The sequence below is a fragment of the Labeo rohita genome, chromosome 7 (genome assembly GCF_022985175.1).
Source record: "Labeo rohita strain BAU-BD-2019 chromosome 7, IGBB_LRoh.1.0, whole genome shotgun sequence".
Taxonomy (NCBI): Eukaryota; Metazoa; Chordata; class Actinopteri; order Cypriniformes; family Cyprinidae; genus Labeo; species Labeo rohita.
This window is the reverse complement of record NC_066875.1, coordinates 39,654,244-39,755,284: the sequence shown is the minus strand read 5'-3', so window position 1 is coordinate 39,755,284 and position 101,041 is coordinate 39,654,244. Positions and strand designations below refer to the sequence as shown.

At 35.3% G+C, this 101,041-nt stretch overlaps 5 protein-coding genes and 1 non-coding gene across 8 annotated transcripts; 1 reads left to right on the top strand and 5 right to left on the bottom strand.

Annotated features, from left to right (window-relative positions):
- The first annotated feature begins 7,330 nt into the window (after positions 1-7,330).
- LOC127167708 (putative C-type lectin domain family 20 member A) lies at positions 7,331-8,232 on the top strand. The gene has a single exon (XM_051113894.1). The coding sequence runs from the start codon at positions 7,436-7,438 to the stop codon at positions 8,183-8,185; it is 750 nt and encodes a 249-aa protein (XP_050969851.1). The 5' UTR covers positions 7,331-7,435; the 3' UTR covers positions 8,186-8,232.
- An 8,827-nt stretch (positions 8,233-17,059) lies between these two features.
- fcer1g (Fc epsilon receptor IgFc epsilon receptor Ig) lies at positions 17,060-23,059 on the bottom strand. The gene is made up of 5 exons (XM_051115593.1): positions 22,875-23,059; positions 20,919-21,016; positions 20,557-20,589; positions 19,229-19,258; positions 17,060-18,358 (listed from the first exon to the last, which is right to left on the bottom strand). Exons 1-5 carry the CDS (start codon positions 22,942-22,944, stop codon positions 18,290-18,292), a joined length of 300 nt encoding a protein of 99 aa, XP_050971550.1. The 5' UTR covers positions 22,945-23,059; the 3' UTR covers positions 17,060-18,289.
- Positions 23,060-23,264: 205 nt separating this feature from the next.
- Positions 23,265-36,906, bottom strand: ndufs2 (NADH:ubiquinone oxidoreductase core subunit S2). The gene is made up of 14 exons (XM_051115870.1): positions 36,743-36,906; positions 35,853-35,956; positions 35,581-35,771; positions 34,989-35,109; positions 33,037-33,149; positions 32,812-32,886; positions 32,631-32,708; positions 31,472-31,557; positions 31,019-31,138; positions 29,628-29,757; positions 29,122-29,217; positions 28,073-28,156; positions 27,391-27,448; positions 23,265-23,413 (listed from the first exon to the last, which is right to left on the bottom strand). The coding sequence occupies exons 1-14, from the start codon at positions 36,841-36,843 to the stop codon at positions 23,376-23,378; spliced, it is 1,395 nt and encodes a 464-aa protein (XP_050971827.1). The 5' UTR covers positions 36,844-36,906; the 3' UTR covers positions 23,265-23,375.
- Positions 36,907-38,798: 1,892 nt separating this feature from the next.
- On the bottom strand, positions 38,799-85,150 carry kirrel1a (kirre like nephrin family adhesion molecule 1a). 3 transcript variants are annotated; one of them, XM_051114886.1, is made up of 15 exons: positions 84,844-85,150; positions 59,321-59,470; positions 55,379-55,528; positions 55,072-55,229; positions 54,779-54,929; positions 53,324-53,429; positions 52,933-53,081; positions 51,821-51,948; positions 51,329-51,455; positions 50,622-50,722; positions 48,043-48,259; positions 47,511-47,618; positions 46,662-46,789; positions 44,866-44,979; positions 38,799-43,771 (listed from the first exon to the last, which is right to left on the bottom strand). In XM_051114886.1, exons 1-15 carry the CDS (start codon positions 84,890-84,892, stop codon positions 43,157-43,159), a joined length of 2,451 nt encoding a protein of 816 aa, XP_050970843.1. In that variant the 5' UTR covers positions 84,893-85,150; the 3' UTR covers positions 38,799-43,156. The 3 variants fall into 3 exon arrangements, with proteins under 3 accessions (XP_050970843.1, XP_050970846.1, XP_050970845.1); XM_051114889.1 differs by having other exon boundaries at positions 44,866-44,943; XM_051114888.1 differs by lacking the exon at positions 84,844-85,150 and having other exon boundaries at positions 59,321-59,510.
- Positions 85,151-89,079: 3,929 nt separating this feature from the next.
- trnar-ucu (transfer RNA arginine (anticodon UCU)) lies at positions 89,080-89,153 on the bottom strand. The gene has a single exon. It is a non-coding gene; the product is annotated as a tRNA-Arg (tRNA).
- A 345-nt stretch (positions 89,154-89,498) lies between these two features.
- Positions 89,499-100,219, bottom strand: il13ra1 (interleukin 13 receptor, alpha 1). The gene is made up of 10 exons (XM_051115031.1): positions 99,905-100,219; positions 99,479-99,609; positions 96,675-96,852; positions 94,962-95,064; positions 94,694-94,860; positions 94,283-94,428; positions 93,980-94,121; positions 91,498-91,597; positions 90,646-90,739; positions 89,499-90,526 (listed from the first exon to the last, which is right to left on the bottom strand). The coding sequence occupies exons 1-10, from the start codon at positions 99,981-99,983 to the stop codon at positions 90,416-90,418; spliced, it is 1,251 nt and encodes a 416-aa protein (XP_050970988.1). The 5' UTR covers positions 99,984-100,219; the 3' UTR covers positions 89,499-90,415.
- Positions 100,220-101,041: the final 822 nt, after the last annotated feature.

The following is a 101,041-nucleotide window of genomic DNA, read 5'->3' as shown; positions in this document are numbered from 1 at the left end:
TAATAGTAGGGTTTGGAAACCCATGGACTGTGAGCAGAGATTCAGTTTTTTCTGTATCAATAGAAAGTGAAATGAAATATCTGATTTATTTGGTAATGACAAGCCTAAACTAAAGAGCCAAACATTAAAATCACTTTAAAATAGAAACCTATTGTAATAGTTAATAAAGATGTACTATACATTAACTGTATAACTGTATACATTAAATTGTTAACTGCAGTGCATTGTTGTGATAATAATGATAAAGTCTAGTTGAAAAATGCTGTTAGCTCCTATAAGATTCATTTACTGTTAAACATGTTATAATTCATTTGCAATACATTGTGGAAAAAAAATATATAAAAAATGTGTGTTTGGTTGGCAAATAATCCTGAACAACATGCTACTGCTGCTTCGTGCCTTATCAATATGTAAACAGTACATATTATATACTAATGTTGCATATGGAATTGAATGTAGGATTATGAAGGGAAATGTATTAAAAGGACAGGAAATGATTAAGGAGCATGACAATACACTAGAATATCATTTTTATAATTATAATACAAATGTGTATCAGTGTGTTCACTTTGGCTGTGGTTTTAAGCTATTTGATTTCCTCATTTTACTGATCCTTTTTTAGTAACTGGAACTGCAGAAAAAAGCTAACATTGTAAGCTGTAAGTAAGTCTACTCGAGAGAATGTCAAATAAAGTAGATAAATAAAGTATATAAATAAAGTGCAGATGTGCTGATTATGTTTCTAGAGAGTTTTGTCACTTTCCCAGTGTCATAGAGTAAACAAATCCTGCATATGCAGCAGCATTTAGTTTGAAGGTTAACAACATATTTGCATTATCTGATTTGCATCTCCAGCCATTTTAGACCAAAGAAGGGCAGGTTTTTAATCACACTTTCTTTTACAGAGTCATTTTGAAGTCCTTGAAGAACCTTGTTATCTCTGCATGGTTTTCAAGTTTTGCTCCTAAATTTGTGTTTTTAGAGTACTCACCATCAGATTTGGCATAGTTTGGTCTATTGTTTGTGGAAAGATTTGTATTTTATCTATCAGTTTACTTTACTTTCATTTGGCACTTAGAGAGGAGAAACATTCTCCAGCATCAGGGCTGCAATATCACACAAGAAGGGGAGGAATCAGAGATGGTCAGGGCTGTCTCTTTCTTATTGGTCTGTAACATACTGACAATGTGCCAATGAAAGCAAGAGAATTTTATCAATTTCAGCCAGCACTGAATTTAACTGTGTATGCTCATTTTCCTTATTTATTTGCCATTATTACAGACTTAAAAGTTCTTTAAAGATATAGGGTTTCCGTGGCTCCTTAAAAAGTCTTAAAATGTCTTTTTTTGCCATTTTTTTTTCTCTGTATACAATGTTCTCAATGATAATAATAATAAAAATTTATATAATAAATATAGGTCAATCTACAGCCAGCTGCACCATCATCCTTCTAGGTAGTTTACTTTTTTCTTTCTTTTTTTTTTTTTTTTTTTTTTCTACTTGCCAGACCAGACAAACAGCCTGATTAAAGCTTAAGTGACAAAAAAAAAAAAAAAGTAAAGCATTTAAACACAAGAATGATTCTTCTGATTTTCATACATTCAATGTAAACACTGATTGATAAAGGATTGTGTATTTGTGGTATCAAGGTCGCGCTGCCTGTCTCTTTGTGAGAGTCTTCAAAACAAATGAATGTAACTGCACACATAAAGAAACTCAGAAGAAACTCACCGAGGTAAAAATTCAAAATGTGTAGTTTATTTATAACATAATATAGTTCAGCAACATGCAAAGGGAGCTTATTTTGCTGAATATTTTCACAATTGAAAATGTTACATTGATTTTAGTTCAGTAAACAAGTAGTTATTAAGTTTATATTTTACACACAGTATTTACTGTTTTGTTCTGTTTCACCACCGAAAATAGTTCCGAACAAGGATCACGGCAGAAGTAAAGCACATTCTCCAAGCAGCACTCTGTGATGTTTTGTTACTGAATGATTCAGCATTTTTAACTAATCATTTAAATGAATGACTCCATGAATCGCTCATTTAATGACTTACTGCCACCTATTGGTAATTTAGTATGTTGAAATGTATGCATTTGCTCCCAACATTTCTTATTTGTATATTCATAAATGTATTTAAAACATTAATCCCATAACATTATTTATTGCAGTTGTAATTTTGCAGTGTAAATTATTAAATCTGACTGGTAACAGCCCTATAGAATTTGAGAAATTGTAATAATTTAACATGAAAGGTGAAGCATACATTTAAAAGTTTAGAAAATGGGCCTTTATAAAGCTAAATTAAAAATATGCTGTAAGATGTAAGTGTGTAAAAGCTGATAGAACACTGATGAAAATAGTGCTTTAGAATAAATAGTTTTCACCACCAAAAATCTTAGTGATGTGGTACTTTTGTGGGAATATTTTGTGTGGAATATTGTCTGCTAATATGAAAAATTCACTGTATATCATAGTAATAAATATTATGACAGCAATGAAATTTAGTTTTCGTTTTAGTTTATGTATTTGTATATGTATAATGTGTATATGTAATAAAATGTGTTTTTTGAGGAAAACATTTCTGCATTTTTCTCCATATAATGGACTGCTATGGTGCCCCAATTTTGAACTTCCAAAAGGCAGTTTAAATGCGGCTTCAAATGATCCCAAATGCGGTTGTAAGAAGGGTCTTATCTAGCGAAACGATTGGTTATTTTCATTTTAAAAAATACAATTTAAGTACTTTTTAATCTCAAACACTCGCCTTGCCTTTCTCTCCATGGACTGTTCTCTCTGGTTCAAGACAGTTAGGGTATGTCGAAAAACTAAAATCGTATTTTCTCCATCAACTTCAAAAATCATCTTAAAATCATCCTACATCACTGCAGAAGTTCCCAGTCTTTGCAACGTGAACATGCAAAAAAAGATCAAACACCCTTAACAAAAAAGGTAAAACAGCGATATAGGATGATTTTGAAGTTGAGGGAGAACATGAGATGGGAGTTTTTCGACACACCCTAACTGTCATTAGAATTGTATTCTTTTTATTAAAATAACCAATTGTTATGCTACATAAGACTTTTTCTCGGCTGGGATCGTTTACAACCGCGTTTGGTAAGGTTGAAGCCACATTTAAACTGCATTTTGGGGCACCATATCAGTCCATTATAAGTGAGAGAGAGAGAGAGATGCAGAGCATGTGCTGAACGGGGGAAGCGAGGAACAGGATTAAGAACCGCTGCTTCAGAACATTGATTTTGAAACTGGTGAATCCATTAGAATTGTTAGAAGACGCATTATAAAACAGGTAGTTTCCAGACCTTAATTCTGATTGGTTGAGCCGCGTTTGAAGATGTTGTAAATTACTCCACAAACACCTTTGTTTAAGTCTGTGTGTTGCTCGGCAAGCACTTTGTTGCAACCACAACCGTTTTTGATGAACTACATTATTTGGTGGAAGAAAAATGTTTTTATTAATATCATTACACTTTATTTGCTCTCTTTTATTTTGTGAAACCTTACTATGTATATGGAATAACCATTTTATAAAAGCAATAAGAACTTTGAAGCCATGGTTTACAGTGAATTTATAACAGCTAAGGGGGTTTTAGGGGAGTTTTTCCCTTTTCTCTGCAGCAGCGCAACATAGCCTTGCCCCCTTTGTTGCATGTTCCCGGGGGTGAGGTTTATGTAAATTTCTGGGTTTGTGATGTCACCAACCTGGGAAGTAGCTTGTTGTAGTCCCTACGAGCTATTTTTGTAGGCATTAAACTGCCAGAATTTTAAAAGACAATATTTCCGTTTGCATTGAACTTTCAGCGTTGTAACTTTGCAGATATTGCTTAGGCTCATACAGCACCATTATACACTAACTAAAGTTAATAAAGTAAAATCACAATCAACCACCCCTTTAAAGGGGTCCTATTATGCTCTTTTTCAAAGTCTTGATTTTGTTCTGGAGGTGTGCTAGAACATGCTTTCATGCTTGGTGGTTCGTAAAACACCAAAAAAACTTTCATGCTTGGTGGTTCGTAAAACACCAATAAAATTATTTTTAACATAATTTACATTATTACAATACATTTCTCCCAGCCTGGCACAAATGGCTCAAATAGTTCCGGGTTTAATAAAGGCCCACTTTCCGAAAAACGAAATGTGTTACGATTGGTTAGCTGTCCCGCCACATTGCGATTGGCGAATAGCTTAGACGGTGTTTCAGTACTGCCATGCCCCTTGTCAAAGAAGCAAGTTCTGTGTACAACAGTGAGCGCAAGCTAGATTAAAGTGATTCTTACGTTTTAAATATGGATATTTTTCTTACAAAAATGCATCTCCGCGCTGCACCATTAGACTAATCTCCCACCTCGTCCCTAACCTCAAAAACAATTAGAATTTCTGTGGGTGGGATTTAATTTAATAATATTCTAATGGACTGCGTTGTGACATAATTGCATGCGGAAAACAAACGTTGTAGTCCAAAGGAGCTGTCCGTTGTAGTTCTTGAAAAGGGATTTTTTTTTTTAGCAGCGCAACATTTCATATTTTCTTATGCCCAAAGATAGATACCACACACTGACTAAAGTTCAAAAAGTGAAAAAGCATAATAGCACCCCTTTAATACATTAACTAATGTTAACAGATGACACCTTATTGTAAGGTGCTACCAATAATTTAATAACGCTGTTGCTGTCGCTGTTACAAGTCTCAAAATATACTTTGATGCACGTTTATACTGTAAATATTTTCACTTTTCCATATTTAGAGGCACTTTACACATTTCTTAGGTCAATCTGAATTTGTTTATTTAGTCCTGCAGTTTGAAAGTTAAATGATATTTATTTGCATCCTCTGATTTGCATCACAGGTCATCTTTTAACAAGGACACCTCTTCAGTTTCAGTAACTTGCTATTTTACTCTGTTTTTTTTCCAGATCAAGACAGTTAGGGTATTACTGTACAAACATACACCTTTGTTTATGTCTGTGTGTTGCTCAGCAACCACTTTGTTGCAGCCACAACTGTTTTGAGGAACTATATGGACCATTCTCACATTTCCGGGTTTCTCATAGTGGAAGTCATCATAGTTGGGTAAAATCTGAGAGCAGTGAATGGGAGAGTACCACAAATATATTTTTTGCATTCCCATTTGCTCAAATACCAAAAGAAAAACTACACAATAGTGTTTTCGTGACTTTTAAACAAAGGAAAGAAATTGAGCTAGATACCAGCAGTCAGAAGAAAGAACAATGTCAAATTTACCTTGCCTCCCATAGACGTGGCACTAGAAACACCCTCGCATAGCCTTAACTAGTTTTTTTGTAACTTGATGAAAATGTGATATAATACAAAGTGTAGTGTTATAAATGTACATACATAATTTTAAAAATCAAAATATAAAAAACTTTAAAGGATTTATGATGATGATGACCGTTGAAATGCGTCATCACAGGCTTGTGAAAAGGGTCCATTGTTTGGTGGAAAAATACTGTTTTTATTAATATCATACAGTACAGTTTATATACTTTTTAATGTCCAATGCTCATCTTGTTTAGGTCCGCATGAACTCTGTTTTTTTTCCGGTTCAAGACAGGGTTTGTCGAAAAACCTTCTAAATTGCTTCTAAATTTACCCTCTTTTTTTCTTTTTGTTTTGTTTTTGAAAAGGGCATTTGACTTCTGCAGCGATTTAGGACTATTTTGAAGTTGGAGGAGAAAATGAGATGGGAGTTTTTTGACATACTCTAACTGTCTTCACACAGACCTAGACAAGACAAGCGTTTGAGGTTAAAAAGTATATGATTTGTACATTTTTTTTTTTTTTTTAGAAAATAACCAATCTTTTCGCTAGATAAGACCCTTATTCTTTGGCTGGGATCATTTAGAGCCCTTTGAAGCTGCATTTAAACTGCATTTTGGAAGTTGAAACTCTGAGACACCATAGAAGTTAATTATATGGAGACGAAAACGTTTTTCAAAAAAAAAAAAAAAAAAAAAAAAAAAAAACATAATTACTTTACATCTGAATCTTGGATGACAAGGGGGTGAGTACATTATCTGTAAATTTTTGTTCTGGAAATGAACTACTTTAAGAACTGCTGCTTTACAACGTTGATTTTGAAACTGGTGAATCCATTAGAATCTTTAGAAGACAGATTATAAAACGGATAGTTCTGGTCCTTGATTCTGATTGGTTGAGCTGCGTTCAAAGCTGTTGTAAATTACTCTACAAACATACACCTTTGTTTACGTTTATAACTAAATTTAAAACAGCTAAGGTGCATTGTTAAGCATTACGCGAAGTTTAGATTCACTACTAGTTTTGAAGGCATGGCAACAACTCTTCCTCTTCTCTGAAGTAGTGCAACACGGCCTCGCCCCCTTTGGTGCATGTTCCCGGGAGCGGGGTTAATGTAAATGTCTGGGTTTGTGTTGTCATCAACCCGGGAAGTAGCTTGTAGTCCCTACAAACCGTTTTTGCAGGCATTAAACTGTCAGAATTTTAAAAGACAATATCTCCATTTGCACTGAACTTTCAGCGTAACTTTGCAGATATTGCTCATGCTCAAACAGCAACATTATACACTAAAGTATACTCTTAATTTTATGCACTATATTAACTAAAGTTAAAAAAGTGAAATCACAATCAACCACCCCTTTAATACAATAACTAATGTTAACAAATGACACCTTATTGTAAAGTTTTACCAATATATGAATATTCCATATATTAATTTTAATAACGATGTTGCATGTTATCCTTTACAAATCTCAAAATATACTTGTTTATACTCTAAATATCTTAACGTTTCCATGTTTAGAGGCACTTTACACATTTCTTAGGTCAGTCTGAATTTGTTTATTGACTCCTGCAGTTTGAAAGTTAAATGATATTTATTTGCATCCTCTGATTTGCATCACAGGTCGTCTTTTAACAAGGACACCTCTTCAATTTCAGTAACTCGCTATATTAAAGTATCCTCAAAATAACACACAAAAGGTGATGTAAGTGAATGTTTTCTATTAAAAACATGGAAAAATAATTAAAAAGGAGTTAAATCATGATGACAGGCATACAAAAACATTTCTACAGTGTTTAAAAATAAAGTTTAAAAATAATGGTGTTTGTGAGAATGTGTTCATCAGATTGGACCTATACTGTCTATGAAAGAATTTGTGCATTATTTTGTGTCAGTTTACATTGTTTTCATTCAGAGCTTTCATCCAGGGCTGGGGAGTCCAATACAAAGCATCACAAAGGAATAAAATATCAGGAGGAGGAGTCTTACAAGTAGAGATTAAACTTTGATTGGTCAAGGCTGTCTTAGTATCTTACTGCTCTACAAGTAAGAAATCTTCACAAATTTGGACTTGCAATCCTCACTTTGGGCATTCCTGCTGATGTTAAAACACTGGATACATTGGCAATATGGTAATGAAAACTACAGTCACAATTCTTCTGTTTTTGAGTCTTTTTGGACTGAACAACAGCCTGTACAGGAAACACTATTATGTGAATGACAGGATGAAGTGGTCAGATGCACAGCAGTACTGCAAAAATCATTATGATGACCTATCCACTGTACGCAATGAAGAACTGCAACCGCTCACTGCTAATGCACAGATCACTAATTATTATTGGATTGGACTTAGAAAAACTTCACTATCTTCACAGTGGACATGGACCGGAGGTGAGGTTGCAACTGATGTCATGTGGGAAAACAGTGAACCAGATTATAACCTTGAATTTTGTTGTGCTGTCGGAAGTTCCTCTTCAAAAGTGCATAATGTTGACTGTGATTGGTCCTTACCATTTTATTGTATGGAGGTCTTTGAGCTGATCCTGGTGCGGCAGGAACACACATGGGAAGAGGCCGTGAATTACTGCAGACAAAAGTACAAAGATCTGGCCATACTGAACTCAGATGAAATGATGAAGGATGCAAAGGTTACGAGCACAGAAGCACTGACAGATGATGTGTGGATTGGTCTGCGCTTTATTGCTGGCAACTGGGTTTGGGTAAATGGAGAAAATCTTCAATATAAGGGCTGGTCTTCAGGGGAAGAGCTCCAGTGCCCTGCCATGAATCAGCGCTGTGCAGTTCTGAACCGTAATAGTATGCTTTGGAAACCAGTGGACTGTGAGCAGAGATTCAACTTTTTCTGTATCAATAAATAGTGTAATGAAATATCCGATTTATTTGATGATGACAAGCCTAAATTAGACTAAAGAGCCAAACATTAAAGTCACTTTAAAATAGAAACTTATTTAATAGCTAATAAAGATGTACTATACATTAACTGTATAACTGTATACATTAACTGGTTAACTGCAGTGCATTGTTGTGATAATAATGATAAAGTCTAGTTGAAAAAAATTCTGTTAGCTCCTATAAAATTCATTTACTGTTAAACATGTTATAATTCATTTGCAAAATCCCTTTAAATAGTCTGTTTTAATAGGTTAACTGCAGTGCACTGTGATAATAAGAATAACGTCAAGTCGAAAATTGCTGTTAGCTCCTATTCGTTTTATAATTTTTAAACTACATTTGTAATAACAAAAAAAATGTTCACACATTTCACACACATTCAGAACTGTTGTAGGCTACTAACTTTCAAATTCCAGATAGCCTTTAAAAGGATTTTTCTGTGTGAATACTTTGTTTTTGTGGTCATTTTGCTTTCTTAAACCATTAAATAAAATTACACTCTAAAAAAAAAATTTTTTTTTTAAAAGGTTCTTTACACAATTATGTTTAAAACCATATTATCATGATGAACCGTTTGATGAGAAAAAAGATACCTTTGTGTTTTTAAAATCCGTAATGTCTATTGATTTACTCTTAACAGGTAAAGGATTTCTTTCTTAAAATGTCTATGAATTTATATTGTGTAAAGTTAACTTTCAACTTGTAACTGGTTTCCTGGTTTTTCTGTTCAGCTAAGGATATTTCTCTCCTCCACTAAGTAAAATTCAAGTTGCAATTGTTACATTTTTTTATTCATTGCATCTATTTTATGTTTCAGTTTTGTGTTTTATTGTTTTAATGTTCAATGTTAGTTAACATTTAATAATGTATTCAGTTAATAACTGTTGTTAGAGCACTGTCATTCTTGCTACAATTTGCCATGTCAATAAAAAAAATAAATGTAGTTGACAGAGTTTGCTTTAATGTAAACCACTTAAAAATGCTTCACGATAGGCTACGACAGTGTGTCCCAACCTTTTTTCTAATGCGGCACAGTTTGATAAGTTAAAAATCCCACGGCACACCACTAAGCACTTAAAAAAAAAAGATAGAAAGGGGAAAAGGTTTTTCTCCTAATAATTAAACAATGCGTCGTCGCATTGCGAATGACAGAGGTTATATGTTTTGTCTGCGTCATTAGAACGGCTGCATCTGAGGCACTACATCATTACATCTGGTCGTATTTTCTTCCTCAACTTCAAAATCGCGCTGTATCGCTGTTTTACCTTTTTTGTTAAGGGTGTTTGATCTTTTTTGCATGTTCACCTTGCAAAGACTGGGTCGGTACTTCTGCAGTGATGTAGGATGACACAGAGTTCAGGGAGAGCAAGACAAGACGAGCGTTTGAGATTAAAAAGTATTTAAATTGTTTTTTTTTTTTTTTCTATTTCTATTTCTATTTTTTGCTAGATAAGACCCTTCTTCCTCAGCAAGGGATTGTTTCAACCGCATTTAAATTGCATTTTGGAAGTTCAAAGTCGGGGCACCATATCAGTCCATTTAAAAAAAAAAACAATTTCTTTACGACTGAAGAAAGAAAGACATGAACATCTTGGATGACAAGGGGCTGAGTTAATTATCCTTAAATTGTTGTTCTGGAATTGGACTTCTCCTTTAAGTAAAGAAACGCTGTTCTTACTTAAATATCAGTTATTTATTTAACGTTGCATTGCGAAGAATAGACGTCTGTCTTCAAACTGCGTCACAGCACTTCATTTTCAACGGAGGCGGGGTGGAGTTATGAGGTCTGACTGACAATTTGAGGATCCAATGGTGTTTCAAGGTTTAGTCACAATCTCTTTTCATTGGTTAAATATTTGTAAAACCCACAAACACAACTGGTACCTGAAAGTTCATGATTTCACAAGACAGGGAACTAAAGAGCAGAAGACAGCATGAAAAAAAGATTTGTACATACTGAAACTCCCCCAGTGTCAACGGTGTAATTTCCCAGTTCTCAGGATGGTTAAAGAAGAAGTCCACTTCCAGAACAACAATTCACAAATAATTTACTCACCCCTTGTCATCCAAGATGTTCATGTCTTTCTGTCTTCAGTCGTGAAGAAATTATGTTTTTTGAGGAAAACATTTCAGCATTTTTCTCCATATAAGGGACTTCATTGGTGCCTCGATATTGAACTTCCAAAATGTAGTTTAAATGCAGCCTTAAAGACCTCCTATCTGATGATGAGAGAGGCGAAGAACACGAGTGCACCGGCCTATGCGGATGAAGTGTGGATTGGTCTACGGTTCCTAGCCAGTCATTGGTTTTGGGTGGATGGAAGTAATGCCGAATATAAGGGCTGGTCGTTGGAGGGGGAGCCACAGTGCCCTCCTGTGGATCAGCGCTGCGGAGTGTTTGATAAACAAAAGATGGTTTGGAAAGCTGACAACTGTGAGCGGACACACAACTTTCTCTGTCTCAGGAAAAACAAAGGAACCTGAAAGAAGCAGTAATTGAATCAGTTGTGTAATGATTACCGGGGCACTAAATGACCAAACATTTAAATCAGTTCAAATGAGAATTATTTTTGTTGTTACTATTATTGTTATGGATTGGACATCGGGTGATATTGAATTGAATCAACACTGAGCTGACAATATTTTCTTGTTAGAGCTGCTTTGCAGCAGAATTGTTTCTGTTACTTTCCTGTTTACTATTTGAAGCTGCTTTGAAACTGTGTTGCATAAAGTGCTATAGAAATAATGATAACTTGACTAAACGATCCCAGCTGAGGAAGAAGGGTCTTATTTAGCGAAACGATCAGTCATTTTTTTCAGAAAATAAAAATTTGTATACTTTTTAAGCACAAAAGCTTGTGTAGCACAGGCTCTGGGATGCACGTTCACGTACTATTGAATCACGTCGAAAGGTCACGCCGAGTGTAGGCGAAAGTACAGACCCAGTGTTTACAAAGCGAACGCACAAAGACTAAGAAAGTGCAAGTAAGTCAAAGACTGTTTACAAACAAAAAGGTACAACAATATCGGACGATTCTGAAGTTGTAGGAGAAAATAAGATGGAGTTTTTCGTCATACATAGTGCATAGACGATGAACTTAGACATGATTTGTAGCGTCGTGAAGACGCTAGTGCTACACAAGCTTTTGTGCTTAAAAAGTATACAAAATTTTATTTTTCGAACAAAATGACCGATTGTTTTGCTAGATAAGACCCTTCTTCCTCGGCTGGGATCGTTTAGAGTCCTTTGAAGCTGCTTTTAAACTACATTTTGGAAGTTCAAAATCTGGGCACGAATGAAGTCCATAATATGAAGAAAAATCCTGAAATGCTTTGCTCAAAAATCATAATTTCTTTATGACTGAAGACAGAAAGACATGAACATCTTGGCTGACAAGAGGGTGAGTAAATTATTTGTAAATTGTCGTTCTGGAAGTGGACTTCTCCTTTAACTTGCACTGAACCAGGAATATTCCTTTAAGTCTTCCTTTGGGAAACCGCTTGGCCTGTTATAGCAATTAGAGGGTCTAATCCGGTCCAGAGGTCTTTAAAGTCTATGTAGTATGAGTTAGGTTCACCTCATATATTGGATGGCTATGAAAGCCAAAGCAGTTTCGTTTTTTTTCTCTGGATGCTCTACAGGGTTGAAAATCTCCCACTTTACAAAGACGGTCGGACTGAGGGTTGCGCTGTTGTCAGAAAGGCTTCTGCGGAATGAAATCGATGGAGGTCAGTGGATGAACATATCTCTCAGTTCAAAGGTGGATAGAGAAGTAGCCCTCCGTTCGAAATTAATCTTGATCAGACAGAGACCTATATGCGTTGCTTTTAGTCATTTTCATTTAAATATGCTAAAATGCACTTAATTTAAGTAATAAATAAAAAGTAACATTGGCAGCTTTCAGTCATTGTAGACATACTGGTAACTGCTTTGAAAAAACCTGCAGAACCTGTGTTGAGTCATGTTTGAGTTTTATGTCACCACCTTCGATTCTTAGTGTCTTCTGGCTTCAGGAAAACATAGTAACCAAATCCTGTTTTTACATATGAAAGCATTTTACCATTACACTTGTTTCTGAGGGAAATCTGAATTTGTCTATTTGGGTTGTCCTGCAATTTAAAGGTTAAAGGATATTTCTTTGCATCTTCTAATTTGCCTCTTAGGCCATGTGTAAAATGGCCAGTGTTTCGGTGTCACCTTTATTTACGGTACAGCGACTCCTAAAGAATTGTTAACACTGTTTAAATGAACAAAGTGAACTTTGTTGTACATTCTGTACATCCTAATGTTATGCAGTCCTTAAATGCTAGAGATGTATCTTAAGATTATGAAGGATAGATTTTAAGTAAATGCAAAGTCAAAGCAAAAAAGTTGATATGGAAAATTTTGATAAACTTTAAAGATAAATATCTGGATTGGATTAGAATATTAGCGAAATACAGTGGTTTAAAATTCAATATGTCCACCTTTTTATATGAACAGACATGCTGGGTTGCCCTTTGTACATACATAATGTATTGGATCCTCATTTCCACTGACGCTGACATTCATACAAAAAGGAAACCACAAAGATTTTGTAACATTCAATAAATGGGTCAAATCAGGCTCAAACACAGCACATGTAACATTTTAAAGTCCCCAAACTTAAAATAGACAAACCCTACATTTTTGTATAGGTGTTTATTAAACATGATTTATCAGTGCATAACGTTATTTATATTTTTAAAAAAGATTTACTTCCCCACCCACTTGCAACATTTCTTCTCTGATTCAACTTCCTTTTCGTGGCAACTTTAAAGAAATAGCTACTCAAAATGATGTATGTTTTCACTTTTTCACAATAAATTCATGAAAATACAAAAATAAAATTTTATTCGTTAATTTTGACAAAATAAAATGTTTATCACCCCCACTACAATATCTGCAAATCTATTGATGTAAAAACCGTAAACTGACTGTTTTAAAATAAAGACCATAATGCAGTACTTTTAATCTTACATATTGTACATGTGCTTACATTACAATCTGATCAAACAGTAAAGAAACTAACAAAATAAAATAAAAAACACACAGACACAAATGTTAAAAAACACAAAGAAGTTTTAGTTCTTCTTAATTTTATAATCTCCATTACAATATCTGCATAACAGGGTTGGGGTCAATTCAGGAATGAACTCAACAATTCCAATTCAAAGAAGGAAATGGAATTGGAATTGGAATTGGAATTCAACAACAATTACAGGAAACAGAGTTGGAATTGAATTGGAATTACAGGAAGTGGAATTCAATTCAGGGAAATTCCACTGAATTCCGTTTATTGCTGTTTCTGAGCATTTATTTGGATTGCATTTAGAGACATACATTTGAACCTTATTTATGATGCTTTACAAATACCAAGTAATGTATGAAATAGAGTTGATCAAATGCAAGTAAATAAAAATGAGATCTGTACATTATGAATTAATAATTGAATGACAGTGGTGATAAGTTTCTGGATGTACTATACATTCAATATATGATTACCACATGAGTCATGTTCATTCATGTATTTCATTCACTTTTTAATGCATCGAATTATCATCATTTCCTGAAATTTGGCATCGCTAAGACTGCATCTCTCAGGCCTAAATATCTCAAGTGGAATTTAGTGGAATTTATTTGATTTCAATTCTGTTTCCTGAAATTCCAATTCAATTCCAATTCCATTTCCTGTCAGCTGCATGCAATTCCAATTCCAATTCCATTCCAGGAAGATTTACTTCCCCATCCACTTGCAACATTTCTTTTCTGATTCAACTTCCTTTTCGTGGCAACTTTAAAGAAATAGCTACTCAAAACGATGTATGTTTTCACTTTTTCACAATAAATTCATGAAAAGGAAGTTAGTTTCACGCAATTCTTTGAAAACAGGTTGTTTTTACTGAAAATGTTTGTACATTTTGAGTGGTGGCTGAGGATGGAAAAAAGGAGTGTTAATGTATGAAAATTACAATATGAAAAATACAGAGTTTATTTCCACTTTCAGCACACATTTGTATATCAAATCACATTTAGTTTTTGCCCCGTGATATACAGGCCTATCCTTTCCACCTTTCCAGCAGTGGGATGTGCAATACAGGACATAAAAAGAAGGAAGGGCCAATCCTATAATTGCTCAGGAGTCCTTTTTATTGGTGTGTTACGTAGGAAATCATTGTTAACAAATCAGCGTGGACCAGAAGACTTTACTGCATTTCTGCAGATGCTCCAACACTGGATACACCGACAATATGAAAGCGACAGTGACTGTGTTTCTGTTTTTGTGTCTCTTTATTATGAACACCAACCTCCACAGACATCATGTTTATGTGAATGAGAGCATGACATGAACGGATGCACAACAATACTGCAGAAAGTACCATGATGACCTGTCCACCGTCAACACTATAGAAGTCAAACTACTCTCTGCGAATCCAAAAATCACTTCTAATTATTTCTGGATTGGACTTCAGAGAGATTCCCTAATCCCACTACTGTGGAAATGGAGCAGAGGTGAGAATGCATCTAATGTCATGTGGGACGCCACACAACCTGATACTTTGCATGAACGATGTGCTGCTGTCCTGAAATCAAGTGCTAAACTGCATGATGTCGTTTGCGTTTTATCTCTACCGTTTTACTGTATGGAGGTCCTTGAGCTGATCCTGGTGCAGAAGGAAAGCACATGGATCAAGGCTCTGGAACACTGCAGACAAAACCACGCTGATCTGGCCAGCCTAACCTCCTATCTGATGATGAGAGAGGCGAAGAACACGAGTGCACCGGCCTATGCGGATGAAGTGTGGATTGGTCTACGGTTCCTAGCCAGTCATTGGTTTTGGGTGGATGGAAGTAATGTCGAATATAAGGGCTGGTCGTTGGAGGGGGAGCCACAGTGCCCTCCTGTGGATCAGCGCTGCGGAGTGTTTGATAAACAAAAGATGGTTTGGAAAGCTGACAACTGTGAGCGGACACTCAACTTTCTCTGTCTCAAGAAAAACAAAGGAACCTGAATTGATTCTGTTACTTTCCTGTTTACTATTTGAAGCTGCTTTGAAACTGTTGCATAAAGTGCTATAGACTGTAAAAAACAAGTTGTTGAGTCAACTTAAAATAATATGTAACCTGGCTGCCTTAAAATTTTAAGTTCAGTCAACTCAAAAAAAAAAGTTTATTCAACTTGAAATGTTAAATTATACTAAGTGACAACTTAGAAATTTGAGTTGAATCAACTTAAAATTTTAAGGCAGCTGGCTTACTTACCCATCTGTTAAGTTTAGAATACACAAATATCTAAGTTGTTACTTAGTACATCTTAACATTTCAAGTTGAATAAACTTATTTTAGTTGATTGAACTTAAAATTTTAAGGCAGCAGGGTAACAAATCATATTAAGCTCACTCAACAAATTGTGTTTTTTTTATTTTCTACAGTGTAGAAATAATGATAACTTGACTAGTTGCTAGATGTACTGTAGACGTCAACTATGTCACACATTTGCTGCTGATGTGTCAGTCTTGTGAAAAATAAACTGAAATATTAAACAATAATATTTGAATTGGTAAGAAGTATCAGTTTTAATTATTTGATAGCGGATATGTGTTGCTGATAACTTTTCTGCATGAATTTCTAAGACAAAAACACTAGTAAAGACTATTATTTCGCTGTCTATACAGTAGTTTCATCTTAATTACTAAATGTGATTACATTAAATCAAATATTTAAGAAAATAATAGAATATATTAATAAAAATAAACATGCTTTTTAATTTTCAAAAAGTCAAAAAATGCTTTTTATATTTTTACAATTATTTTTTAATTTTAACAAAATAAAATAAAACCTTCAAATGTAATCGTAAAATATTTGACAGTTTTATTTATTTTACAGATAGTAGGATTGTGTATCATCACTGTCTACAAATCTGTTGATATAAGACCGAAAACAGACTATATTGAAATAAAGACTATAATACAGTACTCTCATTACTATTTTTTATCTATTGTAAGTGTGTTTATATTACAAACTGATAAAACAGTAAAGAAAATAAAACAAAACAAACAAAAAAATAATACAAAAAAAAATTTATTCTTGTTAATTTTGACAAAATAAAATGTTTATCGGACAATTTTGAAATAAAGAAGACCATAATGCAGTACTGTCATTATTTTATTTTTTAATCTTACATATTGTAAATGGGCTTACATTACAAGCTGATCAAATAGTGAAGAAAATAAAACAAAACAATGAATATAAAAATACTGTTTAATGCTTGTTAATTTTGACAAAATAAAATGTTTATCATGCCCACTACAATATCTGCAAATTTATTGATGTAAAACCCCAAAACAGACAGTTTTGAAATAAAGATCATAATGCAGTAGTCATTATTTTATTTTTAAATCTAACATATTGTAAATGGGCTTACATTACAAGCTGATCAAATAATAAACAAAATAAAAACAAATAACTAAAAACCAATTAATACAAAATTTTAATTTTAATTCTTCTTAATTTTGACAAAATAAAACGTTTATTTTCCCCACTACAATATCTGCAAATCTATTGATGTAAGAACCGAAAACAGTTTAGAAAGAAATAAGACCATAATGCAGTATGTGCATTAATATTATTATTTTAATGTTATATATTGTAAGTGTGCTTACATTACAATCTGATCAAATAGTAAAGAAAATAACAAAACAAAACAAAAAAAATTAATACAAAAATAAAATTTTATTTGTTAATTTTGACAAAATAAAATGTTTATCACCCCCACTACAATATCTGCAAATCTATTGATGTAAAAACCGTAAACAGACTGTTTTGAAATAAAGACCATAATGCAGTACTTTTAATCTTACATATTGTACGTGTGCCTACATTACAATCTGATCAAATAGTAAAGAAACTAACAAAATAAAATAAAAAACACACACACACACACAAATGTTAAAAAACACAAAGAAGTTTTAGTTCTTGTTAATTTTATAATCTCCATTACAATATCTGCATATCTACTGATGTAAGACCAAAAATAAACAATTTTGAAATAAATAAGACCATGTAATTTCGCTGTTCAAATACGGTTCTCTCATTATTATTTTTCTCATCTTAGATATTGTAGGTGTGCTTACATTACAAGCTGATCAAATATTATAAGACAATAACAAAAACAAAACAAAATAAATAAACAATTACATTTAATTCTTGTTCATTTCGGCAAAATAAAACATTTACAATCACTACAGTATCTGCAAATCGATTAATGCAAGACCTGAAAACAGACTGTTTTGTGGAAAGGAAATGAGACCATTTCATGATGACAGTATTAGATATTGACCACAAAAAAGCATGTCACGTAAAACAAACTGGAATCAACAAATTTACTCTTACAATAAACTGAAAGTAAATTCTGACCATCAGTGGTGTATAACTTTCGTTTCATATCTAGTTGCTTTCTCGAATGCCACATGTAGCAGGAAACAAAATAGATTTTTGCCACAGAGCAAAACAATATGGGTGCTTATTCGTAAACCAATGGAAAGAACAGGCCTACACACATATACAATCAAGCACACCTCTGTTTCCATCTCTCACACCTGTGGTCAAAGTCAGATGCACTTTTTGTCAGACCACTCATGTACTCTTTAAAACAGGAAATGACTCGGACTCTGTGGGGTTGGTGGCATGTTGCTATAGAAGCTAGAGCAGGAAGTTAGCCTCGAAAAATAGTGACACGCAGCTGTGGTATACATGTTAGAAGCGTCAAATGTAGATTAAAGGCGAACAGAAAAAAATACATTCATTTAAATTATTAAACAAGTAGAATCACATAAAAATCCTTAGGCACTCTGTTTGATTAGCTCTATTTGGTGTCTGCCTGTCAATCAAATTGCGAACAAAAAGCCAAATGATTACCAAAAGTTTTTACAGTATAAACATAAAATATTCTTCTTGCAATAAGTTTCAAAGCTTATTTGCAGTAGAGACATGATATAGATGACAGTGGTATTAAGTCCAGAAACTTGCTTCCTTCCTGTTGCTTCGAGGCTTATGCTTTTCCTTTTCCTTTTTTCATTTTGATGGTCTCATATGTGTCCTGATCATGAGGCTTGAGACCCTGAGGTGTGGAGACAGAAGGACACAACGGATGTGGCAGAGTCAGCACCGTTTCAATAGAAGCTCACCAGATCAACCACAAAGCTTCAGAAATTTAATGTGCATCAGTGAAATGCTACGAAATTGCCGCATGTTATCGCTACATTACTATATAACGGCCTCTTATACTGGATTTAAATATTCTTTGTGTCTTCAAAGAGTTGCTTAATAATAGGAATATGAATAATATGTACATGTGTAGTAATATAAATGAATGTGTGCACACTGTAAAAAGTTTTCACCTGTTTCAACTTCAAGTAAGTTGAAATGACTTGTAGTTTTAGGTTGATTTAACCTAAAATTTTAAGTTGTATGTATGTATGTATGTATGTATGTATGTATGTATGTATGTATGTATGTATGTATGTATGCATGCATGCATGCATGCATGCATGCATGTATGTATGTATATATATATATATATATATATATATATATATATATATATATATATATATATATATATATATATATATATATATGTATATATATATATGTATATACATATATATACATATATATACATATACATATACATATACATATATACAACTTAAAATTTTAGGTTAAATCAACCTAAAACTACAAGTCATTTCAACTTACTTGAAGTTGAAACTGGTGAAAACTTTTTACAGTGTGCACACATTCACTTATATTACTACACATGTATATATATATATATATATATATATATATGAATAAATCATGTTTATGTTTATCTTTTTCAATGATCTTACAATAAAGTGCAAATAAACAATATACGTGCAAGCACAAGAAAGGTCAAAACTATCGGTACACAGAGTATTACACAACCGCAACACAACAAAAATACCTCATAAACCCCTTCGCCGGCATCTTGCTTCTGCAAACAATCAGAAAACAAACAAAAAAAAAAACATTAGAAAGCCTATAACAATACAGACACACAAAAAAAGAAATACGTTCATACAGGGCTTCAAAGATTTTTGAAATAAGAGTGACATTTGTCACATATTGTCAAATTACGTTCAAACAGTATTCTTTTGTTGCATTACACTCCTAAGAATAAAGGCTTTTTATTTGCTATGAATGGTTCTATGAAGAATCTTTAACATCTGTGGAACTTTCCGTTGTGCATAAAGTTCTTTATTGTTAAAAAAAAGTTCTTGAGACACTAACAGAAAAAATAGTTCTTTTAAGAAACTGCTGACTGGAAGTTGTTTTTGGGAACCGAGAATGGTGCTTCTGTTCTGCAAAAACCCTTCTATGAAAGCTTTATTTTTAGAAGTATACATAGTGGAATATTAAAGGCTGCATGCTTGACCTATACAAAAGTACATAATGTGTGAAAGGTTTCATGCTGAAAAGCAGCATACATATCATTTTTAGAGAGGACTTCACACAGTTCAAGACAGGATGTAGAAGTGTGAAAGGGGAGGAGAGGGACAGTTAAACAGCAAACGCAGATAATTTTTGAGATTAAAACATAAGATCCAGTCTTATGAAATTTGCGAAATTTGTGCAGTTCACATTTGGATTGCTTTAAAAATATCAATAGTTAACGCACATAAATGTCTCAATGTACTGGCCGTCAGCTGGTTGTGGTTAATTCACATTAATGTACATTGTTTCATTCTGTATCTGTTTTTCCATTTTGTAATGTTTTTTCTGAAAAAATATGCAAACATATTGCCTAAAATATTTATTAAACATAATGTGAGATTATATTAACTGACAGCCAGACAAATAGACAGATACATACTAAAAACTCCTGGGTTAAATACAACCCAGCGCTGGGTACAATATGGACAAATTCAACGACTGGATTGTTTTGACCCAGCAGTTGGATTGAATGTTGAACCCAACTTTTCTGGGTAGTTTTATTTAACTCAGCTATTGTTTAAAAATTACTATATAGTTGGCTTTAAATGAACCCCAAATAGGTTTTAAATTAAAAATCAGACACATAATTAGAGGCATCAGTAATAATTTAAAGGTGAACATTTATTAAAAAGCGCAAAAAAAAAAAAAGAAATCAAAATTATATATATATATATATATATATATATATATAGGGTATATAGGTATATATATATATATATATATATAGCCGCTGGGTTTGTCCATATTTCACCCAGCGTTTTTAAGCATTTTTTTTAGTGTAGATGTCCACCTACTTACCCCTGAATATTTTTCTGCTTTTTTACTTCGCATCTGCCAATGAAGGAATGAATAAATTAATAATAATAGTAATGTCTCAGTCTTCTGTAATATGATGTATGTAAATATATCAAAAATAATAAAGTGTGTCCACATTATTTTGTCCAACCCCATCATATATATAAGAAAAAGATATTAATTGCTTCATTAAAAATAGTACCTTAAATACAGCTTTTATACCAATAATTTCAGGGTGGCATATACTCAAATCAGGCCTGTTATATGAGATTTAGTCTAGTTTTAAACAAGTTCTATTTATTCAAATTTTTAAATCATATTAGCATTTCACATGCAGAAAAAAGAACAGATAGTATATACAGTACCTTCATTCTGCAGTACAGGACAGTGAGAACAATCCCATAGACGAACAAAACCGCGTCCAAGATGTAGCATATCTGCGGCTCTTTCAAACTCATCGCATCTTAAAAAAAATTAAGGTAATTAGGAAAAGAGAAAAATTCAACATATTGTGCTACACTTGTAGAGTCATAACAATTATTAACACTTGAAAATATGCTTTTCATTAATTATTAAAATGGGCCGAGAGTCCGTTTTACAGGTCCCTCCTACATAAGACGGGTGTATAAACGGTGTAATTGTAATTCTCTATTTACACATTAAATTCTCTGTAAAAGTGTGGTTATTAGTAAACTGCAAAAATTGATGCATCACATCATAAAACAAAAGACATCACTTGTGTTTTTACTAGAAACAAAATCTAATTATCAGACATAAATACACAACAAACTATTATTTTGAACACAAGCATTGCACAATATTTAATGTTATTTTAATAATTAATATTTTTCAATTACATACGAAGAAATGCATTAATAGTAATGAAAAGCCAAAAAAGTGAGAGACAAATGCCTGAATAATGTGCTGAAGCATTGAAAAAACAGCCTGAGCATGTGTGATGTTTCTCACCTAGTATCATATCCTACAGAATAGTGCTACTTCTCTTTTCGCATAAATTCACAGACAAGATCACTGACCACATGCTTACAAGGAGAAACAAGTTACAATAAAAAAAAAAAACAATTTAACCAAAACAGCACTGCATCATCTAAAACAAAGACAAGTGACTTTCTGTTTTAAACTACACTGCATTGAGGTTTAATGGATTAATTCTAGTGCAACATATTGACAAAAATACTGTTGATCTGATCAAAATGCATTATTTTTGTCTCTCATCTTGATGGCAAAAATGTGTTGCATCGATAAACAGATTTAGCATGGATTCGATCACATCTATGACACCTAAAGTAATGCATAAAAAAAGAGAAATGAATAATGGAAAATACAACAAAGCTTAAAAATACTTAAACCCTGTTTTTAATTCAGTATAAACAGGATCCTAACCGACAATGATGCAGTAGGGAAGTGGACCAGAGACCAGCAAAACTCACATAGCCACAACTTAAATTTAAGAACCAGCACTAGTTTCACATGTGCTTGTCAATGTGAATGTGCTAAAAAGTGTTACTGTATTTATTCAGTTATTGCAAACTTCAGCTAAGCAGTTGTCATTGTATTGTACAGTCATATTGTGTGGTTCGAGCTTTGTTGACAGAATGAGAAGAGGCTACTTCCTGACAACAAAGTTTCCACCATCAAAGTTCAGATATAGTAAGGACTGAAAACAGAAGATGTGAAAAGCGAACTTTATATAGACGTGACTAACCAAGGCGCTCACTTCAGACTCCGCTTCTATTTTTTGTATTGTATTGTAACATTTTCACAGATGTGCGTTGGATTTCTAAACATCCCTTGCTTCGTTTTATAAGCTTTCACAACATATGGAATAAAAACCTTTTAGAAAATCTCTGCACTTATTCAAGATGTGATCAGAGCGCTCATTCTTACTTGCATTGTTTCATCATTTATAAACAAACAATATACAAAAACACAAAGTTAATCTTAACTTTTAATGGAAAATGACTACCTGAAAACTAAAAATAAATGAAATGTAATAAAAATTAAATTGTATAAAAATTTCATTTGTTCTCGCAAGGTTGTTATATATCATAAATTAGGAATAGCCTTCCGGCCTTCTCTATATTCCAGTAAATTTGTTGATGTAACACATTACATCATTAACCACCATTTTCAAATTACTCAATTTCAGCAAATTTCTAAGGCGAAAAAACAGCTTAGAGCTGAATTTGGAAACCTAAATTAGTTGATACAAATTTTGTCTACCTCTAACTTTTGTATCAATGTAACGGCATGCAAAACACATTCGCTTGAGATAAAGAGCACTAACGCTTAACACTTACCAGCACTGCCGAAGCTCAGCCAAATAGACAGAAGAGAGAAGGACAACCCGACCTTCATCAACATCGTCATCAAAAAATCTTGGATTTGCTTCTGCGTACAACCTCACGGGACACACGCCTCCAAAAAAGACTTTCAGTGAACAGATGTGAAAAGCACATCAGAGTCAGGCAAGAGGGAAGTTGTGGTGAAAATATGTCTGTTTTGAAGTAAAACCACCCCCACCCCTGAGTGACGAAGAGGAAAAGGGCCGAAAACCATGTGATCTGCTTTAAGACGGCTGATCCTTGGAAACGCTGATTCAGCAGAGTTAATAGCAGTTATTCAGAATATAGTCACATAAAACACAAAAACACTTGCTAAGTGCGAATAAAGAGAATTTGCAGTTTTTTCAAGTTTTAAAATATTTATTCGGTTTCATAAGCATTTACATAGAGAAACTTCTGTCATAATATCACTAGAATGGATCACAAAGACAGAATCATGGTCAGACACTGGTGTCCTCAACGGTCCACTTCACCAAACACGATGTCCTGAGTGCCTGTGGAAAAAGACAACAGGTTGAGGTTCAGCGCAACATCAAATTGCTAATCAAACACTAAAAATACACTAAAAGTGTTTTATTTTTTAAAATGATAGTTCACCCAAAAATGAAAATGTGATGTTTATCTGGTAACCACCAGAGCATCCAAGATGTAGGTGATTTGGTTTTTTTCAGTAGAACGCAAACGAAGATTTTTAACTCAAACAGTTGCAGTCTGGTAGTCATTTAATGGCAGTCAATGGCTACCAAATCTTTTTAAAAAAATTAATTCGATTAAAAAAAAACCATACACAAACAAAACCAAATTAAACCCTGCGACTCGTGACAATACACTGATGTCCTAAGACACGAAACGATCAGTTTGTGCGAGAAACTGAACAGTATTTATATCTTTTTTTACCTCTGATTCAACGCTATGTCCTACTGTCCTGAGCGCATGCACAGCATCTGGCGCGTGACGTGTACGCACTCTGGCGTAGTATACAGTAAAAGTAGTAAAAGCATGTTTTTGGTGGTTGACTTCCATTTGTATAACCACTGTTTTAATACAGCCAACATGTTTAAACTATGGTTTTGGAAGCACAACCATGGTTACATTTTTATTAACCATGGTTAATTTTTGTAAAGGTGACGTGAAATAATAATTTTAATAATACACAGTGTGTATTCAAGTTATTATAGCTGTAAGTAGTGTTGGGCAAAAAAAAAAAAAAAAAAAAAAAAAAAAAAAATCACGTTGTTTGATGAAATATAAAAATCGTCTTCCATTGCGATGACCTGTACTTCTAAATACCTTTAGATCTTCACAGTGCCAGTGAACACGTCCACAATCTCTGTGCAGTGTAAACAATGAGTGACGAATAAGCGTAGATCGCTTCCGACACTTGCGTATACTACGCCAGAGCACATACACATCATTTTTGGGTGAACTATCCCTTTAAATTGTACTTTCTCCTGTCAGCTTCATTCAGAATTCAGAAATTCAGAAATGTTAATATTGCATTACCCCTGCAAAGCCTGACAATATAAAATAATCGTCTGAAAAATCTAATTTTCTGAAATTGAACAGTTTACTGAACCTCTAGACAAAATCCAAATAATAGTAATAATAATTTCATATTTGATACCTCAGAATTTTAATGGCTCATCTAGTAAAATATAGGAGAAAATGGAGCTCATACTCAAGAAGGGGAAAAAAGAAAACGTGCAAACTAAACAAACATATGTAATTTGGTGCAGTTGCTGATATTTATATGGACCAAAAATAAGAAATTATGATTGCTTGTAATGTAAATCAACACTATATTTATAACAGTATAGAAGACTACTTATAAATGCATATACATATAGGGTACAACAGGGCTAAAGGCGCCTTTGATATTATTTTCATCTAAACCACTAGATGGCAAAAAATGTGGCGTAGCACTTTCCAAAACATCCGCTTTTCAAGATGCATGTGTGTATTTGTTTGATCCTTGACGCGAATGTGCACAGCAGCGCAAAGTTGATTCTGTGCTTTCTTGATTTAATATTTTATGTTTTTAAAATGTTGTCAATTTAAGTAGCAAATGAGAATCGCTAAAAATGCATATATTTTGAGACAAAGGTCTTCTTTATGATTTTTTGTTTAAAGATAATTAAAGTAACAGTTTTTAAATAAAAGAATATGTAAAAGTATGGTATTGGGGTAAAAAGCATCCCTGCTGTTGGGGCTAAAGGTGCACAGTAATTAACATGGTAATTAATAGAAGGCTGACTTTTCCATTTGTTGACATGACATTGTTAGATTCAGATGGTCAATATCATATATTATGTTGTGTGTCCATATTCATGATAGATAATCACCATGTTTAGAATGATGTCAAAACAACATGCATTTGAAATGTTTATAGCAAGACTTTACAGCAAATCATGTACTTTTGTGATTGTGAATGAGTGCAGTGTCCTGTGAGTGTAACTCTACTGCTGAACTAACATTCATGTGAATGTATGTCGCGTTCTATAGCAGGGGTGGTGAACGTCGATCCTGGAGAGCCACAGCCCTGCATAGTTTTGCTTCAACCCTAATTAAACACACCTGAACAAGCTGATCAAGGTCTGAAGGGTTACTAGAAAGCAACAGGCAGGCGAGTTTTAATTAGGGTTGGAGCTGAACTCTGCAGGGCTGCGGCTCTCCGGGACCGGAGTTCGCCACCCCTGTTCTATAGTATATGGAGACGGAGGCACCTGAACTGCGGCTAACAGAATAGCACGATACTACGATATTTCTCCAAAAGCAGATCATCAAGCAGAGACATTTTTATGGTCCATGATCAAAAATCATCATATCGCACTCCCCTAAATATGATTAAAAAATAAACAACATCACTACACTGACCAACATTTTTGAGAGATATCAGAGATATAAATCACATCAGCTGTTGACAGAAATTCAAACATGAATAGTTTACTAGATATGTTTTACTAGAAATTCTAGTTTTAATTTTAATACTAATTATATTTGTATACATTTATTTTACTATCCAAAATTATCACATTTGATTCCATGTGTTACTTGCCAATTCCTTTCTATTTGTGATATCTTCTAGCAATTTAATTTTTAACACCATTTTTTTTTTTTCAGTTTCATTAGAAGCAAAATTCTAACTGTCAGTCATTTGTTTGTAGGGATATAAATGTGCAGAAGCTGAGAGTTTGGCAGCTGAATGGATCATTAAAGTGTTTGGAGAGTGTCAGAAAATGTAGGGAAATAAAATATTTGTAAGCAAAGTGTAAACTCTGTGGCGCACTCAAATGTGCTGTTTATTTGAACAGTCCAACACAGCAACACTGGGGTGGGACTAAGACAGCAAGAGAGTTTCGCCAAAGCAGCTGTAATACTATGAAGTCAAATTCATAACATTTACATTCATTCATTTAGCAGACTCTTATACAAATTAACTTACAAATGAGGAATATAAACAGTGATTCATCTTAAAAGGACAGTCCACCCAAAAATGAAAATTACCCCCTTTTACGTGACCTAAAGTCATCCTAGGTGTATAAGACTTTCTTTCAGACAAATACAATCATAGTTATTAGGGCTGTGCAAATAATCGCATGCGATTATGATGCGCATCTCTTCAGTAATGCCGGTTCCGTGATTAGTCGTAAATTTCCATCACGTGCAGTCAGACGCATTCATTACGCAGGCGATACTGAAAGCGATATTGCGCGGCTTGTCAGTGAATTTCGGCTCTTTGTAGTGAGTGCTGCTCCATAATGAATGCGTCTGACTGCACGTGATGGAAATTTATAATGAATGACTAATCACGGAACCGGCATTACTGAAGAGATGCGCATCATAATAAGCCCTAATAGTTATATTTAAAAAAAAATGTCCTGGCTCTTCCAATCTTTACAACGCCAGTGAATGGTGGTCAAGATTTTAAAGCAAAAAAAAAAAAAAACAAGAAAACAACAAACAAAAAAAAAGCACTTCAGAAGGCCTTTGTTAACCACCCATAGCTTTTGGAGTGCTTTTTATGATGGATGGATGCACTTTATTTTGCTTCAAAATCTCAACAGCCATTCACTGCCATTATAAAGCCTGGGAGAGCCAAGACAGTTTTAATATAACTCATTCTATTTGTCTGGAAGAAAAAAGTCATATACAGCTAGGATGGCTTGAGTGTGAGTAAATCATGGTGTAATTTTCATTTTTAGGTGAACTATCCCTTTAAGAATGCAATCATATGAGAAGGGCTAACAATACAGTTTCATACATTGTTTAGAAGAGTGCAGGGTAGAACAGGGAGGGATTTAAGAATTTGTGAAAACAAAGAAGATTTCATTATATTGTGCTACTGGCCTCTTATTTTAATGTAACACTTCATTTATTGTCGAGACATGCAAACCTCAAAACAAACAGAACTGAGAAGTGTATCAGTGAGAGAGAAAACAAAAAACAAAAAAAAAAAAAACACAGTACTTACCGATGATCGCCACCACATCAGCAAGCATGTGTCCTTTAGACATTTTATCTAAACCAGCCTGAGGAACAAAAGAGACCACATCATTGAGGAACATCAACACAATTAGGAAAAGGTAAAAGATACAGTATTTGGAGCCGTTTTACATACACTAGCATTCAAAGGTTTAAACTATGATTTTGTTTTTTGAAGAAGAAACTAATACTTTTATTTAGCAATAAATTGACATTAATTATATTCATAATGTTAAAAAATATATATATTTAAAATAAATGCTGGTTTTTAATAGCTTCAACACATATTTAGCAGCACAACATCGATAACTGTAAAAAAAAAAAAAAAAAAAAAAAAAAAAAAAAAAACGTTTCTTGAGCAGCAAATCAGAATGATTTCTAAAGGATCATGTGACACAAAACTGTTTTGTCATCACAGGAATAAATTACATTTTAAAACACATTTACTTTTTTTTTTTTTAATTATTTAAAATTGTCAAAATATTTCACAGCACTACTGTTTTTTTTTTTTGGAAAAAAACAAAACAAAAACGCAACCTTCTTTCTTCTTTCCAAAACATCTTATTGACCTAAAACTTATGAATGATGAAGTGCATGTTCTTTTTATTATTTATAAACCTAATTTTATAATTGGTAAGTACATTATCAAAAGAGTAAAATTATTTACGTACCAAGTGAGCAAAGCCAGGTGCTTTGATCTTGCAGCGATAAGGTCTGCTGGAACCGTCAGACACCAGGTACACACCAAACTCACCCTGCAGTACAACACAACTTTGTTTAAAGCAGGAATGGGAATATGCTATAACAACACTTGTTCTGATTCTTCTTAAGTCTAGTTCCTTAATGGTTCTATTAGAAACATATGCTTATAATTTCTCATATAGTCTTGAAAATTTCATATGTATATCCCACATTTCTGCCGCAATACCATGGTGTAGTTAGTGTTACCACAGTAAATCCATGGTAAATGACTGGTGAATGATATGTAGATTGAAAGGCCTTCAGTATTGTAGCGCACAGTGTTTCTCCTGTTTGACAGCGCTGTTTTATCTGGCTTTAAACTAGCTGAAGTCATTTGTGGTCTTCGCTAAATTCAAGCACTGATCTCACAGCGCTTTTTAGTGGTCGTGTGAGCAGAACTCATCAGTGAGTAAACACATCTACTCTATTAAACTCAAATGAATGCAATGTATTTTTCTGTAATAAAACCGATGTTCATTACTGTATAGTTTAAAAGTTTTCCAAGTAAAATCTCTTTACTAATCATGTTTGGTTACATAGTGTCAAGTTTTCTTAATGGTTCTATTAGATTATTCTGTTAGCACTTGAAACATTTTTTTGGGGGAAAAAATGAGTGAGTTCAGTTCAGATTTTAGTAGAAGTTTAACAAATCAGTAGTAAAATACCCTGGTTGCACAGTATGGTTTTGATTCCATGAAAGTAACCAGATCATTGTCATTAATTCATGAGTCAGACATACACTGGCCGTGCTGTAAATTCAGTTGTTGCAGTGCCACTAAAAAAAAAGTACCTTTACAGAGGACCACATAGACAACAACTTCAGAAACCCACATTCCCCACATGTGCAAAACACACCTAAAGCCTCACCATGCTGGATGAGAAGATAACCAAAAACCACTGAAAACTGCCAGTAAGGCCACTGCAAAAATTTCTCTTGAGAACAGCAATGGTGTGCATGTAATTGTTGGTCAACACTCACCTTAGGTGCCTCTACAGCGGTATATGTGGCTCCTGGAGGAACCTGGTAGCCCTCAGTGTACAGCTTAAAGTGATGAATGAGAGATTCCATTGACATCTGCATGAAAACAAAATAGGTCATGGGATGAAGGGGATGTTAGTTAACATTAAAGCACACACATACATTTGAAACCTCACTGAATATGAAGTGTGCATTTTCTATATAGAAACATATAGTCTTCTCATATAGTCTTGAAAACTATGCTTAACACTGTGGTGTTTCAAAACGTGTGAGTATCTGAGCTATGCAACCATGGTTTAAGTTTGCAGTAACACTATGTATCTGACTGACTTAAAGAATATGAGAAGTGTTTGAAGAAAAAGAAGAAGAAGAAGAAGAAGAAGAAGAAAAAAAAAAAAAAAAAAAAAAAAGACACTCAGCACCTAAAAGATCCCAACTACTTTCTCTATTCTGTTTTGAATGCAATTGCCATTTGAATGCAAGATGCATATGCAAGCATAACTTACCTTCATCTCAGATCTCTTGGGTGGGGCTATTTTAGCATCATCTACCTTGATTTCTCCAGCAGGCATTTTGTTGAGACACTGAAGCATGATGCGCAGCGACTGTCTCATTTCCTCCACTCGGCACAGATATCTAAAACAAAGTTCATATTTGTCACTGATAACATCCAATATAAAAGCAAGGCAATATTTGTGAATACATGTTACAATAAAGTCCCATTAGTTAGCATTAAATGCATGAAATAACAATGAGCAATCCATTTGTAACAGAATTTAACGTTAGTTAATTAAAAAAAAAAAAAAGCAGCTGTTTATTGGTATTTCACGTTAGTTCAGGTCCATTAATTATCACAAAAGTTTTCATATCAGTTGATATGATCAGAATATGACAAACCCTTCATGTTTTTTTAAATTATTAACACTTTTCCAGCCATTTTTCAAAGCCATATTTAACATAACAAATATCTTAACAGAAATATGTATTTCTTAGTTTCTGCATGTTCTAATGAGTGATATTGTTTCAAATCATGAAACAGGTTTGTGTTGCCTGACTTTGATGACATGTATTTTCAGCACAGTTTGCAGTGCAGGCTGAAATAATAATAATAATATTTATTTATTACTATAAATTTTTAGTTTCTTATAAATGCACATTTTACAGTAGCTTACGTTAGGATGCACATGTGAATTAATGTTCGTTATTAAATACAGTAACACTTTACACAAAATTGTACAAAAACAGTAGTCTAAACACATTTAGCCTAGTATAAATGCATAAACATTTAATCACAAAAAAAATATATAAAACCTTTAATAGATTAACATTTCTGCCACAATACCATGGTGTAGTTCATGTTACCACAGTAAATCCATGGTAAATGACTGGTGAATGACATGTAGATTGAAAGGCCTTCTGTATCGTAGCACACAGCGTTTCTCCTGTTTGACAGTGCTGTTTTATCTCGCTTTAAACTAGTTGAAGTCATTTGTGGTCTTCGCTGAATTCAAGCGCTGATCTCACAGCGCTTTTTTAGTGGTCGTGTGAGCAAAACTCATCAGTGAGTAAACGCATCTACTCTATTAAGCTCGAATGAATGCAATGCATTTTTCTGTAATAAAACCAATGTTCATTACTGTTTAGTTTAAAAGTTTTCCAAGCAAAAACTCTTTACTAATCATGTTTGGTTACACAGTCTCAAGCTTTCACAACCAAGTTTATCGTTTTTAAGCGGCACACATCACACATTTCACATGTGATAGCATCAGCATATGTGGTGAGAAAGCTTAGTAGAGTCTAAGACCAATTTATAGCCTGTGGTTGCATTTAGATTTCCTGTCATTCTGAGCTTCCTGAAGCTCTTAACGCAGTCTAAGATATTAACATGTGTGGTCACCTGTCATAGCAGTCGCCATTACTTCCAATGGCCACATCGAACTCCACCTCATCGTATTTGTCGTATGGTTGACTCTTCCTCAGATCCCATTTAATACCAGAACCTCTGAGCATCACTCCACTGAAAAAAGAAAAATACACACATTATTAACAATCTCAGTTCAGTGAGTTCAGAGGTCACTCTGGTCAACTTATAATCAGTATGTAGTAGTGCTGTTTTGCACTTGCGGGTGATTTCACTAGTTAAGCTACAGTAATGATTAGATCTCACCACACAAACACTGTAAATTACTTCACTTCTGTTAGAAGTTCCATTTGGGTTTTATTTTCAATTACTCATTAAGATTCCTTTTTTCTAGCAACTTCTGTGTGTATATGCGGGTGACAGAGAGAAAGACACTTGAGCTGCAGCTCTTACCAATCAGATATGCTTCATAATAATACAATGTTTTACCTGAATCCATAATTGAGTGCATCCTCTGCCGAAATTACACCAATACCAACAGTTCTGTTCCTCCAGATACGATTGTTGGTCAGCATCTGAAATATTGCAGTCATAGTCATTTAGAAACTCTGTTTATTAATTCCAATCAAATTAAAAATACATGCATTTTGAAAACGAAAACAACAAAAACATCCATCCGCATGATCACAAAAGCAAATATCACAATACAGAGATATACTTAGGGCTGGGCGATTATCACGATAATTCTTTTTCATATCAGTCGATATTGACAATTATCACGATAAATGTCAAATCTTTATTTCTTTCAACTTTAAAGTCAGATTTTTGCTCCAAAGTGAAAGTTGTAGAAACTAGCTCATTATTTTCCCATAACAAAATAAATATCTAAACAGAAAAATTAATTTCTGCATGTTCTAATGAGTTATATTGTTTCAAATCAAGAAACAGGGTTGGGTTGTCTGATAATAATAATAATAATAATAATAATAACATCGCTTTTTGTCTCTTAGAAATACCACATTTGATAGTAGCTTGAGGATGCAGAGGCACATTTTTGTTCATTATCAATCAGTAACATCCGTAAAAACTGTAGCAACCTCAGTTTTATACGGTTAAATTTATTCTGACCTAGTTTTTTAAATTAAGCATTGGTCTCTTATATTAGCAAGCATACATTTTTAATCATGATAAACAGTTAAAACCACACATCATGGTACCTCAATACCTAATATAGTAAAATATAACTACATGGTTTTATAGGTAGCCTATTTGTATGAAAAACAGTAGTCTAAAACCATTCAGTATAAACGCACACATGCTATAGCTTAATCACAAATACATACATACTATAATTATATACCATTACTCCCATAATAAAATTCAGTGCGAATATCCCACATTTCTGCCACAATACCATGGTGCAGTGAGTGTTACTACAGTAAATCCATGGTAAATGATGGCGATGTGTAGATTGAAAAGCCTTCTGTCTCGTTGCACACAGTTTGAACATTTATCGAACTCTTCATATCGTTTTATCGAGGAAATTTATATCGTGATAATTATCGTTATTGAATTATCGCCCAGCCCTAGATATACTTAATACTAACTAGCACTATTCTATTCATTGGTCGCAGTTTGGTCTACATACCTCCTCAACTTCATCAATGCGAATAGAGAAATTCTTGCACCACTCATAGATGTCGTCCATGAGACCAAGCGGCATGTCCTGCAACAAAAATGATCGCAGGTTATGAGAGGATGACATTAATTATTTTAGCATAACCAGAAAGGGCTTTTCATTCAGAAAGATTGTGTTTGTCAAAGCATACCTGATGAACTCCACCGGGTCTGACATATGCAGCGTGCATCCTAGCTCCAGACACTCTCTCATAGAACTCAAACATCTGCAAAATATCAATTCAATGGTAACTAGGATAAAAATAGTATGACTGATTTTTTTGGAACGAACTGTGACTTTTCTGATTAAAACATCTGCATTTAATGCCTGACAAAATGCGTATTTAACTTCTATTTGTTTAATAGAAAGTTGTTACCTTCTCTCTCTCCTCAAACATCCAGAAGAAGGGGGTCATGGCTCCGATGTCAAGGGCGTGGGTGGTGATGCCCATAATGTGGTTCAGGATACGGGTCATCTCTCCATACAGCACTGCAGAGGCCATATACAATAACTTTATGTAGCTGATAAAGCCAATTCAAAGAAGGTACATTCAAAGAAAAATATCAATGGAGTCTTAATTGTGTAATTGCAACATCTTTTAACACAATTTTCAGGGATTTTTAAAGCAAATCTAATTAGTGTAAACCAGACTAAAAGTAGGAGTGTGAGATAACAACCAAAATACATATCTCAATATTTTCTGGAATTTTGTCTATAGGGTAAATCCATGCAAATGTTAACCTTACCATGAAAAAAATAAAGTGTTTATCAAAGGTTTTTACTATACTGATAGCACAGATGTCAACATTTGGTGGTTCAAATACCCATGTGAGATCTCTCTTTAAGCTATTTTTTTTTTTTTTTTTTTTTTTTAAGGGTATGATTTTCCATAGTCTCCTAAGTGCTATTTTCAGTCTTATCACATCCATAACAGTACATATTCCTCATATATGAACACATCAAAATGAAAATAAAGTAACAATTATATGTTCTGTGAAGTGCCATCACTACTCTATTTGTTGGGTACTATTGCGTCTGGTTTGTGTATTTTAATTAGCAGAAATCCTACAAAGCATTTAGTCTCTTTTTTGTCACATCCATAACGCACGATTATTTTCCTTTTTAACATAGAAAACTCGTGCATAGACTGATAATTTTCTGATTTTTAGACTCTATCAACAAGGGTTTATAAAAATATAAACAGATGGTTCGGTATATTGCTAACACAAACATTCTCTAAGCATTTATATGTCACATCGCAACGCAAAATGTCACATCCATAACGCTGGATTTGTCCTATAATGATAAATAGACAATATTTAACTGAGCATGTTATTGTACTGGTACTTTGACAGAACTGCTGTGGACAACTGATATTATTCTTCAAACTCAGTACAGTGGTTAGTTTGCAGGAGTAACAGAAATTAATTTTTCCAATAAGTTTAAATTGATTTTTGACTTTTATGGGCATTTTTACCTTTATAAGGCCATTTTTTCAAACCTAATTAAATGCATGCACCATTTTTTGTGTCAAATTCTTAAATTTAATCAATAAATTTAAGCAGTAAGACACTGGGCTGTCACAAATCAAATTAAATCAGTATCTACAAAATTTGTGTTTGCAACGCAGAGGTGGCAGAGAATCTGCATCTGAAGTGGTATTTAGGTGCATTTACAGACTGTTCAATGCAAGAAATGAATGCCGTTAACCTGCAGTTACAAATGCATAAATAATGTTTTGATGTTTTAAAAACAAATAGTGATATTTGAAATAATTTTGGAGGAAAAGGAAAAGAATACTTAATATTAGCCTAAAATCGCCATAAGGTGGTGGCAAATCACTCTATGAATGAGTCAAGGAGTTATTCATTCAACCAATTCGTTCAAACATCTTATTGCTTCAGCAACAAAACACTTGTGCGTTGCTCAGAGTCACAAAACAGCTCTGCTGTGGCTTTGTTTGGAACGGTGTCTAAAATGTAAGTAAACTAATATAAACTTCTTGTTTATTGGACTGTTTTATGAAATTGATATCACTTTTGAAACGTGATGATGTTTGGAGAAAAACTGTACTCTTTGTGTAATATTAACTACATCAGGTGATATAAAAATAAAATGCAGTGAAAGCATGAACTCTACATATGCTTGCAAAGTAGTCTTACCTATATCTCACAGTGTATATTTGCACTCTCTAGGTGTGTTTTTGTTTGGTTTTTGCAATATACTCAATGTCAAATCACATATCGTTTAAACAACAATTATGATATTATCCTAGATGACATGTATAGCACAACCCTAATTGAAAGTATTTTAGTTTTTGTTCCTCACCTCTAATCCACTGTGCACGTGGCGGAGCCTGAATGTTAAGAAGCTTTTCTACAGCTAGAGAATATGCCTGCTCATTACACATCATGGAAACATAGTCAAGCCTGTCGAAGTATGGAAGTGCCTGCAGCAATACAAACACACAAGACAACATTACAGTAAACCATACTTCATCACAGACAACATAAACAAGCATACAGATTCATATAACAGCACAGTTTTGACAGCTTATAAAGTCTTGCATAAGACAGCCATGAGTTTCTGATGTAATAACATTTCTAAAATCTATGTTTATCCTAATGTCAGACGGACTATTTTAACAAGGTTCTTACTACCTTTCTAGACCCTGAACGTGCAAATTGCATTGCTGTCTACACAGGGTCAGAAAGCACTTAGACTTCATCTAAAATATCTTAATTTGTGTTCTGATGATGAACGAAGGTCTTAAGAGTTTAGAACGACATGACGGTAATAAATTGTTACAGATTTTTCATTTTTGGGTAAACTCTCCCTTTAAGTTGGTGTGTTTATGTGTTAACCAGTAAGCATTTAATATTATTAGCGTCATTCATTAAGGTCTGTCGTCTTTAATTACCTGTAAATAAGTCTTGTACTCAATCAGTTTCTCAGTGCCGCGGTGCAGGAGGCCGATGTGAGGGTCACATTTCTTCACTGACTCTCCGCTGAGCTCCATCACCAGACGCAGCACTCCATGAGCCGCTGGGTGCTGAGGCCCGAAGTTGATGGTCAGGTTGGACACCTCCTTCTCTGCTGGTGGGTCCTTATCTGAAACAGATGAAGATATTTTTGATATCGTGGTTGATCGAACTGTAAATACGGAAGTTACTAGGCCAAAATGAAACCAACCGTTCCAAGGTGGAGGTGCCCATTTCTCAGTGATGACACTGGGATACATCACAGCTCCAGAGTACTGCTCTGCCCACTCCACATCTGGCTGCCATTGCTTCAGCCTGAACAGAAGATGAAAAAATACAGTTGTGTCATTAATTTGCATACATAATGCACAATGGTATACGTTCCAACTTCAAGAACAAGACGTGTGAACTTGCAAGGTGTTAGCATTTACTGTACACAGTGGCATCATTATGTATGCCTGCAAACAACTTAAAATGCATGAATTGTTTAAGAAAAAACAATTCATTTTTAAGGATGATTTAAAAAAGTCTATTTACAAATCTTCATTAATTATTTCAAACATAAAACACAACATATTTAAGTAAAGTGTTTGTTAGAAAATTATTCTTGTGCTGTATTTCTTCAAAATAAATGCAACTTGTTTTGATATTTTGTTGTTTAATGCAATGACATTGGCATGAGTGGCTTTTTAAGGTGCTTATATATGTTAATATGTATGCGTTGGTGAAAATTTCAAAACAAAAGGTAAAGCAAAGCAGACGTGCAAGTAAGCAGATCTTAAATCTATGATTTATAAGTCAAACTGTAAACTATTAAGTTAATTGCTCATGTTTTATCTCAACCGGCTTCATGATCATTTTGGCAGTTGATTAAAACATTGATGGAGGGGGGAAACGATTACAAATATTGTCACGCAATAATTAGAATTTGAAAAGGGCAGTTTAGTGATATTTTGTAACACTGTACATGTCAATGCTTGCTAAAAAATCGCAGGCAAAAAAACACTGTTATCTAACCCCAATAACACTGCCACTAGAAAGCCGCTAACTAACTAAACCCATTTTTTAATCACACCGTTTTGACAACTACAATATGTATACCTCTTCTGAAGCAGAGCACAGGCTGGAGTGCTGACATTACTGTTTAATAGCACTGAAGGACGTCCCAGTCTGGAAAGCGACCTCAGCATTGTCGCCGCCATCTTCCCTTCGGTCACCCTGCTGCTTCTGTGGAGAATTCTTCACGGTGGATTGATTTACTGTGGCTCTGGCGCCACCTGTTTGTAGGAGGTTTGAAGTTAAGGTTCAGTGCGTATTATAACTACGCGCAAACAGCCACTAGATGTCAGTCGACTCTGCAGTTACAGTTTTGTGGATAGATGCAGCCAGTGTGGAATAAGTAGGTGCTTTAAAGTAAAATATTTTGCCATGATTTATCCACAAATAATCTTAGTGAAGAATCGTTGCGACTGACCTTCATGGGCGAATCGTTCTTTTGAGCCGGTTCCTTTGAATATATTGAACCAATCGTACTAACTGATTCATTCGCGAATCGACTCTTGAGCTCAATTCACTGACTCGATGATCCGGTCACAGCGTGCTGTGTTAGTGCAGTATAGATAATGCGGTAAACATGGTATCGGCGTGATACATGGTAAGTTTACTAGTATGAATGTTAATGATATTTGTAGTTAATTATGTATATTGCAGATACTTTGTAATGTTGTATGTACACTACCAGTCAAAAGTTTTTTATGATTTTAGATTTTTAATGTTTTTTTGTTTTTTGTTTTTTTTAAATAAGTCTCTGCCACCGAGGCTGTATTTATTTCATCCAAATTACAGCAAAAATTTTTTTTACTATTTAAAATAAGTTTTCTGAATGTAACTGAATGTAATTTATTCCTGTGATTTCAAAGCTGAATTTTGAGCATCATCACACCAGTCAGATGATTCTTCAGAAATCATTCTAATATTCTGATTTGCTGCTCAAAAAAAACGTTTTTATTATGTTGAAAAAAGCTGAGTAGAATTTTTTCAGGTTTCTTTGATGAACAGAAAGTTCAGAAGAACAGCATTTATCTGAAATAGAAATCTTTTTTAACATTATAAATGTCTTTATCATCACTTCTGAGCAACTTAAAGCATCTTTGCTACTTAAAAGTATTACTTTCTATAATTTTATTTCAGATAATTGCTGATCTTTGGACATTTCTATTCATCAAAGAATCCTGAAAAAACGTACTCAACGGTTTAAAATATTGATGATAATTATAATAAAAAATGTTTCTTGAATCCCATATTAGAATGATTTCTGAAGGATCATGTGACACTGAAGACTGAAGTAATAATGATGAAAAGGTAGCTTTGATCACATGAGTAAATCACATTTTAAAATATTTTTAAATAGAAAGCAGTTATTTTAAATAGTAAAAATATTTCACAATATTACTGCTTTCGCTGTATTTTGGATTAAAAAAATGCAGGCTTGGTAAGCAGAAGAGACACCTTTAAAAACATTAAAAATCTTACTGTTTAAAAAGGTTTGACTGGTAGTGTAATTATATATTTTTGGCTACTATTTAAAGTAGTGGGGGTCAGTAAAACTTTTCTTTTTTTTACTCTTATTCAGCAAGGACGCATTAAATTAATCAAAAGTTCAAGGAAAGATATTTATCACATGACAAAATATTTTTATTATTTCAAATAAATGCTGTTACTTTTAACTTTTTATTTATCAAAGACAAAGATTCCTAAAAAATGTATCATAGTTTCCACTTTGATAATAACAATAGTAAATGTTCTTGAACAAATCAGGAATTAGAATGATTTTTGAAGGATCCTGTGGCATTGAAGATTTCTGCATATTCATGACATGAATAAATTGCATTTTAAAATGTGTTTAAAAGGAAAACATTTATTTTAAATTGTAAAAATAGTGTAGTGGATAGGTCCTTAAGGAACTTTCTTTAAAAACAGTATTAATATCAGGCCTATATTACTACATTCATGAAAATTGTATGCGTTTCTATAAACAATAATGTTCTCATTTTGTTCTTCCTGTTTTACTGTTGCTGACAGCATTTTCTAACCCATGAATAAACATTAAATGTATCTGTATTGCACACTGCATATAAACCACGCATTCAATACTTCATTGATTCTTAGAAAAACAGTGCTTTTATTTCTGATATACTGTGAAAAAATAATTACGTAACATTTTTAAAAAATATTGGAAAAAATCAAAGGGAAATAAAAAAAAAAATCAATAACTTTTGTTTTACATCTGTCAAACATTTTTCAGCTACCAAGAACAGTACAGTAAGGTCAACGTTTATTTTCTAAGACACAATTATACAGGATACACTCCTACCAGCAGAAGAAAAGTATTGGAGCAGGAACGTGAGAGAAGTAAATGAACGGATTACATAAAGATTTTCATATACGCACACTCGCGCTCAGTCGCACACACAAAAACACACACATACCGTCATCTGCACGCACTCGTCTGGCCTTAAGCCGGTTTATAAAGTGAGGGAATATAAAAGTCATGTTTTCCTAAGGCCACTCTTTATTTTGTTCACTCCTTCATATATTCCTTCTTCTCGTCTTCATGGAGCTTCAAGTTCTTAGATGGGACGGGGAATGCAAAATACTGTCTTAGTGGGTCACGTGTCCCACAAGGTTTTCCCCAGGCCATCGATATAAAGGATGAGTGATTGGCAGCTCAAGCAGGTCATCAAGATGTTTCCGGATCCTCTTGGTATCGTACTGGCTCCAACCGAGCTACTCATCGTCCGCTCAAGTCAAGAAAGTACCATCGCTATAGTGTTTGTCAACCTTCTTCGCGCAATTGAAAACATAACAATACTGCATTTAAAGAGTGCATCACATTGGATGATGTAAAATAATACTTGAAGTCGGAATTACACATGGGAAAGTATTTACAAGGCTCGTTCGAAATGCGGACGAAGACGAAAACTAGTCGCAGAGAGCGAGTACCTCACTGTTCGGAGGGATTGTCTTCATCCTCACGTTTCTCCTTTGTCATCATTGCTTTGATAATGGCATCCTTCAAAACCCGTTGAAGACAGTTCATAGCCAAAGACCATCTCTGGTCCCCGTAAGGTAGTTTTTCTTAATTGGCGGAAAATACTTCAAGTTAGTCGTTTGTGTTTGGCACAAATATCAGGTGTGTGTCTGTGTGAATAAGTGAGTGAAAGACTCTCCCATCTCAAACTTCACTTGAAAGTCCTACTGACGTTAAAAATCACTCCAGACCTTTGACCATAAATTAGTTCCAATTTGATCTTCGCAATCTTTAAGACGAATGTGATAGCAGCCTGATCTTAGATCAGTAAGGGTGAGTTTGGATACCTAAGGCTGGATCAGTTTCAGACCTTCTCTGCTGTTCCCAACCCTCAAATTAAACAAAAAAAGAAGAAGAAAGAAGAAAAACTCTAGGTCACTCGCGACCGAATAAATTCGCAAACAACGATAACAAACAAATCTGCATATTTTCTTGTTCGTTGAGGTGAATATCACCCAAATAAAGACTGATACTCTAACGTTGAACCTTTGGTCCAGAATCACTTACAGAAATATGACAAAAAAAGAAGATTTTCGGTAATATTCGAAACGTAGAGAGAGAACGCTCTAGCCTAGTGTGCAAATGAGAGATTACATATCGATTATGAGGGTAATCTAAGCTAGAATACTGGAATGCAGTGCAAACAATGACCCCACTACAAAAGCACCATGGAAAAGAGTGGGGCATTCCTGTATATGAATATGTAAATAGATTTATATATATTCCATGGTTCTGAACTATTTGTAGGATAGTGAACTAAATGGCATGTCTGAAAACGGTCGAATGGCTTCCTCAGCTGCTCTCTGTCATAATGTTGAAATTTAAAGGGTAATGAGATTTATTGCGAATGCCAAAAAGTGCTTTTTTCAATCGAGTTGGACCTTTCCACCAGTTGGTCGCTGCATTGGAAGGCTAGTAACCTGTTTGACGAGGTAGCTCAGCAAGCTGGACAGCCAGGTAGATGCTGATTTACACGCAAAATAATAAAGAATTATCTAGTCTCAAAATATGTTGCTTTGGTAATCAAGAGTGTTGTACGAGTGTTGTGTGCTCTTCATTTTCTTTGTCGACCTTCATTTGAGAATGAATGGAAAAATAAAGATATTTTGATATTTTGTGACACTGGTAACCATTTACAGTGAGGTCTAAAAGTCTTATTTTCGAATATCTTAATATTATTATTATTATTATTATTATTAAAAAAAAAAAAAATGGCTAATTTGTCTGTGAATTGCTGGATAAGATTAAGATTAAGATTAAAAAAAAAAAAAATTGTATATTCATTATAGAAATGGGGAAAGATTTTATTAATGTCTATGACTTTTCCAGCAGGTTTTCCATGGAATTGGGCTACTTTAACACTGTCACCGCGGGTCATTTTTGATGTCTGCGGGTTGAAGCGGAACACAATTTTTACCAGGGGACCCACCTCAAAACGTGATAGTTTTGGGCTAGTTTTGAGTAGCAATTGGGCGGGTTTTGTTGTGAAAACCTGGCAACCCTGTTTTCCAGGTCTAAAAATCACACTTCTAAAATTAGGCTACATTATATACAGTATCCTTGTTTTTAAGGCAGTTTTAACCCTGGTTCCCAATTTTTAGTAGTCTTATCATATTTTAATATTTATTTTATTTAGTCTTATTTTAAATCATTTTAAATCATCTTTAGACCCCTTTTTGTCCTTATTTACTCTACATTCTTTCTTCTTTGAAACATAAAAGAAGATATTTTGAAGAATTTTATATAGTCCCTATTGACTTCCTTGGTTTTAAAAAAATACTATGGGAGTCAATGGGGACCATCAACTGTTGGACCATCAACTGTTTGGTTACCAAGATTTTTCAAAATATCTTCTTTTGTGTTCAACAGAAAAAAGAAATTAATACATGTCTGGAACAGCTTTAGGTTAAGTAATTAATGGAAAAATTCTTAATTTTTAGGTGAACTATCCCTTTAAATATGGTAAACACATTATTATTATATAGGGATGTAACAATATCAAAATGTCACAATATGATAATATCGATTTTTTTTTTTTTTTTTTTAGAAAAAGACAAATTAAGAATTGAAAAAAAAACAAATTGTACATTTTAAAGTTAAATTATTCTGTCTAATGCACTTTGACAGTTTAAAATTGAGAGCTCCAACCCATGTTCCTGAAAATTTCATAGGTAAATTATTTTTGCTTTACATTACAGCAGGGAAATTACAAAACTTCTTTCCCAATTTCTTTTCTTTTCCCGATTTCTCAGGCTTACAGAAACGTGTTTCACTACAAATCTAGTGAAATGCTGTAATCATCTGCAGTGAAAATAAAGCATAACTGCTGACCTTTGCGTTCTCAAACGTGCGCTAAACTCACAGCACATGCAATAAACTGTGAACGGAGCTGTTGTGAGACGCAGACAATATTGGATCACAAACTGATCGCTTTGAAACGCGCAGCAAAATTAAGCCATATTGTGCTTTCGGTTTTAGTTTGTTTAACAGATACTGTGTCAAAGCACAATGCTTCAAAGCACAACTATAAAGAACTTTTATGTTAGAATAAGCAGTTTAAATATATTTTAATAACTATACTTTTGCCCAGAAGACCTATCGTTTCATATGTCATGTGACCACGATAATATCGAGTTTTGCTATCGCGACACCACGATATTGATAATATCGTTTCATCCCTATTACTATACTTAAATCCATCATACAGAATTCTGCAGAGTTTGTCCAAAACATATCTAGATTTTTCTACAGGTGATTCATGTAATCCAGCATGAATTTACTTTTGATTAGCAGCTTAAAAATTGTGTAGGCTTCATTTCCAGGTTTACATTTTTTTTTTAAATCAGGAAATTTTCAGTTTACGTCAAAATTTAAATAAGAAATGAAAAAAAATTTTGGTGGTCTCAGATTTTTGGACCCCACTGTATATTGTGCAATTTGTCATTAAATGCCCTTTAAACTACGCTAAGCCTAAGGAGAGAAGTTGAAGAAGCCATTGAAGAGAATTCATACATGTACATGACCATCTCTGTCAGAGACCACTGTAAAACAAGACTATAAGCCTATAAGAGGCACCCTTCATTTCTCAGGAATTACCTTTGTGACCATGCTTATAAAAAGCATTCAGGATTTAGTGAACGGTATAAAGATCTTAGATCTTTTCTAGACACCAGTCTTGATTGTGACTTTCGCTTTCAGCTCCTGGAGCTGGGAAATAAACGCAAAGACGCTCCTGCCCTGGATCCCATTCTCATTTCTCAGCCTCCGTTTACTCAGAGCTTCTCTTTGTTCGTTCACCCTTCGTGTTTATCTCTGTTTCATTCATTATTTCCATCCTGTGTATCTGTGTGAGTGTGTGTACTTATATGGCCGATATCGGCATAACATCAGCGTAACTTATGTTACGCACATGTGACGCTTCTCTCTTACACATGTGTCTGCATCCTCTGTGTGTGTCGGTGGGAATAATCAGAATGCTGGGAGGTGTAGGAGAACCGTGTGGAACTGCCGTATTTCCCAAGTCCAGTCTCTGGGGTTCCGGTTCCTCCTGCGCTGACGCTCGGCCCGACTCCGTACATCTCATACGCCGGGCCACCTTCTAACGGGGCGAGGCTAGGCGGACCAAAACCCATCCGAAACGTTGGATAGTGCGGGTAGCCGTAATTTTCGTATCCGAGCTGACCGGTAGAGTCCAAGAGGCTGCATTCAGCGGTGAAGTCGCTAGTCTGTGGGCCAGAGCTGGGCGGAGGCTGCTGGGACTGCCCGGCGCGGGTGAACGTGTTGAATTGGGCGTAGCTGTTGTGCGAGAGTCTAGAGGGAGGGCGGGGGTCATAGCAGCCCGCTCGTGAGCCTGGTGCCAAGCTGCTCGGTGTTCCCGGACCTGCAGTAGCTCCGGGAGCTCCTGAGCTACCGCTCACAACGGCCGCGGCACCCCCTGGCTGGCCAGAGGTGCGATAGTCTGAGTAGTGCATGGATCGGGAGGCGGGACGTCCCTCATCATGGGTGGAAGCTCGCACATTGTAGTAGCCGTTTGTTGGGTCCTGCAAAAGGCAACAGGCATATTCAGTGAAGCTTTTTATATGACATTGGACCACAAAACCAGTCGGAAGTAGCACAGGTATATTTATAGCAATAGCCAATAATACACTGTATGGGTCAAAATTATGGATTTTTCTTTTATGCCAAAAATCATTAGGATATTAAGTAAATATCATGTTCTATAAAGATATTTTTTTATTTTCTTACCATAAATATATCAAAACTTAAGTTTTGATTAATAATATGCATTGCTAAGAACTTCATTTGGACAACTTTTCTCAGTATTTTGATTTTTTGCACCCTTTGCATTCCAGATGACAAGTTATATCTGTCCTATCCTAACAAACCATACATCAACGGAAAGGTTATTTATTCAGCTTTCAGATGATGTATAAATCTCAGTTTCATAAACTTGAACCTTATGAGTGGTTTTGTGGTCCAGGGTCACATATGTGAATACTTGATTTCAATATCAGTCTTTTTATGTTGTACACAGGGAGTTTAAAACATTTTTTATCAATAAAGAGTTTTAAGCTATGAACTGATGCAAACTAACCAGCTGAATGAAAAACAACATTACAGGCTTAAAGGGTTAGTTCACCCAAAAATTTAAAATTCTGTCATTAATTGCTCACCCTCATGCCATTCCAAAACCATAAGACCTTCGTTCATCTACAGAACACAAATTACAAAACACCTTTCTTTGCACATAAAAAGTATTCTTGTAGGTTCAGAAAAATTACAGCTGAACCAATGATGTCACAAGGACTATTTTAACAATGTCCTTACTACCTTTCTAGGCCTTTGCAGGGTGAGAAAACTCTCAGATTTCATCAAAAACATCTTAATTTGTGTTACGAAGACGAACAAAGGTCTTATGGGTTTGGAACGACAAGAGGGTGAGTAATTACAGAATTTTCATTTTTGGGTGAACTATCCCTTTAAATCTGAAACAAGCAGCATACCAACCAAAACCAAATTTTTACGCATGGAACCCGACTGCTGAGGTCTAAGCTGCATTTTTTTTTGTAAAACAAAGTACAGGTCATATATCACTTATATTAGTGTGTGCAGAAGTATCGGTGTGTCTGTTCACCTTGAGCTCGTAGTCCTGGCGCGTGTCCAGCGTGTCACTGCGTAACTCCTGTTTGAGGTCAATGTCATCTTTAAAAGGCTGGGAGGAGGGAGAGAGGGTCACAGAAGGTAAAAACTAAACCATAAACGACAAGAGAGCAACCAAGAGGGGGAGAAAGATGCAACGGAAGAGGGGAAGAAAACCAACAGGAGATAAGAGGAGGAGAAGAGAAGAAGGATGTAAAGGAAGAAAGGGAGGTTGAGAGAGAAAAAGGATTAATTTCAGCTTTGGAAATGTTATTTAAGAGGAAATACATTGGAGGAAGTAAAGATGATTAGTAATTAATTTTTGTAAAAGAAGTGTCTTTGTTATGTGTTAGGCAGGTTTTCGAAATTTAGTAGCAGTTATTATATACTGAAAGCATTGTGTAACAAGTGAAATAATGCTGAATAATTTTAGGGAAAATTTGTTCATACAGATCAAATCATGTGGTTAGTAATTGTACATTTCAGTGTTATCAATTAATTAGTGTCAGTGTTGTAATAAAGGAAAAGTGTAAGAGTTATTAATTAGTTAATTGTCAGTGCAGTGCTCTTCACAAGATTCACAAGACAAGGCACAATCACCACCGGCAAAAGACACAACATTACATCAAGATACATTTTTAATTAATATTAGCACAGTAATATTAATAACAAAAAAATTAATTTAATTAACAATATAAATTATATAAATCTCCCTTCTTATGTTGTACATAATAGTCCAGCTCTTGTCAGAATAACACATTATGAATTACAATATTGTTGACAAAACTCAGCTATTAAGCTGTTCATGTGTTTTATATGGAAGCCCGTTTCTGCCACTGTATTAAAAATAAAAAAGGTTATTGCGACTTTTTATCTTACAATTATTTTCTCAGAATTGTGATATAAACTCACATTTGTGAGATTTAACCTTGCAATTCTGAGAAATGAAATCAGAATTATGAGATCTAAACTATTTTTCTCAGAATTGCGATATAAACTCAATTACAGAGTTATAAGGTCAAGATTGCAAGATATAAACTCAGAATTCAGACTTTTTTTCTCAGAATTGCATGATATAAACTCACAATTACATGAATAAAGTCAGAATTGCAAGATAAAAACTCTCACAGTCTCACAATTCAGACTTTTTTCCTCGCAATTGCAAGTTTATATCTCGCAATTCTGACTTTTTTATAAACTCGCAATTGTGTTATAAAGTCAAAATTGTTTTTTTGAGAAAAAAAAAGTCAATTGCGAGATATGAACTCGCAATTCTGAGAAAAACAAGTCACAAGTGTGAGATATATACTCTGGGGAGTAAAAAAAAGTCAGAATTGGGAGACATAAACTCCCAATGTCTCCTAATTCTGACTTTATAAATTGCAATTGTGAGTTTATATCACGCAATTCTGACTTAATTTCTCAAAATTGCAAGTTTATGTAATGCAATTCTGACTTTATAACTCGCAGTCGCTGGTTTATATCTCACAATTCTGAGAAAAAAGTCAGAATTGCGAGATGTAAACTTGCAATCATGAGAAAAAAAGTCAGAATTTTGAGATAAAAACGTTTTTATTTTTTATTTAGTGGCAGAAAATGGGCTTCCATAGTGTTAACTCAGCTCATCTCAACAAAATGTTTTCATCAACAGAATGTTTGTTTTCAGGATCAGTAACATTTTACTTGTAATAATTAAACTATTATGTCTGATGTTAAAAGCTTCACTATCTCAAAGTCCCTCTCCATCCTTCAGTTGTTGCTCTGTGTGTGTGTGTTGTCAAAATTACTTACCGAGTACATGGCCTTAACCATGCGTGTTGCCGTGGAGACGCTCCCCGAGTCTTCCTCCAGGCTGTGGGTCTCTTTGTTTATAGTCTCTACCTTGATATCTGGCTTGCCGAGCGTGACCCCTCGACGACCTGGAAAGTAAACATCCCGGTAAACATCTGAATCATCACCACCGTTAACATGCTTTTTGACGTGTTTGTGGCTATTATTGATGTTCTTAAATATGGCTAAATATGCCCTTGGGTTTTGTGCACATTTAGAGACTTTTACTTCTACATTCTCAAAGACAAACTTTCCATGTCGCTGTTTGAAAGACATATTATTTCAGATTTTTGTACGATTATTTTAGGTGACGTTTAAACAGCTCACTAGACAGACTTATTACTGTAAATGAACGTAAAATAATATTTTTAATAATATAATTAAATAATTTACTCTCCTGTTGAAAAGTCTAGGCTGAGAAAAAAAAAATAAAAAATAAAATAAAACAATTAAATTGATCAAGTGACAGTCAAGACATTTAAAATGACAAAAAAATCATTCAATCACAAAACATTCAATGGCGTTTTTTAAATTTTCTATCCATCAAAGAATCCCGAGAAAATGTATCATGGGTTCTGAAAAATATATTCATATATCTTCAGAATTGATGATAATAAGAAATGTTTCTTAAGCTGCAAATTGGCATATTAGAATGAATTCTGAAGCATCATGTGACAATGAAGACTGGAGTAATGATGCTGAAAATTCAGCTTTGCCATCAGATGAATAAACGGCATTTCAAAATACACTTAAAACAAAAAACATTTATTATAAATTGTAGGTTTGCATCGGTGAACTCTGATAACTTACTTCCTTTGCGTTGCCGATACAAAAACAGCACTAATGCTAGCAAACACAGCAGAAGCAGAATCGAACAGCAGACGGTGACTCCTGCAATGATCCCAACCGGCACTCTTTCTATAATTTCAATAAAAAAAAGACAAAAAAAGATAAGCACCGCAATTGCACTTTTCATTTTTGGCTGTTGTTGATGGCCGTTTTGCTTTTAATCTTCTGCCCGAAATGGATAGAAGAAAGAAAAGAGGGAATGTTATTGTGATATGATGCAGATTCATGACTCATTTGTCATAGGTCCTGTATATTAGAGAGAGTACTCTTAACCTGAGTTGATGTGACCTGGAACAAATTTAGGAGACTCCATTCAAGCTATTTATTATTGAAGACTGCTCTTTTACCTCAGTAGAGAACTCTATTGTACTCTAAAGATGATACAGCAGCACAGTGAATTTTTGTACTGTATGATGTTTCATGACTAATGGAATAAACTGTACATTTTATTCAGAAGCATCACATATGTGCACATGCAGGTGCATATCCTCACCAGTCTCTTCTAGTGTGATGATCATGGTCCCAGGTCCGAATGAATTCCAGGCGGTGCAGTTGTATGTGGACTGGAAGTCTGACTCCATGACGTTGTTGATGGTGAGGGTGGAGAGCACCGCGCCGCCCTGTGCGGGCATTTTGCTCTGTTCTACCGTGTATCGTTCTGATAGGGTGCCCTTTTCTTTTTCCCACACATTTTCCTTCCATGCCCACACCTGGAAACACACACACACAGATTACAGAGATCACTCACATGCACTTCACATTAAAATCTCCAGTATATATAAGCGAAAGACTGAATTAAAATCCGCAGGAAGAAATGTGAAGGTTCAAGATGACAGATAATTATCCCTCTCTTTATATATATATATATATATATGAAGAGTTCAGATGCAAAACCAGCTAAATCCATCTGACATCTTTCTTTAAAAAATGCATTTTTATCAGGCTCAGATGTATAGGTTTCTATGTAAGTACAGGTACTTCTGATTGGGCTGAGGCTGGAATTTAGCGAGTTCGAAGAAAAATTATTTGATGGACGTGTAATATGTGTCGAGAGCGTTCACCCAGTATCATTATCTCATTTTTGACAGAGATGGCTTTTAGCTGGTTTAGCATCTGAACTCTTCATATATACACATAGATATATATATATTTAAACTGTGCATGTAAGTGTTTATTATTTGTCACATTTAAAGCAGTGTCAGATCCGCTTCAATTTCAGCAGCGGCAGCTTTTAAAGTAACAGCAGCCAAAATATCCTAATAACCAGCTGCTGTGATCTCTGTTAATCAAAGAACAAAATTAATAGAAAGGAAATCAATAACTTCTGTAGTTTTAAGCTTTATCTTTTATTTAATTTAGATTTTAGTGCTTGATAACTTTATTAAATGTGGCTATATTTTCTTGCTGAAGGGCACAGGTAGCTTATAATAGGTTTATGTGAAGATTGTTTTAAGTTCACTTAAATTACAAGTCTAATAAATGTTAAATTGGAAGCTCTCAATTATACTGTAATGTTGAATGGCTATAGCCAATGGTTAAATATTAGGAAAAAATTCATAGAGACATCAGCTGGTATCATTGATACTTGTCTTCAGTCATAAAAAATAGATGGCATTAAACAAATAATAAAAATATACTTTCTTTATGTTGTTTCTACATTAAAGATTGAATATGAAATTATTGCAATATAAAAGTATAATTAAAAATTGTAATGTTAGGTGGGATTAATCGCAATTAATTAATTTTTTTAGTCGATTGACACCACTAATTAAAATATAAACCAATTATGTCAACATCTTTAAATAAATGCAGATTTCTTTCAAAAACATTAAAAAATTATTCCAAACTTTTGGCCGTGCTATAATTTTGTACATGTAAAATAATGACATTTCCAAAAAAAAAAAATAATTTAAATTCTATCAGGTAACGGCTGAGAAATAAATAGTAAATAGTATAAATCTGCAGTGGCAGGTCCTGCAAGAAGCAAATGGACCAAAAATAATGCAGTACAGTGCAACATAATCTGTACATTTCATACAGGAGTGAAAAAGGAAATCCTTTATAAATATTTAGGATTTAAAAAGCATATTCAAGTGCATAAAATGCACCTGAACTCTATCTGCTTCACATTGCCCGCATGAACACGTATTTCACACCGGCAGTGGGATAAATGGCCTTTCCATGCTGAAACATGGGGCTGGATAATGGTGAGAAAGCACCAGTTCTCCTTTTAAAACCACTAAAACTGTTGTATTATTCATGCTGAGCTGTGAGAATATTTAAAAATGTATACCTCCACATGTTCATGGTAAGCTTCCATTTACCTCACAAACCAAGACATTTGAAAAAGCTACAGCATTAAAAGAACGACTTCTCTGTTCCCATATTTCATATTTCATAAATCTCATCCTGGAGATGCACCAGGACTGAGCTGCACGTCATTTTAAATTAGAATCACTTGTTGTTTCAGAGAAGCGATGCGTCTGAAAGCCACATATATATGGAGCTACAGCAAAACCATCTACAGCAGCTAAATAAATAAATACATAAAAAATATATACACTGAAATGTATTAATATTACACTTTTCGAGATTGAGGCCATGCCACACAACTTCTCTATGCTGGCATCTGCCTTATTTAGCTAGGTTCTACCAAATGACAGATAAATATCCACTAAAATACTGTTTGAGGATGCATTAACTTTGACACCAATTATGACAATTATGATTAAGACGGATGGATAGACAGATTGATAGAAGGCAGATGGATAGATAGACGAATAGACTGATAGATGGATAAACAGACAGACAGACGGATAGATTGATAGAACACAGACATGGATAGACAGACAGACATAGACAGTTAGATAGATAGATAGATAGACATTACTTTGAGTTCAGACCTAGTTTGAGTTAGTTTTAAACTAAAAACTCTACAAACTAGTTTAAGGTGAGCTCATCTGGTTTCTTAGGCTATTATAAAACAATAAGTATCAGTTATTAGATTTTTTTAAGAATCCTTCTGTGGAAAATAGCATAAAGGTAAATGCATGCAAATGTAATGTAACTTACAATTTTGTCAGGAGGAGGCGTGCTGGCAATATAACACTTGACTTCCCCTCTCTCGCCTCGAACTGCATACTGGACTGGTTCACTTGAGATGATGGGTGGACCTGATCCAAAAAATGAATAAATAAATAAATAAACAGTCCAAAACAAAATGCATTAACAACAGAAACTATATTACTAGAAAAACTACAGAATCAATTTTTATATTTGCTATATTTTAATTTTAGCTTTAGGTAAAGTTTTAGCAATTTTGTTTTTGTTTTTTGTAAAAAAAAAATTTTTAAATATGTCTGTAATTTTTATTAATTTTTGTTTCAGTTTTAGAGTTTTAGATGTAATTATTTGAGTACATTGTTAAACTAAATGGTGCCTAGGCAACTAGCAAAATAATGTATTCTAATTTTAATGCAGAATTTTAAATTTTAGTTTTAGTTGACTTAGTTGACCTTTTTTTTGACCTGGCTTTAGGACCCAGAACTGAATTTGACTGTACAAAATCAGCTAAATAAATAAATACATAAAAATATATACACTGAAATTAATATCACACTTTTCAAGATTGAGGCCATGCCACAACTTCTCTATGCTGGCATCTGCCTTATTTAGGTAGGTTCTACCAACTTACAAATAAATATCCACCAAAATACTGTTTGAGGATGCATTAACTTTGACACCAACAACAAATATGTTTTGAAGTCAGCTGTACTGACCGTTGACGGTGAGTGTGACCTCTGTTTCACCCACTCCGATCCTGGGCACGATGGCCTTACACACATACTGACCAGCATCTGCTTGACTTACTGACTTCAGATAGAGCTGGTTATTATTACTCAAAACCTGTGCATTAGAGATGGAGAGAGAGAGAGAGGGATGGGAAAAAAAGACAAAAATGCTGTAAAACCTGTTCACTGCAGACATTATCTAAAAAGAAACAAATGGAACGAAGGATTGCAGCTTCAACATCAAAACACAGTTGGAAGATAAATTTGAAAAAGAAGCAGAGCCAGAAAAAGAAGGACACATATGGAGAACACACTCACTGAAGAGAGATAAAGTTAGAGGGAACATGTCATAGTCAGACAAAAAAGTAAAACTGTAGAGAAAAAATGGATAGCCTGTATTTTAGTAAAAGAGCAGAAAGAAAAACTGAACATGTAAAAGAAAAGAGCTTCCACTAAACACATCCTCAGCCAGATGCTCACCATGCTTGAACCCTTCTTTGTCCAGGTTAGTGTGAGGGGAGGATTTCCCGCCCACTTGCAATTTAAAGTGACGTCTGAGTCTACGTCCACCGTTACTGGTTTAGGCTCTACAACCAGAATCGGTCCAACTGCATGAAACAGAGATTAAAAACAGGTCAGGTTTTTGCATTTAATGTGAATATTTATATAGATAGACAGACAGACAGACAGATAGATAGATAGATAGATAGATAGACAGAGATAACGACAGATAGATAGATAGATAGATAGATAGATAGATAGATGGAGATAGCAAGACAAATAGATAGACATGGATAGACAGACAGATAGATAGATAGATAGATAGATAGATAGATAGATAGATAGATAGACAGACAGATAGACAGACAGGGATGGATAGATAGATAGATAGATATAGATAGACAGACAGATGGACAGATATATAGATAAACAGAAAGACAGACAGATAGATAGATAGAATGTACGATAGAATGATTGATGGATAGACAGATAGATAGACAGACAGATGGACAGATATATAGATAAACAGATAGACAAACAGAAAAACGATATGTATGTACGATAGAATGATAGAATGATAGATAGATGATAGATAGATAGATAGATAGATAGATAGATAGATAGATAGATAGACAGATATATAGATAAACAGATAGACAAACAGAAAAACGATATGTATGTACGATAGAATGATAGAATGATAGATAGATGAAAGATAGATAGATAGATAGATAGATAGATAGATAGATAGATAGACAGATATATAGATAAACAGATAGACAAACAGAAAGACGATATGTATGTACGATAGAATGATAGAACGATAGATAGATGATAGATAGATAGATAGATAGACAGACAGACAAATAGATAGATTGATAGAGACAGATAGATAGATGGTAGATAGATAGACAGACAGACAGGGATAGATAGATAGATAGATAGATAGACAGATTGATAGATAGATAGATAGATAGATAGATAGATAGATAGATAGATAGATAGATAGATAGATAGATAGATTTTCACTCTAAGATGTTCAGGACTTGTTTGCAAGCTGTACACACTGAACTTCTGAAGTTAATACTCACAGTGGACATCGACGAGTATGCTGACGTTTGTGCTGCCCACAGCATTGAACACTTGGCAGGACACAGGCTCGGTGAAGAAAGAGTGGTCAGCCTTGGTGACAAAAACACTCTCTCTCGCCCCCTGTATGACCACACCTCCCTTTGCCCACCTAGCGAAGTCAAAAGGGTCAATTAGTGATGCATAAGCAGATTTATGAAGAGAGACCCATGAAGCATGTACAGAAAGGAATTCAAGGGTACAACTGCCGTAACAGAAAATAATTGAAGATATATGGGGCTTAATACTACTTAAAGGACGTCTTTATCTCCCTGATAAAACAAGTCATTAATTTTTCATCTCACAGAATGTAAAAGGAACCACTTTAAGCATCACATTTAGTAAGAGACATACTTATAACCCATAATAGGTGGGTTGGCAGTAGCTTGGCAGGTGAAGGTCACTCTGTCTCCTTCCAATACAGAGCGAGGCTCAATGGATAACGTCACCACCGGTGGGTCTGCAGAGAGCATTCAGAATACATCATAAAGTCATAGCCATTCATTAGACCAAAGGCAAGTTGAAGGACTGACGGTAAGGAGCTGGAGTGGACTGGAGCCGTGGAAGTCAACACAAGGGACACTTCTAAAATACCGCCAAAACGTAGCTGAATGTCACGGTTCCTCCTAATGGTTCTTGCTATCATCTTAAAGAGGTTTTAACCTCTTGGAAGGTTTTAAAGCTGCTTTAGAACGGTTTGTACCAACTTGTGGGTTGAGAAGACGGCCACTGAATACTCTTTTCCTACACTGTAAAATTTGTTTAGGTAGCCTAAAAATGTGATTCATGTGGTAACATCTAAATTGAAGCCAAAAATAGTTTTTAATATGACCGAATTCACCTGACTAAATTAGGCTACACCAACAAATGTCATTTTTTAGGGTTAGATCAAGTAGAAATACAGTAAAAACAGTGTCACGTGGTCCATCAGAAATCATTCTAATATGCTGATTTGGTGCTCAAAAACATTTCTTATTACCAATGTTGAAAACAATTATGCTGCTTAATATTTTGGCTAAAACGGTGATACATTTTCCCCCCAAAATTTTCATTGATTAATAGAAAGTTTGGGGGGAAAAAACTATATTTTAATTTATTTAAAATGTGGAACTCTTTACTGTCATGTTTTTTTTTTTCTTTAAGTTTTACAACCGGAATGATACACATGGTACAAAATATTGCCTGATTGTTTATTTAAATAAAACAAAAATATATTGGTATTGTTGGCTCCATTAGTGGGTGAGACTTTGTCTCATTTCTTTTTCCTCTTAAATGTTACTGACGATGGAAAGGGTTACAGATTGCAACGTACGTTGCAAACTATTGCCTGATTATTTATTTCAAATATATATTCATTTTCAGTGTAGTTTAGATGTCTGAAATAGCTGTTTTCCACATTGCATCATAGTAAATAAAATTTAAAATAAAATAAAATAATATATTGGTATCGTTGGCTCCCTTAATGGGTGAGACTTTGTCTCATTTCTTTTTCCTCATAAATGTTTCTGAAGCTGGAAAGGGTTATAGACTTCCAGTATATGTTACGAACTATTTCCTGATTATTTATTTTAAACATATATTTATTTTCAGTGTAGTTTTAGATGTCTGAAATAGCTGTTTTTCACATTGCATCACAGTAAATAAAATAAAAACTAATAAAAATAAAATAATAAAATAAACAAATAAAAAACAATAAAACAACAAAACAAAAATAATATATATTGGTATCATTTGCTCCATTAGTGGGTGATACTCTCATTTCTTTTACCTTATAAATGTTACTGAAGCTGGAAAGGGTTTTAGACTTACGGTGTACGTTGAGGGAGATGGTGGCCCGTTTGCCCACTGGCACGGCCAGATTAGTAGCGACACAGGTGAAGTTCTTCCCCGTGTCTGTATTTACTGGTAGAACGGGCAGGTAACTGCGTGTGGTCACACGTTTCCTGTCTGGAAGCACCTCCTGCATAACATAAAAAAAAGACATAGACATAGCATACCAGTACCTCTGTGCTTGAGTACATAAGCTATTATATACATACAAACTCATGCATGCTTTGCATTACATTCACATTTATGCTCATGAGAGTGTAAGTGTGGCTAACCGTGGTGCTGACGGCCCCTTCTATCGGCAAGCCGTCTTTCTGCCACTCTATGACAGAGGCGGGTTTGGCTCCGCGGGAAACGCAGCTCATGTTGTATGGGACCCCCGCTGTGAGGAGGATCTCCGGGGCGCCCTCAATCACCGGCTCATCGGGAGGAACTACACACACAAACACATACGGAGTTCAATAATTATTAGCAACAACTCATAAATCTATTCATTTCATAACACATTAACCCCTTCATTCCATCTAAAACAGCATGCTTGGACCATTCAGACTCTCTTCTAAGCAAACACACAGCACTCACTGAGGACGGTGAGTTTGGCCCGTCGCGAGCGCAGCGCTGCCTCTGTGGCCTGGCACTCATAGAGAGAGTCGTCTGAGAGTTCAGCAGATGAGATCTCCAAATTATACTGCCCGACATCCACCAGCCGCAACACGCGATACCGCGGCCAGGCTGCAGGAGACACACACCACAACAACAACATTCTTCATTTCACACACTAAACACACAAAATTTACTGAGGGAAAGTCAGTGGTCAGACTGTTTTTTAGTGCATTAGCCATTTGATTTATGGTATCAATCATATTTGCATCAAAAATGCTGAGAGACGCTTAATTTACTTAGAAATCTGAGATTTGAAAAAGGTCTAACTGTAAGCAATAGTAACAGTGACCTTTGCCTACTAACAAGGAAAAAAAAATTTATACAGTGCAAATAAGTTTTCTACCACTGAGTGGCAGTAGAGTTTGCATGATATATGCTAGCACTATGACATGGACATTTCCAGCTTCTGCTGCAAGAGAAATGACAAAAATTCTGCTGTGAATTACATCACGCATCCCCAACCCACACAGCCCTCTCTCTACTGTGGGATTGAGTTATCAGTGTGCTGTGCGCATGTATTTCTGTGTGTGCACATTTGTGTACGTGTGTGTGTGTGTGTGTGTGTGTGTAACTGCAGGATTTGTTCACATGCTTTTATATGAAAGCCACGGGGACGAACCAGTGAAGCATCACAGTGTAAATACAACTACACTGAGTCGAAGTGAGAGAGCAAGAGAGGGAAATCTTCCTTGTGCGTTTCAGTGAATCTGGCGAATGCAGCAAATGTAGTTTATCAGGTCCACATTTATCTATTTATAATGGCAGAGGTTAAAAATACCACATCCTGCCCTCACTGTTCTCATGACAGTCCACAAGGAGTGAGAAAAGATGAGCTAGTGGAGCAGAAAGCAAAAGAGCAAAGGGGAAGAGAGGACAAAAGTGAGAAAACAAGCAAACGGGGAAACACGGAAAACAGCGAGGACGATGAGAGACTAAACTGAAAGAGCGTACATAGGGAAAACCGAAAGAAAGAAAAAAAAATATAAAAATCACACATTCTTACATTTTCTGACGAAAAGCTGTTGCTGAGCAATTACTAAGGTGTTCTGGGTGGTTTTTAGTGTGTTGCTATGCCATTGCTAAAGTGATCTGGGATGTTTATAGTGTGTTGCTAAGGTTGGTTTTTAGTAGATAAGTGTATTTACATTATCCCAAATGTTTCGAAGAATGTTTAAATCCAGAGAAATAAGCGATTTTAACTAGCGTAACGGACCTCGTCCGTTCGTCGCCTGTCAATGTTGTCATACACCCTCAATTTTCTGGTTTTATTTTGTAGAAAACATGGAAACCCCAAAGACACTTTAATATGTTATGCATTCTTTTTGAGATGTGACAAGCACACAGAGTAGCATTATAACAAAACTTTCAACACACTGAAATGTATCTAGATAAAACAGCGCTGCTTTTTCCTACATACGCATGACCGGAAGAAGCGAAAGCATAATAAATAAATCAAGCCATGTATTGCACTCATCCTTCATTACCACTCGCTTCAGTATCCTTGTTTTGCTTCCACAACTTTCAGCCCCACCCTGCTTCTTACTACAGTGACCTTAATAAGTCTTTAATTAGCTAATCCATGGACATGATTTCTGCCTGGGTCCTGATGGACTGCTTCAGCTGTGGGGATGAAGACTATAACTCATTCAGGGCGTCATCAAACTACGCCTTTGGTTCTTTGTTTGTTTTGGATATGCGCCCTCTAGCGGCAAAAACTTACATATTGTGCCTTTAATAGGTACTGTTAAAGAAGACCCCCTAAGCCCCTTTTTTACAATATGTAAAATAAGTCTCAGGTGTCCCCAGAATGTGTCTGTGAAGTTTCAGCTCAAAATACCCCACAGATTATTTATTATATAATTTTGAAAATACCTATTTTGAGCGGAAGCAGAAACACGCTGTTTTCATGCATGTCTCTTTAAATGCAAATGAGCTGCTGCTCCTTGCCCCCTTTTCCAGAATAAGGAATTGCTTTTACAGCTCCTACCTCGGATAATCCGCTAAAAACATCTGTTTGGTTTTGATTATCATGTCTATGGCAGTGAAATCATGCGTTTTAAAGCCATATTAGTTTAAACTTCTAATATACTGTTTTCTGAGCGCACACATCTGAAGCAGGTGCACCGAAAGCGGCTGTCACATGGCATGTGAGTACTAAACTGTACTAAGTCCTCTTTCATGTCTTATTGCGCTTAAACTGTCAAATACACACAAGTTTGTTGTAATGTTAAAAACATAATTTTTCACAAAAACAGTTATGTCTCTGAAGGGAAACAGCTGGAGAAAAAAACACGTTTATATTAGATCTGTGTGGCAGCAGCGTAGAGTAAATAAATCAATAAACTGTGCGTGGAAACGTGCAGATTAAGGGGTGGTAATATTATAATAAGATGCCGTTTCTACTACTTCTGTACACTCCAGATGTGGATTTTAAACAATGACAATGAAATGGTGTGTATACAGTATACTACAGTATGTGTTTTCATGTCAATATAAAGTATTTCATTTGTTTACTAGATGTTGCATTAGTAGAGAAAGCAGTATGTTGACGTATGAGGATGCTAACATTAGTAGCATCTCAAGTGGTTAAACAATGTGACCAAAACACATAAGTCTGACCTAAATGTTTAATGTCACAATTGTTAGCATCTTTTTGCATTAGTTTATATCAAGCCGGTCTCTTTTATGCATTTGTTATCCAGCGCAGTTGCATATTTAAAGCTAGTGATGTGAGAAAGCAAATTTATATGTTCATGCAGCTGACAGAGACATATTAGATAATCTAAAAGTGCTCTAAAATATAAGAAAATAAAGAGTGAGAGTATCCACCTTATTCTTCAACATCATTAGCCGCTATAAGGAAATAACTAGAAGAATAACAACGTGCAGTAAACGGTAAAACTGTTTGCATTATAAACCAGTGTGTTCATAAGTAAGATAATATATTAAAATAATATGGTAAGACACTCTAATTAGCAATACCAAGCAGCAAAACAAGCTTTTTTGTCCAGCTAAAAATAGCTGGACGCGGATGAGACTGGAAGCTAGACCCATAAAATTTTACAAATGCTTTTACAGAAAAATAAGGTGGATACATACCATATATAGTAGTCAACATTTGAAGTGGATGAAAGAAGATTCTTTTTGGTTTTAGGACAAATTTGATGAACGGTTTTGATTCACTTCAAATGCTGACTACTGTATTTGTGTCTAATTTAAATGCTATGGATAATAACTGTTAAAGAAAACTTGTTCATCAGTAAATTATGTTAATTTTAACACTTAGTAATACATTTTTTAATTTTTGTTGTTTATGTTTGCATTAGGTAATGCACTTTGAACTTATATGAATGATAATGAATAATACCCTAAGATTTTTGTTCATATTTGTTTCATTTAAAAAGTACAATAAATTTTCACCAGTCAGTACTATTTATTTTTATTTTTGCAATAAAGTTCAGGACTATTTTAGTTTGCATTCAGTATCCATTTCAAAAACTATCCTCCCATGTGGTCCAACCTAGTTATCGGTAAAATCCACTGTCGGTTGACCTTTAGTTTTTAGTGTTTTGCTATGTGGTTGCTGAGATGTTCTGAGTGGTTTCAGTGTGTTGCTACATTGGTTAAAGAGCGTACAAAAATGAAAAAACAAACAAGGAGACATGGAAAACAGTGAGACAGATGAGAGATGAAACTGAAAGAGTGTACATAGGAAAAAATGGGAAAGTACAGAAAAAGAATGAAAGAAAGAAGGAAAGAGGTTAAGCAGTTGCTGAAGCGACCAAAAGTGAGAGACCAAATAGGCTGAGTGAAAAAGCAGATAAAAACAGAAAGAAAGAAAGAGCGCTGTGTATCACTGACCCCGGAGGTCTTCTCCGATGCCTAAGGCCAGTCCATCCTTGGTCCACTGCACAATGCCCGAATAGTTGAAGACCACGCAGGACAGGACCACCCTCTGGCCCAAAACCACTGACTGGTCTGCAGGCTCCTGAGAGAACCGTGCCGTCCGCACTGAAACACAACAGTTTTCAATTATTATTAAAAACGTCATGAGCGAGCATAACAATAACAGAACAATTACTGAAAGAACTGAGCCTGTAGTTCAGTTTACTTTATGTGTTTGATGCAGCGAAGGTCAAAACAGAACAATTTCAAACATAAAATCTCAAACATGTCTTTAGCAGCATTAACATTCTGCTAAACTTCTCCTTTTGTGTTTCATGGAAGAAAGTCAGACGATGGGGCTTGGAATGACATGAGGGTGAGTGAATGATGACATGTATTTAGAGAATTTTAAAGTAAAACTGAGAGTGATCAAAGGAATATGTAACGGAGTAAATGTAAGCAACAATCGTAAAGATTCACTGACTGAACGCCTACATCCACAGCAGCTTCAGTCTTACAATCACTCTACTGAGTAACTCAATGTGGTTCCTTGGAAGAAGAAACGTGTCCCTTGATACCAAATTCCAGACACATTTCTTCACCCGCAAAACATGGTATCCACCAGAGTCGCTCTCTTTCTCTTACACACAGGAGGATATTTGATACTCCAGACAAGCCTGAGTCTCCAGCTTGAAGAACCGACTTACAATGAAAGCTTTCATTCAGTGCCTGAGTTGTGGATCTTTAATTGGACTGAAATCAAGAATGTTGTAAATTAAGTAAGGGCAACTCATATTTTCCCTGCATTCTTCTGTTCTTCGCTCAATGCTTCTCTCTCTTTCTTTCCTCCCTTTTTCCAAGCCCATCAGGAAGCAGTTTGCAACCTTCCCATTTCTTTTTTTCTATTCCTTTCAAAAATGAAGTCCTGTCATCATTTTTATCCACCCTCACATTGTCATATGACTTTCTTTTTTTTGTAGAACTCAAAAAGAAACTTGTGAAGAGTGCCAGTTGCTCTTTTCCATGCACTACAGTATAAGGAATGGGGACTAAAAAACGTGCAAGTGCGTGTAAATAATGTTCGAATTTTCATTTTTTAACCGAACTATCCCTTTAAGTTTATAAAATTGAAAATGACACACTATAGTAATCAGAAAAGTATCATAAAGGTAGTCCATACAACTTTTGTGCTATATTAGAAAACATTCAAAGCTCTATGTGTGAGATACTACCCAAAGTTTAATGTTGTTACTGTTCAATCCACCTCTCCAGTGAACTGAGAATGTCTCTGACCTTCATATAAGTCAAGTGAGTTGAACTTTAGAAGAGTCTGATTCATGAACAAATCATTCTGCTTTTAGGAACTGGATCAACTGATTCAGAACTTAGTTATTTATGAATCACTAGGGCGAGTGTCACAATTTTCAGTGAATATTAGACTTAAACTTAATTTTAATTTTAATAAAACTTAAATTTTAGTTTGTTTCTATCATATGGCTTCAAACCAGTGTTGTTATTGTTAATTAAAACAAACTTTTTTGTTGTTAATTAAAGTAAAGATTAAATGAAATATAAACGTTAGGTGAAAAACTTGGGGCAAAAAAATTATGTGTGCAAAACTAAAAAGAAGAAAAATGGAAAAAAAGTGAACTGAAATATAGCTAAAATAAAATATTATGTAAATATTATAGAAAAACAGCTGAAAATGAATTGACTTGGCAACTATTTAAATAAATAAAAACAACTTTTTAACACCACCTAAAAATGACAAAAATAATATTAAATAATTAATTAAATTAAATAATATTGCATGGACGAGATCAACCAGCAGAGTTTTCAGTATTTCTCATTTTGTGTTCCATTAAGGCCAAGAAGGTGAGTAAAGGACGACAAAATTAACTTTCCCTTTAACTTCACATTCCTATGGGAATCCCTGGAAATGCCATCATCTAGTTTAGAGCTACATTACCAAAAGCAGCCGTAACTTTTGATCCGTTTTGTCATTTTTGCACAATTCCTTGCAGTTTTCTATCCTTCTTGTTTAAATACATTTTTCTCTCCCCAGCTCTGCTTTCTATTTCTGTGGTCTTCCTCTCTGGTTGGAGGGGGTTTGGAGACACGCTGTCACAATCCATTTATCACATTAAATATCAGCCCTCTAGCCCTCTCTTGTTCTCTCGCTCCCTCTCTCTCGTCTCTCATCCCTCCAGCATTCCTCTGTAGGTCCCCATCTCTCTCAGTTTCTTAACAACTGGCATATGCCCACTCATCCCCCCCATGACCCCATCCCTCTCTCTTTCTCTCTCCATGTCTGTTTCCTCTCCTTCTCGTGCAACATCCGTGATCACTTTGAGTGAAATTTAATGAAGGCAAACAAGAGGAAACAATGCTCTAATGACCACGAAACACATCATATATTCTGTAGTATAATGCAGTTAATATGTTTACTCTGGCATCCCAAATTCCTTTGTGTCAAACTGAAAAATGCTGTTTACTCACCCTCATGTCACTGCAAACCTGTAAGATTTTTTTTTCTGTTTTTGTTAACCAAATCGCTCTTGGTAATTGAAATGAAGCTGAAAAAAAAATTAAATAGTAAATTAAATATAAATAAAGCCCTTAATGAGAAATGTTGCTTTGGTAACTAGCTGAAATAAAATAACAAGGCTGATATATCGTCCGATTTTTGGTATTTTTTCCAAATATTGGTAAGTTCTGATAAGTTCTTTTTGTTTGGCCGATGTGTTTGAGGCGGGACTTTTATTTTATATCAGCTTTATATTGACCATTGGCTACCCTGCTCTTAATGAAAAAATGTTGCTTTGGTAACTAACTGAAATTAAATAACAAGGTCGATATATCGGCCGATATTTGGCATTTTTCTAAATATCGGCATTGGCCGATACTTTTTTTTTTTTTGCCCGATGTTTTAAAGGTGGGATTTTTATTTTATATTAGCTTTATATTGGCCATTGGCCACCCTGCTCTTAATGAGAAATTATGCTTTGGTAACACCAAAATAAAATAACAAGGCTGACATATCGGCCGTTATCTGGCATTTTTTAAATATCGGCATCGGCCGATACCTTTTTTTTTTGGCCGATGTGTTAAATGTGGAACTTTTATTTTATATCAGCTTTATTTTGGCCATTGGCCACCCTGCTCTTAATGAAAAATGTTGTTTTGGTAACTAACTGAAATTAAATAACAAGGTCAATATATCGGCAGAAATTTGGCATTTTTGTAAATATCAGCATTGGCCGTTTTTTTTTTTTTTGGCCAATGTTTTAAAGGCGGTACTTTTATTTTATGTTAGCTTTGTATTGCCCATTGGTTACCCTGCTCTTAATGAGAAATGTTGCTTTGGTAACACTGAAGTAAAATAACAAGGCCGACATATCGGCCATTATTTGGCATTTATTTAAATATCGGCATCGGCCGATACTTTTTTTTTGTTGTTTTTTTTTGGCTGATGTGTTAAATACGGGACTTTTATTTTTTTTATCAGCTTTATTTTGGCCATTGGCCACCCTGCTCTTAATGAGAAATGTCGCTTTGCTAACTAACTGAAATAAAATAAGGCTGATATACAGTAGTCAACATTTGAAGTGGATCAAAAAAAGTTGTTCTAAGACAAGAATGGGTATTGCTTTGGTTTTAGGACAACTTTGATGAAAGGTTTTGATGATATTTCTGATATCATCAGAAGGTTTTCTGATATTTGGCATTTTTAAATATCGGCATGGGCCGATATTTTTTTTTGTTTGAGGTGGGACTTTTATTTCATATCAGCTTTATATTGGCCATTAGCCACCCTGCTCTTAAAAAGAAATGTTTTTTTAGTAACTAACTAAAATAAAACAAGGCTGATATATCGGCTGATATATCGGTTGATATTTGGCATTTTTTAAATATCAGCAATGGCCGATACTTTTTTTGTTTGTTTGATGTGTTTGAGGCAAGACTTTTATTTTATATCAGCTCTGTATTGGCCATTGGCCACCCTGCTTTCTAAGATATCAGCATCGACTGTCAAACAAACAATATCGGTAAAAGTACTAAAATTGCTAAAACTGAAATAAGAATTAAAAAAAATGCCACACAAAAAAGTAAACAGAAATAATACAAATAACATAATTACTAAAACTAATTTTTGAAGTATATATATATATATATATATATATATACACACACACACACACACACACACACACATATATATATATATATATATATATATATATTTTTTTTTTTTTTTTTTTTTTTTTTTTTTTTTCCTTAATTTCAATTTAATAAAAAAATGAACTCAAATCCTTAAGGTATTTGAAAAATCAAATGTGATCAGGTGATCAACGTACGAAAGATGATTAAACAAACATGCAGAGAAAGAGGGACTCGAGACATCTCAAGGGTCTGGAATATCAGAGACTTATGGGTGGGCTCTTATGACTTAAGCCAGTAAGCAACCACCTAGCAACCACATAAACACACACTCAAAACACTTTAGCAACAGCACAAACACTTTGTGGCAACATTCTAGCATTGTTTTGCATTGCATGCTCTACAGAAAATATAGCATTTGAGTTATTATATTTGTTGTTATTATACAACAGGGCGGTATTTGGCCTTCACTAAAATCCATATCTATCCATTAACAGTATTACATCACAGGGAGGTCATGCAACCCAATGTGACAAAGCGGTCTACAGCTGCCCGTCCTGTAAGGCTCAGTGAATTTATGACTCCTTTCTATAGAAGATTACTCAGCTGCATTCGTCCTCCACCTAAAGGGTTTTGTGTATATAGAAATGCATGTTTATAGAGTATAAAATGCTAAAATGAGCTTGCTAGTGGACTGATAACTCTCTAAAGGCTTTGATATGTTTAGAGTGTGTACAGTATGCGAAAAGCAGTATGTCAAATGAGTAGTTTTCGTGAAACAGTCTGTGAACAATATGCGGATCCAATATCTACTGAGACTGTGAGGTGTGCAGCCAAAGGACACTTTGCTATCCCATGAGGCCACCAGAGCCTAGGAGCTGTCAGATTCAAAAAGTAAAAAAAAAGAGAGAACTGATTCAGGCAGCTTTTTTCAAGTGCTATAGGTACCAACAAAGATGTTCCTCATTGTTAAACTGTACTTATGTAATGTCGCTCAAACTGTATTTCATTCTACAGCAAAATTATTAAATAATAACAGTAATTACCTCATACACTGTAATGAATTATGCCAGTATATATGTAGAGTAAAATCAAATATGGGAATTGTGTGTGTATGCTATTTAATTCATTGCAGTGTGCTTACAGTACTGTAGAGCTCTGCATTGAGCAGTCTTAAGGTGATCAATATAGTGCAGGATAAGACACTTAAACAAAAAAAAACTTAAAGGGCACCTATTATGCAAAAATCACTTTTACATGTTGTTTGAAGATAAATGTATGTTGGCACTGTGTTTACACAACCATCCTATAATGATAAAAATCTGCCCGCTCCGCTTTTTAAAATCCCCATAAATCAAAAGCAGTGTCTCAGAGCTTACCAATCACAGAATCTGTAAAGTATGACATCACACTTTACAAGCCCCATCCACGATTGTTGACGGACACTAACGTATTAGCAGAGACCTTGCTCTGAGAGAGCCGCACACAATCCACCATGTTTATCTTCACGCTAAAGCATTTCAATGCAGCATTCATGTAAGAAATATCATCTTATTACAGCTATAGAAGTTGTTCAGTCCAGAGCTGTGAGTGATTTGTTGCTTTTCTTTTATTATTTGGGTCACATCAACAGCGTAGACCCAAACAGCAGTATAAGTACTGTATGTTATGCTGCCTTTACTTAATACACTGATCTAATATAAACATGCAATTTCTTTCCCAGCTGTTAAACTTCACAGACATAACCGACTGTTTTTGTAACTTACAGTACGCAACTTGTGTGTGAAATGTTTATCAGTAAATTTAAACTGATATGGCGGTAAAACGCATGATTTCAGTGCGATATACATACTAATCAAAACCAAAAGGATGTTTTTGGTTGATATACGAGCGAAAATAACACAGCCCTTTTCTGGAAAAGGGGGCGGGGAGGAGCAGCTCATTTGCATTTAAAGAGACATGGACTAAAACAACATGTTTCTGCTTCCACTCAAAATAGGCATTTTCAAAATGATATAATAAATGATCTGAGGGGTATTTTGAGCTGAAACTTCACAGACGCATTCTGGGGACACCTGAGATTTATATTACATCTTGTAAAAAGGGGCATAATAGGTGCCTTTTAATGAGAAACGTTGCTTTGGTAACCAACTGAAATAATAACTAGTTAATAACTAATAATAACTAGTTGTTGGCCGATATTCTTGGCATTTTTTTTTTAAATACTGGCATCAGCCGATAAGTTTTTCTGTTTGCCCGAACTGTTTGAGGCGGGACTTTTATTTTGACAGTGTGCAAGACTTTTTTTTTTATTTGACGTTGGGTTTTATATTGGCCATCCTGCACTCCAAGATATTGGCATTGGCTGTCAGAAAAACAATATTGGTCAACCACTAAAAATAACTTTAAAGGGGTCATCGGATGTAAAACTCACTTTCACATGTTGTTTGAATATAAATGTGTGTTGGCAGTGCGTGTACATCTTGTAATCTTTATAAGAAATATCTCCTTTTTCAAATCAAGCCATTCTTAGCTTCTTGTCGGTATGGCGTCACACCAACAAAGGCCACTCCCACGACAGTTGATTGACATGACCGTCTTACCTTAGACCCGCCCTGACTGAGCTGTGAACAGTTCGACTCCGAGCGTCATTGTTTTTGACTCCGGTGTAGGGGAAGACAAGAATGTCTCTGATTGAGCGACTGAGGTGTTCTGTTGTCATCATTTACTCCCGACATCTGAGCCGCTGAAGATGCAGAGGATTAACGTTACTTTCGTTTTAGAAGGAAATGCGCTTGGCGACCTACATAAATGCGTCTATGTTCGCATGAATCACTCGTGATGCAGCTTCACCTACAGCAGAAGTAAGTAAAGGGTTTTTATACATCTTTGCAAATTGCCTTTCTTAATAATGTGCTAGTTAGCAAGTTTCGTGGCTAAACGTGGCTAAATGTGGCTAAAGTAAACAGATCGGCTCATCACCCCATGAAAGAGAGGGGCGGGGTGAGCAGATCTCATTAGCATTTAAAGGAACATGCAATAGAATGCCTCACTCTGAACAGGGCTGATTTTGACAAGGTAAAAAGAGTGTTTTTTACACTACCACTGAGAAATTTTAACCAAAGTATGTAGACTTCTCATTAAGAAAATGGAAAATGGGCAGCCGATGACCCATTTAAGTTGAAGTACTAAAATTACTAAAACTGACATATATTTTTAAAAAATGGATATGAAACAGAAATAAAAATAAATAAATAAATAAATAAATAAATATACAAACATGACAAACCCACATAACAATTAAAGAGCAGAATAAAATACCTCACACAAAAATGATTATTTCTCCAGTGGGGTCAGTGGGGTCCAAAACAACATAGGACCACACTGACTTTCAGTGTATAGATGAAAAACAACGGAGAGAAAGAGAGACATTTTCAAAACATCTTTTGTGTTCTGCAAAAGAAAGAAAATCATACATGTTTGCAATGACATGAGGGTGTGACAGAATGATGACACAATTTTCATTTTTGAGTGAATTATTTAACAATCTAATACAGTCACACTTATCAGTGAAAAGGTCCATGCCCTGTTGTCCACTCACATAAAAGTCCACCAACATATCTGTGCATATTTCTCTCCTGATTCAGATGCGACAACATTTTCACTGGAGAAAGCCAAATAATGGATAAAGGTCTTCAGCCCGAACGCATTGGTTTGAAGTTAAAAATGTCTAAATGATAGATTTGTTTAATACAAAACATGCAGTTTTTCACTTCATAAGATGATAACTGATGGACTGGAGTGGTGTGGATTACTTGTGGATTATTGTAATGTTTTTATCAGCTGTTTGGACTCTTATTCTGACGGCACCCATTCACTGCAGAGGATCCATTGGTGAGCAAGTGATGGTAAATTTCTCCAGATCTCTTCTGATGAAGAAACAAACTCATCTACATCTTGGATGGCCTGACGGTGAGTATATTTTTAGGAAAACATCATTTTTGGGTTAAACGGCCTATAGATTTTCAGCAAAATCTAAAACAATCATAAAACTCAAAATTCATAACAAGAAAAGGAAAAAATGTTACTTAACATACAAAAACACTGTAATTAAATTTTGTAAATGCATAACATTTAAAACACATGACATTTAGTTAAAAATTATTTTAAAAATGATCCTAAAAACAGTTCAAGCATTCAAATCTACCTTCATTAAATATTAAGTTTTGCTTGAATGTATGTCTATGTTATTTTAGTGTGTTTACTTGTTTACACAATGGCTATAGCAAATATATCATTGTAATTTTAAATAGGATTTTAACATTTTGACTCAAAGCCAAATATTTACTGAGATACACAGCTTCTGACAACTTGTGACAACTAGCCCCAGTCTCCCCTATAAGTGCTCACTACATGAGCTTGTTATTTATGAATCAGCCAAAAGGAAACAAAAAAGGGAAAGGGGGAAGAGAAAAAAAAACACAGGGGAGATGAGGACAGAAACACAAATACATAGATGGAGAGAGACGTGGCTGGAGAGGGAGTAAAAGACAACTAATGAGAGAGGACCTGAGAGAGCGCGAGAGAGGGCTTGTATAGTTTTCATTATGTGGGTTATGCTGCAGTGACAAATTTAGAGTGTCCTGATTTTCTTGAGTCACTGATCCCTGGGTACCAGCGGTAGTCCGTGCCACACTGCCAACGTCCTGACCGCACAAAGACGTGGTCACACACACACTCCGACCGCACTTACACACCACACTCGTGTCAGAAACACACCACTTGACCGACCTGAGAGAACAGCCTCTCATCAAGGGATCGGGGGATCGCGAACCCAGCACGCCAGCAAATTCACTTCTGTCAACAAACATAAATCCTGAAGATTATCAGTTTGCGCTCCAGGACTAACTGGATCCGATGGAATGCCTTCGGATGTGCGCCTTACAGTACGGAAATATTCAAATACGCAGCAAAGATAGAGATGATGTCATTTTAAATATAAACCCCTTCATGAATAGAGATAAAAATGGACAGGCTCCACCCCTTTCCTATTAACCAGAGAGAACTCTGTGGATTACATGATGAAAAGGGAGACTTTTAATAAAAAATTAATACTTTTCCTACTTAGTATTTTTGACTTTCATCAAGATACTGTACATTAACCTAAGAAGCAAAATGGTATTAAGTATAGTTTTCTAAATAAATAAATAAAAATGATCACAATTCACTGAGTTTATGCTTAACTTGTTTTATTTTTCTTGCACCACTGACAGATTTTTTTCGTTTTAACACTTTTTCTTGTTAAACACTTAATTGTAATAATTTTTCAGAAAACAAGACAATATTTTCAGGCATTTTGCAAAACAAAAAAATATTTTCAGTCAAACACGACAAAAATACAAAATAAGAAAACCATTTCTTGCAGTGTTGCTGAAAAAATGGCACTCTGATTTATTTATTTATTTTATTTATGTTCTGTTTTAATTATTTATTTTTTGTACTAACTAAAAAAAAATACATAATTACATTTTGCTTATATCTCGATTTAAACATCTGTATTGAGTTTATGCTAAACTGGTTTTATTTTTCTTGCACCACTGACAGATTTTTTTTCTTTTCTTGTTCTAACACTTTTTCTTATTAAACACTTAATTGTAATAATTTTTCAGAAAATAAGACAATATTTTCAGGCATTTTGCTTGTATCTTGATTTTAAACTGTTTAGATATTTAGACAGAAAACAAGACAAAAACACTAAATAAGAAAACCATTTCTTGCAGTGTTATTGAAAAACTGACACTAATTTATTTATTTATTAATGTTCTGTTTTATTTATTTATTTTTTTGTTTCAACAAAAAATTACCTAATGACATTTTGCCTAAATCTCTAAACATTTGTATTGAGTTTATGCTTAACTGGTTTTATTTTTCTTGCACCACTGACAGATTGTTTTCTTGTTTTAACACTTTTTCTTGTTAAACACTTAATTGTAATCATTTTTCAGAAAACAAGACAATATTTTAAGTCATTTTGCTTTTTGTAGATATTTAGACTGAAAACAAGACAAAAATGTTAAATAATAAGCCATTTCTTGCAGTGTTATTTCATTTATTTTCTATTGTATTTTATTTTATTTTATTTTGTATCAATTAAACAATTACCCAATGACATTTTGCTTATATCTCGATTTAAACATTTGTATTGGAAAGCAAGACAAAAATAATTTTTTGCAGTGTCGTTGAAGAAAATATAACATTGTAATTTGTTTAATTTGTACCAGTTATACAATGACATTGTGCTTATATCTCAATTCAAGAACACTTTTGTACTAAAAAAAAAACAAAAATACTTTTTGTAGCATTGTTAAATAAATTATAATATCGTACTGACAAAAGTCTGTTTTTGAGCATTACATAAGCGAGAACTACACTTGATTCACTGTAACTTGTTTCAAAATGTTTTAAAATGAAGTCATCCTGGAGACAGCATTTTTAGTGTCCCATCCCATCTTACTGTTTTATTCTTTTTTTTTTATTCTTTTTGAACTACCCATTTTTTTCCGAGATGGCAAATGAGAATCAAAGACAAAAAAAAGACTGTCCCCATTACCTTTCTTGGCATACTTTAATCAAAACAGACCCTTCGAGGTAAAAATCCTAGATACCAGTAAAAGCAGTACTGTCACAACGTCAGACAAAAAGAGCCGAGCTGTTCAAACTCCTTGGTGCGCATGCAGCGCAACGGACCAGACACTTGTGTGACTTCATGCGCTATAGCCACTCTCAGACAACAAAGGAGTATGTCTGGACAAGGAATACGTCACCTGCTGCGGTCAAGGTGCCTGTGCCGGAGCGACGGGAAAAACAAACGACTCAGAGTGAACATTTGACATCTCGACAAAGACCAGACAGCTGCTTTTGATGCACAAATGATTTTATTGGTCGTTTCTGATTTCAGATGTCGCTGGCTTGTTAAAGCGCTCTGTGCATTGCTGTCATTGATGAATTAACGCCCTATGATTTATTAGTGCACATAAAGCTGTCATAATCATTACAACCGTCCCAGTTTTAATGCATCCTATATTGTAACCCCTCTCTCCATGCCTTTTTTCATCCCCTGCTCTCCAGCTCTTTGACCAGTCAGGCACTTTCACTGGCTCATAGTGTTGCGTCACCATAGCAACAGCTGACGTATGCAAAAAAACTACCCCAAAAGTTTTTGCTTGTTTGCAGGCATGTGTGTGTATGCATGAGGTTTGCTTGTGTGTTGGTGCATGCAGGAGGCATCTTTGTGCTTTTTAACATTTATACAGTTAGATAAATGTCCAGTTACCCAATATTTTGGAAGATTATAATTGAGAATGCATGTGTGTATGTACATGTGCATGTACATAAGTGTGTATTTGCATGTGCAGGAGGCCTCTTTATGCTTATTTAACATTTAAACAGTCAAATAAATGTGCTTTTTAACATTAAACAGTTAAATAAATGTCCAGTTACCCAATGTTTTGGAAGATTACAGCTGAGAATGCATGTGTGTATGCATGTTTGCATGTGCAGGAAGCCTCCTTATGCTTATATATAATTTAAACAAATGTGTTTTTTAACATTTAAACAGACAAATAAATGTGCTTTTTAACATTAAACGGTTCAATAATTGTCCAGTTGCCTGATGTTTTCTAAGATTACGATTGAGAATGCATGTGCGTGTATTCACGTAGAGGTACATATTTGTTTATGTGTGTATTTGCATATGCAGGAGGCCTCTTTATGCTTATTTGACATTTAAACAGTTAAATAAATGTGCTTTTTAAAATTTTAAAGGTGAGATAAGTGTGCTTTTTAACATTAAACAGGTAAATAAATGTCCAGTTAAATAATTACGCAATGTTTTGAAGATTACAGTTCAGAATGCATGTGTGTATATGCATGTTTGGATGTGTTTATGTGTGTATGCATGACAATGTATGCGGTTGCATGTGCAGGAGGCCTCTTTATGCTTATTTGACATTGAAGCAGTTAAATGTGCTTATTAACCTTTCAAAGGTCAGATAAGTATGTCTTTTAACATTAAACAGTTAAATAAATGTAGAGTTGGACAATTACCCAAAGTTTTTAAATTTTACAGTTGAGAATGCATGTGTGCATGCATGTACGTATGTGTTTATGTGTGTAATTGCATGTGCCATCTTATGCTTATTTAACATTTAAACAGTTAAATAAATGTGATTTTTTTTAACATTAAACAGTTCAATAAATGTCCAGTTTTTCAATCAATGTTTTGGAAGAATTCAATTGAGAATGCATGTGTGTGAATGCATGTTTGTATATGTTTAGAAGTGTATGCGTGACAATGCATGTGTTTGTGTATGCAGGAGTCCTCCGTGGCCAGCTAAACAATACCCATTGTTTATGAAGATTACAACTGAGAATGCATGTGTGTGTGTGTGTGTGTACGCATGTTTGTATGTTTTTATGTGTATGTATGACAACCCTTACGAAAAAAGTTTATTCAAGTATGCTATTAGTATACTTCTTTTAAACTAAAAAATAGTGAAGTAACTTTCAGTTTACTTTTCATGCACTTCTCAGAAATGTGCTTTATGTACTTCTCAGAAATATACTTAAAATTACATTTAAGTATACTTGTATAAGTATACTTTAAGTATCTAAGACAATCATCAGACATAAAACAGCATTACATAAAACAGTGTAACGTTGTGGAATAAAATGTCGACCCATGAAAAGGTAATAATGACTGCCAAGCTTTCAGCAAGATTTTGATTATCATTCTAAATCCAATTCATAGTCTTTTTTCATCTTTTTGTTCAAAATGTTGTTTATTTCTTTATAACTTACCCACATTCAAGTGTTAATAAAAAAGAATGCATTAAGCTAGAATAAAATCTTTTTGTTTCCAAGCAGTCATCCTGTTCTTTCTTTCAATGTTTTGTATGTTCAGATATTAATATAATAGAACAAATAAAAATTAATACTTAAATAGGGACAGTAGTATACTTAAAGTATGATGTAAAGTTCATTTAAAGAAAACTTACGAACATACTTGTGGTATAAAACTACTAAACTAGTAGCTTTACTGGGAAGTGTACTAAAAATGTAGTAGTACTTAATTAGTAAACTACCAGTATACCTGTAAGTTCACTTTTAGTGCAGTGCAAACTAAAAACATAGATGTAAACTAGTTGTGTACTCAAAGTTTACTACTGTTATACTTAAAAGTATACTTTTATATACTAGAAAGTGGGCCAATTTGGTCCCAAGAAGTTGAAATAGTACACTTACAAGTATACTACTAGTACACTGATATTTGTATACTTACTACATAAAGTATACTGAAAAATATACTTGAACTTTACTTAAGTATACTTAATAAAATAAACTTTAAGTATGCTTCTTTATGTTAAGGGAATGCATCTGTTTGCATGTGCAGCAGGCCGTCCTTTGCGTATTTAAAACTTAAACAGTTAAATGTGCTTTTTAGCACTAAACGGTTGTGTCCAGTTATCCAATGTTTTGAAAGATTACAATTGAGAATGCATATGTGTATGCGTGTTTCTATGTGTATGCATGACAATGCATGTGTTAATCTGTTAAATAATTGTCCAGTTAATCCATACCCATTGTTTTAAAAAATTACAATTGTGTATGCATGTGTGTGTGTGTGTGTGTACCTACTTTTTGAGAAAGTAAAAGTGTGCACAGTCTCCTGTGAGAGCTAGGTTTAGGTATAGGGTAGGAGCAGGGCCATAGAAAATATGGTTTGTACAGTATAAAAAACATTACGCCTATGGAATGTCCCCATAAAACATGGAAACACAACAATGTGTGTTTATGTGTGTATGCATGACAATCCATGTGATTGCATGTGCAGCAGGCCTGGATATGCTTATTTAACATTTAAACAGTTAAATAAATGTGTGTTTTAACATTTAAACAGGCAAAAAATGTGCTTTTTAACATTTAAACAGTTAAATAAATGTCAAGCGGGAACAACTGCAATGAAAAATGTTCAAGAAAACCCTAAAGCACTCAGGCAGCTAACCGCGTATGAGCGCTTTGCTTTGTTATATACAGGTCTGTGTGTCTCTCTCCTTCGTCAACATTTCCTCATGTCGTCTCTTATTTGTCTGCAGCCTCATCCAACGCTTTCCCTCCATCATTTTCCCGCTTTGCTTCTCTTGAGTCGCCCTTGCCATTCCTGACAGCAAGGAGGAACACCTCTTTCCCCGTGTCGCTCTCTCATTCTCATCTCCCTCTTCACACCTCTCTCTCCTCGTCCTTTTCTCCCCCTCCATCCCTCGTTCCTCTCCTTCTTGCTCTTTGTCCCTCTATCCGCGCAGCCCCGCGTTGCTATAGAAACCGATCTATTTGAAATAGGAGGGAAGGAAAATTATTTCTCGTTGGCTCCTACTCTTCCCCCATTTCGCTCCGTTCTCGACCACCGGGTCTCATCTCCTGCAGCATTTATACAGTTGATTTTTAACATTATTTATTTGTGCGAATCGCTGCCGGAGCTATTGTTGCCATGACTACTGTGGGAACATTGACATAATATTGCATACAGTGACCATGGCAACCTCAAGGGTCATCAGCAGAGTGCTATGCTAATGCTTGGACGGACTGTCCACTTCCAATGGGCCGAGGCTTGAAGTATTACCTAATACCTCACAGACGCACTTTTAATGCACTAAATATTTGGCTTTCCAAACAAATATCAAGAGGCTGGGAATGCCAGATGTGGTTTGTGTGTGTGCGCATATGAGGAAACACGCACAACCTGACATTAAACTCGCTCTCAGAAGACAGAGAGAATTTATTGCTGTTTCATCACATGCCTTTTATTTTATGACTTTGACGTACTTTGATGCAAACGAATGGAAAACGCTAGTCATATTAAAAGCCAGCGTTCCACTCGAGTGTGGGAATTTCCTTCAAGGCTCATCTAAAGATGAGCAACGCTGATGAGTAACTAGCCAGGAGTCATTAACGTCTGATTGATGTTTACACGCTCTTAATGTATTCATCACTAGCTTCAAGTCAACTTAAAACACAACGTTGACAACCCATTTTACTTCCCAAAGAAAATGTAACCCATTTACGAGTGATTTTTCATATTTAGCTAAAAAAAATTAGGGCAGGACTTCATTTTATCTTTTGCCAACAGCGGCCTTGGTTTCTAAAGTATTTTTCCCACAGGGATTTTTTTTTAAGTTAAAGAGGTGTACATGAAATAAAGGTGATGCACAACATTACAACTTTTTTTCAAAAATAAGACAAAAAGACGAAGGTACAGAACTGTTAACTGTGTAACCGCTTTAAAGGAGTAGTTCACTTCCAGAACAAAAATGTACACATAATGTACTCACCCCCTTTTCATCCAAGATGTTCATGCCTTTCTTTAGTCGTGAAGAAATTATGTTTTTTGAGGAAAACATTTCAGGATTTCTTCATATAGTGGACTTCAATGGTGCCCTGAGTTTGAACGTCCAAAATGCAGTTTAAATTCAGCTTCAAAGGGCTCTAAACGATCCCAGCCAAGGAAAAAGAATCTTATCTAGCGAAATGATCAGTTATTTTGTAAAAAAAAAAATGTAATTTATATACTTTTTAACCGCACATGCTCATCTTGGTCTAGCTCTGCAAGAAGGTATGTCAAAAAACTCCCATCTCATTTTCTCCTCCAACTTTAAAATCACCCTATGTCGCTGCAGAAGTACCGACCCAGTGTTTACAAAGCGAACATGCGAAGAAGATCAAACGCCCTTTACCAAAAAAGATAAAACAGCGATGTAGGACGATTCTGAAGTTGAGATAGGAGTTTTTTGACATACCCTAACTGTCATAAACAGGAATACATACAGTTCATGCAGAGCTAGACCAAGAGGAGCATTTGCCATTTAAAAAGTATATAAACTGTAATTTTTAGAAAATAATCGCTCCACTAAATAAGACCCTTCTTCCTTGGCTGGGATCATTTAGAGCCCTTTGAAGCTGCATTTAAACTGTATTTTGGAAGTTTAAACTTGGGGCATCATAGATATCCATTATATGGAGAGAAATCCTGAAATGCTTTCCTCAAAAAACATGATTTCTTTACAGCTGAAGAAAGAAAGACATGAACATCTTGGATGACAAGGGGGTGAGTACATTATGTGTAATTTTTTGTTTTGGAAGTGAACTACTCCTTTAATAATAAGGGAAAGAATTACAATCTCATGAAGCACTGTGATCAACAATCTAAAAAATATAAAACTAATCATTCAAAGTGTGTCATAAGAGTGTTTTGGTGCAAGTCGCTTGTCAGAGTTATCTAATTGGTGGAGATTTCTTTGAAGAATTGCACAATAAAAGCAATGTAGTTTCTCAGCAGGATTCCAGTATGTTAACAATAAGTTGAAATAATGCAGGCTGATGGCTTAAAAAAAAAGCATATATCATTGATTACAAACCTCGTAGCTCACAGTAAGTCTTGCTTTCTAGATTAATAAAAGTATGTTGTTATTGTATTACAGTTGTATGTATTTTTGTATGTGGCAACCTTCATGTCCAAGACAAATTTCCCTAGGGGCAAATAAAGTAATCTTGAGTTTTCTTGGAAAAAAACAGCAAAAAAAAACAATTCCCCTATGAAGAAGATGAATGGGATTTTTACTCCCGGAGTCCAACTGTTGCACTCTATTGACTGAATAGTGAAAAGTGGGCGTTACATACCAGAATGGAAACAAGCGGTGGAGGAGTAGTTGTTTCAGAGGCAAAGCAAGTTACTACAGTTTGATACAAGATTATGAATTCAAATATTTTTTCTAAAACAATCAATTTGTTAACATTAGTTAGTGCATTAGGTATCATTAAGTAATGAGCAACACTTCGCAGCATTTATTAATCTAAATTAATGTTAATTTCTACAAATATAGCACTATTTACAAATTTAAATATGACTCTCATGTTCTTCCAAACCCGTTGAAACACAAAGTAAGATATTTTTGATGAAATCCAAAAGCTTTCTGACCCTGCATAGACAGCAGTGCAAATAACACGTTCAAGGCCCTAAAAGGTAGTAAGGACATCATTAAAATTGTCCATGTGACATCAGTGTTTCAACCTTAAGTTTATGAAGCTATAAGAATACTTTTGTGTGCAAAGAAAACAAAAATAACAACATTAATTACATGGACTATTTTAAAAAAAAGTCACACTGCTGTCTCTTTATTTCAACAAAAATATCTTAATTTTTGTTCCAAAGAAGGTCTTACAGGTTTGGAACAACATGAGAGTGAGTAATTAATTACATCATTTTCATTTTTGGATAACTATTCCTTTAAAGAAGAACTCCACTTTTTAGAACAACAATTTACAAATGATTTACTCACCCCCTTGTCATCCAAGATGTTCATGTCTTTCTGTCTTCAGTCGTAAAAAAATATGGTTTTTGAGGAAAACATTTCAGGATTTTTCTTCATATAATGGACTTCATTTTTTCGAAAAATAAAAATTTGTATACTTTTTAAGCACAAAAGCTTGTGTAGCCCTAGCTCTGGGATGCACGTCCACGACGCTACGAATCATGTCTAAGTTCATCGTCTGTGTACTCAAAAAGGTAGAGTATGGCGAAACTCCTACAACTTCAGAATCGTCCGATATCATTGTACCTTTTTGTTTGTAAACAGCGTTTAACTTACTTGCACTTTCTTAGTCTTTGCACATTCGCTTTAAAAACACTGGGTCTGTAGTTTTGCCTATGTTCCGCGTGACCTTTCAACATGATTCAATAGTACGTAGTGTTGTGGACGTGCATCCCAGAGCTAGTGCTACACAAGCTTTTGTGCTTAAAAAGTATAACATTTTTATTTTCCGAAAAAAAATGACTGATCGTTTCACTAGATAAGACCCTTCTTCCTCGGCTGGGATCGTTTAGAGCCATTATAATGAAGTCCATTATATGAAGAAAAATCCTGAAATGCTTTCCTTAAAAACCATAATTTCTTTACGACTGAAGACAGAAAGACATGAACATCTTGGATGAGAAGCGGGTGAGTAAATTATTTGTAAATTGTTGTTCTGGAAGTGGACTTCTCCTTTACATGTCAAGATAATTAAGATATTTCGAAGAATGTTGGTAACCAAACACTTGATGGGTAGCCACTGTCATTTATAGTATTTTTTTCCATACTACTGAAGTCAACGGCTACCGTCAACTGTTCGGTTATCAACATTCTTCAAAATATCATATTTTGCACTCATCAGACTACAGAAACTCATAGAGACTTGGGAAAACTTAAAGGGGTCATCGGATGCTAAGTTCACTTTTTTATGTTGTTTGAACAATAATGTGTATTGGCAGTGTATGTACAAATCTACCCTATAATGATAAAAATCCATGCAGTGGTTTTTAATTAATCTGTAAAAATAATATTCCCTTTTTCAAATCGAGCCATTCTCAGATGCCTGTCCTTGTGGCGTCACACCGACAGAGGCCGCTCCCACGATAGTTGATTGACATGTGCGTTTTACCTCAGATCAGTTGTAACAGTCCGCCCTTATTGTTTCAATGCCGGAGCAGGGATGTAAGTTAGACAAGAATATCTCAGATTGAGGTGTTGTGTTGCTGGATGTAATAATAAACGTAGTGGTCATCATTTACTCCCAACATCTGAGCCGCTGAAGATGCAGTTGATTACGTTTGTTTGTAAAGGGAATGCGCCTCCCAATCTACATATATCCGTCTATGTTCACGCAAATCGTTTGTGATCCAGCTTCACTTACAGCAGAACTGAGTATAAGGTTTTTTTTAATGAATCTCTCTCGATCATCTTCCCTAATAATGTGCTAGTTAGCAAGTTTAGCAGCTAAATGCGGCTAAATGTGGCTAAAGTAAACAGGTTTGTCACTCCACAGAGAGAAGAGAGGGGCGGGGCGAACAGAGCTCATTTGCATTTAAAGCAGCCTCGACCAGAATGAGATGATTTTTGAAGAGCTGATTTTGACAAGGTAAAAAGGGTGCTGTTTTACACAACCATTGAGAATTTTTAACCAAAGTATATTATAGAGTTTTCATTAAGACCCTAAAGAATCATATCAACTTGTAGATAATGGGCATCCGATGACCCCTTTAAGGGTGAATAAATTACAGAGTTTCCATTTTTGGGTGAACTATCCCTTTTTTCGTTTTTTAATTAACTTGCACTAATGAACGATCCTCGATAAGCCCATGAATGAGCCTTGGAAAAGTAAAAGAGGCCATTTTGATTTCACATTGACTTTAGTGTAGAAAAAAACATTTACAATGCATCTTTGTATTGAGTCAGCACCGGAACAGCTAGCGTTTTAACAGCTCTACATTTTGGTCCACAACCTCACCGGGTGACCGGTAATAATGCTTTTGATGCAGAACGTCTCGCTGTCTCCCCAACTGAGAATGGCTTTTATTGCGGGCTGCCTGATAGGCTGAATTTGTCGATCAGCCCTCCCTGATTTGAAAACTTCAGAGAACGAGAAATGACATCACCATCATCATCAGCCACATTCCATTGCAGAGGGGGAGGGGAAGCGGTGGGAGGGATGTCTGAAAAACTCTCCACACACACACAGATAAACACACACACACACACACACGCACACAACAGAGGAGAATCTCATCAGTGTCTACAGTACAGAGTGGCCTCTTCATCATGCGCTCTCTTTTAATTCATGTGCTTCTCCATCTCTCTCTCTCCCTCTCTTTTTTTTTTCCTCTGTCCCTGTTTCCCTCTCCCATTCCGTGACCCCTCCCCCTCTCCTCTGACTACAGGAATGTAAGAAACACATCTGGAACTTATTAGAAAGAGGGAAGGGGGAAAACGAACTGGGGGATGGAAAGAGGGAGAAGGGAAAAATGAGAAGACTGAGGGAGTGAGGAACGACAAAAGAATGAAAAGCAGAGCGAGGGCCAGAACAAGGGGCCACTCGACAAAACCATTTCTGGAAAGAAAGAGATGTGCAAATGCAGGAGCGAGGACCAATTTTAAAGGCATAGTTCAGCGGGAAATGAAAATTCTCTCATTATTTACTTGCCATCTTGTTGCTGCAAACCTGTATAACTTTTTTCAAGTGCGAAACTCAAAAAGTGAACTATGGAAAAAAGTTATGGTTGGTTTTTGTCCTTACAGTTACAAAGAATGGAGCTTTCGAGCTTCAACAAGAACACAAAAAGTGTCAAAAGCAGACTATATGACTCGACATGTGCTGTTATAATGGAGTTACAGTCTACATTGATCTAAGAAAACATTAAACACTGTGTCATTGTATATATTTTACTACTAGGTTATCCAAGTCAATGTTTACATGACATTTTAAAAAGACAAATTATTCATTTCTGACTGAAATACAACTTCTGAGTCAGATCTGAATCATTGCAATGCATGAACGAATCATTTGTCTGGGTTCAGCGAACCAGATCAAATGAATCATTGAAAAGAACTGACTAGATAAGGAATAATGTTCACAATTCTGACATCATTATTTACATTACTTCCAAGTATTTTATGGTGCTTTTGCATTCTTTTTGAAGCTTCAAAGCTCACTGTTGTATGGAAAAATGGCCAGTTCATTTCTCAAATTCTCCTTTGTTCTACAGAAAAAATAAATGCAGAAAGTTCAGAGGAAAAAAAATAAGGAATTTCAATTTTTGGTTAAACTACTTCTTTAAACATGACACAATAACAGCTAATGCTGACAAAACACAATGTGAATGAATGGAACGCTGTTCATGTGAAGGGAAACATGGCATGTTCAAAATCGATTCAATGCGAAGGGATGTGGGAGCCCCTAAAAGAGGCGAGGGGGGTTCAAAGATCCTCGTCTAAGCCGGGCCTTTGAACTTTTCCCCCCTCATATTCATTGGAAGCAAGAGAAAGAGAGAGATTGGCGAAGAGAGGGTGCGAGCAGCCTCTTCTATGAGAGCAGCCAGGCATGAGTAATAATGCCTTTCTCTCCCTCTGGCCTAAAGCACTCCCCGCTCCAGCTCCCCCTTCACCCATCCACCCCCCAACAACAACAAAAAGAAAACTCCAATCTTTGTCAATTCAGTCCCTCAACTTCACCCACCTGTCCCCAGTGCCGTCTTTTCTTACAGGCTCACCTCCAGACACCCACAAACACACTACAAGCTTTCATTAGGAAAAAGGAAATCTGCATATTTGCAAAATCAACTAGTCAGTGGGTTGCCTGAACAATGACTTGTCTAATTGCTCTTAAAGTCGCAATGAACCGTAAGTAGCAGAAGGTATTTTCTTCCATATTGTGACACATTCGAGTAAAACAGATTATTGAAAAAGGAAAAAATGTAGGGTGGGGACTTGGTTCTCTCATTCGTTGTTGATTGGATGAAGCAGAGCTGGTTGATTGTAAAAAAAGAGGCAGGGTTTAAGCAGAAATCCAGCATACGTCAACAGAGAAGTCTGTCATGACAGTCTGATTAAGAAGTATAAGGCCAAAACAAACAAAAAATAAAACGTGCAAATGAAGAGAGTGCAACCGAATGGAATGCAGGGCTCTTGATGCCCATTTTTAAAAGTTAAAAAGTAAAAGACTACTTTTAATTTTAAAAACCATAAAAGAAAAATGCAGCACCCATGCCAGAACGCTTAAACTGACTAAACAAAGCAATTTCCATATGCACTGCAGTCTTCTAGTTCATAGAGGAAACTTTTTTGTCTAAATGGTTCCATAAAGAACCTTTAACATCTGAAGAACCTTCTATAAAAGATTACAAAAAGGTAAGAAAGAGATGGTTCTTTAAAGAACCTTTGACTGAATGGTTCTGCTATAGTATCGCTGTGAAGAACCTTTTAAAGCACCTTTACTTTTAAGAGTGTAGAAACTAAAGATTACAAACCAATCCCTCAGTCAGATCTCATCCAAAAATAAAAGTTCTGTCATCACTTCATCCTCATGTTGTTATAAACCTGTATGGCTTTCTTTCTGTGGAACACACAAGTAGATAGAAAAAAAAGTCATGCAGATTTGAACGATTCACCCAATTCTAAATTTTTTATCAGCTTTATGCTGATACCCTCTGCAGAAGGTCTGAAATCTCATTCTCAGTAGAGCACAATGTCACATCGCTGACACAAAGAAAGAGACAATAGCTATGTTTCCATCACCCTGTTTTTATGCACATTTTAAAGTATCACATCAGAAATGCCAAAATTTGGGGGGGGGAAAATCCCTTAATTTGCAAAAAAGTTTTTATGCTCGCTTGATGTGGTTTTTGCATTGTGCGAAAAAGGGCTAAATAACAGATGGAAACGCATTTTGCGAAAAATTCTTCCGCGCGCACAAAAAATTCACGTGACTTTGCGCTATGAGAAGGGATAAGTTGACTAACCAGCAGACCGATCTCATTGTACAGCATCTGAAATGTTGTTATGGTCATTCTGAAATGCCTTTTCGAGCAAAGTCTTTCGTCAAAGTACAAGCAGTCTTACAAGACTGCATTCCCAAACAGCAGGCATAAACCTCTGAAAGCAGTGACCGCATTTATTGTGTTTCATCTGCTCTCTCTGTGGCGCAAGTAATTTATTATATATGAAAATGATTATATTCAGTGGCCTCTCCTACTTTTCTTAGTGCTACAGTCTTAAAAATAAAGGTGCTTCACGATGCCACAGTAGAACCTTTTTTGTCTAAATGGCTTCATAAAGAACCTTTAATATTTGAAGAACCTTTTTGTTTTACAAAAGGTTCTTTGTGGCGAAAGAAGGTTCTTCAGATTATAAAAAGGTAAGAGATGGTTCTTTAAAGAACCTTTGACTGAATGTTTTTTTGTGGAACCAAAAATGTTTTTTCTGTAGCATCGCTTTATTTTTAAGAGTGTATTCAGTGCTAGTTTATCAGGGAGTGACGATTTTGTACTCATTGACTTGGCGGATGGAAACAGTGCTTATTCGGTGCTTATATGTTTTATGCGATATTCCAATTTTGCGCACAAGTTAAATTTGCAACTTTGGATGGAAACCTGACTAGTGTTTGAAGATGCAGAATGGAGAATGAGACCAAAATTTCCCAAAGTCCCTTACACAAAGGTGTTATGTGGTTTGAAAATTTGAAAATGGCACAAAAGTCATACAAACTGTAGCAGTAAATGAGACGCTTAGTGAGCTATCATCACAAATAGAGCAGGTGGGCTCGATAAAGCTCATGGAAATCCATCTTCAGTTCTAACCCTGCTCATACACACCTGCCTGTAATTTCCATGTGAACCTGAAGACCATAATTAGCTGGTTCAGGTGAGTTTGATTAGAGATGGAACTCAACTCAGCAGGAACACAGATCTAGCCATGAACAGAATACTCTTTCGATTGTGCCGTAAAGCGATTAATCAACTTACACGTCCTACCTACCCATAAGAAATACTGATAGTACAGAAAATCATGCTGACACCACACAAATGCACACGGTCACCTCAATGATATGATGCTGTGTTGTATATACAAAGTCTTAGTTTGTAAAGGGTTAACAATTACAGGACATGCCTGTACACAGTGTAACAGTATGATTCATGAGACGACTGCAGGTTTTATTAGAGGCATTGGTTCTGAATGACTCCTGGCTGCCAGGATGGAGTGGATCTGATGCTTAAGCTCACATTACAACAGTTTGTCACTGTACAATTACAGACCTCTTCATTATAAACAAGTACACAGTGCACAAATAAAACAACACCTGATGTGTTTAGGAGTGTCTGACAACCCATAATGAAGAGAGAAAAACATGCAACCTGATCCAGTGCATTCTAATGGATACATGTTGCGAGTTCAAACATGACAACAAAGAACATCCCTTACAGTATGTGCGCATGTAGTCGCACAACGTTCTCACTGCCGTTTCTTAGGCAGGTTACTTCACAGTGTGTTTAATGTTGACCTATATTACTACACTGCGTACACCATCAAACAGTTATTCGAAAGACAATGGTTGCATTGTTGTGAGGTCATCACAATTGCCTCTGCTAGCCTTGTTAAAGTCATTACAATAATGCACCTATTTAAAAGAGATATCTGACGGGCCAACTTGCATGCCAAGTCATGTTGCTCTATGAGCACAGGCAAGTGACCCGAGTATATTAGCTTTCTTATTGCACTGATACCTTAATATGTTCCACCTTAAGATGCAATAAATCAAATGACATCAGTGCATGTGCATTACAGTACAGTTGTTGCAATTAAACCAACGCTGGCAAAAACGTGTTCACTTAAAATCAATGAAATCTTTGTGGTTGAGAAAATGATGAGCAAAAAAAATGTATTTTCCCTTTACGCTGCGTGCATTGCTACCTGTAATGCTCATTGTGCATTTCACACTGTACTTTCATTCATTCTAGTGAGTCATTCTGTATATTCTGCTTTATTTTATAACCGCTTTAAACATTGTGTGATGCTGAACAAAGCCTGAATTCCTGAAAGACGAATCTCCCCAGATCTTGTCGCATGCTGACGTTCAAAGCATTCCATCAAGAGTCACCTGGACCTGTTTTCAAAAGGTATTTCTCGATGAATATGCATGTTTCTGCTTTGATATTGTGGACCTTGTGAGAATGGCGCTTACATCATCCGTTCTACCTTGCCGGGACAAAAACACGCCCCTCACCTATGATGGAGTGGTCTGTACCTGCTCTCCCTCCCTGACTCACTCACATACACACACATGCACAGTGTGTGACAGTAGACAATAGGGAGGGTGTCCGCATAGGCGCGATCACGGGAAAAGATGCTGTAATCTAACAGGTAGAGCGCTGTGCTGTCGCCTAGCAACTCGCTGGATACATTAATACAGGCGCACCTGGATTTGCACAATGCGAGACATTAATTAGCCGTGCTATGTGCAGTGAAAATAGTCGGTTATTTGTGATCCAGCGTGCTTGACTGTGGACGCAGGTGCTGAAATTACCTGCACGACCTCGGGAAAAGCAAACGAAGCGGTGCGTTTCTTTATGCGGGAGTCTGTCAAAGAACCCCTGCATGAGTGTGTGCATGTACGCGTGTCCTTTCCCCCCTCAAACCTCTCGTCTAATTTGTATTCTCATGACGAGAGCATGTTTGACGGGAGGGAACGCCGCTCTTCAGTCTTCCGCACTGGCAGAGTTTTGTCATCCCGTCATAACGGATTCGAACGACAGCACCGTTAACTTTGCGCTTGGAACGCAAAGGTCACGTTGCACCTTTATGACCGGACAGACGTGAACGCTATAAAATCCTCTGCACATCTACCCTTTTTCTCTCTCGTAGACGCTCGTGCACACACAACTTTGCGCCCGCGGTTCATTAAACGGAGTCACTTACCTCTGTGAAAACTCAACGCCAAACTCAGAAGCAGCAGCAGTCCCTGCATGGTTCAAATCTCCGCATGGGGAGCGTCAAAATCCCTCCAACGGTGGATTATAATCCTTCCATTCACGTGTTGGCTGTGTTTTGCCCCTTTTCGCTGCCCTTCGCTACTTTTTATCGCATTTCTAGTCGTTTTTCTTCAGCCGTTCCCTCTTTTGCCTTCCTCTCTTGCGTCCTCAGCGACGCTCCGGTTTCTTATTAGTGGCACATTCCTTGTTCATCGCTCTCTTGCTCCCTCTCTCTCTCTCCCCCTCTTTTTCTCTCTCTCTCGTGTCAGCAGCTGCTCCCTCCCTTTCTGTTTCTTTTCAGCGATGTCCAATTCATGAGCGAATCGTTCTCTTGAACTGAATCTTTTCATTGAATCGGTTCGCAAAACTGTCTGAACAGCGGTTTACGAATCGGAATGAATCTGTCCGAGCGGTTCTCGAGTCAAAGCTGATTCGCGAATCAGAACATTCTTTTTTGGAACAGAGAGTCGTCAGAAATTACATGCAAATTTCGGGGTGATTAATCAATTCATTTATTGTTCGCTCAACTCCTGGACCATTATGACCATTATGGTGTGTAGTTTGAATACATTCCCGGACATAACTACATTGATCCACCGTGTTTTGATCCATATGTTCTTTGACCTACTGTATGTCCGATATGAGTTAAAGAAAAATTCACTTCCAGAATGAAATTTCCTAATAATTTACTCACCCCCTTGTCATCCAAGATGTTCATGTCTTTCTTTCTTCAGTTGAATAGAAATTAAGGTTTTTGAGGAAAACATTACAGGATTTATTAATGTAATAAAGCAAATTAATATATTTTTTTAACCACAAATGCTTGTCTTGCACTAGCTTGACTTGATGCATTATGTAGTAACATTGTAAAGGTCACATGTGACGTAGGCAGAAGTACCGACCCAGTGTTTACAAAGTGAACATGCAAAGAAAGACAAATGCCCTTTACAAAAAAAAAGATAAAACAATGATGTCAGACGATTTTGACAAGTTTTTCTGTTTAAAAATATCATGGACAGCACTGTGGCTGCAGTGGAGGCATTCAAGTTCCTAGGGTCCATCATCTCCCGGGACCTGAAGTGGGACACTCACATCGACCCATTGCAAAAAAGGCCCAACAAAGGTTGTACTTCCTTCAACAGCTGAGGAAGTTCAACCTGCCACAGAAGCTGTTGAAACAGTTTTACTCAGCTGTCATCAGATCTGTTCTTTGCACATCAGTAACTGTCTGGTTTGGCTCAGCTACAAAATCAGACACCAGAAGATTACAAAGAACAGTTTGGACCGCCGAGAGGATTATTGGTGCTCCCCTGCCCACCCTCCAAGAACTGTATACATCCAGAGTGAGGAAATGGGCTCAGAAAATCACTCTGGATCCCTCACACCCATGCCATCCCCTTTTTGAACTTTTGCCATCTGGTCGGCGCTACAGGACCACAAATACCAGGACAGCCAGACATAAGAACAGTTTCATCTCTCTGGCAATATACCTAATGAACAGTTAAATGTTCCAGACCCCCCCCCATTGTGCAATAAAAATATGTGCAATATCCTTTATTTGTTACCACCTACATCTCAGTACATCCCGGCATCTCATTCTATTCTATTCTACTCTACTGTATTCTATTCTATTCTATTCTGTTCTTTTTCTATCATCTGTAGCACAACTGTATATACAATTTATTTATTTTCTTAAATCTTATATTGCAATTTTTGTCTATTTATATTTACATATGTGTATTTTTTTATTCTCAACTTATATTATTTTCTCTGTGTTGTTGTTGTCGTCTCTGTGCACTGGAAGCCTGTGACACCAAAACAAATTCCTTGTATGCGTAAGCATACTTGGCAATAAAGCTGTTCTGATTCTGATTCTGATTTTTTTTTTATAAGATAATGGCCTGTCGTTTCATTAGATAAGACACTTATTCTTCGGCTGGGATCGTGTAGAGTCCGTTGAAGCTGCATTGAAAATGCAATTTGGACCTTCAGCCCTTTGGCCACCATTGAAGTCCACTATATGGAGAAAAATCCTGGAATGTTTTCCTCAGAAAGACAGGCATAAACATTTTTGAAGTCATGGGGGTGAGTCAATTATCAGGAAATTTTCATTCTGGAAGTGAAGTCACTGAATTATTGAAGCAAGAATCGACATTCCTAATTCTTGTGCGCTGAGAACTGTACTGGTTTGATTGATGGAGCCTACAAACAGATGTACGCCTGCTTGTTTTAGGAATTATTAATACAACATAGACTTTGTTTTATGAGATGAATCATTCATCCATTCTTCAAAGCTTGTATGGTCGCTGAAAAACGTACTGTATTATATATAACCTTATATAAGCTGGGATGTCAAGGATGTGATGACGCAAGTGCAGTTTTTTCTAAATGAGTGATTTAAATTTATATATTTTTTTCCCTACATGCAGCTTTAAATTCCATACTACATAAATTATACAGCAGCAATAATAATAACTACATAAATACACACACACAAAAACAAAAGACAGAAAGAACGTATAAACAATGGACCAAGAGTAATAAATAAATTACCAGTGCACTGAACCCAAGAGTTTGTTTTTATAAAGAAAAACAATTCTTTAGACACATTGTGCTTTTTTATAAGAGAAAAAAACGTTTTGACATAAACAAAAAAGATGTTAAATCCTATGTTATATATAACAGAAAGAGCTTTTTTTTCTTTATACTTTGCAGCGCTTAAAATATTTGCTATTTTTGAACCAGTTCTTTAAAACGAACGCTCGAAAGAACCGATTCGCTGAAATGAATCGAACTGCCCATCACTGTTTCCTTTTACCCAGCCCTGTTCAGTTACCCTCCCTCTCTAGAACTCCACAGCGACGAAAAGAATAGACCCCGCGGGTGCGAAGAAAATAAACCTTCTCCTTCATGCGCATCGTTCAGATTGGACTAGTATTTTTCTCCTTACAGCCCTGTTGTATGGAGAAGGACTCTGAGGGACGAAAATGTTGATATAGCATAGGCTAACTGATGGTCACTGGATGTCCTGTAAAGATGGAAAATAGAGAAAAGCAGTTAGGCTATGAATTCAAACTTGTGTAGGGATGCAATTACAGTTTGGAAATACAAGGATATTTAGATCACTCGACTGTCAAATATGAAGCCCTGGGGTTACTGTCATGATCTCGTTCAGACTAACATTTACTGTACGTATATACGTATATGTTTGTGTGCTCTGCCACCTGCTGGACAGAATTTGAACTACAGGACAGAATTTGGACTAGTGACCAAATTACAGAGGATAGTAGTTGTGATTGAACCATAACGTTATAGGTGACGTTTAAAATGTTGAAATATTCGCTAAACTATTTTTGAACCGATTCTTTGAAACGAACGTTCGAAGGAACCGATTCGCTGAACTGAGTCGAACTGCCCATCACTATTATGTGCACAATTATCATAAATATCTTCTGATATAGGCAGTTTACTACTGTATATCAAATGGTAGTGCTAAATACCATTTTGGCGCTTTTGTATTGCATTTTCCCTTTTATTAATAGATAAAGTTCGTCATTTATGGTGGACTGAAGTACTTTATGCAAATTAGATAATGCTAATTTAATATTAGCATATATTAAAGATAATTTAAATATTATAATGCTATTTTACTATTTAAATTATTTGATTTAAATGTCAGATTTACCTTTGTCTCAGCACCATTGTGTTCAGGCAAAATGGAGTGTGAACCAAGAAACATACTCTTTTAATGAATTACAATTCGAACTTATAAAATGAATAACTTTGTATTACTAGAAATGCTTTACGGGATTAAAATACAATTATATGTGCACATGTGAGAGGGTTAAGTTAAGACATTGTGTGTTAGATTAATATATAATATTAATATAGCTATAAAATTCCAAAGCAATTTCATTTAAACTTATTTTAAATCTCTGTCATCAGTCTGTTTGTGTGTGAGAGCGAGAGGGAGAGAAAATAAAAATTTTACAAAATTTTTTTTATTTGTTTGTTGAACATCATTACAGTCATTTGATATTGAATTTAATAATACATTATTCTGTATGCTTTTAGTCAACGCACACAGATACAAAGCTGCCTTAAACCATTACACTCATATCTTTCACCTATACAAAATGCAAACCTAAAAGCAATTAATATGCCCCATCCGAGAGCTGCACTGCATCTCTGCCGGGACTCGAACCCGGAGCCTCTGGATTAGAAGTCCAGCGCGCTATTCCATTGCGCCACAGAGACTGAGCCAATAAAAATCGATCAGACCCGCTTTAGAGACACACTGCACAGCGTATAGCTTCGTAAGCATCCAGCAGCATCAGGACCACACCGCCGCCATTTTGGTTCTCCGCAGACCGCCAGTAGGGGGAGCTCTATGCGCAACTATACAGCAGCTTTGAGCCAACATGGCGGACTCGGAGTGCTGTTTATGCAGCTTGAATAACACTTAAGATTTTAGAAATACAAATATTTATCGTAGTTGCTAGACTGTCCGCAAAAATAGCAGTTACTATAGAACTGGAAAATGTTTGTAAAATTGTATTTTCTATCGTCGAATAATTAAATGATCCAACTCTAAACAGAATGCTCAGTTATGCAAACAGTTTAATTACAGGGAAATAGTATGATCACTTAGACTTGACATTAAACAAAAAGTATGAAAATAAATACAATTTTAGCTTTCAAGGTATATATTTCAGTACAATGTATAAAACATATATATATTATCTTTTTTTTTTTTTTTTGAATGTCCAAATATTTGTCATGTGACTTTCTATATCCATTATTTTGTCTATATCCATTTGTTTAGCCACCAGCCAAAGTTGTGAACATATATATATACACATTTAGAGTCAAGAACATTTTTCTTTCAGGCATACAGTAAACCACGCTTTAATACATGTAACAATTCACAGTGAATAGAAAACAATTTCTTTAAAGTGTTTTTTACAAAATCTTTTGTAGCAGTACATTTAGTTCATAAACTATGTGCAAAAACACCCATGAGTCCATAAATGCGGCTGTATAAACAAGCATATTAAAGTTCAGTAATGGTGCGCAAGAGATCTAAAGTCACAATTTCAACATTCCATGAAATCTTTTTGCAGTGTTCCTCTATCAAGATGCATGAAGCTGCTTATGTCATTCGCTGGCCTCTGGATACGCTGAGTGGGTACAGTGCGAGTTTCACATACCAGATAATCAGAGCCAAACAACCTGCCCCAGGAAAGTCTGGTGACCGCTTTTCTTATCTTCTTATCACAATACATTCAATGAAAACAAGCCACTGTCGTGCCAGGAAGAGCAATTTACTGGCAACTGTAATAAGTGAGGTTGAAGTCCATTCAGAAAAGGTAGGTGGAGCCTGAGTTCATTATTCATCAACAGATGAAACAGGAGTTTAATTCCTCCTCCATGCATAGACATTTTCTCGTCAGTGTAAGTTTTAAGTTCAGCCCTGAGTCCATCCTGATTCACTGCATATTTTCAGTCATCAGAATTGTTTATACCTGCTTGTGTGTCGGATTCTGTATAAGTGGTGTCTCAGGTTCAAGACTTATCCTGCTTTCTACGATTTCTTCAATAGGAACATACAATCTGCTATCTGCAGGACTCTGGTGGTGAAAGAGATTGAATAAAGAATATTAATTACAGGTTTTTTACAGGATAATGTGTGAATCTGAAAGGTTTCTGATTGTGACAGTAATGAGTAATGACTGGCTGAACAATTTACCCGCATATCCTCTGCCATTCTGATGTTGTTGATGAGCATGTCCTTAAAGATAAGTGTCGGCTCTGGGATTTTTGGGAATATGATGTCTTTATGTCTGAAGGAAGAGAAGCAAATTCAGATTTCAGTTAATTCCAGGACTCAATAATCAATATTCAGTCATATATATTTAAAGTACACTATCAGTAAAAGTTTCTGAACAGTAAGATTTAATGTTTTTTTAAATTAGTCTCTTCTGCTTACCAAGCCTGCATTTATTTGCTCCAAAGTACAGCAAAAAGAGTAAAAATTTGAAATAGTTTTACAATTTAAAGTAACTGTTTTCTATTTGAATATATTTTAAAATGTAATTTATTCCTGTGATCAAAGATACATTTTCAGCAGTTACTCAGAAATCATTCTAATGTGCTTTTTTTGCTGTTCAAGAAGCATTTTTAATTATTATTTCTGTCATATTTCTATGATAGAAATTAATACTTTTATTCAGCAGTGTTTTAAATGGATCAAAAGTGATGCTAAAACATTTATAATGCTACATTAAAAATTCTATTTCAGATAAATGCTGTTCTTCTGAACTGCATTTATTTCTGAGCAAATAAATGCAGGCTTGGTAAGCAGAAGAGACTTCTTTAAAAAAACAAAAAAATGTTACTGTTTAAACAATTTTGACTGGTAGTGTACTTAAAATTATTTGCCTGTAACTTCACAGATTGCACAAATAGGATATAAAGAAATCTTAAAAATATACAATAACCTATACGTAATATATAAAACATGACGATGCAGTAATATTGTTTCAAGCTTGTCTTTTTCAAATACAAGAGCACAACAATGAAAATCTAAATCATTCATTACCTTCTGAGCAGCACAAGGGAAACTATCAGGCAACAGGAAACTACGAGTGGGATAATAATGAGAGCCAGCAATGCAGGCATTGTGTCATCTCTGTTCTCACCTACAAAACAGCACAAAGAAAAACATTCAAGTTCAACGGTCAAAGACCAAAGGACAGCACATTTCATTTGCAGGATCTGAAGCAAGTAATCAAACATAAACTACCATTCAAAAGTTCAAAGCTGTCCTGGAAACTTAAATAGTGCCCTTTTTACAGTTTTACACTTGTTGTAGGCTTCCTATCACTTTTCCATGAAATTTGAATTACAGTTGAGGTCAAAAGTTTACTAAACCTTAGAGAATCTGTCAAATGTTAATTATTTTACCAAATTAAGAGGCATCAAACAAAATGCATGGTTTTTTTTTTAGTACTGACCTGAATAAGACATTTCACATAAAGATGTTTACATATATTCCACAAGAGAAAGTAGGTGAATTTATTTTAGATTGTTTACTTTTTACAGCCGAGAAAGTAGACGAATTTATAAAAAATGACATAAACTTGATTCTTAATACTGTGTTGTTCCCTGAATGATGATTTTGATTTGATTTTGATTTGGTAGTTGTTCATGAATCCCTTGTTTGTCCTGAACAGTCAAAATCCAGTTAAACTATGCGTTAAGAGTCAGGGAGTGAAAACTTTTGAACAGAATGAAAATGTGTATATTTTTCTTATTTTGCCTGAATATCATATTTGTTTATTTAGTACCGCCTTTTAGAAGCTACAGAAGAGACTTTGATGTTTCCCAAAAGTCAAAATAATTTAAATGCAAAAGAGCTGGGGGGGTCTTTAAAGGCTTTTGCGCCTTTAATGGACAGGACAGTAGAGAGATTACAGGAAAGGACGGGGCAGAGAGAGGGGAGTGGGACCTCGAGTTCGGGAATCGAACTCGGGTCGCTGCGAGCACAGTTGCACTATTTGTCGGTCACAAGCGGCAAGCTCCTGGTCTTAACACGGAAGAGACTAAAACTGCAATTCATCGACTGGCCGCTAGAGACTGGCTGCAGAAGGGAGTCAATCCCATGTTAAAATGCCCAACTTTACAGCAGAAAAAAATATGTTTACAGCCTGGTACAAAAAGTGGTTTTGGTCTATATAGCTAATTTTGCCCTTCATGTCAACTGTGAAGGGGGTGAATTTTTTTATAACTCATCCGTTTAAATTATATTAAGCCTTAAAGTTCTGCAAAATTTAGGGCGTGGCCATTTGAGTGACAGGTGGATTGCCGCCCTTGTCATCACCGTTGCGCTAGGCGGGCGTGGTTTCAGCAACCAGCTCCACCCACGTCCCGCCTCTTTGCCCATTTTCGATTATCCGGGAGTGACGTGCAGTGACGCGATTCCAAGATTGCGACGGCCGACTCCCGCCCACTAAGAGCTTCAAAAATGCTCTTCAGAAACCTACAGGTGACGTCACGGACCTGTATGGGGAAACGTAGCTAGATAAATATAGTTAATGTTTTTCAAAATTAATAGCGAACAGTGGTATATCAAAGACCAGAGAAAACGTCCTCCTCGTATTATTGCGTACCTCTGTGTGGAAATATGCGGCTGCTGCAGCGGTTATTAATAATCCACGGCAGGGTGATCGTTTTCCGGCGACAGTCCCGGTTTTTGGTGTCCTGTCCCCGCCTGGAGTTATCCCCGGAAATGTCCCCGTTTTACAGCACGCTCAAAACAACCCGCAAATACGCCGTAAAAGCTCAAACTATTTAGCCAGCTGGCAGTCGTACGTTTGTGATTATTTTCAACAGCAGAGGGCGCTGCGAGCTATAAGTTACTTATTTCTTGGCCGCGCGTCGCTACTGTCACGAAGAGCTTGGACGAGAGCAGAGCGATAAGTGTAGATAATCACAAGTAAGATTTCAGTGATATTTTGACTACTGAACTAGGAAATGTCCCCGGGTTTCATTTAAAAAATCTGGTCACCTTAATCCACAGGGATCTCTTCATTCATACACGAACTACTCATGTGCAATACTGTACATTTATGGAGAGTTGATCGTGTTCTGACTGCTGTTTATAAAATCATAGGGTTTGCAACTGTCAAACGAGACGATCAGAGATTTCTGCTTTATGGGCTCAATGTATGTTTTATTAATTTTATTTTGTAAATGTAATACAAACATTTGTACATTTACATAACTGGTAAGGGAAAAAAGACATTGTGTAGCTGCGTGTACATCATGAGTTTCAAATGCCACTGGCTCAATTAACATATATAGTATAGTAATCATAGCAGTGTAGCTCTTAATTGCATTTTTAGTGATTATAAATTACAGGATTATAAATCCTGCAAACATATATAGTAGGTAATATTTTGATTTCTCCAACTCTCTACACAGGTGTTTAGCAAAACCGGAAGCATCATGCACACACTCGCTAGACCGGAAATCGAAGATGGCGGAGATATGCAACTAGCCATTGATAGGCTCAGACGTACCATATTCCACCTCGTCACTCGGGTCACTACTCCCTGCACCACATTTTTCTGAGACGATGATCTGCACTCTGGCTTTGTACTTGCAGTTTGACTCATAGTCCACTACATACTCGTTACGATCTATCTGAAACTTTTCTCCAGTCTGTAAACACAACAACAGAAAAATATAGGATCAGAAAATGAAATCAAGCATCAAAAGAGCGAAGTTTTATGTGTATTTAAAGCTTTAGTATGACTGATAATAGTTAATAAAGAGAACCTGATCTTATACTATTAAGTATAAAAATACAGAAGATGATTTACCTTATCGCACTTGCTGTATGTGTAGTTGTATTTGTAGCAATGAAGGTCAAACACAGACTTAAACTCAGTAAAATCTGATGCATTTGTTTTAAAATGGAGAGTGTTCCCGACCTTCTGGATTTGAAGGCTTGGTTTCTTTAGTTTCACTGCAAAGGAAGCCCCAAAAAAAGAGACTTAATTAGTAACATTAGAAAATGTGAAAAATGTAGCTCATATTCTCTAATACAGCTATTGCATAGTGTAGGTTTTCCGTTTTGTTTCCTCAGTGTGATCAACTATATTTTTTTCTCAAATAATTTGCTGTTGTGAAAATGACAGCTCTCAACATAGTGTGCTGTATCTGAGAAAACTGGTTGTTTAACTGCCTTTCTGTGCATGTGTATGTTGTGTATGCAAATAATGCATGTTTACCATATTGTGCTGGGCGTTTATCCTTGAATGTGTTGTTTACAGGTTCGCCCTCATAAGTGCCATTGAACAGGTAGAACATGTCTCTTGTCATGTCAAATTTATCGTGTATGATGCATTCTCCAATCCTCATCTCATTGCATTTCATTACCGTCTCATTCTGAGATGACCTGAAACACACACGTTTACAACCAATGCATGGATGAAAGTAATATAAATGACAAATGAAAAGGAAATATACAAAACAATGATAAGAAAAAGAGTTACATACCAGTAATAAAAACCTAAGTCTTTGACATCGGCAACAGGACTCCAAATGCACTTCAGCATTCTTTCGTTGAAATATTCGTAGCTCCTGTTTGCCACCAGAAGCACTGTAATAAATGTGGAGATTTCAAATCAGTCCTGAAGATCGGAGTTTGAAACTCACTGTAACATTCAGAACTCAAAGAGACTCTGTGACAAAGTTGCATGTACGTGAATGCATCAACACATGAATATGCACATTAACATGCCAATGTATTAAGTGATTCAGTTACAGTGAGGCAAGAAGGGGAAAGCAGGAAAGATGCTAATCGTAAAAAAAACAAGAACTAACAAAGCTGCTATTCTGCATATTAGTGGTCAAACAATGTTTTTTTTTATAATTATTACTATTTATTTATTTACAGAGCAGGATGGCTGAAACACATGATATTGCACAATTTAATTTAAAGAATAAATAACATGTACAACATTGCTGCAATAAAATTAACATTTATCTAGCATATTTTTACTTAATCTGAAATATATATTTTTTTTAAAGTTTGAACTTAAGGCCTACTTTGGAGCATGTGTGTATGTATATATATATATGAGTTTATTTGCAAAAAACGATTAATGCCACTTTTTTTTAAAAAAAAACAAAAAACAGAACAGTTTGTGAATAGAAGCCGATAAGTCAATTTTAGCAAATTTTAGCTATTTAAGTTATTATCACTTAAAACAACCAAACAGCAGTTTGATTGATATTACTTGGAATGCTGTATTAGACATCTGAAGAAAACTAAATGGTAAGTGTACAGTTAAAAAATACAAGATACTAAAGCAATGCAGAAGGAGAAAGCAGAGATTCAGTGTGATCTAAACTGTCCTGTCACAATGTAATGCAGACTTTTAAAAAAAACCCTCTTTAAATATAATTTAGTTTATATAATATAATTTATATAAACTATTTATCTTGTGACTTCTTAGGTAAAAATAAAAATAAATCAAAGGATTATCCATTAACACATAACATGTAATAAAATAAGCATGCCTCAGTGACTTAAAGGATTAGTAAAAATGTCCTGATAATTTACTCACCCCCATGTCATCCAAGATGTCCATGTCTTTATTTCTTCAGCTGAAAAGGGTTTTTGAGGAAAACATTCCAGGATTTTTCTCCATTTAGTGGACTTCAATGGGGATCAACGGGTTGAAGTTTTAATGCAGCTTCAAGGGCCTCTACAAAATCCCAGCCGAGGAATGAGGGTCTTATCTAGCAAAACGATCTGTCATTTGCTTAAAAAGATTTACATTTGCAAAGAAACATGCAAAGAAAGTCAAACAGCAACAATGTCGGACAATTTTGAAGTTGGAGAAACTATATAATTTAGATTTTGTCGTTAAAAATCTTTTATTCCTCGGCTGGGGTTGTGTAGGGCTCTTGAAGCTGCAATTTGGACCTTCTACCCACTGGCCACCACTGAAGTCCACTATATGGAGAAAAATCTTGGAATGTTTTCTTCAAAAATCATCATTTCTTTTCAACCGAAGAAAGAAAAACATGAACATCTTGGATGTTGAGGTGAGTAAATTATCAGGAAATTGTTTTACTGGAAATGAACTAATCCTTTAAGACTGAATAAACCAATAAACATACTTCTCTGCCACTGGATCAATATAGAATGATTAAAAATGGAAAAGCATTTTACATCAGATAGTTGGCTATCATGCAGAGTACCTGGAGGTGGGTGGAGGAACATTTCAGAAGGTGGACTAGGGTTTTTGGTTCCACAGTTTTCAGGGTTCATTGTAACGCTGATGCACAGTCCATTCTCATTGGAGACATTAAATTTGCAAGTTGTGTTTGGGGTTCTCTTGGTTTGGCTATTGTCTTGTTTGGGTTTTTCAGAACAGTTCTGTTGACAACAGAGGATTTTCATGTTAATTACCACTATTAAAAATACGGTATGTTTGAACTTGCGTTCATTTTGTATTACTCTGTGTGGGAGCATTACTCCGTACTGAGTAAGGATGAGTCACTTGTTTCTAACGAAAACTCCCATTCTTTCTTCCCAAAATATTTTCCCCAAAGCTACAGCTTTTCCAAGATGATATATCAAAAAAAAAAAAAAATTATTCTCTTTACTAGGCACAAAGAAGTCAAATATTTTAATATATTTTGGGGAAGCAGTGCAGACCAGATCCAAAAGGAAACTACACAAGAGCACAAGTGTTACATCATGTAATTAGGCAAACCACACAAATTATTTTTCTGTATATCTGTATATACAGTAGAGTTTCAAACCAGTTTCAGACTTTAATACTGTAACACTAACATTCTGTTCCATATTATTTTGAACACAAACAGGTTGCTAAGTTGCTAAGATTCCAAATAATAGAGTTCCAGAACTTGCACAATACTTAGTTTCCTCTTCCTTTTACTTTGCCAAACCTTGTTATTATTATTAATGTATGATGAGGGTCTTAGACTTAGAAGCTGGTCTAATCGAATGGTATCATTTAATATCATATCAATGTCAAATTAAATCACTTTTTTTTTTTTTTTTGTCTAATTAAATACAGCCAGACTTTATGATCTCAGTACAACTGGTCATGCTGTTTGCTAACCTGACTGGTTCTCCTAGACAGACGTGACTTTTGAGAAGTACTATATTTAATTCTGAAATCCCCTAAAATGTCACTAATGCCCCTAAAATGCAAATCAACTGAAGATGATTGAAATCAGATTATCTGTGTATAAGTACATGTACATAAGGATTTCAACGCAATAAGTTTCATATGTGTGTCAGTGAGGAAACACGTCTGATTTTTTGATAAAAGCTTGATTGCAAGGGCGCAATTTGTAACCTTGCATTTCTTGTAACTACTCCAGCGTGTACACATTTCCATTTTCAAGCTTATTTTCTTTGTGTGAATATCATCCCAAGAGTTCATCATGAAAACAAGCCTTTAAAAAGAAGTACAAAGTGTAAGCTGGTCACTGAGTGTTTTATCTGGCATACTACCAGCTTTCCAGCAGCAGCCACTACAGATTTTAAACAATGGCAGGCGCAGTGTCCTTAAAAGTAAATTGAATGTGTTATGATAGCACTTAGTAGTATTGTTAGAAAATCTTTATGTATACTTTATATTTCTTTCCTATACCATAACACTCAATGGGGAACACATTATGTTATGTTTTATATATTGTACAGCACTTTGGTACAACGCTTGTTGTTTTAAAATGTGCTTTATAAATAAACATGAACTTAAACATTAATGTGAAGGGGAAAGGGCAAAGAGAGAAAAACACACACCACAATGAAAAAGTAAACACATATGATGAGAAAGCAAGAAACCCGATTTAGACTTTGACTTATGTGGGAAAAAAGTATGAACTCTAACGTACATCTGACCTAATTTTGCTTTACTGACTTACGAAGGACAAAAAAAACACAATGAATTCCAGTTTAGTTTGTTCAGGGCTTCTCAGACCTGGTTAATTGCGTGACTGTCTTGCTACACAGCGTGTGTCAGCGTCTCTTAAACTATCATCTGTCCTGGTTTGACTCAAGCGCACTCATAAAACTGAGTGAAAAGTAGGACAACAAAACCATTTTCTTTGTTACCGTCCTTTACGGTCATGCGACAGCATACATCACATAAATTAAAATCGCATTTATTTTTATTCCTTAACTAATTGAGAGTCCACATGGAATATTAGTACATTTTAAATGTTTATCTGTAAAACTACAAGGCTATTTGAATCGAGAAGATTAAAATGTCATTAAAAATAGTACGGACTTGTCAAAGCTACTTGCATAACTCAAAACTTAGTATAATATATAGTTCCTTGGAGACTTGTGTCCCTTCGTCCTCTTGAGTAGGAAAATACATCTGAGCTAGGAAGTTTCTGAACCCTTAAAATGTTTGCCGAAAAATAAATATGTGAACCTCTGCCTCGAGTGACCCACCATTTAAACAGCAATAACAGCAACCAAACATTTAGCTCGGAGGAATTTTTTGGTCTACTGAAGTTGCTTAAACTCAGCTACATTGGTGGGATCTTTTACCGGAATGGCTCTCCTCAGGACAGCCTTTCTACTAAAATTAAAATGAGGGCTTTGACTCTGATTTCTGATTTAATTATATAATAGTAGACCACATTCTCCGGAAGACCAAACATATTAATCTTGGAGTGACTGTTCTTCAAACAATCCAGCTTTAAACCCATAAAAAGTTGTGGTGAAGATCAGACTTTGATTGAGAAGACCCAGGTTTATGTTCTGTCAGTAGTGCAGGAACTGCGTAAATCACGCAAACTTAGTCTTTAAATGAACTGATACCAAAGGTTTGCATACTTCTTGCATAAATATTTAAAAAAAAGCATAATGATATAATTACATCTCAAAGCGCTTGATAGTATCTGATCACAGAATCGATAAGAAAATATGGATGTAGAAATACAAAACATTTTCAGAGTTCACAGACGTTCTAGTTTCCATGAGGAAATTCATTTTTTCAAACTGAGAGATGACTCACCTGTGCATTGCGCACGTCCACCGTGTAGTTCACGTTGCAATTTGGTTCCAGATCTTTGGGCTTTTCCCAAGTCAAATTCAGTGTGAAAGGTGTTTCCCACTTGAAAGTCAGATTCTTTATTGGAGGAAGCTCTGTGGGGTTCAAGAAAAGTTAAACAATGTTACGCAGACCGAAAGAGAAAAAAGAGAAATATAAAACAAAACCAAGAAGACAGTAGCAGAAGTCGCTGTAGTAATAACAAACTACTACGGGGAGCAAGTTCAGACAAGAAGCAGTTTAGTAGAAACACTGGCTGTTCTTCAGGAGAAGCTCTCTGACGTCACAGGTTTCGGGAATTATACAGGATATCCCGTACTCGCTGTCACTGGAAAATTTAAGAGGAAACATGTTCTTAAAAAACAGGCAAGAAAACAGCCGTAAACCTACCTGTTGAGCTTTCACCTCCAACGAACATGAGCGAGACAGAGAAGCATATCATTAAGGAGGTATCCCAAACTCGAAACATCCTGTTGAAGGTTTTATCGGATACTGCGTGTAAAATCCAAATTCCCGTAAATCCTGTGTTGATGTAACGTTACTCAAACCGCGATATCAGTCCCTTTTCTTTTACTTTTCAAGCGGTCGTATTCGTGCCCGACATAATAATTCAAAAGTAAAAGGACGATCGACGCGTCCGTCCGACTTGCGCTCAAAGCAAAAGTTCGACTGGAGCTTCTTGAACACAGTGACACTGACAGACTGCAGTGGGTGGAGTGTGTTCACCCACTCACACTCACATGGTCTCTATGGATAAAGGAAACTACCTACTGGCATTGCCTCGTTTCTACTGATTTGTAAGACTGTTGAATGTCGAGTGACCAAAATTAAATGACGGATACCGTCCCAGTCGATATCCGTGAAATAATACAGTAAGAATAACTGGGGGAAATAAAACGTAACAGGAAAAGTAGTGCAGGCAGCTCGTTACATTCAACTGTAAAACAAAAAATACAGGTAAAACACCAGAAAACGATAAATTCCCAAAGATTAATAAATAAAGATACATATACAAACAATGTAAAAACATACACTACCGGTCAAAAGATTTTTAAAGAAGTGCATTTATTGCACTGCATTTATTTGATTCAAGTACAGAAAGAAAACAGTAACATTTTGAAACATTTTTATTATTTAAAATAACTGTTTTCTATTTTGAATATATTTAAAAATGTATTTTATTCCTGGGATTTTCATGGCTCATTTTCAGAATATTCTAATATGCTGATTTGCTGTTCAAGAAACATTTTTTGTTATTATTATCAGTATTTAAAACATTTAAAAAGATCTTTTTTAAAAATAAAAAAAAATCTGAAATAAAAACACTTTTGTAACATTCCACAATATACCATTCACAAGCCTGAAGTCAGAATTATTATTTTATGTTGTGTTTTGTTTTTTATTTTTAGCAGTGATGTTTTAAATTGTTTAAAAGTGATGATAAAGACATTTACAATGTTATAAAAGATTTCTATTTCAGATGCTGTTCTTCTGAACTTTCTATTCATCAAAGAAACCTGAAAAAAT

Excerpts from the sequence above, each read along its gene's own strand:
- LOC127167708 (XM_051113894.1), top strand. The coding sequence starts at position 7,436 with ATGGTAATGAAAACTACAGTCACAATTCTTCTGTTTTTGAGTCTTTTT.
- fcer1g (XM_051115593.1), bottom strand. The coding sequence starts at position 22,944 with ATGACGATGTTGATGAAGGTCGGGTTGTCCTTCTCTCTTCTGTCTATT. Across the intron at positions 20,590-20,918 it reads TCCTGTACTGCAGAATGAAG|ATGCGAAGTAAAAAAGCAGA; the intron begins GTACTGTATATA and ends CTTCATTGGCAG. Across the intron at positions 18,359-19,228 it reads CCGGCGAAGGGGTTTATGAG|GGTCTCAAGCCTCATGATCA; the intron begins GTATTTTTGTTG and ends TCCACACCTCAG.
- ndufs2 (XM_051115870.1), bottom strand. The coding sequence starts at position 36,843 with ATGGCGGCGACAATGCTGAGGTCGCTTTCCAGACTGGGACGTCCTTCA. Across the intron at positions 31,558-32,630 it reads GCATTGATGAAGTTGAGGAG|ATGCTGACCAACAATCGTAT; the intron begins GTATGTAGACCA and ends GCAATATTTCAG. Across the intron at positions 29,218-29,627 it reads CCAAGAGATCTGAGATGAAG|ATGTCAATGGAATCTCTCAT; the intron begins GTAAGTTATGCT and ends GTTTTCATGCAG.
- kirrel1a (XM_051114886.1), bottom strand. The coding sequence starts at position 84,892 with ATGCAGGGACTGCTGCTGCTTCTGAGTTTGGCGTTGAGTTTTCACAGA. Across the intron at positions 55,529-59,320 it reads CATCGGAGAAGACCTCCGGG|CCTGGCCGCGGTATCGCGTG; the intron begins GTCAGTGATACA and ends TGTCTCCTGCAG. Across the intron at positions 44,980-46,661 it reads TGGTTAAGGCCATGTACTCG|TTTTTACCTTCTGTGACCCT; the intron begins GTAAGTAATTTT and ends TTTATGGTTTAG.
- il13ra1 (XM_051115031.1), bottom strand. The coding sequence starts at position 99,983 with ATGTTTCGAGTTTGGGATACCTCCTTAATGATATGCTTCTCTGTCTCG. Across the intron at positions 94,122-94,282 it reads CATACAGCAAGTGCGATAAG|ACTGGAGAAAAGTTTCAGAT; the intron begins GTAAATCATCTT and ends TTGTGTTTACAG. Across the intron at positions 90,527-90,645 it reads GAATGGCAGAGGATATGCGG|AGTCCTGCAGATAGCAGATT; the intron begins GTAAATTGTTCA and ends TTTCACCACCAG.